The sequence below is a fragment of the Saccostrea echinata genome, unplaced genomic scaffold (genome assembly GCF_033153115.1).
Source record: "Saccostrea echinata isolate AGI-Se365-2 ecotype Australia unplaced genomic scaffold, CSIRO_AGI_Sech_v1 ptg000029l, whole genome shotgun sequence".
Lineage (NCBI taxonomy): Eukaryota > Metazoa > Mollusca > Bivalvia > Ostreida > Ostreidae > Saccostrea > Saccostrea echinata.
In genome coordinates, this window is record NW_026889778.1 from 17,272,750 (window position 1) to 17,394,645 (window position 121,896).

General features: G+C 31.2%; 5 protein-coding genes and 2 long non-coding RNA genes across 7 annotated transcripts in view; 3 read left to right on the forward strand and 4 right to left on the reverse strand.

Annotated features, from left to right (window-relative positions):
* The window catches only part of LOC133195034 (ficolin-1-like), a 12,512-nt gene extending 10,145 nt beyond the window's left edge, over window positions 1–2,367 (reverse strand). Inside the window, exon 1 of the mRNA XM_061330919.1 lies at window positions 2,344–2,367. Coding sequence (XP_061186903.1) covers window positions 2,344–2,346 — 3 coding nt within the window. The 5' untranslated portion in view covers window positions 2,347–2,367. The remainder of the gene's footprint in view (window positions 1–2,343) is intronic.
* Window positions 2,368–18,764: 16,397 nt separating this feature from the next.
* On the forward strand, window positions 18,765–20,200 carry LOC133195035 (uncharacterized). The gene is made up of 2 exons (XM_061330920.1): window positions 18,765–19,014; window positions 19,725–20,200. Exons 1-2 carry the CDS (start codon window positions 18,765–18,767, stop codon window positions 20,198–20,200), a joined length of 726 nt encoding a protein of 241 aa, XP_061186904.1.
* Window positions 20,201–39,692: 19,492 nt separating this feature from the next.
* Window positions 39,693–41,674, forward strand: LOC133194568 (uncharacterized). The gene is made up of 2 exons (XR_009722117.1): window positions 39,693–39,727; window positions 41,268–41,674. It is a non-coding gene; the product is annotated as an uncharacterized LOC133194568 (long non-coding RNA).
* A 20,399-nt stretch (window positions 41,675–62,073) lies between these two features.
* Window positions 62,074–62,802, forward strand: LOC133194569 (uncharacterized). Its single transcript, XR_009722118.1, has 2 exons — window positions 62,074–62,132; window positions 62,509–62,802. It is a non-coding gene; the product is annotated as an uncharacterized LOC133194569 (long non-coding RNA).
* A 3,169-nt stretch (window positions 62,803–65,971) lies between these two features.
* LOC133195655 (fibrinogen C domain-containing protein 1-A-like) lies at window positions 65,972–72,104 on the reverse strand. Its single transcript, XM_061331546.1, has 5 exons — window positions 72,011–72,104; window positions 71,457–71,593; window positions 66,682–66,778; window positions 66,367–66,531; window positions 65,972–66,207 (listed from the first exon to the last, which is right to left on the reverse strand). Exons 1-5 carry the CDS (start codon window positions 72,102–72,104, stop codon window positions 65,972–65,974), a joined length of 729 nt encoding a protein of 242 aa, XP_061187530.1.
* A 12,327-nt stretch (window positions 72,105–84,431) lies between these two features.
* On the reverse strand, window positions 84,432–100,594 carry LOC133195036 (uncharacterized). The gene is made up of 7 exons (XM_061330922.1): window positions 100,579–100,594; window positions 93,235–93,933; window positions 92,866–92,945; window positions 86,703–86,900; window positions 86,206–86,352; window positions 85,690–85,861; window positions 84,432–84,900 (listed from the first exon to the last, which is right to left on the reverse strand). Exons 1-7 carry the CDS (start codon window positions 100,592–100,594, stop codon window positions 84,548–84,550), a joined length of 1,665 nt encoding a protein of 554 aa, XP_061186906.1. The 3' UTR covers window positions 84,432–84,547.
* An 11,727-nt stretch (window positions 100,595–112,321) lies between these two features.
* Window positions 112,322–119,527, reverse strand: LOC133195037 (ryncolin-1-like). Its single transcript, XM_061330923.1, has 6 exons — window positions 119,264–119,527; window positions 117,121–117,266; window positions 116,470–116,566; window positions 115,822–115,916; window positions 112,685–112,772; window positions 112,322–112,566 (listed from the first exon to the last, which is right to left on the reverse strand). The coding sequence occupies exons 1-6, from the start codon at window positions 119,358–119,360 to the stop codon at window positions 112,322–112,324; spliced, it is 768 nt and encodes a 255-aa protein (XP_061186907.1). The 5' UTR covers window positions 119,361–119,527.
* Window positions 119,528–121,896: the final 2,369 nt, after the last annotated feature.

Genomic DNA, 121,896 nt, shown 5'->3' on the forward strand with positions numbered 1-121,896 from the left:
AGTCATAAAACGGGCATATTTGTATTATTTTAGAACCATTATGACTATAGGTTCGAGATTAGAGAAATGGTGGTTACACCTTTACAATATTTTGAGCCAGAGATTACAAAACATAATATCCCGTCTTTAACAGATATATCACCTGACAAATTGTTATGGCCAAAAACCATCAAGTATTTCAAAAAAATGACCATAGTATAAACAATCAATTAAATCTTAATTTCCATGATAAATTGCAGAAACAAGCGCAGCTAGTTCCGCTCAAACTGCAAGCTCTTAACGCAAGGCCAGGGCGAAGGGAAAATTCGGACTGTGTACAGTGATCCAAATTAATTTTTTTCGCGTATATCTCTAGACTCACAACTCACAACTCTTTGCGGAATGCATCTCGCTATAACAACAAAAGTTTAGAAATAAAAAAAAAAGTTCTTTAATTTTAATAACTGATAAGATAAAAATACCACATTTCTATAAAAAAAATATATATTGCATTTTTAGACATTATGCATCTATCCTACGATGTAGTGTGACGTCATAATCTAGACGTTTGAAAAGTCTCATGCGGTTGAAGAGAGGGTACAAGATTAAATGAATTGATTAGACAGCTACGTAACTTTAGCACGTCAACATGTAAACGAGCGCAGCTAGCTTTAAAAGCAGCGTCTGGATGAAGAGAAAATTCGGACTGTGCACATTTATTCAAATGATTTTTTTTTTCAGCAGGGAACTCTGGACCCAAAAACCTTTGCACATTGCATCTCACCAAAAATTATGCTCTCTGTAACCTCAAACGTACATAAAAAATAAACTCTATTTCGAAAAAAAAAGAGCAATTTTCAAACTTCGATTTGGAAATGCAACTTTTATACGGCGTCATATTACATCGCAGTCTAGAGCTTCCAAAATTAAAGTGTCATCCAAAAAATACCACTATCAAGGCAATTCCTTATTTGATTCACACAATTCTGACATTAAAAAATATAACAATGAAATGCGAAGATAGCGAACAGTATTCAATTTCGAAAGTCCAATGAAACGATACAAATTTGAAGCAGAGCAAACACGGACCCAAAAACCTAGAGGTGTGATCCATTGCAATGGAGGAGTGAGCATCCCCTGCCGAACGGTCACACCCGCCGTGTGCTCCTTGTCATGGTCGGGTAATAACGGAAAAACCCGTAGACAGTTCAGTATATAAATAATGGCCTAATAATTAGTATGAAAAACGTCAGTCAGCATTTGACTCAATGATAGGTTTTATGTGCTGACAAGGTCATTGCAACGACCGTAAAACTTGCGAAAAGATGACTTCAAACGAGACTGTTGATATCCTTGTTTCATCAACTTGTTTGTCATTAGCTTGCACTGTTTTAAAAATTGTTCATACGTAGAGCATGCTCTTGCGTATCGAATCAACTGAGAGACATAAACCCCATATGCAGTTGATAAGGGTATATTGCTACATAAGTAAGGGTAGTTGACGATTGAAAAGTTGAAGTCATCACGTTTATCATAAAGCTTTGTTGTTAGGTTACCTTTAACGTCTTTTTCTAGTAAAATATCTAAATATGAAACAGATGTGTCAGAATCTGTGGTATCTTTTATTTCAAGCTCACTGGGATATATCGAGTCGACATATGAATGAGAGTAACTATTGTTAATTGATAATACGTCGTCGATATATCGAAATGTCGAGTTGAAGGCCACAGCAAGTGTTTTGTTCTTCTCATGTAGACGTTTTTGAATACATTCTGCTTCATATGAATACAAAAATGGGTCTGCTAATAATGGGGCGCAATTGGTTCCCATGGTAATTCCAACAGATTGTTGGAAGACCTGATCTCCAAATACTACATAGATATAGTCAATCAGAAACTCAAGCATCTTTATAATATCAACTTCAGTGTACTTGTGTGTACAATCAGAGTGCTTTTTAACAAAATAATTCTGTAAATGACCAATGACAAGTAAGTATATTTACGAGTTCCATTTTTATTGAAAAAGCAGCTGTCTATGATTTCAAAAAGCCTGGACTTCACTTTGTCGTGGGGAATGGTTGTATAAAGTGTTGAAAGGTCGTATGTTTTGATGCTATTGATTTTAGTAAAATTTTGTGATTTTCAATTTTCCAAAAGTTCTTTGGAATTTTTAAGTGTCCACATCTGATTTACACCACTTCTCGAATATACTGTTGTACAGTATTCATGAAGTTTCTCCTTTATTACAGTAAATATTTTAGTGAGGAGTAAAGAAAGAGGCTTGTGCTTGTAGAACATTTACTGAAACCCGCTATGTATCGTTGTTTGTAAGGATTTTTATGAATTTAGCGCATTCAATTATTACCATCCAGACATATCCTCCTGTGTTTAAGCATGTGACTGGAAAGATCCCACCATCTATATTTGCCATGTCAGTCAATTCTTCACCTTCCGAGAGCGGGACATCACCACAGTCTGAAACTTAAAATTGAAGTTAGAAAATAAATATTGGCCAAGAATAGTCTTAATCTTGACCTAAAATGCTATAAAGCATAATATATACAATACATACAAGAGCACGGCAAGTTCAACTATAAAAAAATTACAAACAAGCAAGGACAACTATCTCTAAAATGTGCTTTGATTTCTATGTCATATAAAACACCTACTAAACTGCAACTATTTCGTGCACAGTATTATACGATGTGCAAATTTACATCTTAAATGAAATCCAAAAGTGTTCTCCTTTTTTGGATCAAAAGAGTACCAAAACTGTCACCATTATAATTAAATTTTTATAAACTCCTTTCTATGTATAAAAATGCAAATGTATCACTTTTTTGCAATTAAAAAAATCTTGAGATCTAATTTAAATAGATTGATTTATTCGATAAAAAAGTCCTCTTTCCCAACAAATAAGAAAAAAAAAATATACAACCAAAATAGGAGCTACAACTCCTAAATATACATGTATATCAATATAAAAAATATGATGATACAACATCAAAGAACGACGAAAAATCATCCGTACATCATACATTTACGTGCTCTTCAGTCAGTGAATAGCAATAGTTTCAACAGAAAATGACTAAATCCTTTCAAGTTCAAAGGTGACACTGAACTTAGCTATGCAGAGTACTTTACTAAATCTCAACTTGATATTATAGAATTTGACAACCCTTCCGACCCTTTGTAAAAAATTAATAAAATTTCGCAATTAAATTCAAAAAAATAAAAAATAAAAAATAAAAAAAAATAATAATAATCCAAATAAAAGAAGTGATTTTCATGAACGTTTTCTTAATGTACATATGCCTAAATACATACCTCTGTGTTTCAGTACGATTTCTTTTTTAAAAAAATCTATACGTCATGCTTTCTTTCAAAGAAATTTAAATTGATTTTTTTTTTCTTCAAAGTTAGAGACAATAAAGTATCTTATCTTCTTCAAAGAGGGAATCAATCCCATAAAAAAATTAAGTTTCTTCGAAATACAACGGTGTAACAGTTTTAAAATCCAATATCTCATCTTCAAAGCAAAATGACAGAGAGGCGAAGAGCTAAAAAGGTAAAAAGGCAGACAAGATACATGTACGCTCGTAAAAATGGAGATTCTGCTTTAATCGTGTTTTTCTGTACATGAACAGTCAACCAGAAAAGGCAAACATTTCATTTTTGGAACTTTTCTTTCTAATCTTTATTTTGTTTGTTTGAATGTTGTTTAACGTCCCTCTCGAGAATTTTTCACTCATATGGAGACGCAACCACTTGCCGGTGGAGAGCTGCAAATTTTGTCCTATACTCGGCACTTAAGGCCATTGAGCACTGAGGGATCTTTTTCGTGCCAGCACCTACTGCAACATGGGACCTCGTTTTATACGGTCTCATCCAAAGGGCCGGTCTCCACATCCAACAGTGGGATTCGAACCCGCGGCGTAAGGATCAACTCCTAACTCCGCGACTCTAGAGCAGACGCTCTAACCACTGCGCCACGCGGGCGATTTGATGGTCTATTTTCTATTGTACAGAAATCTAACCTCATCTGGGAACAAACATACCTCTGACTGAACAAACTATATTTTTCTCTGACAAAATATTTCATTTAAATGATTATAACTATGCTAATGAAATCAGGCGAAACAACATGAGATTTCAGATATCACTTTTCTTTTACTTGTTTTCTTTGCATTTAAAAAAAAAAAAAAAAAAAAAAAAAAAAAAAAAAAAAAAAAAAAAAAAAAACACACACACACACACACACAAACTGACATTGCACTTGAACAAAGCACTGAGCTTTGCTAACTGTTATAATTACTTACTGTAACAAGTGATGTTTACGATACTCCATGAACCGTTCCATAGACATTTTACAAGACCATGATCTGTTTGATTGTATCCTTCAGCACATTCTAACACTTGACTGTCGCCGGCATAAACTGAGGTATTGGATTGGAATGTTTTGATATTTCGTGGAAGAGATAAACTTTGAGGATGACACTCTGCAACGAGCAAGATTTGTCTATAATTTTTACACAAACGTAATTAAGAATTCGAAAAGCCTTACAGAAATAAATAAATAACTAAAACAAATAATTCAAAAAAATATAATAAAATAAAGAAAACAAAAATAGAAAATAAGAAAAAAATGAAATTTAAAAAAATTTAAAAAAATAATAAATGAAACATATAAGTCTCAATTTGTGCCTTTGTAAATGGAAGGTTATCCAAAATAATAATAATAATAATAATCTGATTTTTTAAAAAATCTATTCTATTTTTGCTTTGACGAAACAACAAAATTATTATATTTGCATTTTTGATTTTGATTTATTTCTAGTTTATGATAAACAAATAAAGTCATCTTTAAAAAAATGTTTGTTTGCCCTCTCCCGACCGACTGGCTAAAAATTGACCCACTCAAATTTGTTTAACCTCCAGAAAACGACATTTTTTTTTCTTTTTATTCAAGAAATTTCTCAACCACTCAACATGAATGTTGAAACTTTTTGGGGAAAAAAAAATTCCCATTTCAATTTCCTTTTTTACGCGAGTCGGCAGAGAGCAAACATTATTTTAAAGATGGTCCGATAGAATACTCTTTGAAAGAAGAATACGTACGAGGCCTTGTACATACAATGCTGTTCGACGATACAATTCTACAGTGTCTGCTTAATTCACACGTTGAATCCTGACACTTGCCGATTAGTTCCTATGTAGGAAAATACTAAAGTTATAGAAAATTAAACCTTTCATGGGAACTACATACGAGGTTTGGTCGCCCGCGTGGCGCAGTGGTTAGAGCGTCTGCTCTAGAGTCGCGGAGTAAGGAGTTGATCCTTACGTTGCGGGTTCGAATCCCACTGTGGGACGTGGAGACCGGTCCTTCGGGTGAGACCGTATAAACCGAGGTCCCGTGTCTCAGTAGGTGCTGCCGCGAAAAAGATCCCTCAGTGCTCAATGGCCGTAAGTGCCGAATATAGGACAAAATTTGCAGCTCTCCACCGGCAAGTGGTGGCGTCTCTATATGAGTAAAAGATTCTCGAAAGGGACGTTAAACAACATACAAACAAACAAACATACGAGGTTTGTCCAGTAAAATCGTTGACAAGTCATCCAGAGTAAAAAAATGATTGATTGTACATGCATATGTCCCATTCGAGAATTTTTTACTCATTTCGAAAAGTCACTATATACCAGTGAAGACCTTCATATTTAAACCTATACTCAGGGTCATTGAGCAGCGAGGCTTCTTTATAGTGCCAACGCCCACCGTGATACGGGACCTTGGGTTTTCTTAGGTTTCTTCCGAAAGACCCATGACTTTCATTTCTAATTCCGGGCGCTTGGCGAAGGAATAGTCACAACCTATGTTAACATCTCTAGGTTTGACGCAGCGAAGTGAAAGAGAATCGAATCCGGGCCTCTCGATCTCCAGAGTAAAAAATAGTCAACACAGCTAGAGTTCTGAGCTTTTCTGTACATATGTTTTCAATACATCTACACAAAAATGTAGCAAACTTCGAATAAATATATGCTCCAAAAAAAAAAACAAAAACAAAACAAAACAAGAGGCCCATGGGCCACATCGCTCACCTGAGTAACTTTGGTCATGCTGTTCTTTACCAGATTTCCCCCCCCCCCTTTTAATATACCTGTGGCCCAATTTAGAATCTACACTACCCCAGGATGCTTCAATATAAGTTTCAGCTTTTCTGGCCCAGTGGTTCTTGAGAAGAAGATTTTTAAAGATTTTTCTTATGTATTTCAATGTAAAACTTGGATTCCCTATTGTGCCCCCCCCCCTAACCCCGGGGGTCATGATTTTAACAATTTAGAATCTACACTATCCCAGGATGCTTCCACATAAGTTTCAGCTTTTCTGGCCCAGTGGTTCTTGAGAAGAAGATTTTTTAATGACCCCACCCTATTTTTGTCTTTTCTTGATTATCTCCCCTTGTAAGGGGACTTGGCCCTTTATTTTAACAATTTACACTCCCCTTCACCCAAGGATACTTTGTACCAAGTTTGGTTAAAATTGGCCCAGTGGTTCTTGAGAAGAAGTTGAAAATGTGAAAAGTTTACAGACGGACGGACAGACGGACAGACGGACGGACAGACGGACGGACGACGGACAACGGGTGATCAGAAAAGCTCACTTGAGCTTTCAGCTCAGGTGAGCTAAAAACAAAAAAAAAAAAAAAAAAAAGGAAGGGGTTAGTTATGTATGGTATAGTTTAACCGCACACGGATGATAACGTCAAAGTATTCAAAGAACGTCACGTTTCATCTTTGCTTAAACTCTTGAACAACTCTTATTAAAATTCGGGAATTTCACTATGAACACACTTGAAAACAAGCGAGGGTCCTATCTTGTACTCTCACTACATTCTACTAAATGGACAATCTTGTTCCGAAGATCTACAGTGATAGGTCTTTCGCTATTGCTAGTTACTGTAGCCGTTAGTCAATTTGTTGTGTTTTACCCGGGGACACGATGAAAAAGGTCCCTCTCAAAAACACTAATTCTACTTGTGTACTAAATATAGAATGTTATTTTTTTCAATCTTTTCTAAACATTTACATTCTGAATATGCTTCCATTACTAAATCTACATAAAACTGAATTGATCTCTGGTGCATCGTAACGTCGTGAAACGTTGCAATTTTTTGTATGTTTTGTTTACCTCTTCCAATTTCAATTGCACGTGGAGATACGAAATTGAAAAATGAGACAAAAGCATTGATATTCTCGAGATGTGGACAAAGTAGGTGACTTAAAAATATGATTCTTTTATCCAAAATAATTTCTTTTTTTAACTAATACTCGCGTATACTCTGTGTTGATGAAACCCTGATTTTTTGGTCGTGCACCGTAAGACCATACCCTATGCACATTCAAAGATAAATTATATTTCACATACCAAAAAAAAATCCTTTGTTATGTATACACTTTATCAAAAAAAAAAAAAAAAAAAGGGATAAACTCAAATTTGGTATATAAACTTCTACTGTAATTTTCAGCTGAAAGCCTGCATTAGTTTTCAATAAAATTACACTATCCACGATTTTACTAGACAGTATACAGTCCTCGTATATCTGTTAACATCATGAATATCCTTATCGCAAAAAAAAAAATAATAATAATAATAATAATATTTCTATGCCTCTGTTTCTGTTAATTTTGCGTTGTTCGTTTCTTTGATGTTTTAGATATTTTTTTTTCTTATACGCTTTTTTTGTGGGGAAAAAATGCACAGTAGGAATGGATAAAAAAAGTTACTTTAGAGCATGATCAAGAAGCAGATTTCTTTGATTACGTGAAAACTTAGATTGCATTCATTAGTAAAAACAGCATGTGTTGTCTCAGAAATAACGATTCCGTCTTGGCAGAAATAATAAAACAATTTATCCTTTAAAACAATTCTTACCGAAGGCCATGTTTCTTTGCTGCTAAAAATCCATCCTAGCTGATCAGAAATATTAGCATTCGAACTCTGGTCACTATCATAGTTCAGTTCACAAAACAAAGCTGCACTTCTATAGTTAAAAGACCAACATCCTGACCAAGTCAGACATTCTTCTGCACAGTCTAAAACACTGACCTGTGATATCGTTAGCATTTTTCCAATAAGTCGCTTGCCCCATTTCAAGTTACCGAAGCCATTCTTGAGGGATGCGTAAACTAAAGTTTGTGAAATGACAAAGAATAAGTAAATCTTAGGATTATGCATTGTTGAATGAACCCTCAAAACGATAATTTTCCTGATTGTTCTCGGAAGTAATACTGATACCCTTGCGTTCAACTTCCATCAACTGATAAACAGAGCAAGAAAAGTAATCTTGAAGGAAAGGGAATCGTAAATTGAAGAAAACAGTTGTTATTAGACAAAAAATCAATAAATTAATACATGAAAATATTTAATGACTGGAAAAGGGTATCTGGATTTTATGCCATCTTTATCATCAATAACTTTTTTTTTTTTTGGTAACCTTTTCTATTATATAGAATAATTAAAAGATTGAAAATAGTAATTAAGATTATGCACATGTACGTAAAAGAGATCATACATGTATGAATTAAAGGAAACACGGTCAGTGTGAGGAACAAAGCTTTATTTTAGAGAGATATTTACATCCATTTGACTATAGCACACAACGTTAAGGATTGTATTTAAGTGATCTAAAAAACGGAATTTCAATTTTGTGATGTTGTAAAACGTAATTGATTAATCAATCATTGTTCAACGCCGCGTTGACAGTATTTCAACTATATTTTGATATAGAAACGATACTTGAGTTCCTCATTTACAACATTTATGTAGTTTTCGGAAATCAGGACTTCCAACAAACTGTTGGAATTTCAATGGGCACTGATGGTGCTCTTTTATTAGCTGTTTTTATATTCCTATGAAGCATAATTCATCCAAAAGCTTTTGCTTGAGAAGAAAACACTTGCTGTTGCCTTCAACTAGACATTAAAATTATCGACGACGTATTATATAAACAATAGTTTCTTCCATTGATACTCCAGTGAACATAAAATAAAAGGCGCCACAAAATCTCCCATATCTGTTTCAAATTTTGGATATGTGACTGACAACTAACAACTAAATTGTATGACATACGAGGTGACTTCAGCTTTTTCCGTCGTCAACTTTTCTTATTTATGTAGTAGTATCCCGCTTTCATCTGCATATGGTGTTTACATCCCCCAATTTATTTGTTACTTCAAGTACGATCAATTTTTAAACCAAGACAGGCTACTGACAGATAAGTTGATGTGACAGAGATTTCAACAACCTTGTTTAAAGTCAGCATTGCGAAAATTCCATGGTCATTATAAAGACCTTGTTAGCAAATATATCGTATTTTGGCAGACTTTTTTCAGGCCTTTGTTTTTATACTGAAATTGATTATGGAAAGTTCCATCTACCTGATCAATATTGATGGCTCAAGGCGGGTATGACCGGTCAACAGGGGATGCTTACTCATCCTAGGCACCTTATCTCACCTTTCCAGGGGTCCCTGTTTAATGCCCACTTCACTGATTTGTTTTTGTTTTTGTTTTTGTTTTTTTTTTCTTTTTTGCAGATTTTTTGAGATCAATCACTGTTCGTTATCTTCTCCTTTTTCGCTGTAAAATTTAAAGGGTAAAATGTCAATTCTGAATTTAATATAGATTAAGAATCCTTTTAATTTAGCCGGAAAAAATCCATATAAATAAAAAATCAAACATCTGTCATCATTCCTTTTTGAATAGATATAAACAACACAAGATTGATAAAATGGAATTCAGAAATTTAATTTCCAAAGAAAAAAGCTCAAATGTATTGTTGATTTCATGTTTTTGATGCATAATATTTCCCCTTATGTCAATCAGTATGCACTTGTTCCTTTATTGGTTGAGTTTTTTTTTTTCATTTTTGTTTAAATATGTGCAGCATAAAACATTTCAGCTGACATAAGATACAAATTATGATGTTTTTTATCGGTCATGTGCCTTTGTCTTTTCTACAAAAATGGAATCTGTATTTAGAAAAAGTCTCTTTTCACAAATACCCCTTCATTAAAGGGAAGGGCATCTCGTGAATGTGAAGTCATATTACCTTCTATCAGAAAAATAGGATATGTTTAATAAATATAAATGCATCAGGAACTTATCCATGACAAGCAAAGTTAAATTATATCTGCTGCAAATTCGAAAGTTCGACATTTTTTTTTCATTTGAGAAAACTCTGTTACAGTATAATCTACGTTTATCTTAATTATTTAAGATATTATTTTAAACCTATTCTTACAATAACAAACAAAGATGAATTGACTTTGTATGCATCTACAACAAACCAGTGTTAAGTGACACGTCAAAGGAAACTCTAAAATTGTTACATATGACGGATAGCCCTTTAATTTAATTAAGGAATCAGTAGTACATGTACTTCAGTAATTTCGTCCCTGATCCCTGTCCCCCATCATACTTTGGTATCATTAGATAAGTGAAATTGAACCTTTGAAAGAAAATCAAAAACAGAATCTTTTTATTGATTTTTTTTACACCTTCATGTCAGTGTTAAAAATTAAAATTACTTATGACAAGATTATACCTAAAAGTGAAAAACAGAATCAAGATAACCACAATGAAAAACACGAGTTTTTATACACAAGAGCAATTATATTTTATACATTTCTAATGGAAATTTTTACCTTTGCTGTATGAAAATTTTAATATATTTCTTATTTTAAAACATTTCTATTTGGTATCAAATTCCACTCTGTGAAAAAGTCGTAAACGAAAATATTCTATTAACCATTTTTCTGAATATTGGTCGAATGGGAAGAACAAAAACTAAGCATTTTATACTTTCGGTATTGCTAAATTTAGGGATTTTATTTACTTAAGGATGGCAAATGATGCTTTCATGTTGCGTTAAAAACGGAGTCGATGAACGCAGGTAAAATATGATGACAAAATTCGGGAAGAAATTTAAATATAGGTGGTCGCTATGACAATTTTAATTGTACTCGTACAGTGTATCTATTTTTTTTAAGACTCAGTACTATAGAATACATATAGCGCATGTGCATGCGTCTCTTTATGTTAACGAGAAAAATATCAATCAAAAATAGAATTTGTCCTATTTTTTTCAAAATAAAAACACTTTCGCTTCACAATACGATGTATCTTGGCATGTGTGGTTGAAATTAATCATTAGCTCTTTAGGAGTCTAAGGTCTAAAAAGCAAACATGCTACATATGACAGAAGGCAATCTTTTATCCAAAAGCACTATATTTCGCAAGATTTCCTCAGAGTGCAATTACTGAAAATCAATAATCTCGACTATATCGTCGTTACTAATTCAAAATGCAATAGGTTTTTTTTTCATTGATTTTAGCACTTCATTTCATCATTTGTTTTATTTCAATATTCTTATACAAAATCTAATACAAGATAACTAATAAGAAACTTAAAATTGATAAGTTAATTGTATACTCTCAAAGACTTTCATGTACTAGAATATTATGCAGGAGAAGAACTACGCCTGTCCAATTCCAAAATATATGAAAATGTTATGCATTCTATCATGCAGAAGCATGAAGCAGTGCATTGGGAAAGCTACATGATGTTTACAGTAACTTAAGTCAGGGTATGCAGCAAATTTTTGGTCTTTTAATTACAAACGAGCAGTGATAATTTTTTAATTGAACCATGAAAATAACATACGTTTACATGTTAACATTAATATAATATAATTAACCGAAAGGAAGCGAGCTGTAATAGAAATATGTGTGAACCAAAATTCTTAATTCAAGTTACACTTTGAAAGTAAATTGATTTCGTATTACAGGTATGTCTTTAATGTCATTACTTATATCTTTACTATGTTGGCATGTATAATGAACATTTAAGACATCATTTAGAGATGAAATCATTTTTCAAACTTTTTATAGAAAATGATTGGGTTGTTTCATCAAACAAAATATTAATAAAACAAAAGAGTAAGTATGGTAGGAGGCTGCTTAATTCCTATGTCTGTGAGCTGTCTAGTACGTATTAATTTTCTTGGTCAGAGATTAAGTTCTTTGAATTTTTACAGAAGGGGTTCATGAATTTAAAAAAAAATGATGGTGAAATCATAAAGCTTGTAATCTTATCGAAATGAAATGAGTGGAATTATCATTGGATTTCTGATTACAGTTAGTCACTCATTTATGAATTCACTACATTAAATATTTTTTCCAACTTTTTTTTTAATGGAAAGACTTTTTGATTTTTGAAAGTACATTAATGCGAAAAGGGTTGATTGCGTCTTCTTTATCATGATCACAGAGTGCCATCTTCTGAATTTGACTCATCAACACAACACTAAACCATTCACATCTCATATTACTGTTGATGTCAGCAGCATTCAGAATGATCAAACAGGAAACGGTGTATTAATAAAATAATTTTAAAACGGTTTTCATATTGATGTCAACAATTCTTTTTTACAATATATGTTGAGTTTGTTAGAATTAAGAAAAAAAAATGATAGACATGAAGAGTTACATATTTTATTAGGTATAATTTATTTATTTATTTATTTATTATTATTTTTTCCAAGTGGTTTGTGTAAATTTGATTTAAGAAATTTTAATAAAGGCACGAACAAAATCCTCAAATGAAACTTGTTACATTAACTGTTATTTGAACGGAATACAAATAGTTTGTTTTGTTTTTTTTAAATGGTTTTATTTTTATCATATAAGAAACGTGACTATCATTATATAATTTGATTGTGCTATTAATGTTTTTATATGGATTTATAAAGAAGTTTCCCAGAATAGTCTTTGAGAAGTAATGAATATTAACCTTTCGATTTATTTTATAATCATTTATTTTAATGCTTCCTGCAAGGCATACCTTAATTACGATTTACAATAAAAATTGATCATTTTCTTTCTTTTATAAAAGTTATCATAAACTTTACCTTTCATCTCAATCACATGTAAAATTTAAAGTTTTCAAAGTCAAATTACTGAATCGTTGTCTTCAGCTTATAGGCGCTCTTATGTTATTGAAAATCTTGAAAAATGCTTTTCTTTATATAGTATATTTATAGTCCCTTTTTTATCTATGCAAACACAAACAGCTCATTACATATGAATTATATTACTATTACATTAAGCATATTCACTGGATTTGAAGCCTATTAATCGGAGGGTCAGTGCGCATACAATGGCATTGTGACGATACAATCAACACCCCTAACAAGGTTGTAAACAGTGGTTGAAACGGTCGGAGCTACCTGTGTATCTGAGCAGGAAAAGTGTTAGACAAGTTTATCGCAGATTTACTTTCTATCTTACAAAATGTTTTGGACATTTTTATAATTTTTTCTACTAAAGAAGTTCGTAAATGAAAATAGTATCATCATACAGCCTTCAATGTCGTATTTATTCAAATTCGGACAGTAAAATAAGTCAATATTAATATTTTTACAAATTTTGCCATCAAAAGAGTCCAATATACACTCAGATAATTTAAAGAGTAATGTAGCTTAATCCTATACGGTTTTATAAACATTAATTTACCAGCAGTTGTCTCTCTTTCCTCACCAAGAAGTCATAAAACAAGAATGGTATATAGTGGTCCCCTCGGTGTACTTTTGTGATGTTTTCACTTTTCTTTAAAAAAAATCTGCTCAATTTTATTTCATATACAAATGGTGTTTTTTTTTTTCTAATTCCTTTTTATATTAATGTCCTTTTATACAGGAAAAAAAAAAAAAAAAAAAAAAAAAAAACATTGATGCATTAATTTATGCAAATTAATTTAATTACCTAGTTTTCATATACACTGACTAGAAGTCTTCTGCCTTCCTTACGTATATAATATTCTATTTCCAACTGTGTATTGATTTAATTATTTCATTACCATCAAAGATTGCTCAAGCTAATATTATTATATCCATGGATTATCCCTGAAATTTATGTTGACAATTGGAATACAAATCATCGAAGAGTAGTACATGTATGTCCAATCATTTTTTGCTTTTGAAAATACATGTTATAATAATAAAAAATCATCATCATCAACAACAACATCATCATCACCATCATCATCATCATCATCAATCTACCTACGAAAGGAAGAAAATCAGCTTTGACATTTAGCAATATAAATAAAAAAAACTCAGATATGTCATTTTTATTTGATCCATTATTTGAATTGGGTTTGGATAAAAAAAAAATCAGAAATGAATGTCATGAATTCTGCTTTTCTAACCCAGAAAATAAGTGACTAATCAATGATAAATATCAATGATATGATGACAATCTTGCAAAGAAAATACATGTAAATGTTATTTGAAAACAAGATATGTTTGTGAAACACTGAAGGTTAAAATTTCTCAAATGCAGATCAAATATGTTGCTACACATAGTAAGGTCTTGTCTGGAGGAATATATCTGTGAAAACCCTAGCAGTAACCATCACAGGATGAAATTACACCATTCAGTCGACGGAATGGTAACTGAATGCCCACTGAATGGTCACTGAAAGGTCACTGAATAGATCCTTTCCAGTGACTTTTAGTTACCATTCAGTCGACTGAATGGCAGATACATTTCAGTGGCCTTTCAGTTATCTTTCAGTTGTATCTTTTTATTGAATATTCTGCTTATTTATTAACGTATGATATTTTTTCACGTTTTCTTATTATAATGGTTTTAAATTAATCTATTTTCGAATAAAAAAAAAATAAGAAAGTGAATGTAAGAAAAAATAATATTCCACAAAGCTGGGATCAAACCGCATCCTCCCGCTTGGTAATCTGTTACCTTATCTACCTTATCCATTATGCTACTGCGTTTTATTTTAAGTTCAGTGATTTAAAATTATAATTTGACGATTTGACGATATATTCCATTTTTTTAAAATCAAAATGACTGATTGTTTATTCATTTAACAACTTATTAAATTGAATAAGCTTGTGAAAATATCGATTAAGAGATTTTACAGAAAGAAAAAAAGACAATTCTATGTCCGTTAATTAAATTCTGATACTAATATTTGATAATTATTTTTCATCAATAATAATAATTTTTTTGGCTAAATCAATTTTTCATGCTAAAAACTAAAAATCATTATGAATTTCATGAGTCCATATTTGATTTATAATCTTTTATATTAATGAAATATATGGAGATAACGGACAGTATTTAAGCTCAAAAGTCCATAAAACTATACAAAATACGAGCAAAGCAAACATGGATCTCCAAAACATCAGAGGTGGGATCAGGTGCCAAGGAGGAGTGAGCATCCCCTGCCGACCGTTCACACCCGCCGTGTGCTCTTGATCGGGGGTTTATATCTCTCAGCTGATTCGCCTTATTTCAATCTGCCCCAAAAATCCACTCAATTAACATAGAATATACGAAATGTATACAAGATACATACACATTGCACAGCCTTTCAATACAACAGGTGAACTAATTGTTCCGATTTGATTTCTTCAAAATATGGCTGAAATATTGCCGACTCGGCGTAAAACAATAATAATCAATCAATCAAATTTATTGATTTTAAATCGGAAATAACGGAAAAATCCGTCGACATTTCAGTGTGTAATATATAATAATGACCTAACATTTAGTATAAAAACCGTCAGTCAGCATTTGACTCAATGATATATTGTATTTCTTGACAAGGTCATTGCATCGACCATAGAACGTCCGAAATGATGACTTTAAACGAGACTGCTGATATTCTTGTTTCATAAACTTGTTTGTCAATAATTTACCTAGTTTTAGAAATTGTACATAAGTAGAGCATGCTCTTTCGTATCGAATCAACTGAGAGATACAAACCCCGTATGCAGGTGATGAAGGTATATTGCTGCATAAGTAAGAAAGTTGACGATTGAAAAGTTAAAGTCATCACGTTTATCATTAATGAAGTTATTTTAAATCTTATAGTTAATAATCACAATTTCACATTTTAGTGAACAATGTATCGGCAATTGAACATCTAACCATTACCAGCTCTACGCATCTGAATTTTAACACAATAAGAAAAAAAAACATTTAAAGATGTGAATAATTTTATTCAAAAATTGTTTAGGATTAATTACCGATAAACTAAAAAAAGCCGATGAAAAGGTCGTTGAATGGCAACTGAAAGGTCACTGAAAGATGACGGAAAGGTCAATGAAAGAAGACGGAAAGGTCACTGAAAGATAACTGAAATGTGTCCGCTGAATGGTGACTGAAAAGTATCTAAATTGTGACTGAAAGGTAAGTGAAAGGTCACTGAAATGTACCTGCGATTCAGTGACTGAATGGCTACTGAAAAGTCACTGAAAGTCTCCTTTCAGTTTTAACTGAAAGGTCATGTTTCTTCCTGTGCATTGGAAAGATACGGAAAAGTTAAAAGCTTTTTTCAAAAGTAAATCAAACATGAAGGTCAAGGTCAAATGGTCAAAATTAATGGTGCCCATGAAAAGCCTTTTCACAAGATTCACACATGTGAAATATGAAAGCCTTAGAACCACTCATTCAATAGTTATGGCCAAAGTTAAAGTTTTTTTTCAAAAGTAAAACATCACGGTCAAAGTTAAAGGATCAAAGTTGTAAGTATCCAAATTCAGATCTTTTCACAAGGAGTACGCATGTAAAGGATGAAAGTCCTAGCACCAACTGTTCAAAGGTTATGGCCAAGGTTTAAGTTTTCCTAAAAAAGTATGTCAAACTCCAGGGTTGAGGCCAAAGGGTCAAAGTTGTTGTAAGCAATGCCCTATCACAAGGATTTCACATGAGAAGTGTGAAATCCTTAGCACTTACTAGTACTGTTTAAAAGTCATTGCCAGAATTAAAGTTTGGTAAAATTTTGCAAACTCGGCCAAGGTCAAAAGGTCAAATGTGATGTTACATTAAGAAGGGTCTTGTCACATGTGATTCACATATGAAATATGAAAGTCATAGCTCCAACCAATCAAAAGTTATGGGCAAGGTTAATGTTTTAAGGACAGACAGACAAATAGCTAGACAGGCGGACAGACAGGCCAAAAACTATTATTAAATGCCCCGGAATCCTCGATTACGGAGGCATAAAAATCAACTTTAAATTATTTTATACCACTGTTAAAAACTTTAAGACAGATTTTCATTTTACCTACTAGTGTTTATTTTTCACAAGCAAGGGATCGATGTAAAAAGAGGCAGTTCATAATTCATAATCACTATATTGTATTGTACAACATAGTTACTGTATTGAAATCTTTCAAACGAGTGGATATGTTATTTAAAAAAAAGAGAAAAAAAAAATAGAGGCAAACGTTAATGCCATAGAGTTGCATTGTATTGTTTAAACTATCTGACCTTTCAAATGCGATATTACTCCATATTTCTCTTGAATAGATTTAATTTTTGGCCTGAGTTTGAAGCATCAAAAGATAAGGGAAAACTTTGCATTCAATATCTCTGTTTTTCAACTAGAATCTTATTGTAAATTAAAGTACTTCCTAGCTCTCGATGCTAATTTAAATAATTTACAGAAACTAAAAAGAATTAAATTGCATCAATTTAAGGGGAAAAAAACTAAGAAAAAGAAAATGATCGAAATTTAACTATCAATGGTTTAATCTTTGGTGAGATATAATATTTGCTATTTTTAAGGTATAAAGAGACCCATAAATGATCCACGAAATCCTACAAAATTAAAATACTGCAACTCAACATTCAACTTATATTAATTTAACAAGTGATAGTAGGCCTACTTATTAGAAAATGACACATGAATATTAGAATTTTAATTATGCAAAAGGATCTCCAATCAAAAGTTGCAGCTCTCCTCCGGCAAGTGGTGGCGTCTCCGTATGATTAATAAAATTTCGAGATGGACGTTAAACAACAAACAAACAAACAAAGGATCTCCAAAACTTTAGTTATCTATATCTCAAGTTGATTTTGTATCTTTAATTGCCGCTTCCACACCTCTCAATCTCCTATGTTCAAGTAAGAGCAGATTAAAAGCTTATGCATTGATCGTACTTGATCATATTTATTTCACACCACTGAAAAGAATAGCAAGCGGTGAAAGTAGCCGGAAAGCCGGGTACGCCAGTTGTTCCGGAAAGTGACATGACATGATAAACTAAAAAATGCTTCATAAATAGACACAGTCGTGTCTGCTTTAAGTAACCATTATTTTCTTTCGTTCAAATTGACGTAAAATTACCTTTTGTTCTTACAGAAATTTGTTGTTTGATTAAACTTAACATTGGCATTTTTATATTTATCTCGTAGATGATATAGATGACAGCTGAATAGAAATAAAAGAATAAATGTTACCAATATAAAACATCAGCTTTCGCATATCGTGAGAAAACAAGAAAATATAGGGAAAATCAATCAATAGTCCTATTAAAGCATAAAATCGGGAAAAAGTCAAGATAGAAATAAATCTGATAGGGACATGTAAAAATATTACCCGTAATTTGTTTAAAAGTTATCGTATTGATTTTTGCCTTTCCAATGCAGTTAACATCCGTCTATGGATTTTTGCAGTAAATTTGAGAAGATTTTATTATGTTTTAAATAGCCTATGAAATTGATGTTAGAACCACATTAACTTTCATCCCTAAAACACCATTGTCAATATTTCAATACTAAAAACATCACAAAATTGTCTTCACATATAATAGCCTGTCTTGTAGAAGATTTGATACTGTAAAAATAAAAGATGTGCATGATTCCACTGTCTATAAAGCCTTTGAATTCATAGAAATATAAAAAAGGAAGGAATAGGATATGAAAATTTGGACAATTTTACTTTTATATGTGGTAGAAACTGTTTCTTGTTTCCGCTTTTTCCAGCACATCTGTGAAGGAATTTGCGCCATTCAACAGGAAGAAACATTGATAGCACAGTCGCCAGTACAGTGTGCAAGACATTGCCTGAAAAATGAAAGTTGTCGTCTATTTCTATACCACGAGGAAAATCACATATGTCATATCAATGGTGAACATTGCTGCAGTGGATGGAATGCTTATTATATCGGTAAGATGGTATAAATGCACATATAATCCTATATTACTTCCGCTGCTTTTAATTCCTACTTCTGTTTTACTACTTATGGATAGCTATTCAATTTTTAAATAAAAGTCCAGTGGCGCTTTTTCACAAAAAAAAAAAATCTTATGACTAAGATTTAAAAATATGACACCATTTTAATTTTTTGTTTGTAAAAGATTTTCATTTTCTAAAATATTTGCAATTGAAATTTAATGTAATAGAAATACAGTTTAAATATATACTTGTTAGAGAAAAGGATTTTTTTAAGATATTTTGTGAAAAGGGACCCTGTTTCAAAAAAAAAAAAAAAAAAAAAAAAAAAAAAAAAAAAAAAAAATGCGGTTGATACAACGTATGTAAATGACTCATTAACAAATGAAAACTTTTACTCTGACGAAAAATATACATGATGCTAGATTTGCAAAATTACATTGTATATTTATCTGACAATGTTCATATAGGAATATATAGTAAAAAATATCAAGTATAAGTTGGATAATCAAAAATAAACTTGAATTTAAATCTTTCTTAAGCAATGTATTATGAAACTTGACATAAGTTCTTTGGCTATTTTTAAACTGAACTTAATATCAAAATATAGTTTATAAAAAGAAAACAGAAAAAAGTATCTCTTTAATAATCTATTGCATCATCGGCTTAATAATAATTCAAGAAAAAAAATCATTTTGTTGTAGGCAATTCAGCGCCGCAATTCAACTCGAGCTCGGTTTTAAATATCGCGACACCAGCAAATAAGTTGAACCCATACTACAGCCTTACAGATTATGGTATCACGGGAACAGACCGATCTTACTTGAAAGTGGATATCAAAGGATGCAAGGATGCCCATATAGGTTTATCCAAAACTGAAATGAACGCAAATAAAAAAATGGCGACGTATGAAATTGTGATTGGTGGATCAAATAACACGTGGACTTACGTCAGGAAAAGCGGAGAACATAAACGTGGTGGAAGTGGAGGTGTTGATTGTGGTAAATTCCTTCCTTTCTGGGTAACGTGGGATAACGACGTCATAAGATTTGGGCGTGGTCACATATTATATGGAAATGAAATTCTCTCCTGGTCGGATCCCGACTCTTCTTTGGATATTAAATACTTAGGACTTGGAACTTGGAACTTTGATATTGATTGGCATATCTATCTATCATGAAGAAAAAACGAAAACAAAAACGATCATTATGAGTGATTTTTTTTTTATTATTCGGGACTTATTTAAATCGCACATTTATTTTTAGGATGGCATAAAATTTCTTAAGATATTTTCTATTAAACTGCGCCAATGATCCTAAGGTCCCTGAGTTGAATATAGTTAGCAAACACAAAATAATAACATTGATCAGTTAAGGATAAATGACACAAACAAACTTTTTCTGAAGTCTGCAATATTTTTCAAAGATTTATATGCAAGTTGGTAACCTGAATAATGTTTGCCATGTAAAGTGGGAGAATTTAGTAAGATTTTGTCACAATGTTAGAAATACGTGCAAAATTTTGTATAGAATTACATGTATATAGAAACCAAAACAAAGTCGCATATTTTAACACAAAAGAAAACTTACGATTTCTTTATATTTTAGGTATTTATTATTTATGTCATTTCTATTCAAAATCAGTCAAAAAATATATATCAATCCAGGCATCAAATTTTTGTTTGTGTTATGTATCCTTAAATGCAAAGAATCTTATTCCATTGTGCAAGAAACAATGAAAATAAAGAACCGGTGGTTAGAATTCACTAAACAATACGTAGAGAGAAAATGTCATGCCCATGTCATAATCTTTAAATACATTGTGAATTTTCGAACAGTCAACAAACGGAAACAGAAATTCATTCTAAAAAAAATATATATACATCTTAAAAAAAATGACTTAAAAAAATAAAAATACCACCCCTCCCAATAAATAAATTAATTAAATAATAAGGATATTAAATAGTCCAATTTGATTAAAATCAGACTGCACAGAGTGTATGTGGCATAAATCTAAGAAGTTAAAAAAATAATTAGATTGTTATATTAAATATCTTGCCTTAAAATACAAATATAAATCATAATTCTAAAACTGTTTTGTCATTTTTTCAACACGCTTAAGCTATTTATACACAATTCCTTTTTTTCATAAAAATTTCTCTCTTCATGATAAAGTCATATTTGTAAAGTTGGAAGTACATATATACACCTATCTTACATATTCTGTTTTTTTGTTTGTTTGTTTGTTTTTTTTTTTTTTTTGTTTTTGTTTTTTTTTTTGTTTTTTGTTTTTTTTGGTAATTTCATTTCATTTTATTTTTAATGCGTAATTTTGTTTTATCATTTCAATTAACAATAGTCAGTGCTTGTTTGTTTACTTTATACATTGTAGCATATATCTGACATTCTCCTTTTTTTATTTTTTTAATGCCAAAATTTCAGCATATTTACACTGATACAAATTTCATTATTTTCTATTTCATAATATCTAATTTTGTTAATTCTTTGTTAATTAACAAAATTAGATATTATGAAATAGAAAATAATGAAATTTGTATCAGTGTCCATCAATTTGCGATTGAACTCTATTTCAACCATATCAGAATTTAGAATTTTCCATGAGCTATTGATTTGTTCTGCCTTTATAAAGAAATCTAGCACAATCATAGCTTTTTGACTTCATCCTACATTATACAAAACGTACTAAGCACTTAACAAGTTTAGTATTTTTCCCATTACAATGGACCTTTGAATTTTCTTTAATTCACGGGCGAATTCAAACTTGATTTACGAGCTAGTAAATGAACAAATGTAATGGAATAATAATCCTGATATTGTTTTGAAGGATCTAACTTGGACAGCAATCTGAAATAAACAGACAAAAAAGGAAATTTTTCATGATGTTAACTCGATATTTATGATTCAAAGAAAAGGTCATCTAATTGTTTCGTGTATTTTGTTCTTTCTTATTTGAAGTATTATAAGTTACATTATTGTCCGTGTCCCAGGTTTTCCAATTAACTAGTGTTTTCTGTTTTAGTAATAATGTAAGAAAATCTGACTTTATTATTGTGGTGTATACATTTGATATAAAAGTAAAGAGATTGTTCATTTAGATAAATGATTGAAATATATACATGTATGTACAGCATAATCATAAATAATAGTAATCCTGGTAGCATGATCCGACAGTAACCATTGGAGTTAAAGAAGACTAAGATTTGTAACGATTCAAGTTCTATTTTTCAAATTCCAGATTTTTTTTTCCCTCTATTTGTTTCGCTTTTATTGTAAATGCAATTCATTCATTTTTTTTTTTTAGAAACCTCATTTCTGATACAATTCATTCATTTGTAATCAATGTTTAACTCTTGTGTTACTCAATTTTGGTTCACTGGATGGAAAATATAAATGAATGATGTTTGTACTATATATTCCATTTTTATTATCTTACTAGGAAGAATGTTATATATAATTGACAAAAAATATGTTAAAATCATTGTTCTTTTAATGGAATTTCTATATTATTTTTCATCTCTTTTTTGTTTAATGTATGTAAAGTAATGCTTTCAGATGATGTTACTGACCCTCCGCCATAATCATCTCTCAGCAGTATCTGCAAATATTCCAAGATCCCTTTTAACTACTCAATTGATTTTAACGCTCCAAATATCTCTTCATTATGGGTAAACTAACCTATAGTTTTAACTGTATTTCTCTCCAGGAAGCACATAAATGTGTCAGTTATATATTGTGTCAAATGTCGAAAAATCTTTTCAGTATTAAAAATTAATTGCATTTATCTTTCATTATTATAAACAAAGATTACAGTAGTATCACATTGCATTAGATTCTTCCCTACGCGACACATTTGCCTTGGTCTTTCTTTCTGAGCTTATTTGTTAACAATTCTGCATCTTTTTTTTTAATCTGTCATAGGCATCATGTACTTCAACATCAAATTTAATAACGTATGGCGGTAAGTTTTGTCGCCTTGTTCGTATTGTCGACAGTATGTACTTACCCTCAAAATACAAATTGTCATCCATCGTTACTTATCGACATCGGAGAAAATGTATGTGCAGAGACGAGCCTTTTTCTCCAGCAGAAAAGGCAAGAAAATGTTTCTTATATATCGACAATCATTGTCAATATCATTTCTGTATCGTTTTAAAATGATGTTTACTATTGGTGTGTGTGTCAGAAAGAGTTTTGTTCCACCACTCTCCGTTTTCATATTGCAACTTGTCTATTAAATATATAATTTTGTCGCAGCTACGTTTTGACTTAATTAAAAATTACAATTGTACGTAAAAAAAAAAAAAAAGATTTGTCATTTAGTACTTATGCATTCTCAACCAAACGTAAGATATATTTTTCGATTTAAATACCATCTTCGTGTTTAATTAGCATTAAAACATACACAGAGAAACCCAAACTAATACACTTAGCACCGTCATGAAATATGCCTACGTATCTGTAAAGTTTTTGATTTATTATTTTTGATTTAAAAATAATATTCACTATACTGAGAAAACATTCCTTAAGTAATCCTAACTGTGGTTGCGACAATAATGTAGTGAGGGCAGGCATATTTTTTCGCAAGCGACCATAGTTAATAAGATAATTTAGAAGTTCATGTGCGTGGGCCGGGGGGGGTGAAGTGGGGATGGGAGGGAGTCTCCCCCTCCCATAAGGCGGGGGGGGGGGGGTTCCCCGAATATTTTGTAGATCTTTTGCTTTTAACAAGTTTATTACATTGTAAATCCCATATATACTAGGAACACAATTCAATGCATTTTTTTTTTACTTTAGACTTTACCCTTTTGGTAACGATCACAATGGTAAACGGTCAAATCGGAAGGGTTTACTTTCCCAAAAGTAAGGTCAACCCGACTGTGAAGATATACTTTGTATTTACACTAAGAAAAGTTCAATTAAAAAAAAATATCATAGTTTATTCATGTAGTTCAAATTTTAAAAAAAAAAATATCAAATAAGTACTTGTGAAAAGTATTATTCTAAAGCAATATCAAACAATGCCGTAATTGTGCATAGTTTTGGTTTGTTGAATGACCCCGTGTTATCGCACGGACCATTCCACCCTCTATATTCTTAACTGTGTATTGAGTGCGTTCATGCGGAAATGGACTTAATTCCTGTTATGTGCTGGTTGGCTGTATATTTCACACCTTTTATAAAACAATTAGTTCGGATATTGAGTCAATCTCTCTTTTTATATGCATTTGTTGTTAAAATAACACGTAAAAAAAAATAGAGTGAGGGTTTTCCTTCCCTTCATGGAATGCGCACGGTTTGTATTAAAAAATATATAAGGTATATATATATTTTTTTTTTCTGTATCTAATCAATTATCATGATGGTAAAGATTAACCTTTAATCAATTTTAGTGCTGAATTATTAACAGTCGCTCACAAAAAATTATGAGATATTGAGTAGACGGTATGTCTCTCTCGGCTATTTAATCAATAAAGACATACCGTCTACAATTAAATGTTCAAAATAAATTCGAAAATTCGATTTAAAACTCCTAAAATGGAATATAAGTCTATCTTTCTAAACCATTGAGTAAACACCCTTTGTAATCTGCGATAATTCTTCAATCAATTTCAAGGGACATCAGAATGAAAATATAGAGGAAGCGCTTGTTCTGTAATTGGTTTCGTTTTCTCCACATCAATCTTTAGGCGGATGGGACTTAGAGGAAATACAGACTTCAAAATTTCAACTCTATAATTCTTAAAATACACGCATGTTTATAAATCACATTAGAATAATTATTTCATAATATGCCAATTGTTCTATCACAATGTATTGACTGTTACTCTCTAAAATAACTTCCCATGTGTAAAATTTAAATGCAAGTTATCTCAATACTATCGTTATTATTCGTAGATTTCCGATTTATTAACGTGTGAAATGTAAACTTTTCTTTCAAGATTGTAGATTATGCAACGTTGCGTTATGCTTATGCCTATTAAAACAAAAGAGGGTACTATACGGATGGCAAGTTATTTCACCTCGGAGCTCAGAAAAGCAGCTTAACTGAATTGCATTTTGAAATATGCCTGCATAATATGCCTTCAAACTGTTTCTCAAACCTTTTTCCAAATAAGTTTGTTTTGTTAAACTAAGTGTCCCTCTAGAATTAATATTATTTGTGTTTAAACAAATCAAACCATTTTTCACTATCCTCCAAAGCCCTCTGAAAGGTAACCAAAAAAAATAATCTTTCTCACCAGTGTGAATAAATTAATTATCAGTGCAAATTGCCGCTATGAAAAGTGAATAGAATCAAAACCCAAAAGATTTCCAATTTTTATAGAGTAGAGTGAGGGCTTTATTTTTTCGTAATGTTCTTAATGTGTAATTGCTGGACCTAAGTCAGAAAAGGGAGGAGGGTGAATAAAACAAACTACATGTTCTGGTGAAAATGGACAAAAATGCTTCATAGATCTCAGGGATAGTTTATTTACGGGCTGCAAGGAGGGCGACCCCCCCCCCCCCTTTCGTAGGCGTATGACGAAGCTATATGTTATATTTGAAATCTTATGAAGTTTATTGATGATTATTTAGGTATGCAAAATTAGTCCATCTATTCTACATATTTGATTTTGAAGATAAAATGTAGGAAAAAAAACAATAAACATCACATTATATATATATATATATATATATATATATATATATATATATATATATATATATATATATATATATATACATTGTATATATATATATATATATATATATATATATATATATATATATATATATATATATATATATATATATATATATTATACACAGTTATAGGGATTATATGGATTTAATTCAGAAATTTTTAAAAGTTTTCTTTATATTCATATGTTAGAACGAATAGAGAAAATGCTGAAATTGTTATGCATCGAGGAAACTTGCCACCCGTGCGGCGCCCCCTTTCGACATAAGACTTTATAGGAATTTTTTTTTTTATACGACCTTGAAGACATTTGAAACTTTATAAAGACTATGATATGCAATACATTATCATCCCCAACAGAAGTCATCATTAAAACAGTTCTACAATATGTATTTTTTTCAATGTCATATTTCAAGTACGATGTAAATCTTGTTTCGTTCAATGAGTAACGCTTGTAAGTTTGATGTTTTGGGGGGTTTTTTCCCGACAGTTCAGAAAATATCATATTCAATAAGGTATCGTAAATTCTAAAATGCTTATAATTTGTGAAATCTAAAATTACAGTTTATATTTTACAAACCAAAATCCAACTTTTGTAGTCAAGCTTTTTAGATATCAAACAGACTTGTCTGCAATAAAGCAATTAATTTTCATTGGCAAATGGCTTTCTACGCAATAAAAAGCCACAGCACTTCCGCAGTAAATTAGAAAAGTGATCTTATCTCCCCGAATGCTTGTTTTGATCTATCGGACTTCGAATCTTGGTAATATCTCATCAATAGAAAAACTGTTCTACCTATTTATGTCTTCTGGTCCTATTTCTTGACCCATCGTTGACTTGAAAAAATACTGAGTACTTCGCGTACCACTTTATTTATCGTAAAAACTAATTTTATCGAGCACATGAAAAGATCGAGTTAAAATAGAATGAACTAATAAAATTCTAAAATGCAATTTATTTAAAAATAATTCAAAATTATCATCTTGTCCATTATGTTCAAAGGAGAGAATTTACTCATGCATGGCTATTTTGCACACACGTTTTTGCAACACATGTCTTTAAATGAACTATACGTATTTTTGACAAACTCTTTTCAAACAATGAAAAAAGAACAGCAAAAAGAAGAAGCATGCACGCTAACAAACGTAATGTTTTTTTCTCTCTCTCTCTGGAGAACTCCCTATTGAGACAAAGGATAAACGTTCAATCTAAATAAACTGTTGAATAGCTGAATGATTTTACAGCAATTAACAAAGTTAATCTAATGAAAGGCAATTAACCTTTCACGGAAGGAAGCATTTCATTCTCATTGACCTGCTGCGTTTTAGAAAAAAAAAAACGTCATCTCCTCAACTTGATTGATGGCCTCGGAATGAATGAAGCAACTATTTACAACACTATATAAACACAACAGTCTTCGTATTTGAAAAAAAAGTAACTTTTTTTAATTTCCCACCAACCACGCGGTAGGTTTTTATATAGTTTATATAATGATAAAATATTGTTCTTATTACTTTAAACTGAGTGCAACAGGCTAACAATTTTTAGACAGGTAGCTAATTAATATAAATGTTGTAAACATGTTGTAATAATTAAAGGCTATATGTCGAAAAAGAAAAAAAAAATGAATGCATGTAAACCGCAATTTGCCTGTTGATGTAAAAACTCCGACACTGCAGGTATCTTATAATCAAAAACAACATCTAGGTATATCTTTTGATTATAGTACATATGCAGAGACAAATGATTATAAAAATTCCAGCAAAACCGCGATATATTCTAACATTTTTAACAATAGTTGAACATTTTTTTATACAATTGTTTACTATTTTTTTCCAGATGAAGAACTTAAGAGTTACCCTTCTTAGTTTTCTTGCATTCCTAGTTATAATTGCCTTGAACTCCGAAGCCGAAGGCAGCCAATTCATCGGTGGATGCTATAGAAGAAGGAAAGGCTGTTTTAATGAACCTTGTAAAAGAAGATGTAGACTGCTTTATGGACTGCATGGACACTGCAAAAGAACAAAACTGTGTCCCAAAAGACGGTACAAATGCTGCTGCAGCTATAACTCTGAAGAGCGAGATTGAACAAACAAGCATTCTCCGCTCAGCTCAAACCAGAGACTACACGACCAACAAACAAATCGTACAAAACATGACTGAACATTTTACTTTTGTTTTTTTGTTCTGTTTTTGTATTTATTTTTTATTGCTCTTTTATCATTAAGCTACAAGAAATGATTTTATATGAAGTTTTCATTTTTTAAAGATATTATTTTATTTATTTTTTTTATTTAAATATTAAAACCTCTTTGAAGTGTTGGTGTTATTTTATAACGGACTAAGATTTTTGAGCTTTGTTATTATTGTTTCACTTGGACTGCTAATTTTAAAATCTTCCAGCTCTATTTCTTTATAAATGTCTGTCTTCCAATTTTCCCTTGTACAACAGATATAGGACGTTGTCTCGCTTAACATGAACTCAGCCATTTTGGCTATCTATTTTCCAGAAATTCAGGCTAAGAGGCCTAGACATGCTTGCTTGAAGCATAATTTCTAAAATTCGGGTTAATCAAAAGAAAATGATCAGTTCTGTTGTCCTGTATCCTGAACTAATTCCCAAAATGGAAATCTGATTTATCTTAGCCGGAAGAGTGTTTACGTCCTCCAAGAAAGGTGGAGGGTTTGGCTACAGTCAGACATTAAAAAAGTGAACAGTAAAGCCCCAGTCGCACATTCCTGATCCAAATAAGTGATCCCCCTCCCTTGTAATGGAACCCATAAAACTTTGGCACAGTAGAGTTCCCCTGTTGGATATTACATTGCAAGGGCCTTGTTAACACTTCTTCTAATGCTAGTAACCTCATGACGAAAAAAAAAAATAATGGGGATATAAAGGTTCATTTATATATACCGCAGCACTGTTAAGGCGTAGTACGAAGAAATCAACGGAATATAAACGTGCATAAGTACATACCTTTTTAAACTGAATCTATTTTTGTGAAACTACTACATTATCACATGACTTTAATATTATTTGAAATAACATTGTGTACTCCGCTCTGTACTGAATTTGGTTTGATCACGTTATTTTGCAGTCACGTGATAAATGCAAGTAATGTGTACTGTATGTAGATCACAAACAAATTTCAATATTGCAAAGGCATATCTTAGTTAAAATAAAAAAGAAATCAGTAATAAATTGTTTCTACATAACTTGTTTATTGAAAGTGCTGCTGTTTTAAATACAATACGCATTTTATTAGTTTAAATCTCAAATTATTTGGCTCCAGTCGAAATATGTGTGACCTTTTCCAAGTATTTTATGTATTTATTGAATTATGCTCTCGATTTCCGGAAAGAAGCAGCACTTTTTAAGTTAAGGAATGTTTCCGTTATGTATATTTAAAAAAAATGGTCAAGATCTATTAAATTTATGCCCTTGCGAAAACGCAAACCCCATACACAAAAACACAGTAGAATTCAATGCATTATCTCGATAGATTTTTAAATAATGACACTAAACAAAGGTTTCAAATTTGTATTAATGGTCTATCTAATAATATTCTATTTAATAGTAATTTTTTTTTTTCACTGTGAAAAAAAAATTACCTGATCAGCCTAGAGCTCTCGTTGAACATAAGATGCGTAAAATTTTACCATGATGACGTCATATCAACGAGTGCATTGAGATCAGTGAATTGTTTATATCTTTCTGCGTGGGATTTACCTAAACCATTAAATGGCTGAAGTGGTAAGTTTTGATGTAGTTCATTACTCTTATGCAGTTTAAAATCGCAAATTATTTCATTTTCTGTTATTGTGGGGAAGTGTTATATTTGTGTGATGTCACGGTAAACATATTTCCCGCCCCATTTATGCAGCCTTAACGTAGAACCTACGTCGTATGACGTCCTATCAAGTAAACCAGTTTAGACCGTCTTTTTTTATGCTAGATCCATTATGACGTCATAATTAATTTAATGTTACTTTTCCCCGTACTTTCTCCAAGACTGCCTCTTGTAATGAAGTTACACAACTGTAAATGGTATGCAACTATTTTGAAGGAAATCAAAAAATCCTAAGAAATTTAAATAGTACAATATCTTGATAAAAATGTCTCCGGGCCAAAGATCTGTTAAATATTGTGTTATTATTTGTTAATTATTCATAATGGTTGGTGTATAATAATAATGTTTCCCTAAAATATCTTTTTAAGTTAAAAAAATTACATTTTTTGATAAATATTTACATTTTAAATCTGAACGCAACCGCAAAACAGTCATTTAATAAATAAATCCTGTGTTAGTGCAGAAAGGGCAACAAAAGAAGTATTGATAAATAGAGTGTCTCTCATTCGTTTGTGGGGAAAGGTATATATTTTAATCACTTTTTGTAATTATTTGGGTATCTTCTTCACCATATTAAAGATTGAAAACATTTTGACAAAGACTTTTGAAAAATATATACAAATTTAGGTGGTAAATTGACTCAAAAAATATTGAGCACATTTGCCTATATTCGTTGAAATGTGGACTTAATCTTTTATGTCAATTGAATAAAAAAGAATTTATTCTTGAATAATATTGCTTAATACGGTTCAATTGACAAAGTCTATAAAAGACGATGTTTGAAGAAGTATTGTTGTGATTTTCTATATTCTCATTATGACCAGTACCCCTAAAAATGACTGAAAATATTTAGTCGCTGTGTAAAATTATCATTCCAAGTTGCACAGGCTGTACTACATTTAATTACAAGGAAACATACCATATATTTTTATCTGATTGACAAGCGAGTGCTAATTTATCATTTTGAAAAGTTTGAAAATCTTGTGACAAAGACTTTTCCGACATAGGTTCTACCTTAACAGAACTGCGACGGTATTTGATTCGGTATTCGTTTTTATAACGGTATTAGTAACCTAATCAATTACTAGTTTAATAGATTGGACACTTTAATTTTTCTTATGTTAAAAATGTCTCTGAAATCAAAAAAAAAAAAAAAATAAATAAAAGATATACTTCTTTTTGTAATAATGGTCATAGATCAGCCGAACTATGTAGAAATGTCTGTACATTCATTGCTGCAAGTTCAAAAATGCACTGCTTAATATGAAATTAATAATAACGTGTATGAAGTTAGAATTGGAGAAGAAAGCTTATGATTTATAACATACCAGTAACAGTAGTCTTCCCTATAATCTGGAAACTAAATTTGCTAAAATTGATCATTAAGATTTTGTCAATAGCTGACAAAATTACATTAATATAAAATATATGAAATTCACGATGACGTAAAAATACAAGACCTAAAGAAAACAACGAAAATAGAAATAGAACAAGCCAAGGAATTAGAATAATTTACAAAAGACGAGAGGGGAAAAAAACAAAACAAAACAAAAATCAAAGCTATGAGTTGATAAGGTTTTTAAGGATCAAGGGTTTTAAATAAATGAAGCAATAAAGTGATAGTAAAATCTAGTGTATTAATTTACCGTGAGGAGGAGTGCCACACCAAAATTTTATTTGAGGTATCTTTAAGACATTCCTTTTATATTATGGTTCCAGCATTGAGGGACATATATTAGCTCTTGATTACTTTATACATTTTTTCTTCATTTTTTTTCTGAGAGAATGCAAAAAAATGTTTCATTTGCAAATAAGATGATTTAGAATTGAAAATTTTCTGTTAATAAATGCATAATATGTATATCTAATAAAAAATATCAAGCAAAGTCAGGAAGAAATCTACTATATTTCAATAAAAATTATTTTTGAAATACAATATTTTTGAATATTTTTTAAACCTAGGGATAAAATCTTCAAGAAACATGTCACAACTATAGAGAATATATTAGACACTTAAATTTTTAAAAGAAATTGAAATGAATTTGAGAAATTTTATGGAAATTAATTCTCTTAATGTCTGGACCAATCTAAATCGAAAAAAAAATCATTTCAATTTCTTTTAAAATATGATTGCGTACCATATTTTCCCTGGTTGTGTCCATAGGTTTAAAATAAAATATTCACAAATATTGTGTTGTTTTCATCAATAATCTTTCTTATTAAAAATGTTAAAATGTGCACGTAACTTTGCTTGACATATTTTATTAGATATTCATATTATGAATTTAATAACAGCGAATTTTAAACTCTAAAACTTCTCAGTTGCAAATAAAACATGCAAGAAAAATCATATTACTGAAAGATCATCAAATAAAATTTTGGTGCGGCATTTATCCTAGAATGGTAAGAACTTTTCTAAAATAAATCAATGTGTCCATGTTTAGAAATAAGTAAAAGAATAAAAATCCTCGACATCTACTAGAAAATCAAAGTAAGTACGAAATGTTACAATTAAACAACATATTGAAGTACGTACTATAGTTAACCGTACAAATGTATGTAGGCCACATAAGCAACCTAAAACAATAGGTAATGATACACAAAAACAAGCAAATAGAACATTAGTTAATAGCTTATTGTTCACACTCCGAGTTTTTGAAATTTTGTAGAAAATGCCGGCTTAAATAAAGTTGTGCGTAACAATCTGTTTGATATATATAAACATATATATACAAATAATAGTTCTTATTCAAGAGTAAATACATATCCAATACATTTAAAGTTCCGTTTATTTTGTATGTGTATTTTTTTATAGTCAAAACGTACAATCTCATTTTATAGAATTTCATATATACTTGTTTATAAGGTTTAAAATAAAAAAAAAATACGATACACTAAAACAAATAAATAGATAAACTACTTTGTAGGTTGGTTTTTTTTTTATCTGTGAAAACAAACAATTAACGTCTATTCATAATTTTCAGTTAGGACTAATTACGTAATACTTAAACTCTTCCTATTTGATGTCGTTATTTAAACTGCCGTGTGTTGCTCTTACCTGTCACACTTTCTTCTATGTAGCCAGCGAAGGTGGTGCATATAGAGAAACTTGTTTAATTTTTTTTCCCTGAATATGTCTTAACTGCTATTTCAATGTAAAAGGTAAAGATAACAGTAATCGATATAAAAAAAAATCAACAAACAATACAAACATGTGAATAGGGCATAAAACACGAACCCCTGTTAATTCCAGAGGTGGGTCAGGTGCCTAGGTGGGGTAAGCATCCCCTGTTGATCGGTCACACCCGTCGTGAGCCCTATGTATTGATCAGGTAGGCAGAACTATCCGTAGTCAATTCAGCCTAACAATTGGCATAAAACAAGTCAGCCAAAATAAGAACCAGTGATAGGTTATATTTGCTAACAAGGTCATTATAAAGAGCATAACATTTACGAAATGCTGTTAAGCTTAATTTCTTTTTAATTAACTCTGAAACTTTTGATCCACATTCTGTTCTTTCTTGTATGCATCATATTTTTAGATAATGGAATCAGGGGAAAAAATTTCACCCTCATAAGAAGAAACATAATTAAATTACAGCTTACAATATGTACATGTACCTATTTCGTTGAAATGAATGCACATGCAATTTTATTGCTGAGCCGATACCATGTCAAAACTTTAAACAGACTGCAGCATATGGACTACACATGTTGCTGTTGAATAGATTCCTTATCCTGCAAGCGACGACAAATGTGATCAGTAAAAGATAAGAAAAACGATACATGATTAATTTACATGTAGATGTTATTGGGTGAATTAAAAAACAAATGACAACCATACTGAATTATTTTGGAAATATTCAACTACTTATAACATATTTTTTCACTTATATCATCATATTGCACGTGCGTTCTACTTTAAAATTCATAAGTGGCAATAGAATAGACAATTGGATTAAAAAGTTTCAGAATTTTAATTAGTAAAATTTCTTTTGAAGAAGAGAAAATATTATTACACGACCTTCTAAAATACATAACTACAAGAAATTGTAGTTTTTTTATGCTTTAGAATGGTAAAAGGGGTATAAATGATTAAATTTAGACCTTGATTGAGTATCTTTAATCGTATATGTGACGAAAAATTGGCTTTTTGGTTGTTATTTTACATTCTTTTTCAATTCCGGTTTGAAAAGTTTTAATATGAAAAAAAAAATGAAGCAGTAAAATTCCTCAAAATTCACATTTTTATCCGTCAATTCTTTAAATCTAAGCCAGAAAAGAATTTTTATAGACGAGTTCTCTTACAAAAATATATGATTCTGAAGTGACCCTATGTCACTTTATTGTGTTGCACTCCTGACATCTGATATGTATTCTATTTAACATTATCTTAAAAATTATAACACACGATAACCCATTCCTACTTTGTAAATCACTTTGTCGTTTTGATATTCTTCATCTTTTACGGCAGGTTTATATATATATATATATATATATATATTAAAGACCTTAAAACATGACTATTTGCAAAGTGTAATATATATAAATTGTATTTAAAAATATATATGAAATGATGAAACTATTCCCTGAATTGAGTGTAAAATTTCTGTAATTTGTTGATAGACATTGAGTTTTGAACACCAAATAGAATCAAACATTTTTTTGAACTTTTTTTTGTAAAGACAGTTAAAAAGCATTCTAAATAATAAAGCGTTTTTTTTTTTTTTTTTTTTTTTTTTTTTTTTTTTTTTGCATTCCTGACTGCAGTGATATTTAAAATTAAACCTATAGAACACAAAAATACATTAGAAGTTAGCAACATCAAGTAGTAAAGAAATTATGCAATATTTATAGTCCAATACTTCATAATTAAAACAGATGAAAGTATAAATTCGCATTTTATCTGGAATTATTCCCTATTTATGCCAAAAAAAAAAAAAAAACTAGATTCAATGTATATTTAAAAGATAAAATATATTTTATAGCATAGATTCCTTTATAGGACAAACACAGTAACCCACCAGAAAAATTCTACTCATCATTTTTTTTTTTCTTTATTTTTATTCTTATTGGATGATTTATAATCTAACATATGTGTTGCACTCTTGCCCAAAAGCTTCGGGGCCTTTAAAGTAGAATTATGATGTGAAAATTGCATAAGAACTTGTTCTGTTGCTTCAGTGAAGTTAAGGAGGAATTACTTGAAATTTATGACAATTTTTAGTGTGTTTATTTTTAACATTCATTAAAAAAAATCACAAAAAGATAAAAACACATCTGAATCGATAAAATTGAAAAAAAGAAGGATTTAATAACACAACTGTCAATAATTTAGTATTAAATTATACAAAAAAATCATTATTAATTAATGAATACTTATGAGCATGAATAGAAGTGATTTCGTCCTACCATAGAAATATAGATCTGAAGCAAAGACAAATCCTGTAATTGATAAATTAATCTATTTGGTAAAAATGCTCTTTATGTCTTTATTTTCCAAAATAAAAATCAGAAAATCATATAATGGCATAAATAGGAAAAAAAATTCCAGATAAAATGCGAATTCTAAATACTTTCATCTGTTTTAGCTATGAAGTATTGGACTATAAATATTGCACAATTTCATTACCACTTGATGCTGCCAACACTTTATGAATTTGTGTGTTCTATGGCTGTAATATATATATATATATATATTTTATTTTTGGTCTTAATTTTTGTTTCAGAATTTTACCATTGTTGTATTTTGGCAACACTACAATTTTTTCTGTTGCACTCCTGACATGATATAATATTTTTTTAAACATCAGCCATGACCACAACTTGATTAAACAAAAGTTACTACAGTCCACATTTAAAGCTCAAGACGTTGAATATTATTAGCAAAGTCTTTATTCTTAACATAAAGCTTTATTATTTATTTCACAGATATCCAAAAAATATTGTAATTTCAAAATGTCACATAAAGGTGTTGCACTCCTTACAATTTTAGCATCATTTTTTAGCATAACTTGTTTGTTAATTGAGATATTAACGAGATATTTGGCAGGTATTTAGACACCTTCAAGAAGTTTAGTAGAGATATTTGAAAAATGAGAATTAAACACTCCTACAATTTCTTGTGTATCCTCTGTAACATTATCATTTTGTGCCAGTGCGGTCGGAGTATAATTTTGTGGAGTAGAAGCTAATTTATTTAATGCGTCCCACATCTGGCGTGGATTTTTGTTTTGCTCTATAGTTGATTTATAATGATTTATTTTTGCATTTTCGATAAGTGATGTTACCTTATTTCGCCATATTCTATAGTTTTCAAAGTCTTTATTTTTATGGAAGTTATTGCGCATGTGCTGTGCTTCGAGAATTTCTTGGGTTAACCATTTTGGTCTTGCATCATACTTCACTCTTTTTGTTTTTATTTCTGCATGTTTGTCTAGTAAAGTATTAAAAAGTAAATAAATTTTTTTAATGTATAATTTGGATTAGAGAGTGAATCTAAAAATTGGAAATTAACCTTTCCAAGTCTGAGAGAAAGTTTATTTCATTAAACTTTTTGAAGTCTCTATATGTTATCTCTGTGTGTTTATACTTCCTCACATAATCATGTAATTTTCTCGTAAAACAAATAGGATAGTGGTCAGAGACTGCAATTGGCGGTACTACAGATTCACATATGTTCTCGGGTAGGTTAGTATATACATGATCAATTAGGGTTGAGGAGGCATTTGTTATCCTAGTGGGTACATTAATTATCTGTGAGAAGTCATATTCTTCAAAAGCTGAGGTCCAGTACCTTGGGGGGTCTTTCACCAGGTCAATATTAAAATCACCTGTTAAAATAATTTCAGCATCGTCACAGCGGGATGCACAATTTATCTCCCGTGTAAGACTTTCTACCCAACAGGTGGTAGCAGATGGGGGCCTATTATGCGGTATATATTTTCATTGCCTGTATTTTAGTGTGGGTTGATAAACATGTGTTTGTCTTTTTTTTTTAATCCACCCTATTCTATTATGAATTCCTTAATGAGGTCAAAATATATTGTACATTCGTTCATCAAAGCCTAAGGCAAAAATATAGACATTAAAGATATCAACGTAAGTACATATAGCCACAAATTTCAGAATCGTTTTTGGTCGAACAAATTGCAACATAAGAGAGAAGATTAATAGATACTGTGATGTTGCAAGCAATAGAATTTGTCACCTCGAAGTGACCGCATCTGTGTAATATTAATGCTTTTGATTGATATAAAGTATGACAATATACAGTGTATACGCAAAAAAGCATGTATTTAAAAAGAACACTCACCTGAACAATAACATTTCAGAATTGTCACAGGACGGCAATTGTTCTGCCTCTCAAAAGAAAAAATTATATCAATGGCAAAAGCTTATGCAACCGATTTATTTATTAATTCATTTTTGCAGAAATCACATTGATACATTACAAGGATTAATGTTTCAAGGTTTCTGAAAGATGAGTTTTACAGTTACTTAGAATTGAGAATAGGGAGAATCGAACATTTTTGCATATTTTGTCTGTTTTTATGTTAACTAGGTTTCTTTGAAAAAGTAAAACTAAAGTTTCGGTATAGTTTCATAACGATTGTCAAAGAAATGTGCGAAAACATTCAACGACATAATTATGGGTCTATCGCCCGACTTCTTTTGGTGTGACAAAATAAAGTTAAAATATATGTTAAACAGAAAGTGAAAATAAATACTAGTACACTCACAATTACAGACTGTACTTAATCTCGAACATTCTGGATGAAGAATAAAAATATCTAACAATTACGCAAATTCTATACAAATTGACCTTGAACTTTTATAATATATCCACAAAAGCGACAAATTCTTACGACAGTGTCATACAAGACGCATCGACCGTCATCAGATTAAATCACCTTTTTTATTACTTCCGGCATCTGGTGGGTAGTTGATGTTAATGTGTTATTATAATTGATACACACCTGAAGTGATAACAAATCATAATCTAGCAAATAGGTTAAAGACAAATGTAAGTGCGCAGTTATAATATATTTTAATTTTTTAAAAATGCATTTTTGGCTGATTTTGATATTTAAAGTTGAAGAATAAGAGAGCTCATAATTTGATAAGCAAACATGTTAGAAGGAAACGAAAAAAAAAGTTGTTATAAATATAAATAATACTGTGGAACTATGTTTTAAAAATCCTTTGTGTAAATGTTTTGATTCTACTCTTTTATTCACAAATTTGAAAACCCAATTTCATACTTGCATTTCACCCATAAGATAGATATTTCTAATCTATCCATCTATCTATGTTTGGAAACTAAATATTAGTTTATGTTTTCTCTAATTTTATGAGTGCAAAGCAAATGAAGTAAATTCTACCTACAGCTTCGAAGAATTGAATATTTCAAAATTTCCCTTTCCCCTTTTAAGTGTGTCTTTATAGAAATTTAAAACGATATTCCGTAATAAATATACGTGCAGAAATCGCAAACTTTGATTTATGTTTCTATAAGTCATTTTAACGTTCAAATAAACAGGGAATAATTAAAATATTTCTAACATTATTATTGTATATTTTGACAATATCTATAAAGTCTTTGGAAACCAGGTTCCGGGGCAGTTAAACTTGGATGAGCTGATTTTTGATCTCAGTTTCACTTTGTACGAAAAGAATTAAGAGTGAAAAAATGATACAGAGATCAAAGGAAATCTCATCTAAGTCAATGGCCCCGTACCCAGGTCTTCCAACAATTTGTTGGATTATATAACGATTGTAACAAATCGTGATCCTTTAGCAGCCGGCCTGTTTTTATAATCCTATCAAGAATTTAGTCAAACCTTACTTCATGCGAAGAAGAAAAATTATGGTCTTTAACTTAATATTTATTTATATATTAAGTATCATATTCGGATGTTTAATTGACTATGGACGATAATGGCTAGCTAATTAATAAAATTTATAAGAAAGGGAATTACTTCAGCTTTTCTATCGCCAAGTTCCGTATCGTTGGATTGTTTTTTCTCTGACATGATACATACCATTTGTAAATATTTTAGTTGTTATTATGGCTTTGTTAACAAATATAACCTATAATTGGTCTGTATTTAGGTTGACGTGTTTCATACCAATTGTTAAGCCTTTACTTTTGATACGGAATTTGACTAGGGCATGTTCCGTCTACCTGACCAATACGCAGGGCTCACGGTGGGTATGATCGTTCAACAGGGGATGCTTACTCCTCCTAGGCATATGATCCCACCTCTGGAATATCCGGGGGTCCGTGTTTTTTGCCCCGTTCACAAATTTTTATTGTTTGCAGATTTGTTGAGATTGGTCCCTGTTCGTTATCCTCAGCTTTATCATTTTATCATTGTTTTTATATCTAACTTGATTATGGGGTAGTCCACATACCTGATCAATACATACGGCTTACAGAGGGTGTGACTCGTCGACAAATCGTGATCTTTATTTTGTTTTTTCTTTATATATATATAATACCAAAAACTGAATAAATAAAAACTGAGGTTGTTCGTCTATCTTTCTATCTTTCTGTATTTGTATTCAATGTTTCTTCTTTGCACAAGTACGGAGCCTTTCCATTTCTTTAAATTCTCTAAATTTTCAATTTACATTTTCTATTAATATTAAAACTAAAAAAAACCACTTAAACGCAGTCCTATTGCTTTTTATCGCATTAAATAACTGACAATTCTATACAGCTTCAAACATACAAATAGAGCGAATGAATCTAAATGTATACATGTACAAAATGTTTACATTTAAACTTCGTTCAATACGTTTTATGTTGAAAAATATTACTAGGTAAACAAACATGCCATATTGCAAACAAACTCGTCATGGGATATACTAAGCAGTATTCATAATAATGATTGTTTTAGGACACATATTTTTCATTCTGATTTTCAAAGTGATTCAGTACTTTCTCCGTCGATTACATAAATGTTATCAACATATTATAACAGCTAAATCTGTCATTATTGAAAAATGACGCATTAACAAATGTTCTCTTTTTCGATGCAATCAATCTAATTGTTTTGATTTTGAAGCATATAAAACGAGTAAGATTAGTTTGAAAACAAATAAAGCTTTTCTCTGGTATAGTAGAGCAATCAGGTATTAATCTAAGGTAAGTGGTTCACTAGTACAGTTATCATTGTTAAATTTGGTTTTCCTTCAAATGCAAGCAAACAATAATGTTTACTTTCTCTTCCTATTTTGATTTCTATCATAAAGTATCAAAACCTGTTTATGTTTGAGTACAGAAACTATTCATATTTTTTCGTACTCATGGTTTCATATTTTTTTTTCTTTGAATACTTCTTTTCGTTCTTTTCAATTATAATCAAGTTCAGGAAAATGGAATAGGTGATGGATAAATTACAAATTCTACCAACGATGGAATATAACCATATACGAGGGTTGTTAGAAAAGTTCGCGGACAAGTTCTATTGTGAGCACGCTATTTCCATGAACTGGTTAAACTCTCAAGATAAAAACTTTACCTATTTTCCAATAAATATACAAAGATTTGGTGTTTTCTGGTGATCCTTAAAAATGTACAGCTATATTATTTTGATAAAACATGCTTCACTTATTAAAATCAAAAATTGCACAGTTGTAGCGCAGAAAGAATTATGATATTTTACCTGTCGCTACAGTATCCATGAAACGTTACTTGCCGAAATTTTGAATCAAATTGGAGGGTGTATGACTGTTTTATAGCCATTTATAAATAATCAACGCGTAAAAACAAAGCTAAGAATGGGAACGTCATGGAACGTCATGGAGCACAGAGCTACTAAAAAATTATGTGTGCAGACAGGAAAATTTCTATAATAAATTAAAATGCTTCTAGATGTTGCTGGAAATTGCCTATAAGTAGAAAGGACAAAAGTATTCAAAATGTAGTATCTTTATAAGAATGGAAGGATTGAAATTTTTAATGATCAACTCTATCGATACCTCATTACCCCACTTATCGCATGGACATTGCGCCTATGGATTTTGCACTGTTTCCGTACCTGATCTCTTAACTGCGTATACTATTATTTTAAGATCTCACTAATATCCGAAACAGCACAAAAGACATTATAGAAGAAAAGTAACATTTCTTGATATAGATATTTTTAACTTTTAAGTAGAAAAAAGACAAGAAAATTCGAAAGAAATGAAAGCTGTTTAGAACTATGAAAAAACTTAACAGGTTTGAAATCTGATTGTCACATCACTTAAAGTCAAGCGATTGCTCCGTGATTCTATGACCGCATCATAAATTTTTTTGTAAATTTTCAAAATTTTAGGAAATGGACCTGATTTTTTTTACATACTAATAAACAAAAGATAGGAATTTAATCGGACATAAGTCATACTTCACAGTACACAATAGATTTTCCGTAAATCAATGTGTCCGCGAACTTTTCTAACAACCCTCGTACATGTAGTTCATCACAAATTTACATACAAGCATTATTTAGCTTTATAACAAAAATTTAATCCCCATGAAAACTAATGAAACGACAGTAATATCTTGAAGTAAAATCTCTGTATTTTGTGGAATGCGACGACAACTCCTCGCAAGTTACAGTTGGAAAAATTTTTTTACGTAAGAAAATTTTATTTTATGCAGTATCTACACAATGATAGTGTATTTATTCCTTATACTACAGATGACGACTTTGATGCCATTCTCCTTGGGTGTTTTTCTAATAGCAGCCATGAGCATCGATTTAACTACTTCTGTGCCCATTGTGGAGGGACCCTGCTTCGACTTATCGGAATGCAATGCAATGGAATGTTTGAAATATTGTACAGGGATCGGATATCTTACCGCAAATTGTCACATTGATGTCACTCGCTGTACAACGGCGGGATACAGCGGTGGATATAGATGCCAATGCAGTGATGTCGACCTTTTTCCCTACGTCTGAAAAAAAAAAATAACCAAATTCAATAAACAATAAGACTGGCCTCTCAGCCTTATCCATTCAGAACATGTTAACCAATATATCTGAGCACAAAGTCAATTTAATGTAAAATCTTATTTTTGGAAAATAAACTTGTTTTGCAATTTGTAGATACGTTTTCTGTTTTTTGTATCTGTGTTGTTGAGGTCCCTTTTAGTGTATTTTGTATTTGTCTTGTCAATATTTGTAACCTTGTTAAATTTAAAAACAGCATACAGTTTATACCTGTTCAATAAGAATTATTTACTAGTCTAGTAATCGTGTTTGAGAATGATATAAGATTTTACCGACTGGGAGCACAATTACAATGCCATCTTTAATGAATTTTTACTTGAGTTTTTAATGAGGTTGATTAAAAAGTTTATACAAGTGATTATAAGGGTTATGCCATCAAAATGTTAAAACAATTTTACGTCTTTGGGGGATAAATTTCATACATATGACTTGCTACGATATTTTCAAGATCTTAAACTTATTTTGTCGTTCAAAGTATAGTTCTTTTAAACTAAACATATATGGCTTAGCTTACATGACGGAAATGTTCAAATAAATATACAAATTGGAGAAAAGTCAGGTATTAAAGGTAATGAATAAAAGAAATTGTTTCATGTAATATAAATAGGACTTCCAATGTTTTTTTTTTTTTTTTTTTTTTTTTTTCAGCCTTATCAATTTGTCATTACAGGTACATTGTCATATGACGTCATTTACCTTCTCTTGATAATAAATACAACTAGAAACTCATTGCGAGCAATGAGAGGTCTTCCATCCGATTCTGAAACTAAAAACGAAAATTCAAGCTGAAAAAGAGATAAAAGAAATTCAGACACTCTGGGGATTTAACCCTGGTCGTCAGCGTGAAAATCCAACGTGCTAACCATTAACCATTCACTTTTTTACATCACTTCCGGTCATGACCGGAAGTAACGGCGATAGAAGATTTTCTCAAGATTCAAATAAACTGATGACTGACCATCACTCCTGAAAGTTTTAGACTTCAGTCATTTACTGTTGCCGAGCAATATTGTGAGATCAAATTCCAATTTTGAGGACAGGTAAACAGGAGACCGGAAGTGAATTTTATAAAAATCTCTGACTTTTCTCTAAACATTTGCACTATAAACAACATACAAAGAGTCATTTCAAGTACTTTATCGATGAGCAATATTTATGGAAAGTTAAATATCAAAATAAAGTAGTTTGTCTCCTAAAACAAAAAGTTGACGTTTTTGTTTCCGGTGGAATCTAACATATTTCAAAACAGCGAAAAAGATGCAATAAAGTGATGCAAGCATTAATTTAAAAAAGAAAAGTTATTGTGACAAGCGGAAGTGACGACTGACGCGTTTAACCCAAATGGTTTTGCCTACTCCTCAATGTCAATTACTCATAAAAGTTAAGTGTTTTAATCTTTTACCTGGTTTTGAGATCTCTCTCAGACAACTTCACATTTTGAGGACAGGAAAACATGCGACCGGAAGTGAATTTTTGAAAGATATTTAAGATTACTCTAGACATTTGCAGTCTGAATAACATATTTAAAATTCATTTCAAAAACTTTATCCAGAAAATAATATTGATGGGAAAGTAAAATACTCAAATTATTTAGTTTTTCTCATATCCGGAAGTTGTCGTTTTTGTTTCCGGTGGGACCAACATCTTTCGAATCTGCGAAAAAGATGTAATAAAGTGATGCAATTTTTAATTAAAAAAAGAAAAGTTGAAATTTTCGCTTTCTTTGATCACTTCCTGTGACGACCGGAAGTGAGGGCTGACGCTCTGAACCCAAATGGTTTTGCCTACATCTTAAGGTCTGTTGCTCATATAAGTTTGGTGTCTTAATCTCTCACCGTTTCCGAGATCTTGCTCAGACAACTTCTCATTTTGAGAAAACACGCGACCATAAGTGAATTTTACAAAGATATTTGACGTTACTCTAGATATTTGCAGTCTAAATAATATATTCAAAATTCATTTCAAATACTTTATCTACAAAGGATATTAATGGGAAAGAAACATATTCTAATTATGTAGTTTTTCCCTTATAACCGGAAGTTGACGTTTTTGTTTCCGGTGGGACCAACATATTTCGAAACTACAAAAGAGATGCAATAATGTTATGTAAGTATTGATTTAAAAAAAGAAAGTTGAAATTTTACGATTTTCTTTGATCACTTCCGTAAACGACCGGAAGTGCCGACGAAGAACGAAAAGGCGATTCTGCAAATTTAGAAGTCACGTTCTATGCTCTCCAATAAGTCCCCAGTTCATATCTTTAGCCATTCTTGAAAACAAGGGGCGACGAAGTTTCATTTTAAAATTTGGAAATTGTCCGTAACTTGGAACCAAAATGGAATTTTTCAAATTTATGATATGTGCGCACCTTCTGATCTAAAAAATAAAACAGGTTTTGTAATCCTCAGAAATAGTTCTATCATTTTATAGTTGCATATTTAAGATCAGAGGTTACGCTCTATATTAAATATCGAAAAATAGCTTTAAAAATTGGCTGTTTTGTAGAATTTTTCACGATATGAGGAAAATGACGCATTTCATGACGTCATAATGCATTGGCTAGCCAGAAAATTACGTCATTTTTGATAGATACGCAGTCATCAAAGGTCTAAATGATATTTAATGCATTGTCAACTAAAACCAAGCAGTTTCAGTTTTTCTGAAATTCACAGGGCCAAAAAAGGCCCTTAGTGAACCTTGTTCTTTAATACTGAAACCACTACATTAGCGCAATGTACCAGCCATCACCGATGTTTACCTTGCACTCATCCCCTGAAGTAACGAGTGTCAGGTAGGTTAATCATTTTTTCTTATAGTGTGGAAGTATAGGATGAAAACTAGCCAGCTAAATTTTGTGCAAGTACTAGTAGATTTACATCGGATTTGTTGAGTTTTAACAATAACTGATAGCAGAGAAAATAATCTGTTACTGATAAAAACTAAAAAAACTATTGTGTTTACTTCCTTTATTCTTTATGCATTCAACTTTCTATTTTATGCAATTCCAAATACTCATGTCCGTGTAATCTTGTTCTGTACTTCTACACTACTGCATCAGACCATTTGTGAAAGGCGGGTCAAGATAATTATTTCGCGCCAAATGTCACGAGTAAATCTTCGCGCCTTTTCTTTGGAATGTGTCTTCAATTGAATAAGTGTATGTGATAGCTTCAATGAAATTTTTAAAAAAAATATGTTGCTATAGCCTGATTTTCTAGCCTAAGAATGTATATTTATTACACTGTAAATATAACATACCGTATACGGACAAGTAACATAAATGCAGCGCTAAGTTTTCTTACACATTTTATATTCCTCTTTACCCCCAAAGTGGATTATTCCAATTAGTAACACATTAATGAAAAGTCTGGAATGTTTCGCAACAAAACACGTCTCGCCATATGACGCTCAAGGAATCTGATACCTATTATGTTCAGTAACTTGATTCTATAAAGGAATATTGCCCAACTAAAATCAAAGAAAAATATCATTGAAGTTTATTTTTCTCTCATTTGAAATTGCTATATGTTATTCAATCAACATGAGAAAGTAACAAATTCTACTTTCAAAATACAATTCGGCAACTCTCCAATTTATGATACAATTGCATAGGTATCTAGCTACATATACATTTGTACCAACATGTTTTCCTCGTTTTGTCATATCACAATTGCATCTATGCACATTAATTAGTGCAAATTTCAACTGCAAACTCTTTATGAGAGAGTAAAAAGACACGCTGATATTGTGCCGTCAAACACTGCTGCTCTGACGTCGAACGACACAGCCCCCCTCCCCCTTTAAAGATAAAATCTTATATTTGAGCCCCAAAAAGTGAGAAAAAAATTCGGACATTCTTTGCATTGAATCCCGATCGCCCACGTGAAAATTCAACATGCTAACCATTACGACATCAAACATCATCGCTTAAAATTGAAAAATGATAAATATTTAGAGTATGGGTTAATCAATTTTTAAACAAACTACATATATTTAGCATTCTTGTAAGACTCTTTATTTAGCCTATCATCATCATAAAAAAATAATGAAAAACAAAAAAGTTCAAAAAATTACCCTTTTTAAATCACTTCCTGTGACGACCGGAAGTGACGACGACACACGAAATGTATCCATCACACATTTACAAACCAAATTCTATCATACCTGAAAGTTTCAGTCTCCTACCTTTAACAGTTTCTGAGAACATTCACGGACTAGATTTTTAGTGGAAAAAGTGAAAAATCGTAATAATTCCCGACCGGAAGTAACTTTTTCCGAACTTTTTCAATAATTTAAAATGGCTTTAGATAACACATCATTCCTGAAAATTTGGCTGAAAATGAATGGGTAGTTTTTGAGATATCGCGATTTGAAAAGGTCAAAAAAATAAAAATGAAAAATAATAAGAAGAAGAAGAAGAAGAAACAGTAGAATCACTATAGGTCTTCCGTTGAAAACGGAAGACCTAATAATACAAGTGTATGTTTGAGGAATGTGTGTATCAACGTGTCAAAGGATATATATATATATATATATATATATATATATATATATATATATATATATATATATATATATATATATATATATATATATATATATATATATATATATATATATATATATTGTCACATCTGATTACAGAAAAAAATAAGATTGGTTAAAATTACGACAACATCATGTCTACTTTTGTATAACTCAAAAATTTTAGTAATATACACAGTTTCAATGATTGATTCTTGATATATAATTTGAAGAAAAAAAATCTTCACATTTAAAAGCTTGGAAAAGAATGTTTGTGAAAAAAAAACACGTTAAAAGTAAAAAAAAAAAAATATAAAGAGCTACAGTTTTGATTATAGCATTTTAAACACAAGTACTCGTATACAAATATGAGCTTTTTATGTACTGCATTTCCAAAACACCCTTGAGCAGAATAACTTTTAATTATCCTGAGTTAAAGAGTACGGTTAAAAATCTATCCTTAAATATTCACTTCTTGAACTAGTTTTTAATGGTCTTTTTCTAGGTGGAAGGCGGAGGGAATGCAAAGTTTGTTTAGTCAATCAAAGAAGTCCCCTTTGATGTCCGATTTTAATTCAATACTATTTTTTTAATAAAAGCAAATTAAAATTCACCTAATTCTCCGAATACTTAGATTGTTGAGAGAAATAATTATGTTTATTTCATCATCTCATATTCTCTCTTGAGTAAAATGGTACAACTGATGTTGGTCAACGACTATCTGTAAAATTTTATGAAACTTTCTAGAAGACTTATTGTTTTCTTGAGTCGCTTTCTTATACAATGTGTCCATTTTAGTAACAATAAAACAAAGACTGTGTTTATGTTTCAACAGCAGTTACGTTCAAAAATTGTATTGATTACGTCCTGTCCTTAATTGAAGTGTTTCGAATTTTTTAAAACAACATTGTAGAATTATGAAATAGCAAAAAAACTTGTACCATTATGTAATGCGCTTAGGTTAACTTATTGCCTTGATCACAATTTCTCTTTATCAGATGTTGCACAACGATCATCTCACTAAAAAGTAAAATCTACTCATTCCAATGATGTACAACAGGCCTATGGCATGAATTATTCACACAGTGTTTGGTCATCAGACAACTTAATTTACTGCATTGTTTTGTTTGACAATCAGATCTCAAATTTCAAAGATACTTCTAGAACAAAAACGAAACTCTATATTCATAAAAAGAAAACATCTTCAATTATTTCAACCAAAAAAAAAAAAAAAAAAGAAAAGAAAAGAAAGAAAACCAACTGACAGATTAGCAACAACGCTAATCTGAGTCACTTTAGCCTTCCTGTTATTCCTCTGTGTTTTATACCTCACCTGAGTCAAAGACTCGAGTGAGTTTTTTTTTAATGGAAGGGTGTATGGCGTCCGTCTGTTGTGTGTCGTCTGTGGTCTGTACACTTTTCACATCCTCAACTTTTTCTCAAGAACCACAAGGTCAATTTCAACCACACTTGCCACAATGCATCCTTGGATAAAAGGAAATTTATTTTTGAAGGTGTTCTTGAGTAGAAGACTTTTAGTTGATAGCATTAAATTTTCACCAGTTCTTAATGATGTCTCCATGAAGAAAAGGTGTAGGCTTTTATTTGAACAAACTTGAATCTCCTTTACTCAAGAGAGCTTTGTAGCAGGATTTGCTGAAATTGGTTCAGTGGTTTTTGAGGTAAACTTGAAAACGTGAATAGTGAACTGACAACAGTCAACACCTGACACACAGCAGACAGACAGTGCAGACGATTGATCCTTTCGACCAGAAAAGGTCACTTGAACCTTTGGTTAACTGGGTTAAAACAATTTTTACAGACTGTACATGCAACAATTGCTAATTTACTTACACTATCGATAAGTGCATATTCATAAATTTTATTTTGAACACTTTTTTTTAACAATAATTTTGAATGATTCTATGAATTATTTGATAGATATCATTAAAATATCATCTAAAAACACATACACATACAAATCAATAAAATTATTAAATATACATAAATATGAAAAAGGACTACCAACAAAGATATAGATATTTTCTCCTTTTTGATAGCACTAAGAGACACAGTTTGTACAATAACATCCTTTTCAATCAATCAACATCGTACAAAATTATATGGATTACAATAAGCAGTGCATGTAACTACGCAATTGCATTTTATAGCCTGTTCAGAAATGCTTAACTCAAATTTGCACATGCTAATGCACATACACTGTACATGTATGTAGCACACCAATGCAATATTTACAGTTGAAGAACGTTTAATTTTCACCAATGATGTAAGAAAATGTCCATTTGTTTAACATTTAAAATCTTTGAAAAAGCTTTATTTTTGATGATGTTTGTATAAATAATTACATTTAAAGTTTCGCTTTTTATAGATTTCATATTTGATGGAACTTTAAAAGAAAATCCAGCAAAAGAGAAATTGTATCGAAAAAGTAAGTAATTTAGATGACCTATCGTGAAACTTCACTTTAGGAGAAAATCATCAGAAACATAAAAATGTTGATTCACTTCGCAGCTCTGTTAAGGCTGCATAAAGGGGGCGGGGCCTAATTTAAACGGAAAAATGTCTACTATGACATCACACAAAATAGCAATTCTTCACAATATCAGAAAATAAAATAATGTGCGGTTTTAAACTGCAAAAAATTGATGAACTACATCAAAACTTACCACTGCATTCATTTTTGTCGCTAGTTAAATCCCACATAGGAAGATATAAACAAGTCACTCCTTCACAAAAATTTATAGTTTACTATAGTTAACTATAGTGAAAACTTTGACACTTTGATTTACTATGGCACTTTACTTTGGAACTTTTTTGAGATTTCAAAGCTTAAAATCTCTAAAATTCGATAACAGTAACGTAAAATTTGGAAATAATGTATGAATATACAAATAATATTTCAATTTCATATAAGAAATGTGCATATATGAATTGAAAAACAAAAAAATATAACGATCTGAAATCCATAATAAAAATACTTTGATTTACTATAGTGAAAAAACTTTGATACTATAGTTAACTATAGTAAACTATAGTTAACTATTGTAAACTATAGTTAACTATAGTACTTTTTTATTAGGGCTGATCGCAATGCACTTGTCGACAGGACGTCATCATGGTAAATTTGACGCATTTTGTGCGCAGTGAGAGGTGGATCAAGTAATTTTTCCGCAGTGAAAATTGCATTTTATTATTAAACAGAATATTATTTTCAAATCTTAGGTAGACCATTAACACAAATCTGAAACCTTTGTTTAGAGCCATTATTTAAAAACTATCGAGAGAATGTATTGAATTAACTCTACCGTGCTTTTGTGTACAGGGTGTGCATGTTTCATGCCGAGGTGCCTCTTTAAATCGCCTTTTCGCAATGGCATATACTTAAGAGATCTGGACCATTTTTTGAATATGCATAAGGGAAACATTCCTTAACTTTAAAAGTGCTGCCGCTTTCCTGAAATCGAGAGCATTACTTAATTAATAAATAAAATACTTAGTAAAGGTCACACATATTTCGTCTAGAGCCAAATAATTTGAAATTTAAACTAATAAATTGCGAATTCTATTGAAAGCAGCAACATTTTTCATAAACTGCAAGTTATATAGATACAATATTTTACTGAAATTTTTAATTCTAACTAGGGTATGCCCTTGCGATATTGAAATTTGTTTATGACCTACATACAGTAAACATTTTATGCATTTATCAAGTGACTGTCAAATAATGTGACCAAATCAAGTTCCGTACAGAGAGAGGTATACAATGTTATTTCAATTAATTAAAGTCATGTGATAATATAGTAGCTTTCAAAAAAAAATCAGTCTAAAAAGGTATGTACTTATGCACGTTCATATTCCGTTGATTTCTTAGTAGTACGCCTTAACAGTCCTGCGTTGTGAAAAAAAGTTTTATTAAAGGAATTAAATTAAGGAATTAAAGAATTATTTTATAGGGATGAAATATAGAATGCATTTTAAGTCATATAAATTAATGAAATATAAATATCTCTAACTAGTGTTAGCCTGACTAGTAATCTTGCGACACATGGGTAAATTAAACGGCAATTTTAAAGAAACAATTGTTTTGACATAGGTACTCTCGTGCAAAAAAGAAATGGGGTTTAGTACATACGAGGGATGATCAAAAAGTTCGCAAACTAATTGAATTACTTCTATAAAAGAAATAAAATTACGTTTCATTGTTCATTGTTCACTTTTTTTTTGGAGTAGTCCTCTCCTATTTTATTGCACATCTGCCACTGTTCTGCCCATGCGCGAATGACGTGATCCAGGCGGTTACGTGACATGCTCCTTAGCGTTTTTTCACGGAAACTAAAAGATTTTTCACAGTCTTATATTTCTCACCATGCAAGTTATTTTTTTTTATAACAAGAACAGTCCATTTATTAGAAAAGACCAAATCTCGACAATAGGATGGATGGATAAAGATACCCTTTTACAGAATGAGTCTTGTGACTATCACAACCCAAGTCCTATGCGTCGTTTTTCCAATGTTGATAAAGTATGGGCGCCTTTATTTTTTTTATCATATCTAATATGTTTAAAGCCTTATGTAAACGATATTTTAGGGATTCAATAATTATACTATTGTTAAGATATACAACTATTTTTCAAACTGTAACTTGGCATTCTTTCATAACAAATTGCTCAACTGAGGACACATCTCTTCCCCAGCATGCTTTCTGGGCAACAGAACAAACATCATTGTTAATCATCCCCCTTTCTTTATTAAAACAATCAATCCAATTAAAGATTGAACTTCTTGCAAGTCTTTTGTCCTCATAAACCTTGTGCAAATTATTAAATGCTACTGCAAAGAAATTTTCAAGATATACGTTAAACTTTAAAGCCGTTCGTTGCTCGAGTACGACTGAGTCATTTTTTGTCGCAAGTCACCTACATATTGACGATATTTTTCACACTGTGTCGTCACAAACATTGAGCGAAACATTACATATTATCTTCGATTTATAGAACATGTATAATACTATATGTGTGCCAAATTTCATTCTGATCTAATTTTTTTTTTCTTTTTTTTTTTTCTTTTTTTTTGTAAATATAGAGATAGTTCGCGATCTTTTTCATCACCCCTCGTAATCCCATCCTATAATCCCAGAGTGAAAATTTATTTGAGTTCCTACATTCACATTCATCCGGATCCTCAATCCTTCTGTTTTTAATGGGTGTTTTTTTCTTCAGTGAAAGACATAGAAAATGCAAAAGTTCGAGATGGTTATAAACATAAGCTACAAATTGACTTTCTATGTAATCGAATATATTTGAAGGATATATTCGAAAAAATATATATATATACTTTGAATATGTTTTATAACATAATTTAAGTTATTTTATAACATAATTGTTTTATAACATAATTTAAACTTGCAATCATGTTTTATATAGCGTTTCTAAAACATATACTTCTACAACGATTTTTTAAAAGGTTTACTGAATATGCGACTACCTATACCATTTTAAAATAACTTCAAGCGTATTGCTTTCTTTCTTGTCTTTGCTTATTGCAATTCATTCTGTTACAATGGACCCAAGGAAACGAAAAATGAATATTTCTTTCCACATTACCTGTGTTTTTTTTAAACTGTAATTGTACATCCTTGTTTTAAGATTTGTTAAATTTATGTTAGAAAACATGTTTTAATCAACAGAAATACATTTTATAATACCTTCAATTGTGCTTATTGCTTGAATCGCAATTTCCGTATATCAGATGTTGCACATTTTTTATCCTACTGAAAACTGAGTCTTCACATATATATTATTTAAATGACAGACATCTAGCCAGTGGCTTGAAATATTCACAACTTTTATGACAGATTGCATTATTAATGTATTGTTTAATTGACAAAGCAGTTGTCATTTAGATAAAAGAGTTCAAAGATACTTCTAGAACAAACTAGATATCGCTTCACAATTATCGATACGCAAACTATTCAATAATCAGACTGTAAACTTAAGTATATCTTATTCCTTTAACGCCCAGTGACGTCTTTGGACGCCTTTTCAGAATTTCAGATAATAAACTGTCAGCGTTTTGTAAATAATTGAAATACAACAAAATAAATTACATTTTACAAACTATATGGAAAACTTAACTTTTTTTCTTCTTAAAGTTTTTTTTTTTTTCCTGCGATGTTAAGAAATTATCATAAACTTGATGTGAATGTTATATATCCTTGCCGGAAGTGGCTACTTATCTTAATTGTAAAATATAGTAAATTAAAAGTGAAAGCCATAATCTGAAAGCTGGGAATCTTCATAACACTTTTTTTTATTATGGACGTTTTAAGGTACGCGGTACAGTTACGGATATATTTTTTGTTAAATATTGATACTTTTATGAGTAAAAAACATAAAATGCATTTTGTCATCATTTGACTTTCTACATGTACAAGGTACTCGTTAATTTAAAACTAGTGCTACGCGCAATTTAAAACAGAACTGAATATTTTGATATGTGGAACAAGACGATTTTACGAATCGAAGCACTGAAAGTACTGAAAAGCGGTTAGCATGCTTTCATCTTAGATTCTAAGGTTTACAAAAAATCTTTTTTAAAACGCATGGGCTTCTCTAGAACAAACAATTCTAAGAACGTGAAACATTTTCCAGATGATCCTGATGAATCAAATCCACATTCAACAAACGAAATAAATGTATTGTTTATCGAAGTCCCTCCTCTCCCCCTTCTATCACCCGACCATCGTTTTGGGAACTCCCCATTTTCTTTTTTATTTTCCGCATTGCATCTGATTTCTACTTATAAATATTGTTTGGATAATATACTTATTGATAAGATTTGGATAAAGAGGGGATTTGAGGGGAATTCAAACCACTCGAGCTCCTTGTAAAGAAAACTTGGAAATATTTCAAGAAACTTAAATTAGTGTTCTTTATTATATATCTTCCTTTTTATGGGAACATAGTTCCGGGATTGCAATGCCAAAAACCTCTTTTCACTCAATTCTAAAAAGTATAAATTTATCACAGAAAAGTTGCAGGTCTTGTTGCTCTTGTTGATAATAGGACATGAAGCTATAATACTGATTGCAATATCTGCAGCGTTCATCTCTTCCAAAGTTATCGTATATGCAACATCAACTTCCTGACTAAAACTCATACTAAGTTCATGTTTGTGCAAAAGTCTTTGCCAATATGTATAAAATTCAGAGAATAAACGTATTATGTAAAAGACGGAATGTAACGTTACCGCCCTTCCCCTTTGTGCACTATAGAGCATATAGATGTGTAAATATACATCAAGGTCATAAATTGTACAGATCTTTGGTATCTAAGGAATTATAGATGATTATTTTATAGATGTAAATATTTACTGCAACGTTAAGTGTAATTTTGATGTGTACCATGGTGTGTATATAGTACATGTATACTCGTGTAACAAGTTTTGTTGAAATTGTAGCAATTCTTAAGAAAGAACCTTCTCAAATGTCCCATTTTTTTTTTCAACCATCGCAACCGTGTTTGTTGAAATATAAAAAAAAATGAAACGTAAAATTAATGTGCTCTACATTTATTAATATCAGGCGGAAACTGTACGCGAGAAAAGGATTTGAAAAATTGTTAACTGACAATCAGATGGCTTGAAAGCCAAACATAATGGATTCGGGACACTGTGTCATTGTATTATCAATTATTTCTTTGAATTAAATAAAATTTACCAGTACAGTTAATAACTAATTCAATTTATGCTTTTGTAAAAGCATCAGTTATTCTTCTGTTATGAAGGTATTGTTTGTCATTTTATTGGCAATTATGGGTGTCATTCTTTGCCGAGGCAACCGTGATGTCATTTTACACTGAAATGTCCTTGATCGAGCACTGAAATGTCACTGAAGGATCACTGGAATCTCACTGTTTTAGCACTGAAATGTCACCGAAGGATCACAGAAATTTCACTGCAGGATCTATGAAATGTTAATGAAGGAACACTAAAATGTCACTGTTTCATGCCTCAAGGTACCTCCAGGCATTAAAAACAGGCTTTGTGAAAGTGCAATGGTCTTTAATGTTGCAGATACGAGTGTATTCGAATACATTCAACAAAGAATTAAACTATGTGCTCTCCCCTCGGTCAAAAAATAGAGCATAGAGATGAAAATGATTCTGATACCACTGTAAAGCTTAAGAAAATATCCGTAAGAAGTGACGTCATTTTGCATTTAAAATGACGTATATACCTGCTAAAATGACGTCATAATCAGGTATACCCTGTATACTGAGCGTAAAAATGACTGATAAGAACAATTTTTTTGTTGAGCAAAGAGCGTATTGCCTATCACGGCAACAGAAATAAAAGCCGATTTAGATGTAGTATATAGAGAGCATGCTCTTTCATATCAAACAATAGCAAGATGGGTAGTTCGCTTTAAAGAGGGTAGAAAATCAATTAACAATGACCCCCGATCGGGTCGGCCACTCTGTGCATATGACAAAAAAGAAATCGTCGCTGTTCAAAATGCAATAACCGAAGATGCTAGATGTACAATTGAGGAAATAGCAGACTTAACTTACATTAATTCGTCAGCAGTTTTTAATATTTTAAAGCAAAACTTAAAGACCAGGAAAGTCTTCGCTAGATCGGTCCCCCATCTTCTCACGGAAGAGCAAAAGAGCACCCGGGGAGAAATGGCTTCACAGTTACTGGCAATGTATGAAAATTGTGACCAAAGGTGGCTGAATGAAATTGTAACTGGTGATGAAACATGGATATATTTTTTTGAACTGGAAACTAAGCTCAATAATAAAGTTTGGATCGGTGAAAATGATGCAAGGTCTCAAATTGCACGCAGAAACCGCTCTGTCCGGAGAGTAATGTACGCTTTATTCTTTGATTCTAAAGGCCCTGTTACTCAGGTTCCGGTTCCAGAATACAGCAGTGTTACTGGTCAATTTTCTGTAGAAAATGTCTTGTCTCAAATTGTTGAGCACTAGAAAACGACCCGATCAACAACCGGTACTATAGGAATAAGGCTCCTGCCGATAGATCAGAGGTTGTAACTAATTTTTGAAAGGAAAATGGTATTGCCGTTTTACCACATCCATCCTACAGTCCTGACCTAGCTCCATGCGGTTTTTGGTTGAATGCCCTTGTTAAAGAAGACCTCCGCGGAGGGCGATTTGAAAGTCGCCATGCAGTCGGAAGTGCCGTATTCCCGTATATGAAGGGTATACCAAAAGTGGACTATAAGGCGGCATTTTCCGCGTGGCTTTCAAGACTGAAAAAGTGTGTTCAGGTCAACGGACAGTTTTTTGAGAGATTGATACAATTTAATTCATGATAATGATATTCATTAATTTACCGAGCTCCAGTTATCAGAACTTTTCAAATGCCAATCGTATAATCATTCAATATTTTTTTTTTCAAATAATCATAGATTGTCATTTTTTATTTATTTTTTTTTTTTATTTTATTTTTTAGTTTTTTAAGAGGATAAAGTCTGTTAAAAAAAATTGGTTAGGTTGTCATTTCTTTAATTGAGTTGAATTAAAAGCTCAATGAACAAAAAAAAACCCAGATAAACAAACAAACAAAAAGAAATAAAAAAAGATAAATTATTAAATTATGCATATACATTTTAGTTTAAAATTACTATTCAGAATTTTATAACACAAATTAAATTTAATTATATAAATTAATGTTTGATTGATATCTGTAAATTCTTTCCGATTTAAATATCAGAGAAATGTCTAAAAAAAAAAAAAAAAAAACAAAAAAAAAACAAAAACAAAAACAAAAACAAAAAAAAAAAAACTTTGCATGTCGCAAAAAATTTAATTTAAGGTATTCAAAGTACACCAAACAACTTAAAGGTTGTATAAAGACCACAGAGAGATTACATAACGGTCAATAAAAAGGAGAAAGAGACCACTAAAAATATTACTGAACTTGTCTATTGATTGTTTTCAGCAATTATAACTAAAGCCCAACGAAATGTACAATATACCAGCTATTAAGTAACTGAATATTCAGTGAATGATCGCTGAACACAGACATTTACTATTTCTTTTGCATGAGTATCCCTTCCTGTCTGGGTTAAACTTTCATTTTTTTAACTTAATTTGAAAGTGTTTAAATCACTTTAAAACACAAGATAATTTTATGTATATAGATAATATATAATTTTCTCAAAATAGTGTTGTCAATGATTACCCAGTTAATCGGTTAATCGTCGAACGATGCGAGTATCAGTTAGTAAAACTTCTACTCGGATAAAAGGACATTTAAAAGTGTGAAATGTATATTTTGTTTTTAAATGTATATCAACATGTCATCAATTTAATGACCGTTATCTCAGCGTTTTTACAAATACGATCGATTTGTTTTGATTAGTTTTCCAATTTATTTAATGGCATTGATTGTCAAAGGGTATACAAATTTCGAAGACCTGAGTACAAAATTACCTTATTAATTACCTTTTAAACAAAATTTATCATGAGGAATTTGTTGTATTAAGTGTAGAAAAGTCGTAAGTTTTGATGTCATAGATTTATGAAAAAAAATGTTTCTAAAAGTTCTTTCGAGTTTTTGAGGATCCACATCTGATTTACAGCACGCAGCTCTGTTAAGGCTGCATAAAGGGGGCGGGGCCTAATTTATACGGGAAAAGTTTACTGTGACATCACACAAATATAGCAATTCCTCATTATAACAGAAAATGAAATAATCTGCGAATCTAAACTGCATAAAAGTAATGAACTACATCAAAACTTACCACTGCATTCATTTTTGTCGCTAGTTAAATCCTACACAACAAGATATAAACAAGTCACTAATCGCAATGCACTTGTCGACATGACGTCATCATGGTAAAGTTTGAGTGCAGTGAGAGGCGGATCAAGTGATTTTTTCACAGTGAAAAATGCATTTTATTATGAAACAGAATATTATTTGCAAATCTTAGGTAGACTATTAATACAAATCTGCTACCTTTGTTTATTGCCATTATCTAAAAAATATCGAGAGAATGTATTGAATTAGTTCTACCGTATTTTTGTCTTTAGGTGTGCATGTTTCACGCTGAGGTGCCTCATTAAATCGCCTTTTCGCAAGGACATACACTTAATAGATCTTGACCATTTTTTGAATACACATAACGGACATATTCCTTAACTTGAAAAGTGCTGTGGCTTTCCTGAAATCGATAGCATAACTTAACAAATACATAAAATACTTGGTAAAGGTCACACATATTTCGACATTAGCAAGATAACTTGAAATTTAAACTAATAAAGTACGAATTCTATTTAAGGCAGCAGCACTTTCCATAAACTACAAGTTATATAGAAACAATCTATTACTTTAATTTTTAATTTTAACTAGGGTATGCCCTTGCGATATTGAAATTTGTTTGTGACCTACATACAGTACACATTACATGCATTTATCACGTGACTGTCAAATAACGTGACCAAACCAAAGTCAGTACAGAGTGGGGTATACAATTTTATTTCGAATAATATCAAAAGTCATGAGATAATATAGTACCTTTACAAAAATAAATTCAGTTTAAAAGGTATGTATTTATGAACGTTTATATTCCGTTGATTTCTTCGAAGTACGCCTTAACAATGCTGCGCACTTCTAGAATAAGCTGTAGCTCAGTACGTCTGAATTTTCTCCTTTACCGCAGTTAATATTTATAAGGAGTTAAGATAAGGGCTTGGTAGAGTATTTACTGGACCTGGCTATGTATGTTTGTTTGTAAGGATTTTTATGAAGTTTAGAAATCTATACAAGTTGGGTAGATCGAACTCACCTTGGTTGACTGGTATATTAAAAGCACTTAACATTGAAATATGATTTTGAAGAATTTCTTCTTTGGAAAATGAACTGTGAGTATATGTATGATTTACAGACGTAGAATTAAAACCAAGTTTTTCCAAAATACAATTATAATAATGAACCTAACAAACAAAGATGATATTGTCACAAGTCTTGTCTACTGGAAATATACCATATTTTTTCGTACAGTCGCTTTAACTCTTTCATTACTTCTGGTTTAGAAAAAATGGAAGGGTAAATTGTTCGCATTTTGTCGTTTAATTTTCTAATACAAATTCTTAATATATTTCTAAAACACCTAATCCGTTCTGACAGAGTGTTCAGGTCTTCCTTTTTCATATTTAGCCCAACGTTTGGAATAATCTTCCACAGAATTCATAATGGAAATAAAGTTCTGAAGCCAATTGAAAAATCGAGGCTCCCTTTATTTAGGACTTTTTACAATGATTGCCTTAAGGTGGTCTTCATTTTCAACTATATTAACATCACCAGTGATGACTCCTCCAGCGGGACTGTAGTTGAAAGACGAAGAAGAGCAAGAACACTTAAGAGGATTTTGTTTTAGATGTTCAATATCTAGGCACTGTAGAGTTTGTTTATAATTGATAAGTTTGGACGCAACAGTTTGTGAATATCTATAGGAAATGTAGGGTGTAGACCTCAACTTGAAATATGGTGGAATGCAAGACTTAACTTTTTTTTGTGATTAAGAATATTACTAATTTTTACAGCATATATTTCTTTGAGTGCACATTTAAAGAAACCGACGGGTCGGGTCAGAATTATCCTCCGACACACTTGATGGTTTAAAGAGCCCATCCATAATCAAAAATCATAACTAATATATCCTTCTGTAATATTAAAGAAAATAAATTTAACAATTTGCAATTCATAGTAAAACAACTAGGATATACTTACATAAAAAAACTATTTTTTAAGAAAAAAAAAAATAATGCAACAGTATACTTTCAATAAATAACCATTATAAACTTTAGTTAAATCAAGTATTTTTATTTAGAGTTATTGCAAAATGTCGTTTTTCACATTAAGTATTAGTCGGTGATTCTATTTTGATAAATATACGTTGCTTTTGTAAGACAATAACAAGATTTTGTATGTATTTCAAAAGTTCATTGTGATCATATAAAGTTTTAAATGTAATTCCTACAATGTCATTAGAATAGACCGACATGAAAGGTTTGATTGGTCTCATTAATTTCATTACAAATCAATTTACAAAAATACAACTGTAGTTCATTGTACCGACATCAAAATCCCATTTGTTCCATCAACTGAAGATAATTATGATTCAAAAAATTGAAGTCTCTTTTCCAGTTATAATTATACATGTAATTGTCACGGTATTTGGTGACCATTAATATCCATTCTGGTTTAATAAGTTCAATATTAATAACTAAAATGAATATGATATAAATATATTCCAAGTTTAAATTGCGTAAAATGTTTAAATAAAATATCTATTACTCTATAGGTTAACATTCGTAAATTGTAAATTATTGGATTAAATCATCAATCCACAATTACCTAATTTCTTGGGTTCAATTCTGTTAGAATTGATTGCACTGGGTTTAAAAGTATTGTCGCCTTTTTCCTTCATCATTCTCAATACTAATTATAGACGAAAGCCTGGAATGTAAATCTGAAAAGCAATTATAACTTACGTTAGATTGAAATTATTTTTCAATTGTAATCCCCTATGTTCAATGCCCAAAGTTGAGTTTGTGGCTATTTTTTATAATAAACGTGGCGTATGCAGACTAGGATCTAACATTTTTGAGGCATAATGAATTGAAACTCCCACCTTCAATTTGACATTTATCACTTGTATAAACAACAGTTTATAATATAAATCCAAAATAGTCAAAAGCCTGAATTATATAAGAGCTGAGAGTCAAAACCAAAATGAGTAAATTGGTAAGAGGGTCAACGAAGTCCAGAAGATCTGGTTTTCTGGCCACAAGAGTATTTATGCATTTCATTGGCTGTCTTAATTTTTAACTCTTTATACAGCTATTCTTCATAAAAAAAATTAAAAAAAAAAAATAGGCTTGTTAATACCATAGACAACTTCTTCTTCAATAAAAATTGAACACCGAAATTTTCATTTCATGTAATCGGTAATCAACAAAATAACTTTGTTAAAAATCACTCTGATTCTACACAAAAGTACTCTGACACTGATATTAAAAGGATTTTAGAGCTCCTCTTTGATAACATTTATCTAGGCTTTGGAGACCAGGTCTTCCAACAAACTACTGGAATTCCACTTATTATGCTCCTTTAATAGCTAACTTGTTTTATATTCCGATGAAGAAGATTTATTCAAAAACTTCTATACGAGAAGAAGAAAACTCTTGCCGTGTCCTTCAATGCGACATTTAGATATATCGACAACGTTTTATTACTTAGCAATTCCATTCATATGTCGAATCGATATCCCAGTGAACTTGAAATAAAGGACACCAGAAAATCTACCACAATTGTTATATATTTGGATGTTTTACTGGCTATAGACGATAAAGGCCAACTAACAACTAAATTGTATGACAAATGAGTGCAGCTTTTCAATTTTTAATTTTCCTTATTTATGTAGCGATATCCCGCTATCAAATGCATATGAGGTTTAAGTCTTCCATTTCAAGAGTACTCAAGAGTATATATGTTCCGAAAACGATCTGGATTTAAGCCGAGACAGGCTACTTACGTATACATTTGTACGTTGATGTTACAGGGATTTCGACAATCTCGTTTACACCAGCATTTCCTAAATTATATGGTCAATATAATGACCTTGTTAGCAAATATAACCTATCATTGGGTCGTATTTTTGCTGACGTGTTTCATACCAATTATAGGGCCTTTGTTTTTATGCAAAATTTGATTACGGGATGTTCCGTCTACCTGATCAACACATAGAACTCAAGGCGGGTGTGACGGGTAAACAGGGGGTCCTTACTCTTCCTAGGCACCTGATTCCACTTCAAGAATTTCCTGGGGTCCGTGTTTTATGCTCTGTTCACAAATTTGTATTGATTGTGTTTTTTTTAGTTCGATCACTTTTCATTATCTTGCCTTGTCAGCTTCGCTTTCTCCTTAGTTCTGTCCGTTGACCAATAAACTCCAACTTGGCACTACTCTCGAAGCAAGGTATATTCACCATTTTATTATATTGATGGGCTTAGTCCATCTCATCACATTAAGAGTTTTAGAACGTAACCCTTTTACATGTACATATATACTTCAAAGTTCCCAATTTTATTGCTCTTAGTCAAAAATATTAATTGTAACTTTGCATTTCCGAAAAATTTTATACTTAGTATCCGTGTATTTAATTGGTCTATTCTGACCAATTTCATCACAAAACAATTAATATAATTATAGCTCACTGTACCACAATCCAATTTGTTCAATCAAAATGATTATAGTTCATAGAATTAAACACTCTTTTCCAGTTATAAAGTTACTGTATTTGGTACACCATAAGTATTCATCCTAGTTTAATAAACTTTTGTTTTACTGTCACTAATAAATTCAATATAAATAACTAAAATGTTGAAATATGAATATATTTCAAGTTTAAAAATGTTCAAATAAAATGTCAGTTCTAAACCCTATAGATTTATATTTTACGTTTTTGGAAATATTTTGATAGATATAGGTAAATACATACTTAATAAATTAATTTGCAATCTTTACAAATAAATAGTTGCATTAATCTTTATAGAAAATGCATTGTTTAAACTAACATGTAAAAAAATATCTCAAAACATAAAATTACAAAACAGCTTTAAAACTACAAATTAACTTTGATCATATCTGTGCCAATAATGCCAAATTGTTGCATTTTAAAATACTGCGTATTTACCAAATAACATGTGGTGCTACTAATTGGTGTAGGAGTGCATTCCTGGGGGGAAAAGTGAGTACTTTACTCAGTTTTACAGTTCCATCCATCTTTTCTCTGTTGAAAACAGGTTTTTTGATCAATCACTACAACTAAATGTGTCAAGTTGATTGACCGACGTGACAAAGCAGGTTTGAGAATAGTAATAGTGCATTAAAAAAAACATATAAAAGGATCATAATTGTAAACTAAATAACACAAAAACATCCTTGGTAATTGCTTCTGATCGTGTATTTGGAAGGTAACTGGGTTTTTTATTTTTCTGTACATTTCATAGACTCCATTTTAGCTTAAACGACACATTATTTGTTTTACATTTTTAATATCAATCTGATTTTAAATTCTCTATTTCTTCACGAAACAAATGTCTGCTGTTGCATTTTTTTTGTAGTTATTACTTTTCCAAATCTTTATTCCCTATTTTATTACTTTTTTTTAAAAACTTGAGCCACTGCACAATTTCAATTCTATGTTATCAACTAAATATTTTAAAAACACAACTAGGATTGCTGATACAAAATTGAAGCAAAATATTATAATGTATCTCTCTAAAACATTTATTTACCTAATAAGATCTTTGAAAGTCAATTTTCACTTTTGTATGTTTTAATATGTAGATGAAGACTACGTCGATCTCCCTCCTTGCTATTCTGTTATTGACAGTCCTGGTCCCTGATTTGGCCTCTTCTAAAACCATTAGTGGATCTTGTTATAGCCTAGCCCAGTGTGATTATAATATGTCGTGTTTCCGGTACTGCACAACAAGGGGATATCCTATCGGTAACTGTCAACTGTCTCTATCATGCCCAGGAAGAAATAGATACAAATGTATCTGCAGCACGGAAGACGTTGAAGATATGATCAACTACTTGTGAATAATTCCTAAATAAAATTCCATGTTAAAAATGAAAGTCTCTGATTTATTTTTATTTTATGCACAGGTTATCACAAAAAAGTGCACTGTTTATTGGTGATGCTGAAAATAGACAGACTAAGGATCAGATTTGTGAAATACTCATCGTGTTTTGCATTTGCAATCAGTGCAAGCAATATCTATAGACCTATCTAACTGCACTGAAATCAAATTTACATAAATAGCTATGCATGTTTGTTAGGGATAGTATTGCATATTATCCAATTAAAAATTAAATCATGAATGTCGCAGAGACATCTAATTTCGCTTTCATGTGTTGGGAGTTCAATGCAATAGGGTGAGATAACATATATATATATATATATATATATATATATATATATATATATATATATATATATATATATATATATATATATATATATATATATATATTTCGATTATTTTTTTTTATTAAGCAGCACTGTCTTTAATTGGAGCTTCTATACCTATAATATGTATTTTATTATGTAGCGCTTTAACCCATAGACGATCTAGCATCTCTTAATGTTCAATAAACTATAGACGTATGCTTTCAGTTGACTTGAAGAGGTTACGTAGCTTTGATGTAACAAGTTCGCTCTGCATCTCAAGTTTGCTACATTTTCAGTACCAGTGCCTAACACAACAGAGCTTGTATACTAAGGATCCAAGAACTTAAGTGTTTACTTTGTGAAAGTGCAAAGATGTATCAATCAAACACATCCCGAAATTCGATATTCGATAATTTCGAGATAAAATAAGTTTTTTTTTATTATATTTCCGTGGAAAATACTATAGCAACATATAAATCATGATACTATGCAGAAAATTTGAGAAAATATTAACTTCAAATCTGTGTCTATGTCGCTTTAACAGGATAGTTATTTCAGATAAAATGAAAAATGTCAGTTTGTACTTTATCTAATCATGGTATTCTTTTATTGAATAATACTGATAAATCACTTCATATTGTTTAATACCTTTTCCATGGAGTAGATGAAGATAAAATGATCTTAGACTCCTTAAGATTATGTCCGAATTGAATATTTGGAATAATTATGTTTTTTATGTTACATAGAAAGACAAAATGGGGAAACTTTATGAAATATATGGAGATAACGAACAGTATTCAAGCTCAAATGTCCATTAAACATTAAGGTGGGATCAGGTGCCATGGAGGAGTGAGCAACCCCTGCTGACCGGTCACAACCGCCGTGTGCTCCTTGTCATGATCGGGAAATAACGGAAAGAACCGTCGTCAATTCAGAGTGAAAATAATGGCCTAACAATTAGTATGAAAAACGTCAGTCAGCATTTGACTCAATGATAAATTGTATTTGCTGACAAGGTCATTGTATCGACCATAGAATTTACGAAATGATGACTTTAAACGAGACTGCTGATATTCTTGTTTCATCAACTTGTTTGTCAATAATTTACCTCGTTTTAGAAATTGTATATATATTATTCTATTGTTAGGATATCTCAAAGCGGAGTATTATCACACCGTTTCACATTTGCACATTTAGGAAAACAACATTCTTTTGGCAAACCCCTCTTTATATGTACTCCAAAAATAACCAAGTTACGTAGCGGGAAAAAAGGAAATCACCCTTTTCAAAGTACTAATTTAAGGATCCTCCAAACCCTGTAACTTAAGACGTATATCGAGAAAAAAATACTTTTACTTCCGGTTTTGTATAGTCTATAAACTGATGATTTGTCTGGCACCGCCTGTAAGAGAATCTAACAAACGTTTTACAGATGAAGGTTTTTTCAAGGGAAAAGTATACAGTAACGTGAAAGCGACATCTAATCATAAACAATGAACACATGGCATGGTCGTGGTGTGGCCGAAATAAAAAGGTGTCAAATTTTCAATAAAAATAAAACAGCAGACCTTTGAGATTTTATACCAATAATTCGTAAATAACAAGTATATCTATGAGAAAACGTTTTAATTTATTTATACTTTCAGGCTACACAATCCATTTCAATGTCGTCAACAAAATATGAAAGTTATTTTTGTACACTGATTTGTGCATTTCAATAATCACATTGGTATAAATAGAATGCATTTCTAGCTTTGCTCATTTATACCTGTCCAATTTACATCCTAATAATGAGTAACTTGAGTTTTTGATTCCTGGGTTACAGGAAAGATAACTTTTAAAAGGAACTTTAATACGAATGATTTTTGAAAATATTTTTTTACATCGATATTTACTTTAATTCAATTTCTTATCGTAATTCAAATCATTTATGTTCTTTCTAAACTATTAGGAGTCTTCCCTAATTTTTCTTCTAAGCATTTTACAGAAAATGAGATATATTTATTTTTATAACGTTTATTAATTTCTTTAAAAAATATGTTGACTGATAAAATTAAGATTTAGCAGTTGTTATGTGTGCTCAATAATATATGACAGGAAAGAACAAAATTTGTTGTGCTACTTATCAAAACCTGGTGGGAAAAATATCTTAAAACCTATGAAATCAAATTAAAAAAAATCAGTATTTATTATATATGTATTTCAATTCTTCCTGGCCAGTTTTTAAAGGTTGATATACTTGTTAAAAGTAATGCTCAGTGATATGGGGGACCCTTAAATCAATTTAATTTTTCTCATAGCATAATTTCTTCTTCTAAATATGATAATTATCGAAATCTGAAAACTGAAAAATTATTGATTTAAAGTAATAAAAACTTATTTTTTTCTGCATATCGTATATTAACGTAATCAAAATAAATACGAATTTATGTTTTCTTTATTGATACCAAAGATGTAAATATTTGAAAATTAAATATAAAATATACTGATTGCCACGAAATGATTCGATAGTAAAAGACCTTACATGTATATCAAAGAATTATACAAACGTCACATCATTTTGAAATCAAAGCATTGTGTTATCTTTGTCGATTAAGATATAAAATCTCATGAATATAGCCGATACAAACCGTTCATCAAACTAATTACATGTAAAATTAATATTTTAGAGTGCAACACTATTGACCATAACAGCTGTATATAATAAATTATCTTAAACACTTGAATATTGCGCCACTTTTGAAATGAAACACGATAAAAGAAAATGCAATTAAAAACTTAAATCATATATAAAAACAACAACGGAAATTTCATCATCTTAAGATCTTTAATCAGGCAGTGAGATAGTCATTTTTATAATCTCCTTATTTTCATCTCTGTAAATTTTAAGGAGTAATGATAGCCATGCCAGGAATACCAGTTAATTCCATCAGCATAGGAATCATGGCTACCAGTTAGATAGAGTCCGTTAAGATTGGATGAGTGACAATTTTCATACCACCAACCCCCTTTATATCTGGCAGCACAGCTATTAGAATCGTGGTCTTTAGTATAAAACTGGTACCCACTGTGTCGGGTAAGTGAATCACCTGAATCAAGATGGCACATGAACTAGACATGTTGTGATTGAAAGAAGTTCAGAGTTAATTTATGAAGGATAAAAATGTTTGCATATAGTTCATTGATTTAAAAAAAATAAAATAAAAAAATAACTAATGTTCGAGATAATACGTGACAGTTAAAGTTACCTGCGTCTCCAATGTAGTCCTCAACAGTCAGAACGTACCCGCTATGTTCGTCACCGATAGAAAATCTTCTATATAAGGCATATTTTCTAACACTGTTGAAGTCCCCCATATCAATGCGAAGTTCATAGAAACCCTGCTTGACGATTTCATAAATGCGATGGTTCCCTGCAAGAAAAAAATGATATACACTTATTTGATTTTAATTAAACATAAATCGCTGACTTGTACTTGGTATTTCCATGTATAATGATTGAGTTCCTGAATGGACCTCAACAAATCACATTTGATTCAATAAACAATCCAACATTGACTTGCCTAGCCAGAACTCATCCGATATATTTCCAAATCCGTATTTGTAATCAATCCAGTTCCGAAAGAAATCAATTATACCGTCATTCCTTCTTTGAAAAACCTAAAATGTGACATAAACTTTGAGTGAATAAAGCAATGAAGACCTATAAAATGTGAAAATAACCAACAGTAAGCATTCTAAAAAGTCAAATCAGACATTATAAATTGTGAGCACAGCAAACACGGACCTCTGAAATCAGAGTTAAGAACAGATGACTTTGAGAAGTAAATATCCCTGTTGACCGATCACACCCACCGTGTGCCCCTTGTCATGATCGGATAAACGGAAAAATCCACATTCAATTCATTTGAAAATAATGACCATACAATTTGTATGAAAGTCGACGTCAGTCAGCATTCGACTCAACGATTGATTGTATTTGCATACATGATCTTTGTATCGAGTATAGAATTTGCGAAATGTTCTCTTAAAGAAGCGTATTCCTGCCAGTTGAATATAATTTTGTTATATCGTATACCAAATACTTAGTTGTACGAACAAGATATTTAGTCGTGCGTACGAGATAATAATCGTCACTACGAGATGTTATGTCATACAAAAAACATTTTAAATCTTAATAACGAGTTAATTAGTCGTAATAACGACATATACAAAGTCGTGAAAGCGAGGTAATGAGTCAAAAACTACACAGTATGTCGTACATGTAATAACGAGTTAGTATGTCGTGATAACTGGATAGTATGTCGTGATTACGAGACAGATAAGTCTACAAACGGCATGTTACCTCGTACAAACACATAAACTAGGTAATAAAGAGAAACTAAGTCGTAGCTGTAAATAAGAAAAAAAAACATAGATTAACTTGTAATTACAATACATTATAATTGACTTGGTTAGTCGTAACAACGAGATAGTATGTTGAAGTTCTGAGAAAATAAATCGCATCGCAGATGCAAAAATAAATCGTACGACAGAAATTAAGTCGTAATAACAAGAAACTCAGTCGTAATTATGAGATAATAAGTCGTAAGAACGACATAAAATGTCGATATAACGAGATAATACGTCGGATGTACGCGATACTAAGTCGTAAAACGACATTATAAGTCATTATAAAGGGATTCGAAGTCGTATGACTGATATATCATGTACCGAGTCGTAACAGCATGAGGAACCCGAAAAATTTCTAATATCGGCTATATGATATAATCTTCACTGTCGAGGTATGGCTGAAATACTATCGATTCGGCGTTAAGCAATATACAATCAATCAATCAATGCCATGCATGCAGAGTTACAGAAGAACAGATTGCTTTATGCCAAGTGAAGGCTGAATGCAATCCTAAAACCGATATTATGTCTGAGGAAACGGTCTTTGGGTTGTTGCTTATTTATGGAAGAAGAAAAGTATGAAGTACCTAGACCTCAGAAACAGATGGTAAAATACAATTATACTTTTTTCTACGAAGGTCTGTGCGTCTGAGTCTACGGTTGTAGGTTTTCATTAATATTTTCAACCAATATCCATGAAGTATACTGTGAAATCACCAATTTTCGTGGGATTAAATTTTCACTGTTTTCGTGGAACATGTATGAAGCGACCTAACTATTTTCCTAGGTTCACATTTCCCATTTACCAACTATGCTATTAGCAATAAAGTAATTATCTTACCTGGCCAATTTCCCGTTTTGCACACGTTTTTTCTGAATTTCAAATGTAAAATGTAAAAAAAAAAATTGTTGAATAAAGAATATATTTCCTCTGGTTCATTTGACTGTCATAATTATCAATATTATGCACTCCTAATTGTCTACATTATACATGAAAAGTTTTTAGAACTGTATATGTAGCGAAATCAAATTTTACACACCATGAAGATTTTGATCACCATTTTGATGGCTCAAAAGTAAGATGTGATGATTAGTTAACCTTATTTTAAATTCAAGTGTCGGCCATAAGTTCATGACAGACTTTTAATGTGTATTTGGACAGTCAAGGGGTCCCTCCCAGACCCTTCTCCTGTAAAACGATGAAGGTCAAAATATGGGATCCAGGTGGTTAGCCAGCCCTTAGAACTATGTACTCTTATAACTGTATTATACGAGTTTTTTCCCAATTTTGACCGGGCTAGCTAAACAGGTTACCGCTCTTGTAAACTAAATTCCTTTTGACAGTCAAGGGGTCCCTCCCAGACCCTTCTCCTGCAAGAAGTTGAGGATCAAATTATGGGATCCAGAATGTTAGCTAGCCCCTAGAACTATGTACTCTTATAACTGTATTATACGGTTTCTTCCAAATTTTTACCGGGATAGCTAAATAGGTAACCGCTCTTGTAACCTCAATTCCTTTTTACAACCAAGGAGTCCTTCCCAGACCCCTCTCTTGTAAAAAGACAAAGGTCAAAGTATGGGATCCAGGGTGTCAGCCAGTCCTTTGAACTATGTACTCTTATAACTATTATACAGGTTTTTCCCAATTTTGACCGGATTAGCTAATCAAATTACCGCTCCTGTAACCTCGATTCCTTTTGACAGTAAAGGGGTCCCTCCCAGACCACTCTCCTGTAAAAAGAAGAAGGTCAAAATATGGGATCCAGGATGTTTTTCAGCCCTTAGAAGTATGTACTCTTATAACTGTATTATACGGGATTTTCCCAATTTTGACCGGGTTTCCTAAATAGGATTCCGCTCTTGTATCCTCAATTCCTTTTGACAGTCAATGGGTACCCCCCAGACCCTTCTCCTGTAAAACGATGAAGGTCAAAATATGGGATCCAGGTGGTTAGCAGGCCACTAGAACTATGTACTCTTATAACTGTATTATACGGGTTTTTCTTAATTTTGACCGTGTTAGCTAAGCAGGATTCCGCTCTTGTAACCTCAATTCCTTTTGAGAGTCAAGGGGTACCTCCCAGACCCTTCTCCTGTTAAAAGATGAAGGTCAAAATATGGCATCCAGGATATTAGCGAGCCCTTAAATCTATGAACTTTTATAACATGATTATACGTTTTTTTCCCAGTTTTGACCGGAATAGCTTAACAGATTACCGCTCTCGTAACCTCAATTCCTTTTAAAACTCAAGAGGTCTCTTTCAGATCCCTCTCGTGTAAAAAGATGAAGGTCAAAATATGGTATTGAGGATGTTAGCTAGCCCCTAGAACTATGTACTCTTATAACTGTATTATACGGGTTTTTCCCAATTTTGACAGGGCTAGCTAAATAGGTAACCGCTCCTGTAACCTCAATTCCTTTTGAAAGTCAAGGGGTCCCTCACAGACCCCTCTCCTGTATAACAATGAAGGTCAAAATATGGGATCCAGGATGTTAACCAGCCTCTGACACAAGGTTAACCCATTAATTGTATTATATCCATTGTCATCATTTTGTTCAAACTAACAAAACTGGTTTGGGGTCCTCTCTCTTCTTTTTTAAGTGAAGTCTTCGATTCGCTTCTTTAACGTGTATTATAATGAGTTATTCGAGTTTTTTTTTGAAAAAGAAATATTAGGACAATTGTGGTAATTTCAATAGGGAATCGGCCACAGCATGCAGTTCGCCATTCGAATAGTTAATAAGTAATAACCTTCTAACTTCTGATTGACCTTTTACAAGTCTGACTGAGCGAACTGTTTTATTACCAGGTTCTACATGCTTATTAATTTTTGCAATGGTTCTACTGACTGATTTTCACAGTCTACCCCAAATTCGGTCTTAAATGCTTATTTATTCTGAAAAGTCGCTCCTGTATTCTGATATGTCTGACAAAGCAAAGCACGAGAGCCTGGAAGATAGATATCTAATTGATTCAGTTCTTTGTACTAGGTTAACTGAAGAACTACTAGCCACACCTGACTCCCGAGAGCGCTTCTTCAGGATTTTATTTTAATAAGATCCCTACCCCATTGCCTCATTTACATAATGATGACACTTTGGCTGGCTATGCCAGTGAATATGTATTAATCATGCACTTGATACCCTTTTATGAATAAGAGTTGCACAATTGTGTTATTTAATGCATTCCTGTCATAGCCCTTAACTGTGGTTTGTAAATTTAAACATAACATGCCGAAAATCAATGACTTATTATCTCGTCATCACGACTTATTATCTCGTAAGAACGACTCATTATCTTGTACACACGACTTACTTTCTCGTTATTACATTATCTCGTAATTACGACTTAACATCTCGTTATTACAACTATCTGGTAAAAACGACTAATTATCTCATTATTACGACTTAGTATCTCGAACATACCACATAGGAAAAAAATTCAAATGGCAGCAAAATGCTTCCGTACAAAGCAGTGACCATAGATATACACATAATTAAAATTTTACCATTGCGTAATTGCCTTTTGGCTAAGATCATCTTTAATAAAATGTCTGATTTTCTTTTCCTGACTCGGGGTTTGAAAAGATCAGACCATAAGAAAATTGTAGGCAGTGAATTTTTTCAGAATTTTTTAAATGAAATATCAAATTTTCGAAATTGATGGAATTTTAAGGTTCGAACAAATCTGAAAAATTTGTTGAATGAATCAGGAAATTCCGGAATAGAATTTTAAAAAATCGTTTTCTGGAAATTTAAACTTTTATGTTGGACCATTTTTAATAAGTAGGTCGGAAGAGGGTAAACATACATTTAAAAAAGGCCTGAGACATGTATTAAAACTGTGGATTTCTAATTTGATTACAAATTTGATTAGTGCGTAATTCGAAATTGATTCCTAAAAGTAAAACGATAATATGATAAATCATAAATATTGTGACATACCGTCCATCCGCCGCCATCTGTTTTTTGATCACAGAAGACGTCGAGTTGTCCACTACCCTGAGGGTAAATTGTGTACACCCCACTCTCGGAATATCCCGACCATAAAATGTCCTGACAGTCCTTTGGGAAAAACTCAGCTGAAATACAGATGGTCCTACAATACCTTTTTTAAATGAATATAAGAAATACAAAAAGGTTTCAAGTTTTACCTTGTTTATGTAATACACTATGGATAAAAGTATGAATAAAGGGTATTCAAATCAGTTATTATTCCAGTTTACAACATCTACATTTTTTATTTGCCAATACTCGTGTGTGTAATATTATAGAAACAAAGCTGACGTTTTAATCAATCCAATATAGACTTTATTGAAAAGAACGTTTTAAAGTCTAAGCATTATATTTGTTTTGTATTCCCCCATCAATGGTTGGCGACCAAAGGGGGTTGACAATAACATTTTTCCTCTTAGATGAATAAGTTAAATTATATTTTAAAACAACAAAAATCAACAGAACAACAGTTATTTCTGAGGAAAATTAGAATTATTACGTACTACCCGATCCCTGCCCTGGATGACCGTGGTTTCCCTCGAATAAGAAAGCACAAACTGTAGGTAGCAAATAAAAAATGAAAAACAAGAACGCCATTTTTAATATAGAATAAAAGCAACCTATGGCTTATGATCATTCAATGTGTATCCAATTGATAAGTCTTATCAATGTCTGTGACCGACCTTTGTGTTCTATTCTTTCGAAACAGTGCGTATTGTTCGATTTTAATCATCCTTATCATTTGAATTATTGTCAGTAATAGTTTTTGTTGGCATTTAGTGTTTAACGTTAATTTCTGTTCATTGTTGGGTGAAAGAATTTCAACAGCGTGAAAAAATTATGTAGTAGTAGTAGTATCTTTATTGGCGTATACATTGCATATATTGCCACAAAAGTATAACATTAGTTTCATAATATAAACATTGGTCAACAGGTGTTACACAGGTGCTTTATAACATAACTTAAAATATACATATATGAAAAACGAACTATACCGGAGTATTTCCTATTATTAATCTTGCTTTAGAGTAAAGTTTTCCCTCTTTTTAAAACATTCAAACACGTATTTCCCAAGTTTTTAAAGTCTATTTTCTGAGTCGGAATTAAGTAATTCAATTAATTTTACCATACTAGGTCTTGCGTAAAAATATTATTTAATATATTTTTCTCTTAACTCAACATAAAACTTGCATATTAAAACAAAATGATATTCATCTTCTATGTACATGGTGGATTCAAGATTGTAGTGGCCACAAAGCATCTACAATCTTGAACATTGTCCTACGCTAACTGCTGCATTAGAAAACCTAGCACATACATGTAAGTTGATACCGAATCATAGATGACAATACTTACCGCTTTGCAAACACGTGACACAGTAAAGTAGACTGACGTTGTTTTTCCATAACTTTCGGTAATTTGAAAAGTAGTCTGGCACCCTTCCCATAATACCATTCGCGCACTCTCTACATTGAGTAGAGACTGCGCGAAAGGAATTGTGGGAAGGGTACCAGACTACATTAAAGCTTATTTCCACATACAATTTCGCTTCTAACTTCTAACTTGTTATGAACCGTTCACGGTGGCTCAATCGGTAGAGCGCTTGCTCCGTGATCGGGAGGTCGTGAGTTCGAATCTCGGCCGCAACTGACCTAAGTCGATAAAAATGGGTAGCAACTGTTCCTTCACCATGCGCTCGGCATTTTGAAGTGAAAGTTACGGGTCCTTCGGATAAGACCTTAAAAACCGAGATTCCGTGTCACGGCAGACGTTGGCACGATAAAGATCCTTCACTGCTCAATGGCCCTGAGTGCCGAGTAAAGGTCAAAATTTAAAGCCCTTCATATGAGTGAAAAAATCTCGAATGGGTCCTAAAACAACATACAATCAACAGGGCGATTAAACTACCTTATATGGATATTGATGTAATTGCGCACAGCGGTGCTTACAGCAAACAATGGTCCAATCCAATGAATGAGCCGAAAAGCATGATGGGCCAGGCAAATTTAGGAGCAATTTCAAATGACTGCGGGAAAGTCAACTAATAATAATTTTTAATGTTTTGGTGAAAAATATAAAGAATAGGTACTAGTTAAGATTTCCCATGCTCACGTTAACAAACAACGTCAATTTTCCGTGTTAAATAGTACGTTGAAATACCGCCCACAAAGTCTTCACAAGTAAATAAAAATCCACTTTTTAAAACTTGATAATCGTAAATTTGCAATGCTTCTGTTGTTATTCGTTGTTCCTTTGTTATTACTTGTTTACTAGAAATTAAAAGTTAATGAATTAATTTTATTGGAGAAAAAAAAAAAAAAAAAAAAAAAAAAAAAAAATTTAAGTTTATTGTTGTACGGCATTAATTTTACACAGCACAATGCAGTTCCATAATGTTTAAAAATTTTACTCCTTTTTTTATTTTTTATTTTATTTTTATTATTATTTTTTTTTAGAAATCCGTTGCTGCTTTACAAACAAATATAAAATGTGTTAGCATTAAAAAGTATTCTGTATGACTAAATATACAATCACACAATCACAAACCAAATGATTAATTATATATATATATATATATATATATATATATATATATATATATATATATATATATATATATATATATATATATATATATATATATATATATATATATATATGTCGCTGATTTTTAGGACACTGCAATAATTGTTGATGAAATGATACAAATTAATTAAGCAATCCTTTCCATTTGATTGTTTATATTTGTTGACGTCATAGTCTAAAGAGAGAAATGAGATTACATGTAAAATAAACATTATACATGTTTATATTTTAATTGATCTTATTTTAGTGGGACTATATAGAAAAAATAAATATGATATTCTCCGGGAAATCGGGTGTAGCTGATTTTTTTTTTTAACCAACTGTATCAATTTAGAAGTTTTTGATTTATTTTTGGTCCAATGCAGAAAAAAATAAATGTTCACCTAGAATGCCTTTTGCAGGTGAACATGACTTGCATATGGTATAGTTTTGCAAGGTTGGATGAGAGCAAATGAGTGTAGGAATTATTCCAAATATTAAAATACACTGTTAGACTACACTCTATATTCTATCAAATCTGCTGATTCTCGATGTATGTCAAGCAATTATCGGACATGTGCTTCTAGATTTATTAGTACTTGGTAATTGCGAGAATAATGAAACGTAGAATGAAACAAAATATTATGAGTTTAATTCTCAAGCAAATGTCAACCCTTATCATATACTTATCTTAATGACTATTGTTGCTTAATTTATTTGACATTTTTATTTAGCCCCTTTTATCATTACAATTTCACCAGCAGTCTTTTTACATGTAGCTGATCAATTCTTTCCAGTTTAAATGAACCTCCCCTATTTAAACATAATTCCTGTACATTATTGAGTAACTCTTAAGTATTTTTATTTCATTTCCGCTCAAACAAGTGGCTTATATCGATTCCTCTAATCACCTGATTGTAATCAAGCATTTGGTTTTTTTTTTCGAAAAGGGATCTAGACATGTGAATTTTTACAAAATCTTGAAGCCTTACTTTTGTGATTCTTTTTATTAAATATAAGTTATATTTTTCAATCTAATACCCCATCCCAGTCTATCATCCTGCCATATTCTTCACTGCATATAATGATCATTGCAGATAAGTGTGAACATGTGTACCCCTGTACTATTGCCTGTGCTCTATTATTAAATAATTAAATCAGAGGTCAATGATACATATTTCTACGTGTCATGAGTACTTGACAGCGGTTCAAAGTCAAGACCAGCAGCCATCACTAAAATTTGAATACTATTTTAGTTAATGACATTCAAATGGAACCAAATTAATATGATTTTGATTAATAGTTCGGAGAGGATATATATATATCTTTATCCGTTAAAATATGCCTTGCAACATAATTTAAATACTAAATTTTTACACAAATTTCTAAATTGTTGCCATTTTTCAAAAATCAAGAGGAAATGGGGTTACTTATATGTATTTAATTCAATTAAATAATATACCTGCTGGCACGCTACGGAAGCCATCTTGTGACTAAGATATATCGTAAGAGATATCTTAGTCCTAAGGGAGGCTCCCTTTGTTTGTTTGTTTGTTTCGTTTTTTTTTCAGTTGAGATTTTTTTTCTGACCCCCCCCCCCCTTAAAAAAAATATAGTACGTCGTGAATACTAGCGAAATAGTATTTCCCTATCTAGATACTGTTCGCTGCATTACTCGTCAAAGTGTGTATTTGTTAGCAAGCTTGTTAATTACTAGTATGTAATATTTACTTATCCAATTTGCTGTGCAAATACATGGAAATGTACAGCTAGAACAAACTTAACTTTTAAAAGTTTTTCGTATTTTCTTCCCTATTTTAGGAGGGAGAGGTTGAGATGTCCAATTAAGTTGTTTACTAAATTAATAAGAGTTTTTTTTGAAATGAATGACTGTTTTATAACTAAACATCTCTAATTTACTTTTAAAAGTAAATAAAAAAATATAAAGACCCATTATTATTTTTTTCTCTATCATATAACCATAGTCTGTAATATTACAATATTTAAGAATTATCTTAATAATCTCCTAATTCCATTCTTCTTAGGACACTCCTAGGAGAGCGTCTATGTCTATCTTAAGAACTAGCTTCTTAGGACCATCTTAAGGTAATCGGTAGCACTTCAAAAATTTAAATAACACGAGATATCATGAAAATAGCATCAGATTTTTGTCCTTTTCATAGATTTTCAGATATTGTCCCAGATAAGCCATATAAAATCGAATGAATAAATGCGCCACAGTTTTGCTCAGAAGTTTTATAACTATAACGTATTTTTTCGAAATATTAGGTTTGTCCATATTGAAAAGAGAAACTGTTTTGAAAATCTGGACCTACAATAAGTATTTTATTCCAAATATAAGCTTGTTTTACGGTATGAATTTGTCCGTCACATTCTAATTCTGGGCCAACCCTGAGTTTTCCTCTTATTGTTGAACCCAGATTCTTTAAAACCTCAAGACACAGACAGGAGTTACCATTTTTGTACTTTTATATAGAATCAGCATGGAATATACTTCTACATGAGTTTGGGATGTATCAGCACCGAAGGTCTGATTCCAACTGACTATAATTTTTCACAACAAAACATACATATTAAATAATGATAGAACAAAATAAATGGATTAACAATAAGTATTAAGAAATCAGGTATTAAACAATTATTGAGCGAATGATGATATTTTAGCGGCATGTATATAATATATATAGAATTAAAGTAGATGAAAGATTAAGTGTCAATAAATATAAACAGAAATCAATTAAGGGATTAAGTGTTCATCTCTGACTGTGCCTCAAGTAGGATTAAGGATATGTAGAATTTATCACATTTGCCGAAATAAACGAAAAGTTTTTATAACAATTTACACGAAGTCCGAAAAGTTAATTTTCACAGTAATTTACAATAAGTCATAGAAGTCGTATTTTACACCGTAACACGTGCTCCGCCTTCGCGTAAAACACGTCCTTGTGTTTTGAAATGTAGTTAATAGAAGTTGCCTCTTCTTGGTTTTCCCTGATGTCTTCGTGGTTGAAATTGTCGTTTATTTTCCACAAATACGGCCAGCAGATGATCCCTTTCATCCTCCAATATTTGGATGGTCTGTAGCATGGCGTTGTTTTGTTCCCTTAACTGTTTGCTTGTTTTCTCAGCTTCTGCCTGAATTTGCATTACATACTGATTATGTTCCTTTCCGATCTCGTTTAATTTCCTCTGCATTAAGTCCATAATCACTCTATCACCGTGCGCGTCGTCTTCCAGTTTGCGAATTTTCTCACGATATATTTTATCATTAGAATTGCTAGATTGTTCTTGCATCTTCTTTTTCATAACCACATTTTGATTTTGAAGTTTTTTGATTTCAGATTCGGATTTTGTTAATTTCGTTGTCAAACTCCATTTCTCTTTATTTGCATTGCATATTTGAATTTTAAGATTTTTCAGCTCAGTTCGTAGAGCACACGAATTATCACATAATAAACGAAACTGACTGTCCCGAAGAGAACTGAATGGCAATTCTCGCAGAATTCGTTTGTTTACGAGATACTTACACAGTCGTTTCACGTCTCGCGTCTTCTTCCTGCTAGCAACCGGTCCCTTGTCCCCACTTTTTGGCTTTGATTCTTTAAACTGCGTGAGGCACATCCTAGAATAATGTCCAATTCTTTGACATCTGTAGCACTTCTGGTTAAACGCGAAACATAAAACGTTAGGGTGTACGTTTCCACACCTTCCGCACACTGGATGCTGACATGAAGGGAAGTTGAACTTCTTCTGTCTCCACTGCGGCCGGAAAGAATATTCCATTGCAGGTCCTAATACGTGTACGTCTGCTTCATCTCTATCAGCACTGTCAAAATCTGGGGAAACTCGCTATTTGGCTTTTGTAGAGGTCCAGGATCTGACTACTACAAAATATATGTTGCAGCCCCGGGTGTCTTTACCCTAGGTTTCTCACACCAAGTATTACGGGATGAATTTGTCCGTCAAATTCTAATTCTGGGCCAACCCTGAGTTTTCCTCTTATTGTTGAACCCAGATTCTTTAAAACATCCAATAAGCCAACACGCGTTATAGTTTTAGTACTTTTTTTATAGAATCAGCATGGAATATACTTTTACATGAGTTTGGGAACTATTAGCACCGAAGGTCTGATTCCAACTGACTATAATTTTTCACAACAAAACATACATATTGAATAATGATAGAACAAAATAAATGGATTAACAATAAGTATTAAGAAATCAAGTATTAAACAATTGTTGAGCGAATGATGATATTTTAGCGGCATGTATATAATAGAATTAAAGTAGATGAAAGATTAAGTGTCAATAAATATAAACAGAAGTCAATTAAGGGATTAAGTGTTCATCTCTGTGTGGCTCGAGTAGGATTAAGGATATGTAGAATTTATCACATTTGCCGAAATAAACGAAAAGTTTTTATAACAATTTACACGAAGTTCGAAAAGTTAATTTTCACAGTAATTTATAATAAGTCCGAGAAGTCGTATTTTACACCGTAACACATGCATCATGCTTATATAATATTTAAATACCTAAAACTTAGATGAGTCAAATCTTTATACTTTACCTTTATATATGTATTAATATATGTTAATTTGCATATTTTATTAAATCTTTTGTTTATGAAATATTAACCTAAAAACAACACAAAATATTAATGACAAACGTTAAAATGTTAATTTGAATAATTTTTTATAGAAATGGTAATGGTTTTATAATTATGAGGTTTCCTAAACTTTGCACACAAGACAAAGAAACTTTTTGAGGTACACTTTCAGGTGTGTTATTTGCCCAAGATATGGGTATATTTTGTTCAATCGTAGTTACACTTGAAAAATTCAAGCTTGGCAAACACATTGTAAGTAGAAGTTATAAAAATATATGAATGATGAATACACGAAATTTAATATATATATTTTTTTTAACACAACTTAACTTGAAATCACAGTATACCGTCATAATATTTATGTAATGTTAAGGTCTTTGCGACGCTTTAAAAATTCTGTTTAATATGTCTTTAATCATTTTCTTGACAAACATTTTGCGTGATTTATTATATATAAGGTATGACATGAGGTATGCTGAAATTTACATTTTGCTTAATGCATATGTTTTCTTAAAGTTCATATCTCAGGTGGCTCATATGGGGGCGTTCGCAGAAAAAAAAACATTGTCAGATTTGGGGGGGGGGGGGGTTAAATAAAATAAAATATTTTCATTATTTCCTCTCTCTTCTGAAATTTGATATTTGAGGCCTTAGAATGAAAAAAGAAAATGACCCCGTCGTACACTGTAGGACCCCATACCTTCAGATATCATTACAATACTTTGTACTGGGAATTTCTGTGCCTTGATTGTTATTTAGGCAAAATATTAATAATTTAGTTGAAGAAATTGGCATGATTTTCTCTAGAAAAGCTCGGAAATACAATTATTTACATGCTTGCTTCAAATGTTCAAAACATGTTTGCTAAGCTATATCCGAGTTTCAAAAAATGTTTCTTAAGATATGAATTGAGTTATTACATATTTTTCAGTACAAAAACACATAGGCGGGATGCATGCCTCATAAACAATTCATAACAGCTGTAATAACAATAATGAAATATAATGAGGGGGCAATGTCAACTGAACTGAACTGAATTTATTAATCTCTTCACAATTTTACAATTGTATACAGAGATATAAATGTAAACAATGATGACAAATAAAAACAAATTTTAGCATGCGTGAGTATGAGGATAGACAAATAGTACAATTATAGATCTTTACTAATTCGGGGAGCACGTTTTAGTAATTTTTCTAATAAATGGACACAGTTTCCTTAAAAAGGATTGTTTTTCTGAATTCATTATTTCTCTGAATGTAATTGTATTTTTAAACCGTAATTGTTTTTGCGATAAGCATTTATTTCTTTCGTGTATCACTGACGTACAGTTTAATATGTAATGGAATTCATCGCCTATTTCATTTAAATTACAGTTTTTACCATGTCTCGTTTCTCTTGGTTCATTTAGCCAGCGTCCACTTTCAATCGGTAAATAATGATTACAAGTACGAAATTTGCAGAAATTAATGGCATCTTTTCGGGATAGAATATCCAAGTATTTTTCAAATTTTAGTTCGTCTTTGTATATTCTGTAATTTAGAGTCTTTGATAAATTTTGAACATCCGAATTCCATTTTTGTTTAAATTGATCAAGAAAACTAAGTTTTACTTTCGATCTCAACCAATTTGGATTAAAGGTCAACTGAATTTGTCAACAAGGGTGTAATAAGTTAATAGATACCCACTGTTCGTTGACATTTATCAAAGTATCAATTTATTCTGATTATCTGGAATTGTAACGTTTGACGATTTGTTAAATATCCTGTTTGAATAAAGGTCGAAATAGGTTTTCCAAAATTATTTGTGTCACGTTGTTCAAAGAGAGATCTAGTTTGGCACTCTAAAACTAAAGGTTTGTACTATTTATGACATATTTTTGTACACAATATAGTAGAAAGGTCTTTTGAATTAAAATTTTTAAAGATAGTAGGCGCAGTGCCTACAATCGTGTGCAAAGCAATGCGGGTTGAGTATTTTTTTTAATTCAGACTTTTTTTTCCGTTTTTTTTTTTTAGATTTCATACAACTATACATTATAACAACTTCGTTTCTTGCTGGAAAAGGTCAGATTAAGCAATATTTTTATAAATAATATATTTTGATTCTTATTAAGGAGATTTATGACTTATGATTCTTTGTAAATGTTCAAATTTATATCAACAAGTATGAAAAAAGAAGAAAAAAATCAAGTGATTTAGTCCCGTTTCTAAAACTGCTGGTGCAATTTGTCAACAGGTCATGATAAATCGTCCGTAGACGATCACTGGTTATGTAAGATTGAAGCAGAGATTGTTGATATAAATATTATTTGCAGAATAAAACATGTACATGTAAAATATATTTTGAGTCAGACGTGTATCTAACGAAAAAGAAATCTACAGACTTTTGTTCTAAAGCATTCAGCAGTAAAGGCCTTTATCGCACTGCTTGCTTATGCATTTCTGTGTAACAAGTGATAAAGAAAGGCCATAGATAACTATTTTGTGTCACACTAACATTGCGAAACAATTAAATACAATGTACACTTGCGCATGCTTGTCTCTGTGCTCGCTTCGTTTGCTCAATTTCGGCTGAGAGTTCGCCGACAGTTCTTTCACCCTTTAATTTACCTTTGTAAGGAACATTTTAAGGCTCATAAGATTTTGAAATCAGTGATTATAAAATTATGATTAAAACATCAGAGCAATTGAAATATATTTTTGAATCCTGTTACACATAGATTGAACTTGATTGATTATGAAATATTTCATTAAACGATTAAAATAAAAATAAAATTGAAATTAAGATTGTGCGAGGAAAAGATTGGAACATAGCATAAAATCCGGAATAAGAAAAAGACGTAAAATTCATATATATTATACATTGTATCATCTTGAGAGAGACTAACATACTAACTTGATCCTATTTAATCTTTATTGCTACATTGTACATGTTTTTGCACACATGACAAAAATAAAAATAGAGTAATTTGAAAGAGCAAAGAGCAATTACAACGCATATAGCTACTTGGTTGATATTCATAAATTATGATCCCATCTAGCATGATAGTTGCGGATTGGTGTATGTCTAGGGTACCGCATATATTATTAAGCTATATAACAGATAAACTCTAAGTAAGTAAAAACAAATATCTATTAATATCGAAAGTTATTATTATCAGAACCATAGCAACCCTGAACTCATACTTCTCTTCTACTTATCAATTAGTATTGATAACTATTAATACAAGTGCACCACAAAAATGCCTCTGATGACTGGCTATCAAGTTGCATATACGAATTGCCTCTTTTGGTTTTACAAAAAAAGATAAACAGTCGTGCATGCGTCAATGCTGAGCTTAATTGCAAAACTGAAATTGTTATTTGGAGAGAGAGAAAAAAAATAGGATACTGAAATTTCATCCATCTATTAAGGAACTATTGTGGTGTGGTGGGAACCTCTTTATTTGACCAGACCTAAACTGAGCATGTTTTTGGTTAGTGAAAAAAAAATTCTTTTATAAAACTGATGTCTTATTAAAAATGCTGTATCTGTTTACAGAAACCCCGAAGTACCTTCAGAACAATGACATTCTGAAATATATTTGACGTTTCTGCCATCTTTTTTACCCTCTTGAAAATTTGATATTTTGATAGAAGAAGGTGCCCTTTTGAGGAATATTTATCTACATCGCCTGACACACAGAAATATTCCAAAGACAATCATAAAAATGAATGTCCGTCAAATCTGAGATTTAAGACAATGTATTCTGATCTAAACGACTTGCAAAACATAACAATAAAGGCAAAAACCGGACAGTGAAACAACGTAGGGCTGAGAAAACCTGAAGGCAAAGTAAAACCGTGTTTATTCCTGTTCATCGATATAAGAAATCTTTTGTTGTCATCAATCTACTGGATTGTATCTTGTACAATTGCAATTAAATGTGTTGATTTTAAATGAAAATGACCCTGTCAAACTTTCAGTATACGACACACAAAAGTATTCACACAAAACACGTTTCTTTTTTTCTAAATAAGAAATAATTTCAGCTATATTTATTCAAAAGGTCTTCTTTTTATTTGTAGATGATAAGACTTCTGGTTCTTCTTTTCATTGTCAGTACGATATGTACTGTCCACTCCTGTAAAAGTTGCCGGAAGTTAGGAGTCTCTTATGAAGGGAATAGACCGTTCCAATATGAAAGCGGGTGTCATCATTTTAAATGCCAGTGTAATTGCGATGGGTCATATGATTGTCCGATTGTTACAAATATCTGCAAGGGAAATGGATTCAGCATATGGGATGCAATATGGAAGAGGTCTGTTCCATCTTAATCAGCTTGCTACAACATTGGCCTATAGTCCATTGTAAATGTGACGGCTCTTACAACTGCCGGATTATAAGACCTAAATCCATATACCGATCTATACAACGGATGATTTCTGATCTTTTTTTAAAATTTGTTTGAATAAATAATACAATCTGACAAATCAAATTGTTTGTATTTAGAAGAAAATAGAGGTTATTAGGTTTTTAACTTTATTAAATGCTTAAAAAATAGAGATTGTTTTTTTTTTGTTTTTTTTTGTTTTTTTTTTTTTTTTTGCAAGTGCATACATATGAAAAAAATATAAAGATATTAGAAAGATAAACTTAAGACATCCAGAAATCCATATCATGAATCTTGTAAGCAATACGAATCGTGGACATGGACCATGGAAACACCAGTGTTACATGTAGGATCAAGTGTCTAGGGGAGTAAGCATCCCCTGTCGACAGGTTACAACCACAGTGAGCTCTGTATTGGTAGTCTATGATGGTCATATATTATTTTTCAATGAATAGAATCATATGAATGAATTTTACTAGTAACTTAAGAATTTTTTTTATGGTACAATCCCTTTTGCTTTATATTCATTTAACAGATCACATTTTGAAATACATCTTCATTCAAAAATATTCAACTAGTAATTGAACAATCAGTTATACATATTTCATTATCATAAGCACGTATTTACTATTTTTATAGAATTTTTGAAAAAAAGTACAACGTTAACATATTCAATTACCACTTAATTCATGTGGCGAAAAAAAAATTATAAAAAAAATTTTGTCCTAATTTTAAATATCCATTGAATTTGCAAACTTAATCAGGATATATGCACATTCAGATAACGATACTCACTGATTTGCTTTTTCTATGAAAAAAAAAAAATGTGATTTCCACAACAGTATGTCAGAGGTGACAGAAAACATTTCTAAATTAAGGTGGGTATTGCAAGACACATCGTTACATGTATTTGACGTTAGTATGAGTTGTGTGTGACGTTTCATCATGGTCTATAATTACAGGAAAATTTAACATGAGAGACATTTTATTCTATTAATGCAGGATGCGAAACATCGGGATAATTGGGATATCCTTTGTTTTTTACTGAAAAAAAAATGAGATAGAAAATTTTAAGATTAAACATTATTCAAAATTGAAATTTGAAAAAGTATAAGTCAATCAAAGTATCAATTAATCTTAAGAAATTGAAAACTATTGATTCTTTTTTTTTGTTTCGGATGAAATAGAATTTATATGAAAATATGTACAATTATGCATTTATGTTTAGACTTTCCACTACGCACAATCGATAAAACTTGTAACAGAAATGAGAGTCAATAAGTACTTGTAAATTTCAAGGGTCTTAACTATACATTTGTATATTCCTTCTTAATGTTATACATGGTTCCATCGGAATAAAAGTTATAAAATTTTGGTTTCACTGGAATTCCATGAGTGCACCTTTTCCGCCTTTCAGACACGTTCATCAACATTTCAATAAAACACTGAAAATAAAGAGTCTGACATACTGTCAATTTACAACCTTAGAATAAAAGAAAATGTGATAATTGGGATCCTCCAATTTAAGAAGCTGAAGTTGTTCTTCAGTTTGTGAAAGTTCAAACTGATCCTCCAGATAGTCGTCTGCATACACAAGCGTCTGCCTGAGAGCGGAGAGCGCCAGAATATCGACTGGGATTTGCAGTTGGGTTTCTTTCTCATAATTCTTAACGGGGAATACATGAGAGCGAGGAAGTCCTATGACCTCTGCAGCTTTATTAACAGCTTGCTTGCAAGCTTCACTGTTGAATATTCTGCGAACATCATCATCCACAAGAGGACAGATTTTATCTAGCTTCGTCAAGTAAACTGTTTGCGGAATACCTATAATGAAACATCTACATTTAATAGTTAATCCATTTTGTTACTGAGGATTATTTTTGTTCGAGAGCAATGTATCAGCTAGTATCAGCTATCTGTGTCTAACACATAATAAGAACCCCGATTAGCGTATTTCTATCATAAAATTTGAAATTTTGTCACATTTTAATATTTATCGTACATGATAAGCAAAATCATAAACTTAAGGAACCTTGTTCATGTGGTGAATGCTACATACAGTTTTATTTTTTGGATTTTTTAAAAAAAAAAACTGATGCATTGTTTTACTGAATTCACATGTTAACTGACACACACTGTATTTTACAGCACATGCTTATAAACATATACATGTATCGATGGAATGCCAAATAAACGTACACTCTTAGCTACATGTATCTTCAATTTTCTATATCCATCTTTCAAAGAATTTTACTTCTCACTAAACATGCTAGATGAAACTAAGATTTAATGAAACTATTATACTTATCTTATTTCATATAAAGATATGTATAGTTAAATTGAAGGAAGGTAAGAATACTAGGAAGTGTTATCATTTCACCTATCTTTTGATAAACAGAGATGCCGTAAAAATAATTTAGTGCAATTTCTGTTTATTTGCAATCTGTTCGTGTCCAAATGAATGAAAAAAAAATATATTTTTCTAATATGAATGTTAAAAAAATTATATATATATTAAAAGTGCATTTTTTTCCTTGCCCAAATTTTAAGATTTATACCAAGAAGTTTTGTTAAGCGTCAATCTAAACTTGCTATTCACAGTCAAATTCTTACCCCTTTCAATCATAAGAGAATGAAATTCTGCAAGTTTTTGCGAAGTTGATCCTTGAAGAACATCAATTGAACTTGAATCCATAACAAAGGCTACACAATGTATTTTATCTTTAAAGGTAGGTTTGATCTTAAAACCAGGATCCTTTTCTGTAGCATGTGCCGCCGGATTGAACTAAAGTTAAAGTGTAAACAAAGATGCATTTTACTTTATTATTAGTAGTTTTTTTTTTTTTTCAAAAGCACTTGAAGCGAAACTTTTTTTTTTTGAATCCATATCTTAACAATGGTTCTCAGTAACAGGAACTAAACTCAACAAATTTTCTATAATGAATTAATGAAGCTTACGAGATGTATTTTGAAATTCTTATCAAAACAGATTTGCGTTTGCATAACATCCATATTCTTGTTTTCTATTGCATAATATCACATGAGGTTCCTCAATTTAACTAAACTAGAATATATGGAATACCTGTACATGTATAATCTGCATTTAATGTATCTGTATGTAATGTATACCTTGTGTTGATCGGGGAGATGTCCATCTAATAAGGACGCCATATCCTGGTGTTTGATGCACATATCTTCCTCAATTCCACGTGTATCACAAAGGCGGAAGTTTAAATACCCACCAGTTTCCGGGTTTCGAATTCGATATTTTCGAAACTAATCATGAAATTAATGTATAGAATTTCGTTAAGATTATATAGTGAATTTCAAATGTCAGTTTTTATATGCAAGTCAATATTTCTGCCTATTCTCATGTAAATGATGAATGAAATCTTAAGCTATACAATCTTTTCAAGACTATTTTAGCTTTAAAAAAAATAGAGGAACGTTGTCCAAAAATGTTTTTCAACGCTTCATATGTAAAAGAATGAAGTTTGGAAAGGTGTTTATCGAATGATTTAATCTGTTTCTCTAAATTTAGTTTCACAATAAAAATCAGTTTCAAACACAAGCACTAGTTTATGACAACAACCATGAAAAACTCTCAAGAACGAAACACTACTTACAACTGTAGTAAGACTATGTTGTGAGTTCCCGGCGCATGCTCGAGCTGTTACTTCACCACGGAATATTGAGTTTACAGTGTTGAAAAAACTGGATTTTCCTGCTCCAATCTGTCCCACTAATAAGATGTTCACTTCAGATAAACCCGAGTCATCCAGCGGCTTATAATTGGAAACCGAGTCCTTTAATTTTCGAAAAGTCTACGGAAAAGTATAAAAGTTATTAAAATAACATGCAGAAAATCTAAACCAGTTTTCTTTCATTCTATATGTATACAATTTGCCTATCATTTGTTTTTATATTGATTTCTCCTTTTTAGCCTTCATAGTAATATACTTAGGGTTTTCCATGAGTTGTTTTACTGTGGCGGTCCCCACAGAGTAAAACTTTCCCCGATACATTCAGTAATGGTTCAAAAAGTTGACCACCATTAAATGTAGTAATGGTTTTAAAAGTGTACCACCATAAGATCGGCAACGATAAGAAAATCAGGAACATAAATTCCCTCTAAGCGATACTTTTTAAATCAGACTGTATGTGATATAGTATGCTCATAATTTTATATTGAAAACCTTCTAATTGTTTAAATATCTATTAATTCACTTTTTTTATATGCATATCATATCATTTGTGTATCAAACTAGTAATACAAATCAAAGTACTGAAAGTACTCATGGGAGTTGAACACTGTAAATTCAGTTAGAAGAGATATCACTGGGAGTCGGAGTCTATTGACTGAATGCGTTAATAAAATTTTAGATACAAATCAACTGTTGCATATAGTGCTACAACCTTAACTTGAGGAATAGTTTCGAAAGAATTAGAATAACCAACAGACCATAGGGTCACAACACTTATCTGAGTAACTTTAGCCCTGCTATTGTTTTTCAGATTTTCAAAAGATTTTCTCCTCTATATTACCGTAAAAAATGTCACCCCATATTAATACCCAGACATAACTGGTAGGGGATCAAGAAAGTTTAATGCACATAAGATGGAGATGCTCTAAAATCAATTTGATTGACAAAATCTTGCGGTAATCCTACATAAGATTTTTTCCCCGCAGCTAGGTTAAGGATGCCCATGAAATATACGCCTTAATATATTCAGAGAAAATCAATACAATTTTAATATTTACTTTAACAGCATTATTATTCATGAATGTGAATTGTGGTCTTTGCACTTGTATATATCTGGTCTCTGCTGAGTTCGGCCCAAGCGACATTGATTGCATCAACTGTTTGTCACGTGACATGTTACGTGTAAAATTAGAATATATGTGTACTACTTCAAAGATTGTAAAAGTTCAACGATATACGGGTATCTTTCCGCTATAAAATTTATTCTGTTTGGTTTGAGATAAATTCCTTAACATGAAAAGTGCTGGGAGCAACTTCCTCATGCTCGGGAATTGTGAAAGATTAACTGTCTTTCTATAAACTCCAACCATAGATGTAAAACGCATTGGAATAATGTTGCTGTACATTACGGAATATATAAACAATGCACAACCAGCTCCAAGCACTTTTCAGAATAGTAGGAATAATAGCTACAAGTGTTTAAAAATTCAGAATTTATAGTGAAGCGGATATCGTTGAACTTTTGATATTTTCGAGGGACTGGACCCCTCATTCTAGCACGTTACTTTACAAATAAGCTCCTTACAGCTATATATAAAGTCTATATATTACCAATTTAGTTTGACAATTAAATGTTTCATATTTATTTTAATTTTTAAAAACTACGATAATAGCTTGATCGACCCCTCAAGTACAGAGAAACTGCGTGTCAAGCTAAAAAATGACGTCTTCTCAGTAAGTACAGCGAGATCAAGCTTCCTTTCATTTTACATACGACAAGTGCTATTTTGGCAAGATAAGTTGTACATTCATTTTTCTTTATAATATTTTTGAGAAACGAAAGTATGTGAGTGTGTTTCAAAAAGAACATATAGTATTTATTCATCAAGATTCATTTGTATTATTTTAACGTGACGTCATAATAGCTTTCCCAAACCTCTGCATAAGCTGCGCCCGTAAATAAAAATTAATCCCAGTTGTAGCCAATTCTTACCCAGGATCTATAGTTTGTTAAAAAAAAAATGAATCCACATAACTTAGTAATGTTTGCATACTAATGATTTCTATTGTGGTTCTTTGGAAGATTTTAATTTCTTTTTTTCTAAAATAGTCTCATGTAAAATTTTAGTACACTGTTGTGGCCCCACCCTACCCCTAGGGGCCTTGAATTGTATACTTTACAATCTACATTATGTCAGAATGCTTGAACATAAGTTTCATTTACTTTAGTCCAGTTATATCTTAATAGGAAGATTTTGAAGATTTTTTTCATATAAAGTCAAATGTAAAACTTTGATTCCCTTTTGTGACCTTTCTCTAACGCAAGGGGCCATGATTTGAAGAATTTAGAATCTACATTATATGTCTGGAAACATTCACCCACATTTCAAATTTTCTGGTCCAGTACTGGTGGTTCTTTAGGGATTTTTTTTTTCTTTTACAGATTTGTTCCAAATTCATTTAAATGTAAAACATTGATCCCCCATTGTGTCCCCATCCCAACCCAACCAAATCACACCTGCTTGTAACCTTATGTTTTTCATTTTTTTTTTTCAAATAACGAAATGCCTGCAGCAGAGTTCATACCTATCCCTCTCATTACAAAAGATGTGCTCGCAAACTATATTCATAATAAGGTTTCATTCGAATAGTAATCATCGTAAAAAAAAAATGTTTACTTTCGTTTTTAATCAACAGCGGTGAAATAGCAAAAATAAATAAATAGATAAATAAAAATAAAATCTAAAAAAAAAATTAAGAGAGAGAGAGAAAGAGAGTGCAGTAGCGGATCCAAGTTACTTCTAATTTTTAATGAAAATGACAACAAGCACTCAATTTTTTTTTTTTTTTTAATTATAAAACGTAATTATTGAATTGAATTAAAACTTGATTTCGGTGGAAGAAAATAATTTGTGAAAATTTATTAAAAAAGAGCGAATTGTTTTCGTCAGTCCCTGAACTTTAGTCTTCAAAGAAATTTATAGAAAGTCATACGGCATCAAATCGGATGTTTAAGAGAAAACGAGGCGATTTATTATTTAATGGTAAATTAGTCTTATCAAAAACACTTTGAGAGCATTATGGCAAAGGACCTAGGTAATAAAATTTATAATATACAACAGGTATCATTTATACAAGCATGCTATCAATTTAATTTTAATGAATATTGAATTCTTCAAATAAGAAATAAAAGTCGTGCATTCCAATATGTTTTCAGTTTTTACTAAATGATAAAAATATCCTTTCCACTTATCCTTTGCTTTGTGCCGAAGTTGTAAATAAGAAATAATTCTAATTTAATTTAACTCATATTTAACTTTAATATCTTTTGAGAACGATCGCATGAACTTTCGGGAGTATAACTAGGCAAAACACTTGATTGTTCGTAGTTTTTCTACCTATTTACCACATACCTTGTTCAAACAGTTTTTATCAATAAATTAGACTATTTGGCCCCTGCTCTTTTTCTTTTGTACCCCGATTCCGTCAAAACAATCAGCTTTCCGCAACTAATATGCATTCGTGAAATCTCATGTTTACCACTGAAGCGAAACTATTGCGGTTAGTGCGAATGTGATTTATCAGCAATCATTATATATACTGTCGTACGACAATCACCCTTCCATTTTTTTTTTCTCTGGAACAGATGCGAACAAAAGTGTGAAATTTTTCTGAAAATGGGAAACTTTTACTAATTTCTAAAACTACATCAATCGAATGAAACAGTTTAAAATATGCACGTTCGCTTATTTTTTTTTTTTCCATAATGGAAATTGAAGCATAGAACCCGAAGTACATTATTTATATACAACAGGTGCAGGTATCAAAAAATAAAGTTGCTAAAATGGAATGATTTGCTAAAATGGAGAGGGATAAGATCAATTAATGCAAATGGCACTTTCATGTACTGATAAAAATGAAAATTAAAAAAAAAGCAAACAAAATAAAGTAGGTGACATATATTTACTTCTGTATCTATAACAACCGCAGGATTTTGAATAAAGTATTCCTTTCCGCCATAAGACTGTAGGTAACATATGAGTATAACTATCAGATATATTATCTGAATTGTTCCGTCAACAGTGGTAAAAAGTAAATTACCTACGCTTGCGCAGAATTCATCTAGTTCATATCCAATTCCGTGCTATATTCTTTCATTTTTCAATTCGTATCACCAAATAATTTAATTTTGGTTGTAACGCTGTATTTGATTGGATAAAAACTTTATTTTATATCGTATAAAATGGGTTGCCTACGTCACAATGACTTGCGTCAAGAACGTATCGATCCGCCTGACGTCACATTCAATTTTTGTACAAAATGAAGTCATTTTTAGGGACAATCACCTTTTTTTCTCTACACCAAATTAATGAAAATTAAATTACCGTATAAGGAATGAATTTAATAGCTACCCAATTTTTACGGTATAAACTGGGTTGGAACAGTTTACGCTCTTTTAAAAACAGCTTGGCGGTTTATAAAGCGTAAACTGCCCCAGCCCAGTTTATACCGTATAAAATGGGTAGCTTTTGAATTCATTACTTAAATAAATATTGTTAAATATATTCCAATATTGCTGTCTACAAAAATATGAATAACAGTGCTTTGTGAGCTTGTTTTTACTACGCCTCAGACAATGCGCCATAGTCAGATACATGTATTTCCCGCCACAACTTTTGTGCAGAGTCGTCGTTCGTTTCCTTCTCAGTGTGTAAGGTGACCCTGCGCTACAAATGAAGTCCTTTAAGAAATTCTCTACCTTTTTTCTTAATTTTGTATATATCAATATTAATGTGATCAAAGTCTAATATTCAAAGTAGGATAAATAAAATAACATATTAACATTTACTTACATATCAGTTATCAAATTTAGATTAGTTCGGAAAAGTTACATGGATTATTTTATGACGGATGTTTATAAAAGTTTCTATTGAATTAGGAGTATATTAGCCGACACAAAAGCCCCACTGACAGCCGCTGTATTACCAATACAAAGTACTGCGCATGAAAAGCGCGAAATGACCAAGGGAGATTGAACGTAGTTCAACACCCAAAAGGTTTTGCGAATTTCATCGCTGCGAATACCGCAAATATTTGTGCATCGTGTAAAGTTTTCGACACAGTAAAATTTAAAATGATGAAGAACCCTGACACTCTCACTATAAGAAGCCCGAGTCGTCAAAGATTCATAATTGAAAACAGTTCCTTCTATTTTCGAAAAGTCTATGTGAAGATTAGAGGGTATTTCATAAATAATCTGAGGAATATTTAGTTAGTCAGACCAGTTCTTTTACATATTATTTTAATTTCTCTTTGAATTTTTAAAATTGCTTTCTCCTTTTACCTTTTTCAGTGTTCAATTAATAATAATTTAAAAAAAAAATTAGGAAGTGATTCGATTTTAATAACAATAAACTTTGGTACACTGCACGCAGTATATGTTTCTCCATATTAGTATTCTTCAAACAATGTTGCCATCGTTATTAAAATACACTTTTGTTTATTTTCTGAAAGGCTATAACCCCTACCTATTAGTTTGGGGTTTTACAAGACTCAATGCAAAAAGTTTTAATTAGAGATCATTTCTCTGAAGGACAAATAATACAAAAAATGGATTCCTTGATTGGTTTTATTTTTGGACCTATTGTAGCTGCAAATGATGCGAATAATAATTTTCAAAAAGGGGCCTATATTACGAAATTGTCAACTTTCTATGATTTCAATAATCTACCTTATGCAACCGTCCTTAGTAATCCAACTTTTTGATGCTTTAAATTGCATTATATTGTAAAAATTTGAATGCAAAATCAATACCTATGGGGTTAAACTTATTCATTTTACTCATATAAACAGGAAGTTGTTATTTTCGATAATTTTGATAAAAGTTTGTTTGAGGCATTTTTGATTGAAGTCTCAGAACACTCGTCTGGACTGTAGGAGAGCCTAAATGGAGTTCCGGGATTGCTTGAGGTAGGCTGGTGAAAAGTCACTATGACTGTTAATTTCCAAACTATTAATAATAATAATAATAACACAAAACTGTAACCATTACATATTTAATAATTTAATGCTGACAAAGTTTTACCTGTTCGTCCCAGCAAGGAGACTCTCTCCATGTTTTATCAGATGGATTTTGACAAAGTGAACTTTTAGCGACCGTAACGTCTTAAAAAAAATAGAAATTAGTTCTTACTTCAAGCATATGTTCAAGGTATATAATGAGTGTCTTGAATTCGCTTATACTTCTCATATTCTTCTGTCATTTTTTTTTCTTTATTGCAGAAAATCCAGTATAAATTAAAAAAATATCAGGAAAAACATTAAATCATGCAAGAGATGGCTACATATATTAAAACTTTTTTTTTCAGAATATATATATTTATATATAGTGTTAAAAAAAGCTGGCACTATTGAGCTTTTTTTTTTTTCAATAAAGAATTTAATTAAATCAAACCTTTAACTTTGTACACCTCCAGATCAAAGACGCACATATGGCCGTTGTTTATTGCGTTCATGCTTTCATTTCCTCCATCATAGGCATGTCTGAAATCAGCTTTTCCATTTAGCTCATAAAAGTGTGTTCCTGCATATCTATCTACTATTGGTTCAACAGTTCCATAAAATGTAAGCAGATCTACAGTTGTATCGTCATAGCGGTAGTTCTGCATTTCTCGTTTCCTAAACGAGGACATTTTCTTTCTTTCATTTGCAAAACCTTTAGTTTCAGCTATATCCCGAAGATCCCCTGCACCAAAGGTTGGTCCAAACTCCCTAAATGCAAATGCAGCATGATAAGGTTTTATGACGGAATACTTTCTTGGTTTTGAAACACCATTAAAGTGTAGTGTGAATAGGAAGGCTCTTTTATCGGCAATACTTGTTGAAGAATTTCCTTCTTTCCAGTCTCCTGCTAGGAATCCTCCGTACACGCTATTTTCAGTATTGTAAAGGACTGTAACTGTAGGACCTTTGTAGTCACAGGACTGGTGAAACTTTGACGCCGAACAACCATCACGACTGATTTTATATAACAATTCAAAACTGCTACTTTTGCCAATGAATGTGGATAACAGTGTCCTGTCTTCTGCTGTTAGTAACTCCTTGGACCTTAACAAACGTTTGAAATTGGAGCAAATATTTTCAGTAAGAATTACTTAAAATTGCAAAAATTTGGTGAATTATCTTGTCATCATACCAAATTTATACTGTCAAACAATTATTATCCGTCACTTCTTTAATACTATATTCGACGATCGAAAGTAAATTTGCGACTATTAATTTGTTCGGTTGAGATAACATAATTCATGATTGACGTTTTCCATACCAGTTGTTAGACTATTATTTACATATAACGAATTGTCTACGAATTTTTCTGTTTGCCTAATAATGACAATGAGTACACGGCTAATATGAGCAGTTGACATGGGGTGCTTACTCCTTTATGACATCTTTGTTGTTTTAGAGATCCGCGTTTGCTCCGCTCCCGATTTGCATTGTTTTGACTGATTTTTGAGCTAAAATACTGTTCGTTATCTCAATATTCCATGAATAACAACTGATTATATGTTGGTGGTGAGAAGTATTCCTTAAAAACTTTCGAAAATTTTGCAAATATTTTAGCACGCAAATGAAGTTGAATAATTGTTACTTAGAATAATAATATATATTATTTTTATATTTATTGAAAAAACCCAAACCAACAAATGTTTGAAAGCAAAAATGCCCCCATTTTAACTTGTTTTTAACCGCTTGATGCACAAAGACAAACTGAAAGACATTCTTATTCAACTACAACAATATGACTGGTTTTATCATAAACGCAATGAAAGGCCCCAAACGTCAATATGCATGGGTAAACTGAAGTTGAATAACCATACTTAAAAGGATTCTAAAACTTCGTGAAAACCCTTTCAAAGATACATAGCGGGTCCCAGTAAATGTTATAGAAAGCTTTTTTTTTTTACTCCTCACGAAAAAATGTGAAAACAGTGAAGGAGAAACTTCAGGAGTACTGTACAACAATATATTTGAGAAAGAGTGTAAAATAGATGTGGATAGTTAAAAACTCCAAAGAACTTTCAGAAAACTTAAAATCAAAACTTTTACCCAACATCAAAAACATTAGAGCTTATGACTTTTCAACAATTTATACAAAAATTTCCAAGATTATATAAAAGTCAAGTTTTTTTTAACATCATAAACAGCTGCATTCTTTATATATAATATACATATATATATATATATATATATATATATATATATATATATATATATATATATATATATATATATATATATATATATATATATATATATATATATATATATATATATATACTAGACTTTGACCCGTGCGTGCACGGGTTGACATTGTTATGAATTCATCCATGTGCATATATCGGACATTTACAAAATAGATACATCGACACATTCATATATTGTAAGGTACTTTTGAAATAAACAATGAATGTGGATATAATTTTTTTTTTTTTTTGTTTTTTTGTTTTTTTGTTTTTTTTTTTTTTTTTTTTTTTTTTTTTTTTATTTTTGTTTTTTTTTTTTTTTTGTTTTTTGTTTTTTTTTTTGCAAAATTGTTGCGTAACGGCGTAGCGCAGAATGGGTTTGACTCCCATTTAGCTATAAATCAAGTCATGAGTTCGAATCACTCCGGAGCTTACATAAATTTCACCTTTCCAAACAGATTTAATAAAAGAAATTATGGATATTTATTGAAAATATGACAACAGCAAAGAGTTGAGTACTGCTGATACATATCAAGCAAAGTAATGAAAATGAAGAAATGTGTTTAGCTGGTACTTTTACACAATTAGTTATTAAACTAAAGGTGTAAAAAAATTTGTAACAATTTTAACACTGCAGGTCTCAACTTGTTCAAAATATGACCTCAACAATAAAAGAGTTATTAAGCACTGCTACTACATATACTTTATATATACAGAGGTAATAGACATGTATATAATCAGTAAAAGCAGAAACGAAAATGGAAAAATGTGCTATACTGGTATTTCTACACAATTTAGCAGATGTGAAGCAGAACAGATTATCTTGCAAATAACCTCCCCCCCCCCAAAAAAAAAAAACAAAAAAAAAAACAACATACTGGTTGTTCAAGAGATCATAATAAAAATTAATAATATCAGGTGTATTTTTTCTTGTGGCGATTTAATAAACATAAGTTTGTTTGCTACGATTAAATATAATTCATTTCATCATTGAATAAATATTTTTACGATCTTATTTTGTCCCACCTCATAGTTTTGAGAATTACTATGCATGGATTAAATTTTACGAACAATGGATATTTTAGCAGCATTGATAGAATGAACTGTACGGGCCGCAAGGGCTGACTTCAGACTACCTATCAAGCGTAGTTACCACGACAACCTTTAAATATTTAGAAGAACAGGCTGTCTCTTCTATATACATATTTCACCCACTTTTTTTCAAAGTTAAAGAAATTTTTGGAGGTGAAGTTATAAATCTCAGCAGTGAAGGTAATAGTAAACATGGCAAACAAATTCAAGTTGCAATCATTTAGACACATTTCAAATTGAAAATATCGGTTATATTGACGTTATTTAATTATTTCGATTTACTTCAAAGTTGAGAAATGAAAATAATGTTATTGTAATTTCTGGCGGAAAAAGAATGCATACTTCATTAAGATGTGATTCTAGCTGGAGTTGTAACACCCCCCTTTCCCCTCAAAAAAGCATAAAAGAAAGGAAGGATAAAATAAAATCGGGTGCATGGTTACATTAATATTACTCCTACGATCATGAGCTTTTTGCCTCCGTTGAGATGACCAGAGACGTAAATAACTTATAATAAATGCGTCTCCTTACCCAAGTGGCCACAATATCACATTTGCATGGATAAACTAAGAAACATTAATACTAATACGTGTAAATTTTCATTGGAAATTTGCTATATATTTTGTTCATATATATTTATGATTTCTTATTAGAGAAAATTATAAAATAACAAATATATAGCTACTTAGTTCAAATTACTTTTGTCTTCTCTGATTTGAACACCGTGATTTAGCGTGAATGTAATACGCACGCGCAAGATTGTAAAATCCAAAAAATCCAGATGATTTCCGGAATTTTTTGAGGAATTTTCGTTGATTATTAATTAGCGAAGCTTAATTGAGAAAAAAGAAAAACAAATTGGTAATCTTCAAGTACCAATGATGTTTAAAATATATAAAACAAACGACAGTACTCTTCCGATTTATCGGTATTAAAGGTAAAAAATTCGAGTCTATTATTTTAATATAGTAGTATATATATATATATATATATATATATATATATATATATATATATATATATATATATATATATATATATATATATATATATATATATATATATAAAGAACAAGTAGCAGAAGTACTCTGAAGTTAATAATAAAAACACGTTTGAGTTTCTGGATGACAGTATCTACATGTATGTGGTTTTTGGAGAAAAGGTCGTCCAAAAATATTTCGGCATTCCCAGGGGAACTAATTGCGTCCCTTTATTAAACTACCTATTTTTGTACTCATATCAAGCAAAACGTCTTGAAATTCTTATACATGAAAAGATACCAGAAAGATATTTTTATTCAATTTTTAAAGGCAATTAATAACATGTGACTTTTATCGCCGCTCACAAAAATGTATATACAGTAAGAAAAACACATACTGCTTTTCTTCTCCCGAGCGACTGACTAAAATGGCCAGACTCTACACGTTTTTTAGTCTCTGGGATTTTTTTTTCTCCTTAAATTTATTTCGGAATTTATGAGGATAAAGAAATGTGTTCTTCTTAGGATGGCATGGAAAAGACAAATTTATGTTCAACATCTTAGAAGTCACTTACCTTTCCATCATTAAATGAGGATATTATCAAAATCCAAACTGTTCATTTTACAGATGTTAAAACCGCACACTCGTTAAAGTATAACCACGGACACTAAACCCTCCTAAATTCCTGAATGGTTATCGGATAAGGATTTTTTTTTCCCTTCAGCTTATTTTCCCGACGACCTGAATGAAAAATACGTCCATTATTCAAAAGCATATTTGAATTTTTCACCTTGAGAAACATTTGAAATTAATAGCACCGTACTATACTGATAACATTTAGAAAGCGATTTAACACAATAAAAGTTAAAGGGACAAAGTGGTATCTTATCTTTTACGTTCATTTACTGTACAATGAAACAAGGACAACAAGACTTTTTTTTATCAACCCGACCAAATGAGTATTTTCTTTACAAATCTCCATGCATGGGCTATCGCGGAATGTATGAAGTGATACATATATAATATATCTTGTCAAATAAAAAAAAATATTCATCAGAATTTAGAAAACGAGTAAACAAATTGTTGTGTTTCTTTTTCTATCTAATCCTATATACATCTGGAAATTTTTTGTTATACATGTATTTCAAGTTAATGTAATAGAATTATCCAGATAGTTTTTTATAATGGTTATGACTTACGTGATATGCAGCAAAAATAGATACATACTGATAACATTACCAGGTTAGTTACACCGATTGAACTGATCTAAATAAAAAAAATGTCAGAAAAGAAAACAAGAATTGGTTGCACCTTTGTTTTTTGTTTTTTTTTTTCTGGTCTACTACAAGCTGATTTAAAACATTTAAAACATTTCCAGAGATCCAAAATAAGAATTGAAACGATATGATAAATGGATTTACCTACAACAGATAGGTCTGGACTATTTTTATTACAACATTTTTTTTTATTTTTGTCTTATTCTCCTTTTATCATTTCCTTCTTTTACAGAGTAAAATGTGAAAATAACGAACAGTGATAAATCCCATAAACCAAGAAATAAAAATGAATCGTGAACAGCGCATAAACAAGGACCTCTTGAGTTGGGTTAAGTTGCTAAGGAGGAGTAAGTGTCCTCCGTTGACAGTGCGCACCCGTCGTGAGCCCTATATATTGTCTGGTATAGAAAGTACTCTCCTTAGACGAATTTAGTATCAAAACAATGACATTATAAATTGTTTAAACATGACAGGCAAATTACGACCCTAGGTGACGCTGGGTGTATTTACAAACAAAGTCATAACAAACTTAGAATTTGCAAAAACTCTTCCTTTACATAGGTTGTTTAAATCCTTGTTACATAAACTTATTGGCAGTAGTTTGCCTTTGTTTAAAAATTGGTTCAAAAGACAATATGGTTTATTTAGCTGTATTTCGTGCAACCCCTTTCAGAATAGACATTTTCTCATACCCTTTCAGACATTTTCTTATATTGAGATAAATTAAAAGGACATTCATTTTATACAGATACTTGTATTTCAGATAGCATGACAAGAATGCTCTTAGTCTGTTTAACAACTTGTTTTCCTTGAAATTAAGTAGATGCAAACGAAAGCGAAAACTTTTACAGCCTAGGAATGTTTATGGCAACTACTCAATACAAATTATTATTCTGAGTGAGAATTATTCAATTTCATTTGCGTGCTAAAATATTTGCAAATTTATCGAAAGTTTTTCAGGAATATGCATATTAGCAGACCTATTTTTGTATTCATATGAAGCAGAACTTATTCAAAACATCTTCATGAGAAAACACTTGCTGTGGTCTTCAACTCGACATTTCGTTATATCGACGACGTATTATTGATTAGCAATAGCTATTTTCATTCATATGTCGACTCGATATTTCCCAATGAGCTTAAAATAAAAGAAATAAAAGATTCTGAAACATCGGTTTCATATTTAGATATTTTACTAGAAAAGGACGATAATGGTTACCTAACAAGAAAGTTTTATGATAAACGTGATGACTTAACTAAAAACCGCTAAATTTTACTCAATTTACACATTTCCCGAGCACAAGGACGTTGCTCTCAGCACTTTTCATGTTAAGAAATTTGTCTCAAACAAAACAGAGTAAATTATATAGCGAAAAGATACCCGTATATCGCTGAACTTTTACGATATTTGTAGTCGTGCATATATGTTCCAATTTCAAACCTGTCACGTGACAAGCACCTGATGTAAGCGATGTCGCTTTGGCCGAACTCAGCAGAGACCCGATATATACAGTGGTTCTTGAGAAAAAGATTTTTAAAGATTTTTCCTATATATTTCAATGTAAAACTTGGATTCCCTATTGTGGCCCGACGTACCCTACACCCAGGGGTCATGATTTGAAAATTTAGAATCTACACTACCCCAGGATGCTTCCACGTAAATTTCAGTTTTCCTGGCCCAGTGGTTTTTCATCAGAAGATTTTTTAATGACCCCACTCTATTTTTGTCTTTTCTTGATTATCTCCCCCTTCTAAGGGGGCCTGGTCCTTTATTTTAACAATTTAAAATCCCCTTGACCAAAGGATGCTTTGTACTAAGTTTGGTTAAAATTGGCCCAGTGTTTCTTGAGAAGTTGAAAATGTAAAAAGTTTACAGATGTACGGACAGCTACAAATGTAGACGGACGGACGGACAGACGAAAGGACGGAATTACGACGGACAATGTGTGATCAGAAAAGCTCACTTGAGCTTTCAGCTCAGGTGAGCTAATATGTTAAAATTGTATTTATTTTCTCTGCGTATTTTAAGGCGTATATTTCATGGGCGTCCTTAACCTATCTGCGAAGATAAAAAAAAAAAAATGTTTTATAGTCATAGAACATCCCAATATTGAACAGATGTGGCAGACTCTGCAGAGTTTTTTTTTTTTTTTTTTTTAATTTCGAGTTCACTTTGTTATATCGAAACGACATGGGTTGAACTCACCAACTAAATCAGACATTTCAGAAACATCCTACTTGCTGGAGGCAACTTGTGCTGCCTTTTGTGTCTAATCACTGCTTCTTTTGAAGAATATAATCTGTCTCAAATATTACAGGCATATTTTAATTTATCTTTATCTACATTTATGAACCAAAACGTGTCTTCTTAAGTGCTTGGATAGTTTATAGCTTTTGTCGAAAAGAAACAAAAGAGCATAATAAAATGTGTATCGTACAATAAAAGAACCACATTGTCTTGTGATTAGAACCTTCCTTATGTTTATATTTAGTGTAGAAAAAAAATCCAAACACACAAACGTTTGTTAACAGAGATATCTACATTTTAAGAGCCATTCTCTTAAATGACTTAAATTTTTATATAAGAGGTTTGGCCCGCATTGTCTCAGAATTTTTCCAAACTCTCTATGATGAAAGTCCTTAATACCCTTAATTAAAATCGGACAAAAAATGGTTGCTATGTGGCATGGTTACCATACAGTTTGAAAAATGGTATTTTTAAACATCTAAAGAGTCCCGAAGTTAATGTTTGCAGTAGTCTTTTTGAAAAGCTCATTTCTATAGAATTGGTGATCAACTTTTATGGCATTGGTGTGGTCATTTCAAATTTCAAATAATTCAAATTACATTCTCTGAATACAGTTTCAATAGAAATAAGCAAAAACAATGCATAAAAAGCTGAAAAATATTTTGTTTTCTTGGATATGTACCCTTTTATGGAGATTCCTAAAACTTTTATTATTGATATGTATGAATAACTAACCTGATTTTCAATTTATGACTACAACACAGTCTTTAACTGGATGCAAACTTTATCAATATATGGTTTTCAAATTTAGTTCTATCAGATAAGTATTAATCAAGGTGAGTCAAATAATATATGTCTTGATTAAAAGGCAACTAAATTCTTTAAATCAGCAAAAAAATATCAATATGGTACGTTGTTTCCATGGTTACACTGCAAAGTAGGAATTAATCCCAATTATTCTTATTATATCTGTGTTACAAGGTCCTAACGACGTATATTTGCCAGTATTGAATTTCCATGTTTTTCCACAAGATAATAGCATTAAGCAAAATTTATCAACAAATTTTGTATGGCTACATTGTGTTACCATGTCAACCATGGAAGTTATTTTTAGAATAATATTGCCAATACCTAATTTATTAAGTTCAGATATTTTTATTGTTTTTCTTTAGTTGTTGATTGAGTTTGATCATGTAAGACCTATAATTAGTGAATATTGCGGTTTTCAGCATTTGATGTCCAAATGTACCCATGGTTACCACTTACTGTAGATTGGCAGATAATCACTATGGATTTAAATTCACTATGTTTGCGATTCACAGTTTTTCTGCGAAATTAAATCCATCGTGAATGCTATCATTAGTTTTTAAAAACTTTTCAATGCTTATACGATATTTGAATTAATTTATCGCAGCGTGAAATTAAAACCATCGCGATTGGTTGGAATTAAATCGACTTACAATACTTGGAGATATATTCTAAATAGTTTCTTTATAATATAAGTGGCAACAAGGTGTCATGTTTTTGTGAGAATGGTTAGTTTGTTTTTGTTATCTTTATTAAGGCTCAATAAAGATTCAAATTAGCTTAGAATCTCAAATTTGCAAACTTTTCCAGCTGTCACCATGGCAACAAAGACACATAGCAACCATGCTGTATTTGATATATGTTTCTGTTGTCCAGTTGTAATAATGCATAAAGATTCATCAAAATCGGTGAGCATGCGCGGCAAAGAAGTTTAAGTGGTTACAAAAAATAGCTCTTAACTTGTTATGTCTAAATATATGGGGTTTTTTTACCGCTTGGTGCATATAGACGGCCAGACAGAAAGACATATTCTTTTTATATTTTCCTCCATAATATACTGACTAGTTCTTTTACTAACATGCAGAAAACATTTAACTTAAAAGCAGTGCCTGGGTTTGAAACGTAATGTATATGCACAACTGCAATAAGTGCTCACAGAGAATGACTTGAAGGACAAATTGTCTTCTATAGTAATAATAAAATTGTCTTGTCATTTATCAAACTTTTGCTGCCGGAAGAGACTGATATCATAAACGTGATTCATTCTAATTCTGGAATGTTTAATTCTTCCTGGACCCTAGGAGAATATTTACAGTTATAGTTTTGGGCTTGTATGTGAGCTCGACATATATGTTCACTCGTAAACGGTAAACAATTAGTTCATTTGATGTTTAATGCTTTTGTACAGATTTGGACAGCCTAAAATAAAATGTACACAGGAAGAAACAAGACCTTTCAGTTAAAACTGAAAGGCGGCTTTCAGTGACTTTTCAGTGGCCATTTAGTCACTGAATGGCAGGTACATTTCAGTGACCTTTCAGTTACCTTTCAGCCACAATTCAGGTACCTTTCAGTCACCATTCAGCGAACACATTTCAGTCATCTTTCAGTGACCTTTCCATTGCCTTTCAGTGACCTTTCCGTCGTCTTTCAGTGACCTTTCAGTCGTAATTCAACTACCTTTTCATCGGCTTTTCATTAGTTTATCAGTAGTTAATCCTTAAATTTTTTGAAATAAAATAATTCACATTTTTAAATGTGTTTCTAATTGAACATAAAATTAAGATAAATAGAACTGGTAATGGTTAGATGTTCAATCGTCTTTAAATTGTTTACTAAAATGTTAAATTGTAATTATTAACTATAACATTTATGTCTACATGTAAATATAATTTTATAAACATTAAAGATTACAATTCAACTGTGGACTCATAAAATTCAAAATGATTTTCGAATTTCTAATTTGTTTCATGAAAATTGATCTAGAAAAAGAAAATTATTCAAATGATGAAAAATAATATTCGTATCAGAATTTAATTAACAGGAATAGAATTGTCTTTTTTTTTTTTTCTTTCTGTAAAATCTCTAAATCTGTTTTGAATATTTTCACAAGCTGATTCAATTTGATAAGTTGTTAAATGAATAAACAGATAGTCAATCTGAAAAAAAAAAATCGAGGATATCGGTCAAAATGCTCTATAAATTAAAAAGAAAAAAGTTTTTTCTTATTTTTTTTTTTCAACTCTAAAATAGTTTTGCCTGCACGACGTGCAATTCGAATTACTTCCCTTTGTGTCGCTAGTTCAAACGACCATAACGACATAAGATTTTGGTTCAATATTCATTCCATGTATAACATTTAAAATTAACAAATACAGTGTCTAAATATTCAAACATATTAATCTTAAAAGAAAGAAATTAATTAGGAATCTTTTCCTAACTTAATAATATTTACAGCTACGATGAGGTTTTGGGGTGTGTTTAAAACATTTAACGATTTTCAAATTTGATAAATGACCAAGAGATATTATATTTCGATACTGAATAAAAAAACTTAAACAGAAATGAAAGTTCTGAAGAACAAAGAGAGTTCAAAACAAACGGAAATTGACGATTTTTTTCAAGTGAAACGTAAAAAATGACACATTTGATTAAGTATTTATTTACCACTCTTTGTTTATATCTATGTAATTTTTAACTTGCTATAACGGTTCAATTTTCTCCAATCCGGATGTTGTCTAATCCGGCCAAAAATTTTGGAACCACTGGTCGCCGGATTAGACAAGTTTTACTGTATTCACGTTCGATATTGTCAAAATTTTACACAATACATGTTGTCTAAATTAGCCTTTACTAAACAGTTCTAATACATGTAATAAGAATATGAAGTCCGCCGACAACCTGTAGTATACGTAATGACTCTTCACATGCCCCATGTGCTAAAAATAGTGCCAAGCGACTTCTAATACAATAAATAATTATAATAAAAAAAAAAACGGGGCGGGATACTTTGAGAGGGACGACAGAGGCCCTAGGGAGTTATGACATAAAATTTCATTGCAAAAGCTCAAAGGCTTCTTGAGATATCGCCCGGAAACGAAAGTGTTACACACAGACGGAATGTATGAATTTATGACCTTGAACTTTGACTTTTTGACCAATAGGGGTCTTTCTTAGGCCACAGAGAGTTGCTATGTAAAATTTCATTGCAAAAGCTCAAAGGGTTCTTGAGATATCGCGCGGAAACGAAAGTGTTACAGACAGACAGAAATACAGACGGACGGACGGACAGACAGACAGACCCAAATTAATATCCCCCACTTTCAGTAAAAGCGGGGGACAATATACATGTACCCATGTCATACAGTACCGACCGGACACAACCTAACACCAGAGCGAACCCAAAGCGCACCCCGGGTTCGCTTCCTGGGTTCGCTCGGGGTCCGCTTTCAGAAAATTTGGGACCGGTCTGGGTGCGCTTCGGGTTCGCTCTGCGTTCGCTCGGGGTCAGCTCTGGGTCCGCTAGAGCGAACCCGGCGTTTGCTTTCCGGGTTCGCTTTACGCACTCATGCGTGAAGCGGACCGCGCCGCTTAAATCTTGCCGCCAGTAAGCCCCGCCCCTTGTATATTCCAAATACAGTAGTGAAATCTATCATTACTGTTTTTATGGCGATCGACACATGTACATGTAAGTGACAATATGGAGAACGTTGATATAAATTTTCAAGAATTTCACCGTACATTCGACGTAGAATTATTACTTTTATTTTTCTTAACTTACAAGCTAAGTATATCTCGAAAGAAAAAAGAAGAAAAGGTGTTAAATTTATTTTCGATGTATCGGATGGAGTTTAATTGATATGAGTATCTTAATAAAAAAAAGCTTTCAAAGTCATTTGTTTACATTATTCGTGCGTTTTGAAATAATTTAGAACTTCCAATTGTAATTGCAATTCCTAAATCGTAATTTAAATTTTTGAAAGACAAACAACTGAATTATGATCTTATCTATGAAATAGCTGAGACATACTGTACAAGTATAATGCTAAGTTTTCATATTTAGCAGTTTACATTTAAGCTAGGTTGTCGTCCATTACATGTATATGTAGGTCGTGATAATCACTAAAAATTCTCATACAGTGTAACTTGAGTTTCGTTTTACAGATCATTTATAATTTACTTCCATGCTATAAATCATTGTTTTATAAGGCGAGTTTAACGGGGGACTTATAAAAAAAAACCAACAACAACAACAATCAAAAAACCAAAACAAACAAACAAACAAAAACTAATAACTGGTCCACTGATAAGAATATATTATTTTTTAAGTTGTTTTCAAATACATGTGAATGATCATTTGAATAGTTTGTGTTCCTTACTGGTTCATGCCCCCCCCCCCCCACTACATATACATGTACATACTGGAGCGGCATGTTAAGAAACAAAATCCTAAATGTTTAAAAATAAATAAAGACAGGAAAGAAAACAAACAAAACAAGAAATCAACAATTGTAAACTCGCATGATGAAGTAGATGAAATTAAGATGATAACGCCCGATGTTTGTTTTCTTATTGTTTTATTTCGATGAGCCCCCACTCCTCTCCGTACTCGAATTGTTTCCTATGGGCCGGTTGTAGCGATTTTAATTTCAAATAATATACAGTGCTCTCTTTCTCTCTCTCTCTCTCTCGTAAAGCTATTTTACTGATTTTCAGCATTCAGGTGGCAGCAAATTACATGAACATGTACTCCTCATGCAACGTACCAAAGAACTATGACGTTTCCAAATTCAAAAATCAAAAAAAAAAAAAAATAATAATAATAAAAATAATAATAATAATTATTGAATTTCTCATTGATAACTTGCCCAGACGAGGTACATGTAACTTAAGGGGCATCGAATGTTGGGGGAGTATATACTCAGGTATACCGTGACCATGGAGACAGTATACATCCAGCTAACAAGTGTCAATTAAAAGAAAACCACCACAATTGCTCTTAGCACCCGCAATATCTTCGACAAAGGTGGATAATTACCGACACGTGACGACCTTGGCTTCACTTTGAAACTATAATTATTAAAGTGTTAAAATGAAATAATTATGACAGTTACAAAGTTCAAATACAGATACCTATGTAATGAAAAAATATATGTACGTTTTCGTATAAAGGTATCTTTGCAAGTTCAATTTACTAATGTTGGAATTACGTATACTTTTCAAGCACAAGTACAAAACGTACCCGTCTAGTATTTTTTTATATCCATAAAAGGTATTTCGAAAATTACATGTAGTACATGTAAGAGGTTCGTGAACATGTAAACCTGCATAATTATATATATCGACGCGAAGGAAAGTGATAAGCATTCTTGCGGTGTTTTTTTTTTTTTTTTTTTTTTTTTTTTTTTTTTTTTTTGTCGTCTGACTTGCAAGTAGTTACAAAATTTCAAAAACATACAATGTAAGGGCTACATGTACATGTAGGATAATTAGAATTGACAAAATAATCTTTACCTATATACCTGTATTTAAATCAAGCTATTTATTAAATTTTGATAAAAGATTAATTAAAAATAAATGTCATAGAAGTTAACAAAATGAGATTTTTTCCTCTAATTTACGTATTGACATAATGCACATTTATGCTGTTCAATGTACATTTAATTTTTTTCATGATCAATTATTAATATCGATAATTTCGATGGTGATCAATATAAATTAAAAAGTGCATGTAGATTGAAATAAAAAATAAAAAATAATTAAATTAAAGCACGTACATGTTCTTATTCTGTATCTTGAGAAAATAAAATTCTATAATTTATCGTAGACCAGTTTTTGTGTGTTTTTTTTTTTAAGTAACAATTGTTATAACCATTATTATCTTCTTTTTTCTATGATGAATTGAAGTACTTATTGTTTGATAAATTTACGCAATACATATTTATATATTAATGGATTTTAAAAATATAAAGAAAATAAATATGTAACTATACATGTAACATGCTACCTGGATAATAAAGATATATAATGTATTAATAGATTTTTAAAATAAAAAATAATGAAAATAGATGTGTAAATATTGCATATTTTCTGGAGAATTAAAATATATAAATATAAAATCATGTTTAAAAATCATATTAATAATATTTTTATTATTCACACTCTTTGCTTGTACAATCTTTAGATTACAAACTGGCATGTTGACTGGTCGATGCGCTGATGGTCAATGCATTTTATCACTTATCCTGATTGTCAGACCTGCTCGGCATGTTGATTGGTCGACGCGCTGATGAGTTAATCGCTAATCCTGATTGACAGCTCTGTTACGCAACACCGAACGCGCGTTCGCTTTCTGGGACCGCTACTGAATTCGGGGTTCGCTTTCTGCGTTCGCTCTGGGTCCGCTCTGGGTTCGCTGCGGGTTCGCTACGGGTGCGCTCCGGGTTCGCTCGGGGTCAGCACTAGCGGGCCACAAGCGAACCCGAAGCGAACCCAGAGAGCGAACCCGGGTTGCGCTCTGGGTTCGCTTTCTGTTAGGTTGTGTCTGGTCGGTACTGTATGTTTATAAACAAAATTAAATTATCAACGAGTCATATGTAACCAAGGTATCCCAGTACGTTATTATAGGTACATTGTATGTGTTTAAAAAAAATATACTTTGAAAGGATCTTCTTTTATCTTCTAACTAAATATAATAGTGAACAATGATTAAATCCCCTTGCAATGACGTTAACCTCTGTGTTCATGAACAGACCACATGTGATCATAAATGTAAATAGGGATATTGTATTCAGAAATGCACGAAACAATATGCATTTTTCTTACTGTACATACCTTTTTCTGTAAAACGCAAAAAAGTTCCATGTTACTGAATGCGTTAAAGAATCAAACAAATATGAGTATCTTGCAAATAATATTTACACATCATTGGGAACAAATACAGTGTATGACTTGTCTTTCAGATGTGCCGGTTAAGCATGAGGCACCAAGAAATTAAAATTATTATGAAAACCGCCATATTCTGGAATTTTTGACATTTAATTTAATTTTGGACATTATTTCAGATTTCAGATGCCATAATTTGACTTATTGGGGTCTTCTTTCCACAATTTCCGCTTGCCTTCTCTCGACCGACTGACTAAAAAAGACCCGACTCTTAAGGCTTTTAAGTCTCTTGGATTTTTTTCCCTAAAATTTATCTCGGAATTTTCTGTATTACGTCAACAACTATTTTTATTTTATTAACGTGTTTGATTCAATGAATAAGAAAGTTCAGTTCTAATGTCGAATTTTTCTTGGAAAGATTTTGCTCCTTTTTTTTTTCCTGAGATTAAAAAAAATATCTTTTCTAAGTTGGCCTAAAAAGACAACGATATGTTCAACATCTTCAAATATACTCACCTTTCCATCATTAAATGAGGATATTATCAAAATGTCAACTGTTTACATGTGCTAAAATCGCACACTAGTTAGAGAATACACACGGCACTAAACTTTACTAAATTCCCGAATGGTTATTGATCGAGGAATTTTTTCGTTAAAATTATTTTGCCGACGACCTGAAATAAGAAGACGTCCATTATTCAAAACCTTATGTGAATCTTTCACCTTGAAATTAGATCAGTCGTAGTGTTGAATTAAAATCATTTGAAATTAATATCACCATAATATATTGATTACATTTAGATAGCGATTTAGCACATTGAAAATTAAAGGGACAAAGTGGTATATTATCTTTCACGTTTACTCTACAATGAAACAAAGACACCAAGACTTTTTTTTAATCAAACCGACCCCATGAGTATTTTTCTTTACAAATCTCCATGCATGGGCTAACGTGAAAAGAAGGAAGTGATACATGTATAACATATGATATCAAAGTAAAAAATAAAAAGAAAAAAAAAATCATTAGAATTTAGAAAGAAAGAAACATTTCGTTGTGTTTCTTTTTCAATCTAACTTTTTTTACATGTGGTATTTTTTGTTATATTTTATTATTTGATGTAATTATAGAAAAATCCACATATTTTTTTTCTCTACTGTCAATTTCAAATGGTTATGACGTCATATATTTACTTGATATACAGCAAAAAAGATGCATATTGATAACATTATTAGATTAGTTACAGATCGATGTGAAAAATGCCAGAAAAGAAGACAAGAATTGGTTGAACCTCTGTTTCTTTCTGGAATACTAAAAATTCAAATTGATTTAAAATATTTAAAACAATTCCAGAGGTCCAAAATAAGAATAAGAACGATATGATAAATAATTTTACATATAACGGATAAGTCACGCATTCGCAAGTTCAAGGAGGAATACTTACGAATTATGTGTTATGCAACAATGCAGAGGGAGTACATCATTTTTTTCTTCAAATTTTTATCTTATTCTACTGTCATCATTTTCTTCCTAAAATGTGAATATGACGAACAGTTATGAATTTCATACACCAAGTCATCAAAACGAAATGTGAACAGGGCATTAACAAGGACCACTTGAAACATCAGAGTTAGGATCAGCTGCTAAGGAGGAGTAAGTAACCTCTGTTGACAGTGCACACCCCTATTGAACCTTATGTATCGTCAGGTATAGAAAGTACTCTCACTAGACGAATATAGTATTAAAGCAATGGCGTAACAAATCAATCAAACATGACAGACATATTACGAGCCGAGTGATGCTAGGTTGTATTTAAAAAAAGGTCATTATAACAAACTTAGAAGTTGCAAAAAATATTACTTTACAGGGGTCGTTTGAATCCTTGTTACATAAACGTATTTGTCAGAAACTTGCCTAGGTTTAAAAAATGATTGTAGCCAAAGCATGTTGTTGCGTATCGAATCGGTTTCAAGACATACATATCATAATTATGCATACGATTTAGGAACATATAATTGCATAAATAAGGGGGTGGGGGTGGGGGTGTTGACGTTGGAAATGTTGAGGTCATCCCTTTTGTTATGCAGATTAAGTAATAGCTAGTCAGAATGGCCATTTCATAAAGAAATGGACGTTATATTATCTATTTTTTAATCAATGTAAAAATTCAAAAGGTTAAAAATAATGAAGAAATAAATAATTCGACATTAATTCCCAATTATACATAATTTACCTATATATAACTCTCTAGTATAATCATTATTTGAATGACAATTTCATTTGACTATCTAAAGAAAAGATGCTATCAAACTATCAACAACATCTAATTTTATTACTTCAAAGAATTATTTAGCGTATCGCTTTTTCGAATCATTTCTATTCACTTTGAGAGTTTGCAATTGCGTAGCCAACGTATTTGTTCGTTTTTGTTAATTAAATTTATTTATTTAAATGCTGTTTTATTCACCATTCAACTTTTTTTAATTGTCATTTTTATTAATATCCTATTGTTTGTGTATGCTTTCATTGTGACGTCATTATTTAACCTCGAAATTTAATTCCTGTATTTTAATTTCCTAGAACAGTAAGAAAAATAATATATTCAATGACATGTAGTAATGGTTTGTTTGATTGTTAAGTGGATTGATCTCTGTCTACATTGATCTGACATAATATTACTCAGAATTCATAAATAAATACCAGACCATATTTTTATGGAACAACATATAGATTTTCAGATTTTTAACGAATCGGAAATTTTCTGCTGGCCAAAAAAAGATGTCCTATTTTCAAAAAATAAACATTTATTTTTTTAAGCCTATAGACACCTTTCTTTAAAGGGAATAGTTGTTCATTTTTTTAGTGTGCCATTCTACATTTGTTTCACATGCCTGCTGGATATTCGCTGCCTTCTATTTTATTTTGTTTTGTTGGATTTCGAAATTGATATCCTTACAAAACCTTTTCTTATTTTGACATATATGACATTAAGGATTGGTCTAATGTTTCCATGTAATATTTGAAGATAACTCAACATCTTTTCGTATGATTATTCAAATTTTCAAGGGACAAATACTATTTCAACTGCCTCATTTAGATGTACCTCAAGTATCTCTTTTAGAATGCATCTAATCATAAAGCATTGCAATTGAAAAAAAAAGATTTAAAATACCAATAAAAATTCAATCAATTTTAATTTGGAAAGAATTGGTGTGTTTTATCAGAGAAAAGAGAATTGTTTATTTTGACAAAATCACTCAGATTAAATCATGAAAAGACATTGGAATTACGGAATATTAAAGAAATCGTCGATCACCTTCTGTATTTTAGAGTAAATCAACAACGCAAAATTAATGGACTGATGTTCATGTCCTTTAAATGTCCTTTGTAACCAGAAACTCTCTCTTTTTTTTTTGGGGGGGGGGGTTTACAGTAACCCGACCCCTATTATTCTTTGTGTTAGGGTGTTTGCTCTAGAATGGCGGATTACGGAGTTGATTCTAACATCGTGGGTTTGAAACCCACTGTGGAACGTAGAGATCGGTTCTTCGGATAAGACTGTATGATCTGTGGTCCTCTGACACAGTAAGTGCTGGTATGATAAGGATCCCACTAAAAGGCCTTAAGTTGATAATATATAAAATGAAAAACTGACAAATTTTGATAAATAAACATATTAGTGACAGCCAATTCTACTCTTCTAAGTATGGTTTCCTTTTTTTGAACAATGTATTTTCTGTATTTGTGAAGAGATAAGCTTCTTTAAAATGCATTTTATTTACTGAGCTTAGTATGGGGCCTGAATTAAACACACTTCAAAAATCATGTCGATTTTCCTTGAAATCCTTAATGATATTAAAAAAAATATTATGAAAGTAAAATTTTGGTTTAAGATATTCATAAACCTGTGTTTTAGAAAATAAAAGAAACTTAAATATTTTCCTAATCTTAAAATTTATTTCCATAAATGATAGTCTCTCATAAATGGTCTAAATCTTTTTAGGCTGAATTTTAGACACTTGTTCTCCTGATTTTCATGTCAGCATACATCAGGGAATATCTATATCCTTTCCAGTGACCCCAGTTCACACCGTCAGCAAGGGATTCATGCTCTCCTTTCAAATATAGGCCATTGAGATTCGCTGTGAGACAAGCTTTGTACCACCAGCCCCCTTTGGTTTGTTTTGCACATTTCTTCTCATTATCACGATCCTTTGTGACAAATTTCATACCATTATGGATAAACATTGAGTTGCCTAAAGAAAAACATTTTTGAGGTTAAAAAACATTAATTGTAATCAGATAATAATTAACATAAAAATGATGACGTAATAAGTTAATAGTTAACATAAAATGATGATGCAAAGGACTTACCAGCGTCTCCTCTATAAAGTGAGACGTTCAAAATAAATCCCGACTCCTCATTTCCAACACTGAATTTCCTGTAGGTGGGTACATACCTCTAATTATTTTTAGAATCGGTAGGAGAAGAAAGTAGTGCAGAAAAAATTACAAGTTCCTTAATTTGCAGACCTGAATTAAAAAAAATGTGATAAGGTATTAAACTGAGCCTCATACTTGTTGATAAGTAGTATGTTCTCTTGCAAAAAAGCTTGGCAGATGTAATTTATCAAGAAGATCAGCAGAATTATTTTATGTATTATAACACCAGTGAGAAGTCTTGAAATCCCCTACTTTCACTTTCATTTTCAGAGGTTAACGCAGACAGACGCATTTTGCCGGAAAACGAATCTGACATGCCACCTCGAGATTTTAACCAAGGAAAGACAACTTGATGTGCTTTGATTTGAGGGGTCACTCAATGCTGAACGAAAATTAGGGACATTGCTATGTGAAGAAACGTTAACATTGCCGCCTATGGGAAAACAATTAGTGGGCTGTACCCATATTGTGGAGCCTATTGGTAAGAGAAAATTCTCACAGATCTTTACTTTGTTTTGAACTCGGTGTTTACTATTATTTCCAATTGTTTAAATTTATGAAAGAAGCAAATTTTAATTTGTTTATACATATTTTGAAACAAATTGATTTGTTTATCCCCCCCCCCTTAGGAACAGACAGCTTATGCTCATATCTCCCATTGTGTAAACATGTAGCATGTAAATTAAATGTATCGATTTTATACAATTTATTAATTCAGAACAGAGAAAAGGAACAATTATTTTAGAAGTACATCCACCACCATTGTTTATTTTCAATACACAAAAATTCACAAGCGAGGTCGGAATCGGTATTCAGTGAAGTTCAAGGTCAAAGTGAAAGTAGAATGGCAGTAAGTTATCAAAACTGCTTAGTGCTACCTAGTGCAGAGTCTTGCAGTATGTAGGTGATATGCATTTGTCATTTTATGGAAGAGATAAAGAAGAAAAAGGTTTCCATGCCTTATTACAATATTTGTAAATGAAAACTTTTATTTTCACGGAATAGAATTACATGAGCGAGGACAATTTACATGTGCATTCTTTCAAAGAAGTCGGTCAGGCTACAGTTCTGTAGAAGTTAAGCAGTGTGAGCGTGAATATGCACACTAACTTTTTTTTTTATATTTTATTAACTGCATTACATGTATTTGTCTACTGTATAATTATTGTCAGTAAACATGCTTTTTACCTGTATTATTAATTTACATGTAATTTAACAATGCTGAGAGTAATTAGTGCAAATTCATAATTTTCAATTGATATCAAATTATGGGCAGAAAAGGAATGTGGTAGGATTTGTGTGTTTGATATCCGTCTGTGAATGTTTTAGGTGCTTTTTGATGCTGATTAATTATTGCACCATTTTTTAAATTTAATTTTTTTTATTAGGATCATGGTGATAGTCAGGACAACTTCGAGGTTCATGCAGATGGTGTTTAAAGCTATCAGTCAGTAAAAACAAACTCATTTGAACACATCTTGAGTCTTCACATGTAAAATGATGGCAGTACTTTTAATATGTAAGTTGAATTTTCTAAAGCTTCTTTTTGTGTGTATGTGTGTGTGTATTAGGGGGTTGGGGGGGGGGGTTGTGTTAAAGCTTAGAAAATGTAGATTTTAAATGAATATTTGAGCTATGAAAGTGACCATCAAACTAATCTGTACATGTATGCTATATATATTTTACAGCTAATATATTTTAAAAAGAATTTCAAAACAATTACATTCATAGTGTTGTGTATGATAAAATATTAAGATTAACAAATATAAGAGTTGAAATTTCTTTAATATTTGTCAGTCAGAATGAGCGACTTGTAAGGAAATTCAAAATTTTCAAAGTTCTCTTTCATTTTCCTACAAATTACAAAATGGTTACCATGGAAACAAAACATTTTCTGTAGACTATTTATTTGATCTGCTCATGCAAGTATTTTTATCATTTTATAGTTGTAATGAATATTTTAGTTCTAATTTCATCTTTAATTAAAAGTACGGGAAAAGTAACATTACATGTGTAATAAGCAATCCATTATTATGATGTAATTATGACGTCATAGATGAGTGAACTTGCATTGGCGTAAAAATTGCTTTGAAACAGATGAATGTATACAAGAATATAAAGGCTTATAACTTTTTTTATTCCTACACCAATTTTCCTGAATGATACATCAATGGACAGGAAATAATCAGTACTTTCTATTTTTACCACTTTCGGGGTATTTGTAAACTTAATTTTTTTGTCAATCATGTAGAAACAATGAATTCAAGGGTGAGGGATGATAAAATTTTGTGCAAAAATGCATTGATTTTTTGAAATAAGAGAAATGGACCCATATGAATGCTTGATTATGATTTTGCTTGATGTATTTAAAGTTTTGAAAGAGAATAACAATGGTATAAGTACATTAATAGGCTAACCGATGACTTAAAATTTGGGTGCAGTTGTGGCTAGATGGAAGCATTTTAAAAGAATTTTGCATATAGAACTGTGCATGGTGTAAAATCTTTATTAATGATTGAATTTTCCTGAAATTTGGCATAATGTCACTACATAGTCTGCAGTATGACTTATGATGTAAAATGTTGTAAAATCCAGAAAATACTTTTTCATATTGGGTACATACCTCTAATTATTTTTAGAATCGGTAGGAGAAGAAAGTAGTGCAGAAAAAATTACAAGTTCCTTAATTTGCAGACCTGAATTAAAAAAAAATGTGATAAGGTATTAAACTGAGCCTCATACTTGTTGATAAGTAGTATGTTCTCTTGCAAAAAAGCTTGGCAGATGTAATTTATCAAGAAGATCAGCAGAATTATTTTATGTATTATAACACCAGTGAGAAGTCTTGAAATCCCCTACTTTCACTTTCATTTTCAGAGGTTAACGCAGACAGACGCATTTTGCCGGAAAACGAATCTGACATGCCACCTCGAGATTTTAACCAAGGAAAGACAACTTGATGTGCTTTGATTTGAGGGGTCACTCAATGCTGAACGAAAATTAGGGACATTGCTATGTGAAGAAACGTTAACATTGCCGCCTATGGGAAAACAATTAGTGGGCTGTACCCAGGTTGCATATCGAGTGTTTCCAGAAAAATCCTTCAAGTCGATTCGTAACGTGTAATTCCCGGATTCTGTGATTGTGTGGATTTTTTCATTTCCTGTTAAGAAAAAAATATGATAAAAGAAAATCATACAGTTTTCATTCAAAAATCCTTTGCCTGGTAATGATACAAATAAACACCGAGAGGATTACGTAATACTAACATGTTCATTATGCGTCTGAAAGAAGAACCTCCGATATTTTTTTTTTTTTAATTAGAAACTAAACACATAGGGAATACTATATTCTTAATTGTTTCATTATATTAAAAACTTATAAAATAGAAAACTAGAAAACAGATGAATCTCTACAATGATTCTAAATTGAATATTAATACCCAAATTATTTCTTGTCTCAAAAAATCCTCATATGCTAAGTATATACTGTCATTGCTTGAATTTAGTAAAATTTATATCTTTTTCTAAAGTAAGAATTCTTATTTACAGTTCAGGAACATTTCAATAGTTTTTATTAGAAATATAGATATCCTAATCAAGTGAAACTGCACAATTAACTTTCCACCGAAAAAGTTTTCCAATGACTTGAAAAATTAGTCTAGTTAAAAAAAACATGAAAAAAAAAACAACAAGAATTATCCACAAGTTCTATACCTAGCCAAAACTCATTTGACAGATTTCCGAATCCAGTTTTGTAATCATCCCAGGTCCTGAAGAAATTTTCAGATCCATCCTGTCTTCTTTGTATAACCTTGAGAAAAAACAAAAAGTAAATAAAACATGAACAGTTATTGCTAATTTGATTTACTGATATATAAAAGCTACTTTTGCTTCTTAATGCTTAAGGAAGAGTATCGAGTTGATCAATTTCATTTGCAGTAAGGAAAAGCCAAGCCGTTTATGGGATTGAACAGCCCGATATTTGTTTTTCTATTGACATTTTTAAACTTTATGTGTACTTTATTCTCTCAAGACCTAAAATGAGTTAAAAAAGAACTATAATAAATAATAGTCTTATCAAGAGAATTGTTGTTGGCTATATTCCTGTATATGAATCCTTATTTATTGGAAAGAAAGCTATGTATTCGACTGTGATGTGAAAGGTTTCAACAAACGTGAATATGTCATTTCAGTGTTATGGAAAATAAAATCACTTTTACATTTTGGAGAAAGCTGAATATAAGATATTTTTTTTTTGAATTCATCACAATAATGAGTCAACAACTGTATGGATTATAAAGGGTGGGAAAATACATTAAAAACGTCCCCGTTGTCCATTTCAATGAGATGTTAAGTGTTAATTACCGTCCATCCACCACCGTCTGTCTGCTGATCACAGAAAACCTGGAATCTAGATCCTTTCTTTGGGAAAATTGTGTACACCTTACTTTCTCTGTAACCTTTTTGCAACAGGTCCTGACAGTCTCTTGGATGAAATACACTACACGTGTCTGTGGGAAAAAATGTTACAATATGGCCCACTTTATATAACTTAAATGCTTGTTTAGAGGGGAAAAAAACAAAATTGAATTTTGAAAAATTACAAAGAGGGTTTTAAGATTTCATAAGTAACCACATTTCCTATTTAATGGAACAAATAGAATTAAAAGAAAATAATCAGATAAATTATATTAAAAATAGGAAGAACTAATGCGATGTAATTCAGATTTGCTTGAAAATTATCTTAAAATATACATATATATTAGATGAATCATTTCTGTATACTTAAAATTATACTGCTTGCAGGATATTTTTTTTGTAGCTCTCTTAAGGAGGGATTCTTCTCTTATTCTGCTCATATTTCTTGTATTTAAAAATAAATGAAATTTTCATAGATTCAAGAAGACAATATCACTAAGTGATGGTATCAATTAGATTAAATTTGACCGTTTTATTTCAGAAAAAAAGGTCATGTCAAGGTCATTATCTTTTTCCTTGACATTTAGAGGAGAACATTACTGTTGCTAATCATGTGATGCCTACTTCTATTTTAAAAGACAAAATGTTTTTCTTTTTGCACAAAAAGATGTTACCATATCGGGTCTATCAGAAGATTCTACCAAATTAATTGACATTACTTAACTTAAATAGATATTGGCTAATCCGGATTTCCTCTGTTTTTCTTAATTTTTTAGGATATATTAGTTATTTTTATATACTTCTTATATTTAAATATTTCTTATTTTTACATATGGTAAAGTAGTCATATAAATATACAAAATGATACAAAAACAAAAAGCTTTGACCGTTTAGTAAGAGAGAAAAAACACTTTTTACTGATTTTTTGCTCAAATCTGATTTAAAGTTGGAGGCCTTCAAAAGCTTACAAGATTGTAGTTTGTTCAGAAAATCATTTTCATTTGCTATGTTTTAAAACTTTAGGACATTATTATTAATTTAAGTTACATATCAAAATTTCTTCAAGTCTTTGATTGTTTTTAAAAATTAACCACATGTAATGTTCTGTAAGTGATTTTGATAGGCAGAAAAGGAGATATTTTCAGTTGCGCCAAAAATATGGTCCCTTATGGATTTCAAACTCAGTTTACCATTTCTATTTAAAATTGTACAATTATGACGAGTAAAAAAAATATGATCTTTTGAATACATTAAAGCTAAGTTTATAAGACATGCAAGCAAATATACTTGGAATATTTTGTCTAGTCAGAAACCAGACAAGAATCCCTCCTTAACTAAGAATTTAATCGCGGTATAAACACGGAAACACCTGTTTACATTAAAAATCCCTAGAATTATTTTAAAAATTTATTTTAAAATGATTTTTTTTAATTTAAAGATTAAACATATCTTTGCTTTGTGGTCATTTGTAATGGTGGTTGTGATTGATTGATTTTTTTTTTTAATTTTTAATCATATGATAGAGGTTTCAGATTATAACAGTGATATTTTTAAAAGATGTCATGTCTGATAATTTTTTTTAATTCCAAATTGAGGCAAATTTGCTTGATTGACAATTTATGGAAAGTCCTTATTTTATGTTGGCATCAGGGGTAAGTGTATGCAATAAATTACGTTTAGAATACTTGGATTAAAAATAATATTATTAATAATGATATTTTTACTAAATTTCAAATGATTTTTGCAAATCTACCTGTTAAATTGTTTTGTTATTTTAATTTAAATAAATGTGTAAATTTAATTTTCAAGAGAACAATTCTATTTAGAAGGACACAAAGCAAATATTAGTTGCGTTTTGTACGATTTCATACTCTTAGATAAAGGTTCGTTATCTTCACCTTTTTCATATCAACAAAATATTTACATTTTGGTTACAAGGGCGTAATACATTCAATATTAACGTGGTTATTGATTCAGCTAAACTGTGGGCATGTCTTATTTAAACATAATATCAAATACAATCAAAATATGCAATTAAAACAGAATACATGTATATTCACACAAATCCAAGAAACGAAATTTGTTTTACCTCCTCCACACCTCCATACTAAATCACGTATCAACATCAATTCTTCTTTCATTTCTCTGATATCTTCTTTTGTAGCCAATTCTTTGTAATTTATCATTCCTGGAATTTCTCCAATTGTCACAGTTTCATTTCGATTGTAATTACCTTGCTGGTTTTTAAAAAGTTCTGAGGCAAGTTTCACAAGTGTAAAAAAGGAATTCTTCACCGTCACACATGGGTCAGTTGGTTCAGGTATATTTGCAATTGTAGCAGGAACGAAAAACAGTACAAATAGTACGATGCTCATTTTATTGCTCATCTTTTGTGATCTAGTATGCAATCAAAATTCAAAACAGTTTGGTGGACAGATATAAAGTGCAATTTAAAAATAGGCCTCTATTAGATTAGTTTTTGTTACATATTCACCTTGAGCTGAACACCTTCAATTTATAGCATAATTTAAAAACAACAAATAAAGGAATCAATTGACAATATGATAGTTTAATCTGAGGAATTAAATTAATAACAAAAATTAGAATTTTCCACTTACTTTTAGTATATTCAGTTTGTAAAATGCATCAAATACGTGAAGTACAATTAGAGCGCTTGTTTTATTACCTTTCGCTCTAACGATCGTGACGTTCTTTGATAGAACTATGCATCATATTTGTTGCACAGGTGGTGAAAAATCATGAGTAATTTCTAAAATCACATGTAATTTCAAAAATCATGTCTAATTCCTCACTTCAGCTGAATGCCTCTTGTAGATCATTGCAGCGCTTTTACCTCTGAGCTATTATACATTGACTGATAATTACGGACTTTTTAACCAAGTCAATTCTGGCTTATTGTAGAAAGTCTCATCCGGGACTCAACATAGGTCTTCGAGCGTAATTTGCATTTGCTCTAACCACCTAGCTTTTGAGACCTAATATAAAGACTAATATTCACATTCAATCCAATTCATAGTTAACATTTTTCGACCTTGCTGTTCAATAGAGGATATTTTTTATTCTTTTTTTTCATGCAGGAAACGTCGATTTCTAAATGGATCGAGTTTATAATTGAAAACTTTATTACAAATGTTGATTTTATCTTAAATGTACTCTATAGCATTAAGGCCAGAATGAAAAAAAAAATCCACATAAGGAAGGGGAATTAGAAATGCTAATAAACATAAATAAAAACTCGTAGTGATATAACATTGCATATTGGTATTATTTAGGTATGGTGGTATTTAGAACGTCTTATAGATGTTTTATCAACCACTCAATTTCCCTTTTTGAAACAGATGAATTACAATGGGTTAAATCAATGTCAATATACTTTTAAGTATCTGGATCATCTCTTGTCTGAATGGTCAACATCTTATTCATTGTCATTGATTTTGAGAAGACATTAAATTGTAACATTGAAAAAAATATTTTTTATTTCCAATTAAACACTCCTCTGACAATAGTGTTTTTTTTTTTTGGGGGGGGGGGGATAACCACAAAACAATTAGTAAGAAATAACTACATTTATTTTGAATGGCAACATATAAAACAAGAGATTTTAGGGTTTTAACGGTCACCTGAGTGTAATATAACAATTTAGAGGATCCATAGAGTATAAAATAAACTGATAGATGAAGCTTTGTTGCCCAAATGAAAGAAAAAAATAGGATGATCAGGATCAATGATATAATAAGTCAAGTATTATGTAAAAACTCATAAATTAAGTTCTAATATGTCCTCCATTTATCCTCTATTTATCACTATCACCATTTAGACTTTTGACAATTTATTAGTGCTTCTGTACTATTTAAAACCCCATTACCCCTCACTTTGGCATCCCTTGGTCTTCTAAGTACATTAGATAAGAAAAATATTTCTTCTTTTTTTGTCTCGTTCTTATTCATCTCTTATTTCACAAGTCTGCCTAATATTGAAGGTATGAGGGTGCTTTTTGTATTATAAATGTACAAGAAAAATTCCTGCATAATTCTCATTCCATTAACCTCTCAAATGCATTATTGTCATTGAATAATCATCAGAAGTGAATTACAAAGGGGAATAACATCCCTCAGTAGAATACTAATTAATAGACACTTGGCCAAGACCAGAAAACTTGACCAAATGGTCCATATGTTCAAAAATCTTGTTAAAATATCCTTGCTTTTGAAATTTGATAAAATAACACAGGTAATGTCTACAATGTTTTTTTTTTTAATCTATTCTAATACTGATTTCTTAAGGATGAAGAAGAATACGCAATTATTTTTTTTTATGAGAGTGTTCTTTGCATAATTGTACTTTTTTCCCATTTAGTTGTATGACAAAAGCAGAGGCATAACTCTGGTTTCCTCCTCGGATGTTTTACTTCCGGTATAGTTTCCTCAGCTATCAAATCCAAATGAAAATTTGTGCTTTATGTCAATATTTGTTTCTGATCTGTGCATGTTTAAGATCGACATCACTGTTGCTGTTGTTCTGTCTGGTGTGCGTTAATTTCATTTTTTTTCTGATCAAAGCAATCATTGCGGCAATAAATACCAAGTATTGAAATTGCCGTCACTGAATATCCAATAAAATAATTTCCTATGTAAAACACCCAAATGTAGTCTTCATATAAAACTTGCTTTTATGATGAAAGTGTGACCAAGGAAATTATGT

What these genes read in the sequence shown, in the direction of transcription:
- LOC133195035 (XM_061330920.1), top strand. Translation starts at nt 18,765, where the DNA reads ATGAAAATTTGGACAATTTTACTTTTATATGTGGTAGAAACTGTTTCT. An exon ending in ATGGAATGCTTATTATATCG is followed by an intron (nt 19,015 to 19,724) that starts GTAAGATGGTAT and finishes ATTTTGTTGTAG; the next exon opens with GCAATTCAGCGCCGCAATTC.
- LOC133195655 (XM_061331546.1), bottom strand. Translation starts at nt 72,104, where the DNA reads ATGGCGTTCTTGTTTTTCATTTTTTATTTGCTACCTACAGTTTGTGCT. An exon ending in TCCAGGGCAGGGATCGGGTA is followed by an intron (nt 71,594 to 72,010) that starts GTACGTAATAAT and finishes TCTGTATTTCAG; the next exon opens with CTGAGTTTTTCCCAAAGGAC. An exon ending in ATCGGATGAGTTCTGGCTAG is followed by an intron (nt 66,532 to 66,681) that starts GCAAGTCAATGT and finishes TTTTTCTTGCAG; the next exon opens with GGAACCATCGCATTTATGAA.
- LOC133195036 (XM_061330922.1), bottom strand. An exon ending in CTCCTTGCTGGGACGAACAG is followed by an intron (nt 86,901 to 92,865) that starts GTAAAACTTTGT and finishes ACTTTTCCGTAG; the next exon opens with ACTTTTCGAAAATTAAAGGA. An exon ending in ATCTCCCCGATCAACACAAG is followed by an intron (nt 85,862 to 86,205) that starts GTATACATTACA and finishes CTTTAACTTTAG; the next exon opens with TTCAATCCGGCGGCACATGC.
- LOC133195037 (XM_061330923.1), bottom strand. Translation starts at nt 119,360, where the DNA reads ATGATAAATTACAAAGAATTGGCTACAAAAGAAGATATCAGAGAAATG. An exon ending in CAGACGGTGGTGGATGGACG is followed by an intron (nt 116,567 to 117,120) that starts GTAATTAACACT and finishes TTTTTTCTCAAG; the next exon opens with GTTATACAAAGAAGACAGGA. An exon ending in ACACTCGATATGCAACCTGG is followed by an intron (nt 112,773 to 115,821) that starts GTACAGCCCACT and finishes AAAAATAATTAG; the next exon opens with AGGTATGTACCCACCTACAG.